This window comes from Rhinolophus sinicus, chromosome 13 (assembly GCF_057876585.1).
Source record: "Rhinolophus sinicus isolate RSI-liver-muscle chromosome 13, RSI-T2T, whole genome shotgun sequence".
NCBI lineage: Eukaryota > Metazoa > Chordata > Mammalia > Chiroptera > Rhinolophidae > Rhinolophus > Rhinolophus sinicus.
Genome location: NC_142513.1, coordinates 45386749 through 45530927, shown reverse-complemented (window position 1 = coordinate 45530927; position 144179 = coordinate 45386749). Strand labels below are relative to the sequence as shown.

The window sequence follows — 144179 nt, the reverse complement described above, 5'->3', positions numbered from 1 at the left end:
TACTGAAGAACAGCAAAGTCAGAGGAATGTCACTACTTGACATCAAGACTTACTATAAAGCCACAGTAATCAAAACAATGTGGTAACGGCAAAAGAATACACAAATAGATCAGTGGAACAGAATAGAGTCCAAAAACAGACCCACATAAATGTAGTCAACTGATCTTTGACAAAGGAGCAAAAGCAATACAGTGGAGCAAAAAGTCTTTTTCGCAAATGGTGCTGGAAAAATTGGACACCCACATGCAAAACAAAATGAATCTAAACACAGACCTTCCATCCTTCACAAAAATTAGCTCAAAATGAATCACAAACTTAAATGTAAAATGCAAAACTATAGAATTCCTAGAAAATAACATAGGAGATAACTAGCTGACCTTAGGTGTAGTGATGATATTTTAGATACAATCATAAAGGCACAATCCATGAAAGAAATAATTGATAAGCTGGACTTCATTAAAATTAAAAACTTCTGCTCTATAAAAACACTGTCAAGAGAATGAGAAGACAAGCCACAGACTGGGAGAAAATATTTGCAGAAAACAAACTAATAAAAGAATGCTATCCATTAATATGCAAAGAACTCTTAAAATTCAACAATAAGGGCAGCCGGATGGCTCAGTTGGTTAGAGCACAAGCTCTTAACAGCAGGGTTGTCTGTTGGATTCCCACATGGGCCAGTGAGCTGCACCCTCAACAACTAGGTTGAAGACAAGGAACTGCTGCTGAGCTGCTGGTGGGAGGCCGGATGGCTCAGTTGGTTAGAACACAGGTTCAATTCCAGCATGGGATGGTGGGCTGCACCCCCAGCAACTAGATTGAAAACAGCGACTGGACTTTGAGCTGAGCTGCGCCCTCCACAACTAGACTGAAGGACTATGACTTGACTTGGAGCTGATGGATCCTGGAAAAAACCACAGTTCCCCAATATTCCCCAATAAAAATAAAAAACAAAAAATTCAACAATAAGAAAATGAACAACCCAATTTTAAAAATCGCCAGAAGACTTAAACAGACACCTCACCAAAAGAAGAAATACAGATGGCAAATAAGCATATGAAAAGATGCTCAATATCATATTTCATAAGGGAAATGCAAATTATTAGGTTGGTGCAAAAATAATTGCGTTTTTTGCAATTTTTAACCTTTTAAACCACGATTACTTTTGCACCAACCAAATAAAACAATGAGATACCACTACACACCTATTAGAATGGCCAAAATGTGGAACACTGACAACACCAAATGCTGGTGAGATTGTAGAGCAACAAGAACTCTCACCCACTGCTGGTGGGAATACAAAATTGTATAGCCATTTTGGAAGAGTTTGCAGGTTTCTTACAAAAGGAAATACACTCCCACCATAAGATCCAGTAGTTGTGCTCCTTGGTATTTACCCAAACGAGTTGAAAACATGCCCATACAAAAATCTACATGTGGATATTATAACAGCTTTATTAATAATTGCCAAAACTTGGAAGCAACCAAGATGTCCTTCAATCGGTGAACAGACAAACTGTAGTATATCTAGACAATGGATTATTCAGGAATAAAAAGGAAAGAGCTATGAAGCCATGAAAAGACATGGAGGAAACTTAAATGCATATTACTAAGTGAAAGAAGCCAATATGAAAAGGCTACATGCTGTATTATTCCAACCATATGAAATTCTGGAAAAGCAGTAAGAAGATCACTGGTTGCCAGGGGTCAAGGAGAGGGAGGGATGAATAGGCAAAGCACAGAGGATTTTTAAGGCAGTGAAACTGCTCTGTATGATACTAAAATAATGGATACATGTCATTACACATTGTCCAAACCCATAGAATGTACACCACCAACAGAGAACCCCAATATAAACTATGGGCTTTAGATGATGATGATGTATCAATTATAACAAATGTACCACCTACTGTGGAATGCTGATAATGGGGAAAACTATGCATGTGGGGTAAGGGGTATACGGGAAATCTCTGTACCTCCCCCTCAATTTTGCTGTGAACCTAAAACTACTCTAAAAGATAAAGTCTATTTTTTAAAAATTAAAGCACGTTAATTGGTGATTACTCCTGGGGCTGGTGCCTCTCTCCACTGTTTGCAACATGCCAGCCATCCCCTAGAACAAATTCCAGATGAAGCAGCACCTGCAGGGAGCTAACGAGGATAGGCCCCCACTGTGCCTAACCAAAAATGTCACCAAGAAGATAACCAGTTCCTTTATCTGGTGCCAGAGTACAATGAGACATTAGCCCAAGTGGAAAGGGAAAAGATAAGAAAAGCATTCTCTTTGAAAATTAAAAAAAAAAAAAAAAAAAAATCTCTTTAATTCCTCAAAGTTCCAGTTTAAAACATCAATATTTGACTTTTCACCAAACACAAAATTTGTAAATTTTATTATTAACAAACGTCATATCTTTTTAGAAGAAACATGGAGTTCTGTCATGAAATACTTATCCTTCTTAAAGCAATGTTGACTTTGCCAGCCAAACAAACGAACAATTGCAGAAATGTCTTTGGGTCCCACATCAAAAAGCAGGGCTGGGAAAGACAAGCTGGTCAATATCACCAGAGGAGCGACCCTAACCTGCCTTCAAAGCAAAACAGAGAAGCACCCCAGATGCAAGTATCCACAACTACTTCACGGAAAACATATTGTACTGTGGAATGAGGAGCAGAGTGCCCAGTTAAGCTGCTCAGAAATACTCACACCATTTTAAGTTCTGCAACCTTTTCATTAACTTTATATTTTGATTCTTAAGCCTAATTCTCATTCTAACAGAAAATGTCCTGTTTCAAGTAGCTAGAGACTCAAGTATTAGGATCAGACCCAATTCTATTTCTTAGGTTTGGGCAAGTCTGACGAAGAAAGCTAACCTTAAATATACCCACCAAAGAGAGCTTTAAAAAAAAAAAAAAGTGGAAATATTGAGAATTGTTCATATTCTTTTCAAAATGACACCTATACAAAGACAAACTGAACTAAGAAACAATGTCCTGTCAAGTAATACCTACCTTTGATAAATGAACTAAACATCATTGTCTGCATTTTTTCTTTTTCCTTTCATTTTAATGGGTCCAACACTTTGAGCAGAATAAAGTACTCTACATACATGAACTCAAAATCACCCAGTACTGAAATGGCCCACAACTTGGAGAGCCAAGATGTTCCTGTTGGATGTCTGCTCAACAAGCACATGTATCCTCAGCTAAGGATGCCGAGGACCCCCACCTAGAAGCAGGGTAACATTGTGGCTGCTACTACAGAATCCCTCCTTCAAGCAACAGACAGCCTCAATGACACCCCCAGTCAGACTCTGCAATTCCAGATTTTACTTACCGCCAATATTTGCTATTGATTCTGGCCCAACAAGTTGATTTTCAAATAGCCTTTCCGCCTTTCGTAACTTTGTATTTGGTTGCAGAACACCAAGCAAGAGAGGGGGTTCTTTGAAGCTGTAAAATAATGCAATTATAGGGATTTATCTATAGAAAATACATTTAAAAATGTTTACTGAGGACCTACAACATGCATAATTCTGTTTGATAAATGGGTTCATCCCAATAATACCTTTATTTGCCAGAAACAAAAAGGTTAAGAAAAAAACTGTCCTGGGATCTCAGAAAAGGTCATAGTACTAAATAAATATGAAAATATAAATACGGCTAATGCAAAAACTTGGGCAATCACCTGCCACCTGAGACTACCCCAGGGTCTCCACCCACCTGAGCTCTTGTCACTTGTCCAATGCCTCACAGCAGGTTAGATCTCCTCACACCCTCTGATTCACACACACTTGCATTTACACTCCCAGTGGTTGCCCTCCCATTAGAGACCAATGGAGATAAAGGGGAGCCGTGGTGACATTTCACAGCCTTACTTCCGGCTTCATGGAGAAGACAGAAAAAAAACAAGTTTCTGGAACTGGCGCCACTGCCCCATGGTACAGCAGTAGCGCACTCTCATGACCCACCTGGCTTCTCTCTGAAGCCAGCCTCCACTGGGCCCTGGATCCCTCCCTTTGCACAGACTGGGTTCCAAGAACTCTTCCCTCTCCTCAAGTCCTCCCCACCCATATGCAAATATGCGGTTCCTCCCCATCCAACAGCAAATAATGCTGATGCCACCTCCAAAAGAAAGACATCATTGACCCTCTTTGTCCCATGTCCTCTGCTACCACCCTGGTCCAAGCCACCATCTTCTCTCCCCTGCTTCCTCCCTTGTCCCTATTCTCAACCCAGCATGCCATGTGAACCCTGTAGTTAGATCACAGCATTTGTCTGCTCAAAGCCCTGTGGTGGCAGGACTTAGGCAGAGCCTAAGTCCTTGCAGTGGCTCTTAGCTCTACACTATCTAGCCTATCACCTCCCTCACCTCCTCTCCCAGTAGTTCACTCTGATCCTCCACACCAGCCCCTCCCTGCTGATTCTTGACTGCACTGGGCATCTCCCATCTTAAGCACTTTGCACTGGCTGTTCCTTCACCCTCACCTTCTCAGTGAGGCCTGCTCTGACCACCCAATTTAATATTCAGTACCTTCCCCCAAAGCCCATCCCCCCCCCATTTGGTTCATAGCCCTTGTCAGCTTCTCACTTCTGTTATGTTTATTGTCTGTCTATCCTTACTAGAGCAGATGAGATCAGTGATTTGCTCTGGGTTTTTTGCTGTTGTATCCCAAGCACCTGGCATACAGGAGGCTCACAATGAACACTGTAGCCTCCCACAGTGAGGGGGATCAGGGAGGGGGATTATCTCCCAATTCCCTTACCATCCTGCCCTCCAGCAATGCAGGTTCCTAGCCACCCCCCCAGAGTGGGAGAACCAAGGGGGAGGGAAAAGTTGAGGATGTGGAATGATGGTAAAGCTCTCTGCCACCACCTGTGTGGGCACCTATGCAGCATAGCTGCCCCTCTTTCATTCTCTGCCCTGCCCCCAAATTATGGCTTTCTACCTGTTTGGAAAAACAAACAAACAAACAAAAAAAAAACACTCTTGGTTTAACTAGGAATTTTATTTCCAAAGGAAAAGCAGGACTGCCACCTGTATGTTTTGGTGAAAAAAGCCTGGGCAATGGAGTTGGACATACCTGGGTTCAAATTCTGACCTTGGTAAGGTCACACCTCCCAACGTACATGTGAAGACTGAACAACAGACAAGCACATAGAGCCCAGGGATAGAGGAGTGTACACTTGACACTCAGCCAGCCCCTCTCACCCGGTCCTTGGACCTTACGTGATTCCCTACACACAGGAAGTCCTCAGGAAATATTTGTAGAATCAAACTAATCAGTATATCGCTCACTGTTCCTGCCCACATGGAGCCTTAGTATTATCTCGATAGGGAGACAAGAAGAAAACTTATCTATGAAAATACAAAGGACAGGCAAGAAAGGGCCCCCACTCCTGCAGCTGGGCAGCAGAAGCACCAAAGAAGAGTTGCCCCAGGAAGTCCAAATCAGCACTCATGGACCAGCCAGGACATGTGGACTCTGGTTAAAGCCAGCGACCTTCTGTTAACTCTTACTAACTCCTGTTAACTCATGTTAATTCCTGCTAAGTCCTGCTAACTCTGTGTGTCAAATGTACCCTGGAAGACACTAGTCAACATCCTCCAGAAATCAGATGTCACATATATTATGTCTATAACAGTTTTCTAATCTTCCAAAAAGGAAAAGAAGGTGGCTTTGCACAGCAGGTTTTTGGCAAAGCACTGAAGCCGTCCAGGTGGTTTTGCTCCCTAGAACTGAAATCAACTGCATAACAATCTGCTCTGGAAGGGTTCCACCCCTCCCGGTCCCTGGTCTGTCTGTTCTATTTCTCAGAGATTTCTAAACGGGGTCATGGAGGTCATTTAGCCCCTGAAGGTAGATTCCCCAAGGCAATGTCATTGCTGACCTCCTGACCTGCCAGTCGGCCTGATCAAATTGATCATGGTGTGCCCCCCTCAGCTGGGAGACGACCAAGACAGAGCAAAAGCTGGTGGCTCTGCTTTCCTGTCTTCATCAAAACTGCATCACTAGCCCCAGACAGTGGGTCTCCCCCTTCCTTGCTGTTTTTGCTCTGAACAGTTTTAAAGAAGCCTTTTTTGCTGTTATCATTAGCATTTTTCCCAAACCTCAGTTTATTTCTATTCTTACATGTTCTGCCAGTCTTCTGCTTTTATTCTGCATTTTGGCGTACATGCTTCCAATTTTTGAGCAAGTCATTCCGTAAATCTGAGCTTGTAGGAGAGATCCTATCAGCATACTTGTTTTACCAGGTTTCTCCTCCCTTCTTTCCTCATCAGGCTCATCTACTCCCCAGGCAGAAACCATCTGCTCCACTTCATATCCTTACTGGGACATGTTTCCTTTCAGTTTCTGGTCACCAGTACATACCCATCTTGCTCTGAATATCTTCAACACTCTTTCCACACATAAATTCACCTTTACTGAGATCAAAGGTCATCAGTCACTTAAGCTCCCACTCCAACTCAGAAACTCCACCTTCACCTGCTCTCTCCAACTTCCTCCTCTTTCCCAAGGCTAGCTCCCCAGCCCAGGCTTTGATCTCCAGCTGTGGACACAGTTCACTCTCTCACCTTGCCAACTTGATAGACAAGCCCACATCAGTTTCTATTTGGGGTGGGCTGAGCCACATCCTTCCACATGTTGAGAGGGGTTAGCAAAAGAGAGGCCCCTTCCCCCAATGAGTCCTAGAACCCCCTTGGAGAGAAAGATACGTGCACAGGTACACTGACACATCAGGAATTACAGAGCAAACATGCTGAGTATGAGTCAAGAGTGCCCAGGATTGCACCCCTTCCCAATCTTATACAAGCTAATCATGTTTAAGCAATACCTTGTATTTTACTAATTCTAAATTCAACAACTAAAAGTTGACTTTTCTATACATATGTCAATCTAAGATCAGAACTGTGTCCTCTGTATCCAACCGGATACCTGCCTCAAGCATACTAGGTGCTGAATACATTTTTAGTGAACTGAATCCAATATAGAATCTTAAGTTTTACTTACAAAACACCAACACATTATATAGTTGTATATGTTATATTCAGTCTATAATGAGATGTGCTTCTTTCTCAAGTTTTTCAGTCTATAATAAGCTGTGGACTTACTCGCTTAATATAAACTTCAGACAGCCCACCCCTCTGGGCAGTTGCAATTTTGCAAGGGAAAACAGGAACTTAGTGAAGCAGACTGCGCAACCCTCTTACACCACCTTGACACGATGTCATAAGTCATAAATACCAACAAGAACCTGGCTCTATGTTACTCTAATTAAAAATGTGAATACATATCATGGGACTCCTTAGGTATATATTATTTTTTCAAGTTATAATGGACTGCATTATTCATAGATCCCCACTGATGAAAGGTAACGTAGGAAAAAGAGAACACTACTTACAAGTTTTTTAAAAAATCAGTTACTTATAAAATCTAGACAAGGTAACTTACACTTTTTTAATTAAATTTACTGGGATGACATTGGTTAGTAAAACTGTATAGGTTTCAAATGAGCATTTCTATAATACATCATTTATGTATTACATTGTGTGTTCACCACCCAGGTCAGTTCTCATCCCATCACCATATATTTAACCTTTGTTTGTATGTGCTTTTGCCACTCCATATGAATTCAGGTTAATTGTGTCTAATATTTAAGCTTCTCTTATTTGGGATTTTTCTTATTTTTGTTTCTGGTTTGCACAGTTTTGTTTTTGAAACAATAACATGAGTACCATGCATATATTCTGTGGAACATCTAATTCAACATAAAACACAGGCACTAAAGAAATTACAAATCTCTATTTCTCACAGTAACTTACCTTTCAGACCAGATTGGTTTAATTACTCTAGAAATCATCCCAGCCTATTATATTTTGCTGAGCTACCCCTCCCAAGAATTGCTGTAGCAGCTCACCTGAGAGGCTGTGGATCTATGGGAGAATCCAGAAGCATGATAGCTCCAAGCAGAGGAACAATGAGGGAGATAGCCAGCATCAAGAAGGTCACTCGGAAAACTCTGCTGCTAAAGGAGCTGCCAGAAATAAAATATACAAAGGCAATCAGTAGAGGCTCAGATGGTGACAAGCTCAGCTGATCTTTAAAGCCCTTTCAGTAGAAGCAGGCCTCTCATCCGGTGTCCCCAGTACAAGGCCACCAACCTCTGTAGCTTGTGATTAACCTTTAGCACTATTTGCTAGAATTGGCAAACACACTTTTGTTCTTTTTCTTTTTTAAATCTTCCAGCTGTGGGACACTGTTATCAGTTATTTTCCAGATAATATGATAGGCTGTATCTTGAATCCTCTAATACAATTTTAAAGAGGGAAAACTCAAAGAACTGATGAACACAAAAAGTAATGGGAATAGAGTTGCAATAAGAGACGGGAGACACTCATCTACAGAGAAGAGAGCTGTTTCCCAAAAGCCAGTTTCCTGGTACATGGATTCAAAGGAGCAACACTCAGTACAGTGTGTCCCTAAGATTCTCAGGGTTTGTGGATAAATGAGACAGAGACAAATTCATGAAGCAGATGGAAGCAGAAAAACTTCCTGAGCATCTGGTTCCCCTGTCATTTGCAGATCACACCTTTAAGAACTCAAACCATAATCCCACCTCTCCACCTGGAAGACTCTCATAGAAGCTGACGGTTATTTATGAAGAATCTTAAAATTACAATTCCAAATCATCATAGCTAAAGCCCTGGTAAGATCTGAAAGCCGCCTTAGTAATCTTGCAATAAGTTTTTGGACAAATGGCCAACAGTGACTAAAATCTCTCTCAAATGATTCTCACATGCATCATTACTCATCTAGTAAACAAGTGAGCACATTTAGCCTCTTGCTACTAAATAAACTTTATAGGATCATTATTTACTTACATAAGTGCATTCAAATTTACTAAACACTTGACATTAAGATTAACTTAAATAAAATCATGAGCTCCTAAGATGGAGAATCTTTTTCTATCAAAAAATAAGGTGAGTTAAAGAAAAAAATCAAGACTCATATTTAACAAAATAAACTTGATTTAAGGACAGTGTTTTGTTTGATTTTTACAGGATAGTATTCTGCTGTGTAAACTTGTTCCAGGTAGAAACGTGGGGGCCTGGATGCCAGTCCTAACTTCCCAACAACCAGCCAAACCACTGCAGGTGTCTCTTTACCCAAAGCCCACCAGTTCTCCTCCATGAAATAGGGTGTGGGGTACGGAACCTCAAAGTCCTACCCAGTTCTAAACATGCATGATTTTATTAAATGAATAAAGCAGAAAATAAATCATTCTGTTTCTATAGGGGTAGGTAGAAATGAAAGGCAAGGGTAAACGAAAGACAAAAGAGGGGAGAGAGAGAGGCTTTCATGGAGTGTCATCCTGTAGACATCTGGGACAGCACAAATAAAGAGTGTTTGAATTCTGCCAACAACCTTGAGTGGGCAGGAAACAGGTTCTCCCCTAGAGCCTCCAAAAAGAAACACACAGCCCTGTGACACCTTGATTTCGACATGGCGACCTGACCAGGACTTGTGAACTCCAAAATAAGATAATCAATTTGTGTTGTTCAAGCCACTAAACGTGTGGTCATTTGTCACAGCAGCCATAGAAAACTAATACATTTTTCGAATTAAAGTAATTTTATTACCTGGAAGTGGGACACTGCCGTAATACCTAAAAATGTGGAAGTAGCCTTGAAATCAGGATGTGGGTAGAGGATAGAAGAATTTTGAGGAGAAGCATAGAAAAAGTCTAAATTTCCTTGAACAGACTGTTAGTAGAAATGTAGATGTTAAAGACTCTGTTAGCAAGGGCTCAGAAGGAAGTGAGGAGCACGGTAGAGAAAACATATATCATCTTAGAGAATACCTAAATCATCAGGAACTGTTACCAGAAATATGGACATAGAAGGCACTGCTGGTGAGCACACACTATAAAAGGCTGAAGAATTTAGAGACCCCCTGGTGCTCCCAAGACTGGCCAGCCCCTGGATCGCCTATACCAGACAACCAGGGCAGCTGTAAACAAGGCCCAGAAATTCAGAATGGGCAGGCCTGACATGGGCCTGGGAAACCTTTTTTTCCCCCATGCTTCCCAGTTCTTCCTGACATACAGCTGGACACCACCACCACCATCTAGCTCCCTCCCTAATGAAAGAAGCCTATCGACACACCCTTGGCGGACCATCAGCGAGCCTCCACTGGGAAGTTCTGTGGGCACATTTTAGAAGCAGCATCTCAAACTCCCTGAGTAGTGCTGTCCAATGGAACTTCCTGCAGTGATAGAAATGTGAGCCATGTGTGGCTACCGAGCACTGGAAATGGGGCTAGCGTGTTATATAACAGGGCCAAAGACCACTTCTGTGTATCAGCCGGTGGGTTATTTCTTCACGCAGGCTATGAGACCCATTAGGTCAAAAGGCCCACCAGTGCAAAACTCCAATTTTTACATATCCAATTATTTTAAAATATAGCCCAAACAAGCAAACGTTTAGTCATTTATAGCCTGCCTACTTTCCATATTCTGTGAAACCTCACCTGACAGCTGTTGTCCAATGATAAGAGAGCCTTGTTCCAGAAACTGCTGCCCCTGAAGCTCTCTGACCCAGAGACTCACCTTGACTAGGGAGCCCTTTCTCTGTTCCTGCCCGCCTCCTCTCAGGAGTGTGGCCCCCCTCCTGCTGTGAGACATTCCCCCCCCACATGCAAACTTGTCAAAGTGTCACCCAATAAAGCTTGTGTGTGCTGCTGCCACCTCGTAGTCATATCTTTTTCCTTGATCAGCCCCCAAATCCCTCCAACTCCCTACATAGCACAAATGAGGAACTAAATTTTTTATTTTAGTTCATTTTAATTAGTTTAATTTAAATAGCTGCATATGGCCAAGTGGCTATGACATCAGACAACAGCCTGATAGAGCATTTAATGTTTCTTCACATGCACGCATTAAATAATTACCTACATTCATAGTATAGCCATAAAGTAAATGAAGTTTCATGCCTTCTGTTTACTCTAATACAAATAAGCAAAAGACAGACAGTGGCAAGTACAATGAAGAACAGTACAGCGGGGGCCGGCCCGGTGGCTCAGGCGGTTAGAGCTCCGTGCTCCTAACTCCAAAGGCTGCCGGTTCAATTCCCACATTGGTCAGTGGGCTCTCAACCACAAGATTGCCGGTTTGACTCCCGAAGGGATGGTGGGCTGTGCCCCCTGCAACTAGAAACAGCAACTGGACCTGGAGCTGAGCTGCACCCTCCACAACTAAGACTGAAAGGACAACAACTTGAAGCTGAACGGCACCCTCTACAACTAAGATTGAAAGGACAACAACTTGACTTGGAAAAAAGGCCTGGAAGTACACACTGTTCCCCAATAAAGTCCTGTTCCCCTTCCCCAGTAGAATCTTAAAAAAAAAAAAAGAACAATTACAGTGGGGTCAGAGTAGAGTGATAGGGAAGGCTGGCCACACACAGGGGTCAAAGCTAATGACCTCTGAACAGAGAAATTCAGTGAAGCTGGGAGAAATCAAATATCTGGGGCAGAGCAATGCAGAGGAAACAGTAGGACTCAACAAACCTTGGAACATGAGTGAACTATACATGTTTTAAGGAGTTAAGTAAAAGTCCCCATTTCCAAACCTTGACCACATTGGCAGAATGACCACAGCAGAGAGCATGAGGCAGAGTGAGTAAAGGGAAGGTGCTAGAACAGGTCAGGATCGCTGCCAGGGGCAGATCCCACAGAACCCTGAAGACTGAGGAAATGCCTGCCAGCGTGCATGGACCATGTCCAAGAAGGCAAGAACACAGAGCATTTCCCTGATCTTTTACTCAGGGACCTTGGCTGCCCAGGTCATCTCATGCAGCATGTTCTGAGGAACACGGTTTCCCTTTGCTCACACTGACTGGGTGCAGTTCTGCCTGTAGGAACAGGAAGCCCTTGCCCTCCCAGACAGCTCTCCCTAGAGCTGATCCCTGAGGTCACACCATCATCACTTCTTTCCTCTCCAGGCAACGTCTCCCCAGTCCTACAGGAGCTCCTCAGATGGCGGGTGTGGGGACAGAGCCCCAGAGAGTAGTTTCCAGGCTCTCGGCCTCACATGAGAAGGTGCTCACTCAGGTAGTAAATGGCTATCAACTGTGATTGGATGGCCATCAGCTGTGGCTAGTTGGCCATCAGCTGTAAGCAGAGAGCCACTGGCCACTAGTATAACTGCCATGGCTACGCTAGCAGCCAATGGGGGCTAGCAAGATGGTGGCTGAGCTAGCAAGAGCGGATTGCAGTTACCACGGGAGATTGCAGCTAGCAAGTGAGGTTGGTTAACAGAGAGAAGTGGACAGGAGGTTGCAGATAGTGTGGCTCCTGTTTCCAGTTTCTCCAACCCGGCCGCCAGCAAATATATAGTGGTATGACTCCCCTATCTATGGCTCCGTGGGTGTTCCTTTTTGGTCTCACCATATCCTGCGTTCTTATGTGGGGAGCGGGACCAGAGACCCCACATGACACCCTGCGTGACAGACTGTCTGGTGCATGCACAGTACCTTGGGATGGGGGTAGGGGGGTGTCTGTACCTACCCACACTTATATTAGCCCACAGTTTACTAACTTTTTGGCAGACCCATATCATTGTTCGTTCCTGCAAACTTACAGTCAACTACAGTTCTGCCTGTCCTCAGTGTGTGCCCCTTGCCTTTGCACACCTGCATTGGTAGCTTAAATAAAGGACACTCCATTTATCCCTATCCATTTTCACTGACAAAGCCTATCATACTCTCCTTCCCAGTCTGTGCTGACACATTCAAGAAATCTGGCAACTTACTTCCCAGGTGCAGTCTGGAAAATCAACTTGTTTGCCCAAATCTCTTGGAAGAGCCACAGGTGATGTTCACTTCCTTGAGGACATCTGCACCCTGAAAGTTCCTACAGTGTCTAAGGACAAGAGAACAATTATTGTGATTCAACAAGATCTAGCAACTACTGTTGGCTCAGCCACGATTTACAAAATCCTGTTCTTTCATCAGCCAAATATGAAGGACATTCTCTAACCCCTTCGGTACACAGGACATCAGAGCCTCAAGTCAGGGACTGAAGTCCTGAGCAACAGACCCTGTGAGATCAAAAACAACCTATGATTTTTATGGAAAATCTATAAGCCCTAAATCCACAGGGACCAGAACCCCAGGTGTCAAGGTAATCCCTAGAAACTGAGAAAATCAAACAGCAACAAAGTCAGTCTAATTTTTAAATGACTGCACCTTGAATTTTTTTCATTTTCCACATTCCTTTATAAACTGGGGCTTCTAGACTGTAGATGTCTTTATTCCAGCATTGAAAATAACTAAGAAGTTAAAAGAGCCACCTGAAAACACACCCAGGATGAAAGGCTAAGAAAACTTCAGATTCCAAACTCCTCACAACTTCATGAATTTATAACAGCCCCATCTGTTTTCCCACCCTGCCTCCCTTACTCCTCAGTCTTAAAAAGGAAAATTGGCCTAGTAGAGATTTTTAATTAGTCTAAAGTCCTTTAGAAAAAGCTACTGAAAAAGCAGCTGTTAAATTTTCAATGTATTCACTCTTTAGCCCTAAACAGTTATTTGTGGACATTAAACAGCTACTCTCTCTTCTCAGACAGAACTATGTTCCAAAAGGAAAGGGATAGTTTCAGTGTTACAATCATTCTGACAATACAGTTTCCAAAGTATTTGGAGAAACTGATGTAAATACCAATTTAAGCTTGCACTGGTGTGTTAAAGTGCTTAGTTCATCTATGTTCCACACTGAATAAAAGGATTTAATGACTGCATTCCTCCTTATAGCTAGTTCAAACACAGAAATTCAAGAGCTTTGGCATAAAACCTATTTCCAAAGCATAATTTTTTTAATGTGCCTCTCAATCGTTGTCCAGTGGCAAATTCTATCCTTCTTTATTCGTTTCATTTCTCTTTTTTGACTCCAATACTCTGGAACTTTATATAAACCACTCCATTCACATAGACCTCAATGGCCACATCAGTGAAACTGAGCTAACACTACCTTTCATGCTGAGTCAGGAGATAGCCAATGTATTGCTAGGTGCCCCTTCCACTAAAATCTATTGTCCTACTTCTGTTAATTGAATAATGTATCTTTCAAGGCTTTCTTTATTCTGTTTAGCATATCTAAAGGTTTTTCTATAGTTGTCACATTTTTACATCCCTCAGATTCCATTATACATTATATACAATGCTTTCCTGTCTTGTGGTGAACCCTCAACTTGTAAGGTAATCAAGAAGACAATTACATGAACTACTAAAAATGACCACAAAAGAAATGAAAAATAGAGGAGAATCACATGAAAAAAATAATTTTAAAAAAAGCAAAAAAACTATAGCTTTATGATAATAAATATAGAAAGGAAGGTAGGTGAAGAGAATTCACTATGAAAGAGACCATTACAGATATATAGAAAAGGGATCAAACAAATAAGAAGAGAAAGACGAAAACAGGAAAAAAAAAAAAAACACAATGTTCACAGATAGGAAAGTCAAGAACATTGTTTTAAGATTTTTATTAAAATATAGCTAATATACAGCATTATATTGGTTTCAACTGTACATCATAATTACTCAAAAGTACCCACCTGGCACTATACATAGTTATTACCATATTATTAATTATATTCCCTATGCATTAATTTACATCCTCATGACTATTTTATGACTACCAATTTGTACTTAATCCCTTCCCGTTTTTCACCCACCCCCAACCACCTTCCATCTGGCAACCATCAAAATATTCCCTATACTTATGAGTTTGTTTTTGTTTTATTTGTTTGTTTGTTTTGTTTTTTAGATTCCACTTATAAATGAAATCATATGACATTTGCCTTTCACTGTCTGACAATACACTTAGCACAACACCCGGTAGGTCCATCCATGTTGTCGCAGATGCCAAGATTTCATTCTTTCTAATAGCTGAGCAACATTCCATTGTATATATGTACCACCTCTTCTTGATCCAGTCTTCTATTCAGGGACACCCAGGTTGCCTTCTTGTCTTGGCTATTTTATATAATACTGCAATGAACACATGGATGAGCACATCCCCTCGAAGTAGCATTTTGGGTTTCTTTGGATAAATACCCAGAAGTAAGATCACTAGGTGCTTCTTTGTCTCTTGTTATAATCTTTGTTTTAAATTCTACTTTGTCTGGTATAAGTATTACTACCCCAGCTCGTTTGTTTCCATTTTCATGAAATATCTTTTTCCATCCTTTTACTTTCAGTCTGTGTGTATCTTTCACTCTAAAGTGAATCTCTTGTAGGCAGCATCAGGAAGGGTCTTGTTTTCCTATCCATTCAGCCCACCTCTCTTTTGCTTGGAGCATTTAATCCATTTATATTGAAAGTAATTGTTGGTAGGTATATAGTTATTGCCATTTTATTATTCATATTTTTTATTTTCATCTTAAAGCAGTCCCTCTACTTAAAAAAATTTGAAGAGGCAATATTTCCTAACTCATTTTATGAGGCCAACATTACTCTGATACTGAAACCTGGTAAAAATAACACATAAAAGAAAACTAGCTACCAATATCTCTGATGACTACAGATGCAAAAATCCTAAACAAAATTCAAGCAAATCAAATACAACAATACATTAAAAAGATTATACATCATGATCAAGTGGGGCTCGCCCCAGGGGTATAAGGATGGTTCAACATATGTAAATTGATCAATGTGATACAGCACACAAACAAAATAAAAGACAAAAATCATGACTATATCAATAGAGGCAGAGAAAGCATTTGATAAGATACAACATCCATTTATGATTAAAACACTAATATAAAAAGGGTGGAAAAGGAAAATACCTTAATATAATAAAGAACATACATGGCAAACCCTCAGCTAATATCATAATAAATGGTGAAAAACTGAATGCTTTTGCTCTACATTCAGAAACAAGACAGGGTTGATCCTTATCACCACTGTTATTCAACATAGTATTGGAAATCCTAGACAGAGCAATCAGGCAAAAGAAAGAAATAAAAGCCATCCAAACTGGGAATGAGGAAGTCAAATTGTCACTTTCAGGAGATGACATGATTCTTTATATAGAAAACCCTAAAAACTCCACCAAAAAGCTATTAGAAATGATAAACGAATACAGTAAAATTACTGGATACAAAATCAAGTAAAGAAAAAAAAGGAAATACATTATATTTTTTGGGTGTGATAACTGTATTGTGGTTATGCTTTTAAAAGATCCTTTATAAGAAATCATACTGAAATATTTATAGATTTCAGATGCCTAATATTTGCTTCAAAATAATACAAGAGGAAGTACGTGGATAGTGATATAAAAGCAACAAGATGAGTCATGAGTTAATAATTGTTGGAGCTGGGCATTGAGTTCATGAGTCTTCATGGGCTTCAATATATACAATTTTTTCATATGTTTGCAATTTTCCTTAATAAATTATTTTAAAGAAGCAAAAAAATAAAAAATCAAGTAAAGAAATCCATCACATTCATGAATACTAACAATGAAATTTCAGAAAAACAAATGAGAAAAAAAAATTCCTGTTGCAATTGCAACAAAAAGAATAAAATACCTAGGAATAAACTTAACCATGGATGTGAAAGACCTATATGCTGAAAACTACAAGACATTTTTTAAAGAAATTGAAGAAGACACAAAGAAATGGAAAGATATTCCACATAAATGAGTTGGAAGAATCAACATAGTTAAAATGGCCATATTACCCAAAGCAATATATAGGTTGCAAGCAATCCCCATCAAAATCCCAAAAGCATTTTCTAAAGAAATAGAACAAAAAATCATCAGATTTGTATGAAACCACAAAAGACCCCAAATAGCCAAAGCAATCCTAAGAAAAAAGAATAAGGCTGGAGGTTTCACATTCCCTGACTTCTGCTTGTACTAGAGTGACAAAAATCAAAACAGCACAGACCAATGGAATAGAATTGAAAACCCAGAAATAAACCCACATATGTGTGGGCAGGTAATTTTCGACAAAGGAGCCAAAAACAAATGATGGAGAAAAGAATGCTTCTTCAATAAGTCATGTGCAAAAGAATGAAACTAGCCTCTATCTGTTTCCATATACCAAAATTAGCTCAAAATGGATCAAAGACCTAAACATAAGACCTGAAACAATAAACTGCATAGAAGAAAACATAGGTACTAAACGTATGGACCTTCGGTTCAAAAAGTATTTTATGAATTTGACCTCAAAGGCAAGGGAAGTAAAAGCTAAAATAAATGAATGGGACTATATCGAACTAAAAAGCTTCTGCACAGCAAAAGAAACGATCAACAAAACAAAAATGCAACCAACTGAATGGAAGATATTTGCAAAAACGCGTCCGATAAGGGGCTGATATCCAAAATATATAACGAACTCGTACAACTTAACAACAAAAAAGCAATCCAATTTAAAAATGGGCAGAGGACCTGAACAGACACTTCTCCCAACAAGACATACAAATGGCCAACAGATATATGAAAAAAATGCTCAACTTCACTAGCTATTAGGGAAAAGCAAATCAAAACCACAGTGAGATTTCACCTCATACCTGTTGAATGGCTATCACAAATAACGGCTATAAACAAATAATAACAAATGTTTGAGAGGCTTTAGAGAAACAAGAACCCTCATACACTGCTGGTGGGTATGTAAATTGGTACAGTATGGAGGTTCCTTGAAAAATTAAGAATAGAATTACAACATGACCAACCAATTTCTATCCTGGGTATCCACCCAAAAAATTTGAAAACATTTACCCATAAAGATATATGTACTCTGATGTTCACTGCAGTATTATTTATGGTGGCGAAAACATGGAAACAACCAAAGTGTCCTTTGATAGATGATTGGATAAAGAAGATGGAATACTGCTCAGCCATAAGAAAAGATGAAATACTGTCATTTGCAACAACATGGATGGATCTTGAGATTATTATGCTAAGCAAAATAAATCAGACTGACAAAGTCAAGAACCATATGACTCCTCTCATATGTGTGATATAAAACTGAAAACAACAAAAGAACAAAACAAACAAACAAAAAACACACAGAAACAGACAACAGCTTACTGGCTACCAGAGGGTAAAGGAGAAGGGGAAGTGGTAGAAGAGGCAAAAGGGGATCAAATACATTGTAATGGAAGGAAAAGTGACCCTGGGTGGTGAACACACAATGTGAAACACAGATGATGTATTACAGAATTGTACTCTTGAAACTTACATAATTTTACTAACCACTGTCACCCCAATAAATTTAATAAATTATAAAAGAGGGGAAAAAAGAAGAAGTCTAAGATTCCTTGTAATACTGGTTGGTGGTGATGAACACCTTTAGATTTTTCTTGTCTGGGAAGCTCTTTATCTGTCCTTCGATTCTAATGATAGCTTTGCTAAGTAGAATAATCTTGATTGTAGATCCTTGCTTTTCATAACTTTGAATACTTCCTGCCAATTCCTTCTGTCATGCAAAGTTTCTGTTGAGAAATCAGCCAACAGTCTGATGGGAGCTCCCTTGTAGGTAACTAACTGTTTTTCTCTGGCTGCTTTTAAGATTCATTCTGTCTTTAACAGTTGGCCTTTTAATTATGATGTGTGTTGGTGTGGGCCTCTTTAGGTTCATCTTGTTTGGGACTCTATGCTTTTTGGGCTTATATAGCTATTTCCTTCACCAGGTTAGGGAAGTTTTCCATCGTTATTTCTTCAAATAGGTTTTCAATTCCTTGCTCTCTCTCTTCTCATTCTTGTACCCCTATAATGCAAATGTTGGTACACTTGATGTCCAGAAGCCCCTTAAACTCTTTTTTTTTTTGGGGGGGGGGGGATTTGTTTTGCTTTTTCCTTTTCTGAATGGGTGTTTTCTGCTACCTTATCTTCTAAATCACTGATTCAATCCTCTGCTTCATCTAATATAGTCTTGATTACTGTTGATTCCCTCTAATAGGTCTTCATTTCAGTTATTGTAATCTTTATCTCTGACAGGTTCCTTTTTATGTTTTCTATCTCCATTTTTATGTTTCCTATCTCTTTATTTAAGTTCTCCCTGAGATCATTGAGAATCCTTATAACCCGTGTTTGGAACTCTGCATCTGGTAGATTGCTTGTCTCCATTTTGTTTAGTTCTTTTTCTGGAGCTTTGTTCTGTTCTTTCTTGGGGGGACATGTTTCTTTGTCTCCACATTTTGGCTGTCTCCCTGTGTTTGTTTCTATGTATTAGGTAGGGCTGCTATGTCCTCCAGTCTTAGTAAAGTGGCCTTACATAGTAGGTGTGCTGTGGGGCTCAGTGGTGCAGACTTCCTGAGCAGTGCACTCCAGATGTCCCTTTTGTGAGTTGTGTGTGCTCTCTTGTAATTGAGCATTGATTGTTGTTTGCGCATCAATAGGAAGGCTTAACCCTCAAGGTCACTGGTTATGAGGACTGGCCATGGCTACAGTGAAGAAGTTTTGGTACAGTGGCTAATCCTACAGAGCAGGATCTGCCTCAGCAGGCCTCTGGTGCCTGCCCAATCTGCCCCTTGGGTATGTCATCCTTGAAGGCAGCTGGGTGATGCTCCAGTTCATTTTGAAGCTGGCCACTGGGCACGCCAGCCCCTGGGCCACCTGGGAGGGGATCCACTGCAGGTTAGGTTCAGCCACAGCCTGTGCACCACCTGAGGCCACCCAGCAGGAGCCACAAAGCAATCTGCAGATGAATGCCATCCACACCATGCTTGGAAGTGCCTTGAGAAACTAAGCCTCAAACCAAGGTGGTCTGCTGCTAGTGCTGGGCTTAGGGCTGCTCAGCCAGAGCTATGGGATATGCTCCACCAGATGCTGCTTGTTTGGGTTCCACGTACCTTTGAGAGACCCTAGGAAAGTCTGCAGCATGAATCAAGGCTGGTTTGTATACAAAAGCCACTGGAAGCAGCTTGGGTGTGCCCAAAAGTTGGGTGGGAAGGGGTCTCAGAATCACCAGGGCAGGGCAAACAAATCGTGTCAGCCAGCTTGATGGAGACTCAGATATGATAGCCACCTGTGTCTGCATGCTGGGAAGAGGGTACTCAACAAAAAAACAATGGCTTCTGCCAGCTCTATCATCCAGGAGAAAGCTTCCCCTCCAGCACTGGTCATACAGCCAGACAACTCAGCCTTCCCCTCCCCCACATCCCAGCTCACGCTTCTGATGCCCCTGTTACCACTCTTGCTGTTGCCCCAGTGCTTGAGCTCAGAGCCAGTGATTCCACTGTTGGTTAAGTCCACGCATGGTCCCTTTAAGAGGAGCACCTGAGACTCCAGCTGACCTCTGTCTCAGCCACAATCTCTGCTGGTTTTCACAACCAGAAATTATGAGGACTTTTCTCCATGGCACTGGAAACCTGGGCTGGGCTGCCCAGTGTGGCACTGGGACCCCTTGTTTCTACAGAAGGGGGCCTCTGCAGCTGAGATATACTTCCCAGTTTTTAATGGTAATATACAAGTGTGGGACCAGTCTGTTCCACGTCTCTGCCCCTCCTACCAGTCCCCAGGTGGTTTCTTCTAAATGTCCTTAGTTGTATGTCTTTGGTTCAGCAAGATTTCAGGTGATTCTCAATGATGGTTGTTTTTTAGTTTAGTTGTAATTTTGATGTGGTCAGGAGAGACGTTAAACACAGCACTTACCTACTCTGCCATCTTGACTGGAACTCAAAGTCAAGAAAATATCTTAAATGAATATAATGTAAAGGGCACACTGGAAAAGATCAGCAGATAATGACTTTGCAACATCCAATTTACCCTTGCCATTAAGTCAGAAATCCCCACAGAGAAACAAAAAGCAACTTAATTAACTCTGCCTCTCTCCTCCAGGGCCAAGTGTCAGAGGAGCCCAGCTGAGAGTTGGATCCATCCAACAAGTGCCCTCGGATGCTATATGCCTTGGTTTTCAACACACTTCACCTCATGGCAAACTCAGGGCCAGGTGAGTTTTCTTTTCTCACGTAAAAGTGTACGTAGCAATGCCTTGTTTTTATGGTTTCTGTAGTAAAGCACTGCCAGTCCTTGCATGTCTCTTCTAAAAGGCTCCTCACTCATCAGTGGAGGATGACTTCACAATATCCACAGTCAGTAGGGTGACCAATTTGTCCCAGTCTTCCAGGGTTAGCACTGAAAGTCCTGCAGCCATGGAAGCATTTGAGTCCAGGGAAAACCAGGATGGTTGGTGTGGGGACAGAGTCCCAGAGAGCAGTTTCCAGGCTCTCGGCCTCGGTGGGGAGGTGCTGGCTCAGGTAGTGAATGACCATTGACTGTGACTGGTTGGCCATGAGTTGTAACCGGTTAGCCAACTGGCTACTAATGTAACTGCGGGGCTGCGTTGATTGGTTGGTTGGTTGGCAGGCAGAGAAGTGAATGGCGGACTGCGGATTGTGTGGCTACTACTGCGTGTGTCTCCACCAGCTGCCAGAGAGAATACAGTGGTATGACTCCCCTATCTATGGCTCCGTGGGTGTTCCCTTTTGGCCTCCCAATGTCCTGCGTTCTTATGTGGGGAGCGGGACCAGAAGCCACGCAGGCCACACCGCACGACAAATGGTGCAGCGAGCAGGGTCTCCCGCATGACAGTTGGTCACCCTACAGTCAAGACTAGATCACATTTTGATCTTTCCTCTGACCCCAGGAGCCAGATATTACCAACAAGTCTTCTCTGCGAATTGCCTTTCTAGAGCCAAAGTGCTCCTCTCTCTGTTAGAGCTCTCCTTCGAAGGTAGTCCTCTTATTATCATCAGTGAATAAATTCAGTACATACCACACCCCTTGGCACACCAATAAATATTTCCAATATGTCTATCAACTTAAAAGTCAACCAGTTCCACAACTTTGAGCTTGGTCTATGTAGGGCCTCTTGGTTCTCTCAAAACATTCAAAGTAAGGAGAATCTGGACACAAAATTAAAAAGAGAAGTTCAAGTATTTTATATTGAAATAGAAATGTTTGAGGACCATGCTTCAGTTTTTAGCTAACAAAACATAGCATACTTAAATTCTAGAAAGTTGGGAAAAGAAGCAAAGACCAAAAATCTGAGATTTCTTTCATTAGGCATCAACAATTAGTTTCCTATGCTTGTCTGTCCCTATCAGGAAAAATCTGCAAGGCTGAATTCTCACGAAAATTGCCTGACAAAGTCCCTTCTGTTCTCTACTCTTTCCAGAAAACCGCGGTAAGGACAGGTCTCACGCAGCAAGAGACGGACAGGTACAGAGGCCAGCTCTTCGCTAGATCACGAGGTACTACCCGAACATTTTTTCAGACGTCCCTTCAGGACAGTGCGTGCGTGGGACCCGGAAGACCTAGGGCCGTGGTTAGGTGGCTTTCCCTGGGGATCAAGTGAGCCAGCAGTAAGGACAGCGCAGAGGGTAAAGGGGACGGAGGGAAAGGCAAGGAAGCCACCGCTCTGGAAGCGGGAGAGGCAGGAGGGACAGGTGCAGCGTGAGACAGTCCCCGGACAAGCAGCCAGGAATTAACGCAGCGATAGGGCGCAGGGTGCGCCCAAAGTGTCCAGTACCTGGCAGTTGCACCCGCTTGGTCGGAGCCTGTTTCCTCCGAGAGAATTAAATGACACGGCCATGCCGCGGGTTGGCACCGCATTTACCCTTCTGAGGTTACTGCCATCATAGAGCTATGGAGTCGGCCCCGCGGCTCGCACACCAGGTCTGGAGGCCCCGCCTACCTCCCGTCCTTGGCCTCCGGGGTCTGGCCATCGTCCGTGACCACCTGGGGCTGCAGACGCCGGCGCTGCCGCAGCCCGTCCGCGTCGCCCATGCTGCGCGCCACCGCGGCCCGCCCAGCCAGCACCCTAACCGAGTAAAGGAGGCTCGAAGGTGGCCTCGCACTGGCCCCACGCCCCGGGTCGCCCTTTTCTCGGCTGCGCGCGAAAGTGACGCGTTTGGACCCGCCTCTTCCGGTCGCTGAGCTGGCTTTCTCCTGGGCTTCACTCGGTGGGACCTGTTTCGGTGGGTCATCACGGCGATTTCGAGCTGGCGGAACCTCGGGTTCTACTCAGGCCGGGCGAGGCTATTTGGAAGCCGGTCTCGAGTGAGCGCCTTGACCCGCCGCGGCGTCCGGACCCCGAAACGTGCGTGGCCCAGCACAGCCCTTGCGCTTCCTGCTTTCATTTCATTTCTGATGGTGAACGCCAGTAGCCGTGCGCATCGGCATTGCTGGTCCCAGGTGTTGGTGTCTGTGGGTGTCTGTGTCGGTAGAGAGGATGGTGCTGCTTAAGTGACAAAAATCCCGGTTCCTACACAGGCAGTGTAAAAAATAATGAGTTCATATTCTTAGAGGAACGAGAGTGCAACAACCCCCACCTGAAAATTATACTTTTTCCAAACCGAGCCAATTAAGAGAAAACTTAGGCCAGAAAATGTCCGTTTTGGTTAAAGCCAGATATGAAGTGTAAGGTCTTTTGGTGATAATTACAACAGACATTTGATAAAGTTTGTAAAATTATTTTAAAATATTGTGAGATGTTCTAATTACAGTGGCCTGGAGAGTGACAGACAGAATTGTTAGTTAATGGATGCTGACCAGCTAACAAAACACTTCTCACGTGTCTGTTTTGCCTGTTGGAATTTTGGATTAATTTTCCGGTGGCTATTTCCACAGATTATTTTAGCCAGACACCATCTAATTCCAGGAGGCCCAGCCCCCACTGGTTTACAGGAGGGCTACTGCTGCCGCCAGCCAATCTACAGGAGCGACATTTCTTTATGAGGACTGCACCTATCCTAGAGCTGACCCCCTTTACCTTCTCCCACCGCTCTGCCTACAGCTTATGTAAATTCTTTTAAACTACCACTGTCTTCTCCCTTCCCCCTACTTGATGTATAAAATGCTTGCAGATCTCTGGGACCGTAGACATGCTGTCTCTTCTACCTAGCCATGCCCCAGTACTTTAGAATTCATGCCCCAAGACCCATATTTTGGCAAGCCTTTTTGACTCAATAAAACCTTACTTAAAATAGAACTTTCAGCGTGGAAGTTAAAAAATTTTAGTCTAACGTATCAAAAGGTTACCCTTAGAAGTAAATGCAGGGTTTAAATAGAAACCATCGTTAATTACAAAATCTAAGAAAGCATGAAGTAATCATCAGTTCGTTCATTAACACTATTTTAGTGAGCCAGGTATATTTTTTGGTGGTAGAAGTTGATGGTGAGCAACTCACAGACAAACGCTCACTTGTAGAAGTGAGAAATGACTTTAATCAGATCATGATAATAAATGTAACATTTTAAATGTGATAATTGTATTAAAGGAGAATAACATGATCTTGTGAGATTGTTTGACAGATGAAGGAGCTGAAAGATAAATAGGATTTAAGGAAGAAACAGGGAGGAGGATTTCCAGGCAGAGGAAACCAAGTCCTGTTATTATATATCATCTCTAGAAAATGCATGCTCGTAATGAAATATTAAGAATTTCTTCACTCAAAAGCTTTCCTAATGGAAACGTGCTCTTGCCTTTCTCAGTGCTACATGGCACTGGAATCACACATGACTGTTCCATAAGAAAAGAAATGAAGAGCCAACAGAGGGAAATGTTCAATAAGTCCAGGTTTTTAGGGATTTCAGGTTATAATTCTGGCATTGGCAATAATTTACTTCATTCCCTGTTGAATATAACCAGTGTAGCTATTACATCAGGGACACTTTTAACAGTATGAGTACTGCATGATCTGGCCCTTCCTGCATGTCTGGATTATTCTTCCTGCCCTGAATCCCATGTTTCAGACACTCAGGAATGCTTATTTCTAATTCTATGCCTTCCTGCCTTTGTCCATATTATTCCTTCTCCTTGTAACAATGCTTTCCTTTACCTCCACCTGGCCAAAAACATTTTTATCATTCAGGAGCTACTTCAAGTATCATTGCTGAAAATTATTCCCCTAATTTCTCAAGCAGAAAATTTCTTTATTTCTAAGGCCCTTGAACGTGCCCTGATTATAGGACTTAGCCCATCGCATTGGAATTATTAATATTTGTATTCCATGCACAATGTTAAAGCCCTCCAACCAAAAATAGCCAGGAATATATCTATAAATATGTAATAATAAATTAGTGTACAGCATAGTGACTGGTTAATAATACTGTATTGCATATTTGAAAGTTGCTAAGAGAACAGATCTTAGTTCTATAGATCTTAGTTCTCATCACAAGAAAAATAACTATGCATGGTAAAGGCTGTTAACTGGATGTGGTGATCATCTCACAATATACACAAATACTGAATCATGTTGTATAACTGAAACTAATATAATGTCAGTTATTCCTCAACAAAATAACAAAAATAACAAATTAGGTTTATTGAACTTGCTGTAGCAAAGGAATGCACCAGAGACCTTGTGAGGCTTCTTAAAGCAGTGGAGTTATGGAAGGGTCCTCTTGGGGTTTGGGGGCTGGAAGTTGTCACAAATAGTGTTAGCAGGAATAGGTCAGAATTTGCAAACTAGGAGAGTCACTGGAAGGCGTCATTGATTTTATCTTGGAGCACATGGTCTGAATGAGTTAAATGAGTTAAATGGTCTGAGATTAGATCATTTATGTTGCACAGCATGGTTTAGTATCATTTTTCTGTTTGTGAGTCATGGTGAGATGCACTTTGTTAGTTATGATTTATTTCAATTGTCAGCCCCCTACCTCACTCTCCAGCCTAACTGCCACCCAGTTATTGGAAGTAGGATAAGAACCCTATGATTGGTTAGACTAGGTTAAACCTCAGGACTACTGACATTTTGGGACAGATAATTTTTTGTTGGTGTTGTAAGTGGTGAGAAGCTGTTCTGTCCATTGTAAGATGTTTATCAGTATCCCTGGCCTCCACCCACTAGATTCCAGTAGCATCCCACCCACCTAGTCATGATAATCAATAATGTGTCTGGACATTGCCAAGTTTCCTCTAGGGGACAAAAGAGCCCCTGGTCAAGAACCACTGGGTTAGACCAACCAGAACCCACCCCCAACCCCCTGCACCCTAAGACTGAGGATGAGTCCCACTTCCATTGAAACATTGGCCCACATAAAGGGCATTTAGCTGAACAAAATCAGGGTTCTGCCAGCATGGAAGCAGTGGTGCTGGGCAGGCAGCCAATAGAGTACCTCACAGCTAAAACTAGAAACACACCCTATTTCCAGTCCAGTGCTTTTTCCTAATCCCATGCTGTTTCTATTTCTTCCACAGATATCTCCTGAAAGCCTTCCAGGTGCTCAGCCAAGTGCTATGACAAAACAAAGGCGAAAGAAGGTGAGTCAGTGTGCAGGAACATTACAGTCTGGGAGGGGATATAAGAAGCATCATTACCAATATAAAACAATGCCACAGAAAAAACACTGAGTGCCTTGCCAGCAGGAAAGAACAAATCCCATAAGGTGAGAATGGCTAGAGAAGGCTTCTTGGAGGAAACCGGGTCTTGGATGAGTAAGATTATAGGCAGGTTGACAGGCTAGGGAAAGACAAAAAAGGGGCTAAGAGGAAAGTGTGGGGGTATGCAAGGATTCGTCAACAGGGGAGTGACAATCAGGGTAGACTTCAAGGTTACAAGTAATCTAGGAATAATTGGGTGAAAGGAGCAATAAAGAGCAGAAATGGGCTGAGCCCTTCCTGTTCTCAGATCCAGGACAGCAGAAGTGGCCTGCTTGGAATAGGGTTTCAGGCTAAGTTATTGTGTTGTGATGGGAAGCTCTGGTTTCAGCTCAGGAGGACCATGTAGAGTATAAAGTTAGAGGATGTAGACTAGCTTGTTCACAGTAGGAAAAGCATCTTAGAGATCAGTCTGATCGTAGAGATCAGAAAGAGACATCCACAAAGCCAGCTGAAGATAAGGGAGGGATCTACGAGTATAGAAGGGATATGGGGATAGCTTATGGACCTTAGCACAGAAAGTACAACCAGACCTCACAGACACTGGAACGAGGACCTGGACAAAAAGGAGTAAAATTCCTCTCCACCTCCTGATGCCTCATGGTATTTTATCTCTGCGTCCCCTCTGTGATTCTGTGCAAGCCCTGTTATTTGGCAGGCCTTCTTCTCTTTTGCCACCTTCCACTCTAGAACTGGAAAAGATACACTGCCACTTTTCTAACTCTTGAAGCGATGGTGGTCGCAGGCAAGGTTTTGGCTTAAGGTAAAAGCAGAAATCTAGGAATTATTTTCACCTCCAGGAAAGTTTTTGCTTTTCTAATAAAAGGGAGAAATGGGATTGGCCCTGCCCTTTCTTCTCCTGAACCCCCGAGTTATACTTAAAATGGCAGCAGTGACTTATGACCATAGGAGACACCTAAGTCTAAAGGACAACACGCTGAGAACAGAAAACCCAAGGTCCTTGGTGAGACCATTGAGCTGCTGATGCACTGCCAACAACCACCTACCCCTGGGCTTCTTGTTACATGAGGAAAACAATCCCATGTGCATCTAGGCGACTGTTTTGCACCTGAACACATTCCATCTCATATGCCAACATTCTCTGCTTGAGCATACCTATGGCATAAAATTGTTGCCTCAAGCCCAACTATCCATGACTTCCACAACAACTAAGAGTCTCTGTCCAAAGTCCAGATTCCTGGACTGAGAATCTGATGTTCCCAACTTCAGTGAGGTGCCCAAGCCTGGATGATTATCTGTGTTAGAGGACAGGATACCATGGCCCACTGACCATTTGATGGGAACCAGGAGAACAGACTAGACAGTGTACGCATGAGCAGAGCAGGACTATTACAAGGAATGATGTAGGCCCCACTAAGAAGCAGACAGGCGTAGAGGTGAGGATTATAAATAGTATAACTGGAGAAAAAGGCCTCAATAGCCTTACTGAGGAGGATACTTAAGGTCAACCCAGACTCAGTGGGAAAAGGTTGTCAGTAGGAAAGACATGCAGCAGTCAACATCTGTCATGGGCTTGATGTTCACGTTTGTTATCTGTTTAAAAGTGAATTTGATACGGGAGAGCTGCCCCCCCCCACTATAGGAATTTTAAGTCTCCTTTTCCCTAGTTTCTTAGCTCCCTAGTTCCTGATCTTAATCAGCTTTTTAATCTTAAATGGAAGATTGTTCCTAGCCTGAATCATAGGAAGTCTCCTCCCCCCTGCTTCAGATAATTACCCCGAAACCTGTGATTTATGCTTTTTGATTGTAATCATTATGGCCCAGCTCCTAGGTTGAACAACGCCACCTGGATGACCGGTTAAACTAGAGGAAAAGGCCACAGGCTCCATGAAGCTAAACAGACTTTCCCTCACATAGCCACCTTGCGTGGATGGCTCTGCGTCCTGCTTCTTGGGCCAACCCTTTTAATTCTGTCTAATGAAAATGTCTCCTTATCTAGGGGCCGATGGGATACAAATGATGCCCAGCAAGACTTCCAGTACATCCTGTCCAAAGAGATCAACACAGTCTTCCAGGCGGATCCCAAGACCCTTTCCCTTCATCTAAGATCAGATAGAGTGAGAGTTCTGTGAATCCCTGATAGGTAGAGACAACAGCCACATTCAGCAGGAAGCAGATACAGAAGAGATCTCCTGTCCCTCAACTTCCCATAGAGATTTATAGGGATCATGTCTCTCAAGGGAGACATGAGGCAGGCAGTTAGAGACAAGAATTGGGTATCCAATATACTCAAACACATCAGGTAACATTCCTGCACATCCAACATGGCCTACGAAGAGCAACCACCCAGAAGACCTCCCGTCTCTGCCCAAATCTTTCTCTTATCCACTATAACCATCAACCACTATGAGGAAGCTAAAGGACACAAAATACCTAACTAGATTAAACAAGTCACTCATACACTACAACCTGCATTTCACCTGGGCCTCATTATACCATCATTATAATATCATACATATTCCCAGAAGTTCATTAATATCATTATAATAGACTGAATTCTGGGAAAGAACATTCACAGTCTTAAAATATAAGGTAATACTCTCCTGTCAATCATAAATGCCAATCAAGAGACCCCACACTCAGAGGGGAGTAGCCCATTCTAGAAGAGAAAGAAAAACACCAGTCAGTGCCTCTTGAGCCTCTTGGTTGCTCAGGCCCACTCCTATCTCTTTGGAGTGTACTTTCACTTTTAATAAGCTGCTCTGTCACCACTGTATTTCTGTCTCATTCAGTTCTTTGCTCGAGATGCCAAGAACCTGGACACCGCGCTGAGACGGGCCTGCTCTCCAGTAACAAACTCACCTGTCCTTTGTTCCCTTGGGGCTCTTGAACGCTGACACTTCATGATTGGCACAGGTCATACACACTAATCGCATGTTTCATTATAGCCAGAAACCATTTGTTGAAAGCAACTAATCATTTCCCTTTGGCTGATTTCTGGTCTCCTTTTTTGAACAAACATATGCATACTTGTAAGCATTAAAGGAATAAAGAGATGTGTGTTGGGCGAGGTGATGTCCTTTAGGAAAGGGATTGGTCCCAGGTGTGTCTATTTATTCAGAAGGCTGCTTAGCAGAAGTTTGGATCTGCAGGAGCAGTGAAACTAAACAACTCAGAGTTATCCAGTTGGTGGCTTTTACCCAGAAAATGTCACCCTTTTGCAAGAGAAGTTTGCAGACCAACTCTTCCAACAGGTTTTCTGAACTCCTTAGTACTTACTGGTTTATTAATACTGTACTAGGACAACTAACATCTGGTTTTTTCCCTTTTCTACTTCTGTATTTATTTAGAGTTGGATTCTTGCCCTCTGGTCTGTCACCCACTTAGAGACAACACCAAGCAGACAAGTACTTCTTTCTGCCCTTCCCACTTCATGGCGCTACTTTTCCAGTTTGCCTCCTCTTAAGTCACCTGTGCCAAGAGGAACACCCCGTGGTTAGGCAGGATAGTGTGTGTGTGTGTGGGGGGGGGGGGGGGGGGTTGTGACCTTCACAGTGGTAGTGACTAGACTCAAAGGCAAAGTGTAATGCGGGGTACCCTGCTCGCTGCGCCATTTGTCGTGCGGGGCGGCCTGCGGGGTCTCTGGTCCCGCTCCCCACATAACGCAGGATATGGTGAGGCCAAAAAGGAACACCCACGGAGCCATAGGTAGGGGAGTCATACCACTACGGTCTCACTGGAGGCTGGGTTCACTGGACGTGCGACCTGCTGTCCGTTTTGTCTGCAACCCACCGACGACTCTCTTTCACTCTCCTCCACTCTCCTCCGTAGCCGCAGCAGTTATATTAGTGGCTAATTGGCTAACTGGCTACAGCTGACGGCCAATCAACCACAGCTGACGGCCATCTACTACCCGAGCCAGCACTCCTCCACGTGAGGCCGAGAGCCTGTAAACTGCTTTCTGGGGCTCTGTCCCCACACTCCACCCCTACAGGGTCTCGCCTCACAATCTACCCGACAAGCGTCTTCCGCGAGGGGCCCTGTGCGAGGAGCCTGGGGGTGAATGCAATATCCTGGACACAGCCAGGCTCTCTGGGCACAGCCAGGGTTTCTCAGGGCACCACCAGTGCTTCTGGGCACGGCCAGACTTCCTGGACTTCTTAGGGTACCACCTGTCTTCCCGGACACAGCCAGGGTTTCTCAGGGCACCACCAGTGCTTCTGGGCACGGCCAGACTTCCTGGACTTCTTAGGGTACCACCTGTCTTCCCGGACACAGCCAGGGTTTCTAAGGGCACCACCAGTACTTCTGGGCACGGCCAGACTTCCTGGACTTCTTAGGGTACCACCTGTCTTCCCGGACACAGCCAGGGTTTCTCAGGGCACCACCAGTGCTTCTGGGCACGGCCAGACTTCCTGGACTTCTTAGGGTACCACTAGTTTCCCCGGGCACAGCTAGGATTTCTCAGGGCACTGCCACTCTCTGTGGGCACAGCCACACTTCCTGGACACAGCCAGGGCTCTCAGGGCACTGCCACTCTCTCTGTGCCTCTCAGGGTACCCTGCTGGAACAACAGCGACTCACAATCAAGGTGCTTACATATTCTCAATGGCGGCCAGTCAAGAGACAAAAGCAAATATCCCCCAGTTCCACTAACAACAGTTCCCAAACAAACAGTCAAGCGGTCCATTAAATTAGGGATGGAAGGCAATTCCCCATAGTCCGTAGTCATTCACCAGGGCTGTCCTGGGGGTGAGGGACAACCTTGACCTCACCCTCATCTTCCATGGAGGACTCAGCAAGCGTTACCTCCTGGGACTACAAGTCCTGCATCCGGGCTGCCTGAGCAGGAACCTCCCGGCCCACAGGGCCGCAACGACCTTTGCTTTCTCCGGCCTGTGCTGGTTGGGGAACCGTCCACATCTTTCCACCTCTCCACGGGGCTCCATCTCTCCAGCAGCTGCATGGCTTTTCCTGTGCTGGTGGGAGAAACGTCCACATCCTCCCACCCCTCCACGGGGGTCCAGCTCTCTGGCAGCTGCTCCTCCTGGTCTTCCTGAGACTGGGTGTTCACACGCACAAACTGCTCCACCGTCCTTCGGAGAGCTTTGGCCGGCACCATACCCTGCTCGCTGCGCCATTTGTCGTGCGGGAGACCCTGCTTGCTGCGCCATTTGTCGTGCGGGGCGGCCTGCGGGGTCTCTGGTCCCGCTCCCCACATAACGCAGGATATGGTGAGGCCAAAAAGGAACACCCACGGAGCCATAGGTAGGGGAGTCATACCACTACGGTCTCACTGGAGGCTGGGTTCACTGGACGTGCGACCTGCTGTCCGTTTTGTCTGCAACCCACCGACGACTCTCTTTCACTCTCCTCCGTAGCCGCAGCAGTTATATTAGCGGCTAATTGGCTAACTGGCTACAGCTGACGGCCAATCAGCCACAGCTGACGGCCATCTACTACCCGAGCCAGCACCCCTCCACGTGAGGCCGAGAGCCTGTAAACTACTTTCTGAGGCTCTGTCCCCACACAAAGTAAAAAATAAACATGTGCTATGAAGCAGTGGCAAATGCTTCAGCTAGTCACCATGAATTGTGTTACCTCAGAGTGCTGAACTTTAATGCAGTGGTTCTCAACTTTAGCTGTACATTAGAATCATCTGGGAAGCTTTAAGCAGCTGATACCTGCGTCCCACCCCAGAAATTCCCATGTAATTGGTCTGGGGTGTGGCTTGGGTATCAGTGGAAGCTTTAAAAGCTCCCAGGTCCTTTTCAACGCCAAAGTTGAACATCACTGCTTAAAGAGGAAATAGGGAAATATATATAGCATTCCAGTTGTGGGAGGGATAGAACTCTTGAGTCCAGTGTCCCTAAGATTGGAGACTAGGAGAATCACCCCACCACCAATCTGAAGGACTGCCTGCCTGCAGAGGCAGCTCTAGGCTGAGAGGGACTGTGGGAACTTAGGCAAGACCCTGATAAATAACCCTTCTCTGCGCTGGGACCCTGAGCAGCTATGACTTGGCGGGGGGAACACAAATTATGATGAGGAATGGGTGGAAGGTGTCTTCTGACATGTTGCCAATGTTTCATGTCATGAGTTTGGTGGGAATTACCTCAATTTTTGTTTTATGTTAATTTGTTAATCTGTACATTTGTGTTTTGTACATATTTGTATTTTATGTAAATATATACCAGTTTGAAAAGTCTATCTAGGTCACTTTCTTATATTGAAATAGAAGAAAACACATTTAGTGTTGGGCTTGATCAGTGATCCCCCAAAAGCTGGTCATCAGGACCTGGCAAACTGTGTATAGACACCTGTGAATTGTTAAAAATCCAGATTCCCGGACCCCAACCTCCTTAGATCCAAGCTCAGCAATTCCAAGATAGAACCCAGGAATCTGTTTTCACTGAGCAGCCAGTGGAGCCTGGTCCTTGGAAGCTTTGCCTAGTGACTACATGTTCCACAGACAGCAGCATGTCATGAGCTCAGGCCCCGACAGAAGATTTGGACTTAGAAAGCCCTCAGGACCCAAAGAAACCATAGCTCTGGGAATAGCAATCAGAATGTAACTGATTAAGAGCCAGTTTTGAGAAAATAGAATTTATTTTTATCAGTCTCTTAATCACTTGAACTCAGGAAAGCAGAAATCTCCATCCAACCCAACAGTTTGGAAATAAAATGTTAGCACAAGAAGTTGTTTCCAAAACATGATTTAATGGGAGGTAATTTTATAAAATGACTCTCCTGTGCTTTGAATATGCAAATTATACAAAATGTCTTCATATGACCAAATGATAAATGTTATTTCTGAACCAAAGTACCGCAAAGGTATAAATTTCAAAGGTTGTAGTAAGTATTAACTGTAACTCTCTAGGGAAAAATTTCCAGAAAAAAGGAATGACTAGAAAAGTAATAGTTTGACAACTATTCTATTACTTTGTATCACTGGCTAATCTCGATCTCTACAGCTAATGACTGATTTATAATACACCCTATTTAGTAATTCCCAGCTCTTTAAGCTTGAGGATCAAGATAATTGTGTACCAGGTTTTATTTATATTATAATGGTCCTTCTACTTGGGCTACATTTCTTATTTATGCTTCATAACATTCTATGTACAGTCTGTATTCTTGGAGCATATCCACAAAAAAAGCCACATTTGTAGATTAGCAGTTATTTCAGTCCATTCAAGCTGCTATAACAAAATACCATGTACTGGGTAGTCTATAAACAACAATTTATTTCTCACAGTTCTGGAGGCTGGGAAGTCCAATATCAAGCCTCCGGCAGATTCAGTGTCTAATGAGAAACAGTTCCTGGTTCATTGCTGGTCATCTTGTTGCTGAGTCATCACATGGTAGGACCAAGGGAGCTCTCTGCGATCTTTTATAAGGGCACTTACCCCATTCATGAAGGGTCCACCCTCATGACCCAATCACCTATCAAAGGTACCACGTCCTGATACTATCATCTTGGGGGGTTAGGATTTCAAATTATGAATTTGGGGGAGCACAACATTCATGCCATTGCAGAGGTCAAGCATACCTTTTGATCCTATGGTGCAAAGATGTGCTTGGATGTCCATTTCAGTCTTGTTTCTGATGTAGCCAAATTGGAATCATGTTAAATGTCCATTAATAATGGCTAAGTATATGCTCAAATTAAAGTCATTACAAAGAATAAGATGGGTCCAGATATACAATTAATAATAAGGAAATATTCACATTATATTGGGAGGGGAAAAACAAGTACAAAGTAATACATACAGGTCCTCGATAACTTATGTAAAATGCTTAGGTGAAATGTATGTTGGAATTCAGAATCTTTTACATTTTGGGAACAATATGCTAGCCATTCTCTTTGTGTGATAGCAGCTTGGATAACTGAGACTCACACTCTCAGTGGGGGCAATGATGAACTTAATATTTAAAACATTTGCCAGAAGACATTGGAGAGCCTGAACATGGTGAGGAATTACTCTGACAGGGAAGGTCAGAGGCCCAGGAACATGAGCCCAGTGGGGAGCCACTTTTTCCCTGAGTCCATTTGCAATTTCCAGAGGAGAAGGTTGAGATGCCAAGCCACATTTCTGACAGCTAGTTCTGAGTCAGATCGTTTGGAGACACATTTGATGTTTCCTTGTGAGTCCTGCAAGACTAAGCAATAATTGCCCACAGTGCTGGCTAACTCAATAATGTGACTGTGTTGGTTTTTCCTCCTTCCCTATTTCACAAACCCCATTGCTAACACTTGTTCCTCGAATCACATTCCTAAGTAAATTACCTGCATACAAACCTTTATCTCAGGCTCTGCTTTCAGGGCAATTGAGTGTCTAATGCACTAACAGATATAGAAAATAGAATGTTAGAAGTCCCAACATATGAGAAGTTTGGGGTCCTCAAAGACAAAGAGAGAACGGGCAAAAACTGTATTTAAAGAGATAGTGATTGTAGTGACATCATAGAAATGGTGGCAGTAGGTGGGCTTCTTGAGTTCTTCCCTAGAAGTTACCACAAATTGAACATCTATAATCATCAAAGGATTCTCTGCTCATCACACAGAATAACTAAGATACTCGCACAAGGATTACCTAAAGGTGGGCAAACTGGGTGAGTAGGGCAAGAGGGAAGAGAGAGGTATGGAGATGCAGCCCACATCCTTGGCTGCGGAGATGCGGGGGGCCCCAGGACACAGACTGGAGATCGCAGTAGCCAGTCTGTGGGCTCTTTCCCTGTGCCCTACAGTCCTGCCAAGAAATCAGCATATAGGACGGTGGTGTCCAGTGTTTGAGGCAGAAACCTCAGCTGAGAGCTGTGGCTGGGCTGTCTCCTTCAGACCGAAGACTGAGAAAACTCCATACCTGGGCCCCTCCTCCAATTCTGCCACAGCAATCCTACCCCCACCCTTTCAGAGTCTTAAACTAGTCCCTGAATGGAAGAGTAGTGTCAGATTTCAGAGGAGCTGTAGCCCTTAAAAACTGGAAAAAGCTGGTTTGCAGCTGGTATTAGGGAAGAAGCTGGATAGCCCCCACCTTTTCTGGGAGGCTCCCAGCAGGGCAATTACAACTGCTGAGACACACCCAGGGGTCAGCAGCCTGCGGTAGCAGAGGCAGCCCTGGGCTTTCAGCAGTTCAGAAATCTCACACCCTCCACACCCCTCTGACCAAACAAGTGCCGTGAGACCCAGGAAACCAGCACACAGGGAAGAAGCCCACCTCCCCATAGCTGGCTGTGGTGCTCTCAGTGCACATTTGTACAGGCAAGAGCAGAAACTGCACTGACTTTGTGAAAACTACCAACCACATTCCATAGCCCCACTTGTCTAGAACTGTATTACCAGGGTCACTCTGGGCACCAGGTGGCTGGCTCTGGGCACCAGGGGAGATCCTTGCAGTAGGAAGTGGGCTAAAGAGGCTTTTGTCTTATGGCGAAACCCCAGGATAACAGTCCCGGCTCATATGGGGATAGCCATGCCTAAGTTTATAGTTTTGTGGTTGGTGTAAATGAGTGTGGCAGGAGTCCTAGTAGATTTGTTGAGCCAATAAATAGAATGAGGGCTATTAGTATTAGAGTTCAGATCTGGCCTTTGGGGTTGTGAATAGCCATTATTTGTTTTGATGTCATGTGGATTAATCATTGTTGGGTGGCAATAAGATGGTTGCTAATTAGTCGGTTTGTTGAGGGAAATAGGATGCTGGGTAATATAACAATTAAGATGACAATGGGGAGGCCCATTATCGTTGGGGTAATGAAAGAGGTGAATAAATTTTCATTCATTTAGTTTCTCAGGGGGTGGTGTGTTTTGATGATTTAACTTCTAGAGACTCTGGGTTGAGTGGAAGGAGTGTTTTGAGACTTTTAACTGTATTACAATAAACAGGGTGAGGATCATGGAGAAGATAGTAATTAGTCATGTTGATGTGTCTGGTTGTGGCATTTCATTAAGGAGGGGTTAGGTCCTCAGTCTTTAACTTAAAAGGTTAACGCTGCTCAGCTTCTTAATGACTTTATGCTATTGATGATGATCATTTTTCAAAGTGTTTGAGTGGAACTAGTTCAAGACAATTGGCGTGAAGCTGTGGTTTGATCCTCAAATTTCAGACCATTGGCCATAGTAGAGGCCAGGTCGAGTAGATAAGAGGGTTGTTTGGTTTAGGCGTCCTGGGATGGCGTCCATTTTTAGGCCTAGGGAAGGTATACCTCATGAGTGTAGGACATCCTTGGATGAGATTAGCATGTGAATAATTATTTCTATGGGTAGTACAACTCAATTGTCTACTTCTAGTAAACGGAGCTCGTCTGGTTTTAAATCGGATGTACGGATTATATATGAGTCGAAGCTTAAGTCTTCGTAGTCCATGTATTCATAGCTTCAGTATCACTGGTGTCCTATGGTTTTAACAGTTAGGGATGGGTTGTTGATTTCATCATCCATTATTATAGAATTCGTAGGGATGGGAGAGCAATTATAATGAGGATAATTGCTGGGAGAATGTTCCAGATGGTCTCTACTTCTTGTGCGTCCATTGTGCTGGTGTGAGTGAGGCTATGTAGTCACACAACAGCCTAGCCAACTGTCCCCCTGTGTCTTTCCTTAAGGAAAGAAGAGTCGGTGAGACTGTGCCTTTCTGGGACTCTGTTCCATCCATGTGTTTACACCTTATGTCTCTCTGTCTGGTCCCCAAAAGATGGTTTGCAGCCAAAGACGGGTAAGATATCTCATGGGAGATACAACCTAAGCCAGGTGGAACCGAGTGGGGACCCCAATGAGCTGCCTTAGAAGAATATAGGAAGGAGCCTTGCCTCTCCTTCCCCTTGCCTGGGAAAAGCCATTGCTGGCTCTGGCTTTTCCCTCTCACCTAATTGGGAGAAAAGTCTTGAGAGTGGTAAGATTAAACTCTCTCTGCTCAGCTCTGTGAAACAATTTCAACATGTGACATATGTCCCTTAAAAGAGTTGCACACCTCACCTCAAGGACTTTCTGCTTCGGCTGTTTGAAGATCAACATAACTGGTTTGGGTTGTTTCTATAACGTGATAAGTGAGTCTCACAGACCGTGCCAAAAACACTGCTACTCCCTTGTATACTTATCAATAAAACCCTCCAGTCGGCTCAAATCTGGGCTCCAGTCCTCTGAGACTGAGAGACCCCTGGCCTTCGGAGAGATTTAACTACATTAAGTCTCTGTTTGTTTCTTTCTTAAAAACTTAACCCAAACCGCCCCTTCTCACACCCTCACTGCCCGTGTTGCGCTGGACGCGACAAGGCTAGTTGTCAGTATGAGTGAGATAATGTATAGCACTAGGGAGCTAATTAGGAAGACAATTATTAGTGTATGATCGTGGAAGTGTAGTAATTCCTCTATGATGGGTGATGTGGCATCTTGAAAGCCTAGTTGAAAGGGGTACGCCATGGAGATATAACGGGTTTTAACCTATAATTTAACTTTGACAAAGTTATGTAAATTTTACTAATATCTCTCTGGTAGAGAAAGACATAATGAATATGATGTTGGCTTGGCTTGAAACCAATATAAGGGGGTTCGATTCCTTCCTTTCTTATTTTGGGTTTATGTAGGTGGGCACTTCGAATGTGTGATAGAGTGGGGGACATCCGTGTATTCACTCGAGGTTAGCTGTTGTTAGTTCAACTGTTGATACTTCTCGCTTTGACGCAAAAGCTTCTCATACCATGAATACCATCAGGATTAACTGCTCTGAGTGAAATAAATGATCCTATGGAGGACACTCGTGTAGGCGTCTGGGTAGTCGGAGTATCGTCGTGGTATTCCAGATAGGCCCAGAAAGTGTTGAGAGAAGGTCATGTTGACTCCTACGAATATAATGAGAAAATGGATTTTTGCTCAAGTTATATCTAATGTGTAGCCCATAAATAGTGGGAATCAGTGAACAAAGCCGCCTATGATAGCGAATACGGCTCCTATAGACAGGACATAGTGGAAATGTGCTACAACATAGTATGTCATGGAATACAATGTTTAGTGACGAGTTAGCTAGGACGATCCCGGTTAGGCCTCCTGCTGTAAACAGGAAGGTGAAGCCAAGTGCTCATAGTATAGCGGGTGATCATTTAATGTTGCCTCCACGCAGGGTTGCTAGTCAGCTAAAGACTTTTACTCCAGTAAGAATGGTGATGATTATAGTAACGGAGGTAAAGTAGGCTCGTGTGTCCACATCCAGGTCTACTGTGAATATGTGGTGGGCTCATACAATAAAGCCCAGGAAGCCGATTGATATTATAGCACAGACCATATCCATGTATCCGAAGGGTTCTTTTTTGCCTGAGTAGTAGGTGACAATGTGGGAGATAATTCCGAATCTGGATAAAATCAGAATATATACTTTGGGGTGGCCAAAGAATCAGAACAGGTGTTGGTACGGGATAGGGTCTCCTCCACCTGCGGGATCAAAGAAGGTGGTATTTAGGTTGCGGTCAGTTAGCAGCATGGTAATTCCGGCGGCCCGGACAGGAAGGAATAGTAGAAGGAGCATGGGCTGTAATTAGGATGGACCACAGGAAGAGTGGTGTCTGGTATTGAGATAGGGCAGGGTGTTTTATGTTAATGATCCTAGTGATAAAGTTGATGGCCTCTAAAATAGAGGATACCCCTGCCAGATGGAGGGAGAAGATGGCTAGATCCACAGAAGCCCCCACATGGGCCAGGTTTCCTGCCAGAGGGGGGTATATGGTTCAGCTGATTCCAGCACCGGCTTCGACCATAGATGAGGCTAGTAGAAGTAAGAAGGAGGGGGGTAGGAGTCAGAAGTTTATGTTTATATGTGGGAAGGCCATGTCCGGTGCGCCGATTATTAGAGGGACCAGTCAGTTGCCAAAGCCTCCGATCATGATTGATTACTATAAAGATTATTACAAATGCATGGGCGGTGACGATTACGTTATAGATCTGGTCATCTCCTAGGAGGGCGCCTGGTTGACCCAATTCAGCTCGAATTAATAGACTTAGGGCGGTGCCTACTATTCCTGCCCAAGCACCAAATAGCAAGTATAAGGTGCCAATATCTTTAAGATTAGTTGAGGAGAGTCAGCGGTTAATGAACATAGGTAAAATGGCCAAGTAGGCATTAGGCTGTAAATCTAAGCACAGGGGTTTAGTCCCCTTTTTACCAGGCCCCATGGTGTATGTGACACATTAAATTGCAAATTCAAGGAAGCAGCTTCAATCCTGCCAGGGCTTCTCCCGCCTTTTTTTTCTACGGGGTGGGAGAAGTAGATTGAAGCCAGTTGATTAGGGTATTTAGCTGTTAACTAAAATTTCATGGGTTATAAACCCATCAGTCTAGAAGGGCTTAACTAATTAAAGTGATTGATTTGCATTCAGTTGATGTAAGATAAAGTCTTGCAGTCCTTATTGACAGGAATTAAATGTACGTTCACTTGCTTAGAGCTTTGAAGGTTCTCGGTCTGTGTTTAACCTAAATTCCTAGTTTAGTGTTGATAGTATTGGTGCTAGGGGGAAGTGTTAGGGTTGATAGAATGATTATTGGAGATAGGTAGGTCTTTCATTTTGTGCTTATGAATGGCCACTTGATTTTTATGTTGTTGGTGGATGGGAATATTGTCAAGGATGTGGTATATATTAGTCATATGTAAAAGTACAGGTTGAGTAAGGTGGTGATGGCTATTAGAGTTGGCAGGATGATGCTGTCATTTTTTGTTAGCTCTTGGATAATTCATTTGGGTAGGAATCCTGCTAGTGGAGGGAGGCCTCCTAGTGATAATATAATTGCTATAATGGATGCTGTTATTATGGGTATTTTGTTTCATAGGTATGAGAGGGAGAGTATAGTGGTTGACGAGTTGGATGTAAATAGTATGAAAGTTGTGGTTGTTATTAGGATATATAGAATTAGGTTGAGTAGTGCTATGGTGGGGTTGTAGACTATGATAGCTGTTATTGAGCCTATATGGGCGATTGAAGAATACACTAGGATTTTTTGTAATTGGGTTTGGTTGACTCCTCCTCAGCCTCCAATTAGAATGGATAGTATAGACATGGTGAGTAGACTGTTTAGGTTGATTGAATGTGAAATTTGTTACAGGACTGACAAGGGGGCTAGTTTTTGTCATGTGAGAAGAATGACGCCTGATGACAGGGGGATGCCTTGTGTTACTTCGGGGACTCAGAAGTGGAATGGTGATAGGCTGAGTTTTATGGTGAGGGCTAGGGTTATGATAGTTGAGGTTGTTGGGCTTAGGATGTTTGTGACAGTTCATTAGCCAGAGTATAGAAGGTTGATAATAATGGCTAGCATGAGTAGCATGGATGCAGTTGCTTGTGTGAGAAAATATTTGGTGGAGGCTTCTGTGGATCAAGGATTAGATCATTTTATCATTATAGGAATAATGGCTAGTATGTTTATTTTGAAGCCGATTCAGACAAGTAGTCAATGTGAGATTGTTATTACAATAAGTGTCCCTAGGATAATGGTAAATGAGATTGTAGTGAAGATAAGTGGGTTTATTAGTACGGGAAGGGTATGAACCAATATTTTCAGGGTATGGGCCCGATAGCTTACTTAGCTGACCTTACTGTAGAATGTGGTGTAATGTGGTAGCACGGAGATTTTTGAAGTCTTTGGAGCAGGTTCAGTTCCTGTAGATCTAGAAATAAGGGGGCTTGAACCCCTGTGGTTTACTCTATCAAAGTAACTGTTTTGTCAGACATATTTCTTATGTTTGTGGAGGAATACCAGATATAATGATGCATATTGCTACGTGTCACATGCACAGGGCTAGGGCTAGGGGTAGGAAGTCTTTTCATAGGAGGTGTATTAGTTGATCGTATCGGAAGTGTGGGTATGATGCTAGGATTCATAGAAAGGAGATAGTGAGGAGTAGAGATTTGAGAACGAAGTTGGTGGTGTATAGTTCTGGTATGAGTGGGTTGTGGAATGCCCCCAGGAAGAGGTTGGTTGTAAAAATGTTTATTATGATAATGTTGGCATATTCTGCTAGGAAGAAGAGGGCGAATGGGCCTCCGGAATATTCTACATTGAATCCGGAAACAAGTTTGGACTCACCTTCTGTTAGGTCAAATGGAGCCCAGTTGGTTTCTGCTAGAGTAGAGATAAATCGTATTATAGCTGGTGGTCATGATGGGAAGATTAGTCATGTGTGTTCTTGTGTGGTGATTAGGGTTGATAGTGAGAAGGATCCACTTAGTAGTAGTATGGAGAGCAGGATGATTGAAAGGGTGACTTCATAGGAGATGGTTTGTGCTACTGCCTGTAGGGCTCTGATTAGCACGTATTTGGAGTTTGAGGCTCAGCCTGATCATAGGATGGAGTATACGGCTAGGCTTGATATAGCCAGTATAAATAGGATGCCTAGGTTTAGGTTGATTAATGGGTGTGGTATGGGTAAGGGGTTCATATTGTTAGGGCTAGGGAGAGGGCTAGGACTGGTGTGATAATGAATATGGAAATTGATGATGTTAAGGGACATAGGGATTCTTTGGTGAACAATTTGATGGCATCAGCGATTGGTTGGAGGAGTCTGTAGGGGCCTACAACATTTGGTCCTTTACGGAATTGCATATAGCCTACTACTTTTCGTCCAATGAGGGTGAGGAATGCTACGGCTAAAAGGATTGGGACAATTACTAGTAGGAGATTAATTATAAACATATTGTTAGAGAGAGGAGTTGAACCTCTGGCTATAAAAGTTTAAGTTTTATGCAATTACCGGGCTCTGCCACTCTAACGGGCCCTGTTTCTTGGGCAGGGTTGTTTGTAGCTACTAGATTAAGATTAAATCATCTATTAACTTGAAGGCACTTTAGTGAAGTGGGCCTTGCTTCTCTTGTCCTTTTGTACTGGGAGGAGCCTAAACAGATAGAAACCGACCTGGATTACTCTGGTTTGAACTCAGATCATGTAGGACTTTAATCGTTGAACACCAAATGGTTAATAGCTGTTGCACCATTGGGATGTCCTGATCCAACATCAAGGTCGTAAACCCTAATTGTCGATATGGACTCTTAAATAGGATTGCGCTGTTATCCCTAGGATAACTTGTTCCGTTGATCAAATTTTGGATCAATAAGTGATGTAGTGTTTTGACTGGTTAGTCTAGATTTTGATCACTCAGAGGTTTTTCTGTGCTCTGACGTCACCCCAACCTAAATTGTTAATCCATATAAAGGGGAGTTGGGTCCCAGGTAGGTAGTGATTTGTCTTTATTGGATTAGTTAATTAAAGCTCCATAGGGTCTTCTCGTCTTGTTAGAGCATTCCTGCCTCTTCACAGGAAGGTCAATTTCACTGATTGGAAAACGCTCGTGTGGCCCTTCATACAAGTCCCTATTTAGGGAACAAGTGATTATGCTACCTTTGCACGGTCAGGATACTGCGGCTGTTGAACAGATGTCACTGGGCAGGCAGTGCCTCTAATACTTAAAATGCTAGAGGTGATGTTTTTGGTAAACAGGTAGCGTTTGTGTTTGCTGAGTTCCTTTTACTTCTTTTAATCTTTCCTTATTGCACTCCTGTGTTGGGCTAATAACTTGTTTCGTGGCTTAGTCTTGGCTTTGGGCTATGCATGGGTTTGTTGTTAACTATCAGAGGGTTATCCGTTCTGATATAGACTTGTGCTGGGAGAAGTAGTTCTTGTTACTCATATTAACAGTGTTGCTTCTATTTGGTAATAGAATAGTCCACTTGTGTACATTAGGAGTTAGTTTGTTATTTTAGGGATTAGGTTGTGGGTTTGTTGAGCTTTAACGCTTTCTTAATTGGTGGCTGCTTTTAGGCCAACTATGGTATTGGTTATGACTTACTCTCTAATAAAGGTTGTATCCTGTGTCTAGAAGGCTGTACCCCTTTAGAGTAGTATCTAAACTTACATTGGAATTGTTGGTTTTTCAGGTAAGGTTTAAATTTGAACTAATATTCTGTTCTGGACAACCAGCTATCACCAGGCTCAGTAGGCTTTTCACCTCTAACAAATTTTCCCACTATTTTGCCACATAGACGGGTTTGCTCTGTAAAGCTGTTCATAGGTAGCTCGTCTGGTTTCGGGGTGATTAAGTTTTCTTTGCTAATTTGTTCTAGTTAAATCATTATGCAAAAGGTAAAAGGGATATGCTTTGCTGTTTTATACTTTTAGCTTGTCTTTCATCGTTCCCTTACGGTACTGTCTGTATAGCACCGAGAGAGATTTCTATCTCCTATACTTTCATGGGGGTAAATGTTTTGTTTTAGTTGATTGTGTAAGTTGAATTAGGTTGTGACGGGGCTAGTACTTGTTCAAAGTGTTCATTGTGCATGAAGTCTCCTGGGTGTAAGCCAGGTGCTTTGGTTTAAGCTACACTTTGATGTGTCCAAGCACACTTTCCAGTATGCTTACCTTGTTACGACTTATCTTCTCATACTGTGGGTACGTGGGAATAGGGTAGTACCTTCATATACGAGGAGGGTGATGGGCAGTGTTTGCATGCTTCATGGCCTAATTCAACCAAGCTCTCTGTTCTTCGTTTACTACTCAATCCACCTTCTGCTCTTGATTTCGTTGAGAGCTTTCGTATGTGATTCTAAGTGTTCTTTAAGAAGAAAATGTAGCCCATCTCTTCCCAGCTCATAGGCTACACCTTGACCTAACGTTTTTATGTCTTTTGTTTGTGCTTACCGCAGTTCCTTTTTATGGTTTGCTGAGGATGGCGGTATATAAGCTGAATTGGCAAGAGCTAGTGAGGTTTATCAGGGTTTATCGATTATAGGACAGGCTCCTCTACAGAGGTATAAAGCACTGCCAAGTCCTTTGAATTTTAAGCTGTTGCTAGTAGTACTCTGGCGAATAATGTTGTTGTATTGATTGTTTAACTTTAGGGCTAAGCATAGTGGGGTATCTAATCCCAGTTTGGGTCTTAGCTATCATGTGTTCAGAATTTCTAAAGTCACTTTCGTAGTTTTATTTTAGCTATGGATTTTTACAGCTTAGCTAGAATTTAACTTTATTTTTTGTATTCTTAAACAAGCTTTATGCCGTATTTCTGTTGATTTGGGTTAATCGTGTGACCGCGGTGGCTGGCACAAAATTTACCAACCCTGGAGTATAGGTATAACTTAGTCAAACTTTCTTTTCATTCATAGCTTAATTTTTATCACTGCTGTTTCCCGTGGGGGTGTGGTTAAGCAAGGTGTTATGAGCTACTTTGTAGTGTGCTTGATGCCCGCTCCTTTTAATCAGGTGTGATTTAGAGGGCATTCTCACTGGGTGCAGATACTTGCATGTGTAGTTTTACCTAGAACCAACAGAAAGGCCAGGACCAAGCCTATGTGTTTATGGAGTACTAGTACTCATCTAGGCATTTTCAGTGCCTTGCTTTGGTTGGTTAAGCTACATTAACGGGGAGGGTTTGGTTTGAGGTGGACATTAAAATTCACAGTTATATTTGAATCGATGGGGGTGGGTTTCAGATCTAGGGAGATGGATGTCCAAGGAAAGTTGAATCATTAAAGTAGGTTTGTATCAAATGGTGGGTAGAGTTAAGTTAAATCGCTGAGGTTTGTGGATTTATCGGTCTGCCCTGCTATCGATGAAGGTTCGGTCTCACTTGTGTCAGTTGTGCACTTGTTCTTGTTTTGGGGTTTTGGCAAGATGTTGATAGTTGCATGTCATGCTAGGATTTAATGGGGGGGTGAGGGGATTTGGTGAGCCTACTTACCTTGTGGGGGTGGGTATGCTGTATGTTGTTATGTCCTGAAACCATTGATTGAATAACACCCGTCTACGGATTCTCCCGGTAGCCACACCTTAGTTTGCATGTTGAAGGCTGTCTCTCCATGCTCGGCTGACCGTTATGTCCTGTACCATTCACTTTATTTACCCTTTGATTTTGATGCGCATCCAAGCATGGTTCAATATAAGCTCAGCTACAAGTTGCTTGACTGTGTTAAGGCCTCTGACGGCCATAGCTGATTCCAAGCATACCCCCCAAAATTAAAAATACCAAAGGCATGACACCACAGTTATGTGTCGGCATGGGCTGATTAGTCACTAATGCATCGAGATGTCTTATTTAAGAGGAAAGAATAGGCAATTTTAGGTGAGATGGCCCTGAAGAAAGCACCAGATGCCATTTATATCCAAGGTTTACAAACCCCCACGATTTATGGGCCCAGGGCAAGAAGAGGGATACGTCTCGTAAGGGTTGCTGGTTTCACATGAGTTGGTAGTCGAGAAATGACCTAATGGAGGCGATACACATGTTGTCTAGAAATGATTTGACTTAATGGGGTATGTATGACCAGTCATATTATGTACTATGCAATTTCGAGCAGTGACTTTGGTCAGGAATATTCATGTTGGGGACGATTTTATGTACAATTCCATCCAATGTATCATGTAATATCTTAGTTTTATGTACTTGTTTATATGCATGGGGTAAATAACTTGTGTACAATTATACATATCATGTACTATATAATGTATGGTCTAGTTAACATAGTGCACGAATTACATAGAGGTATGTGCTGGTAAATTAATACTGGGGAGTTACATGGGTTGGTCTAACTCCATTCACATATAGGTTCAAGGAATAGTTTAAGTAGAATTTCAGCTCTTTGTGCTGATGGTGGAACATGGAGTTTCTTCCTTCAGTCTGTGGGGGAGTTGTTGTTCCCCTTTTCTGGTTTACAAGACCCGGATAATACGATATACTACAGACACTCTTCATTTTAATAGATGGTTTTCTGTGATGCTTGCGAGTGTTATTAGGACTAGGATAATTAGGAAATATAGGATGGAGGCTACTTGTCCGATGATGATGAATGGGTGATCGACACCCTTCAGACTCTGCCGGCCACCTGGTGCCCATAGTGACCCTGGTAATGCAGAGGAGGTTTTATACAGCAGAGGACAACCTGGAGATAGCTTGGTGGACCTAAGCCAAGACTGGCGCTGTTTTTTTTGTTTTTTTGTTTTTTTATTATCTATCTATCTATCTATCTATCTATCTATCTATCTATCTATCTATATTCCCCTTTCACTCTTCTTTTCTTTCTTCTTTTCCTTGCTCTACTTTTCCTCCTCCTTTCCATTTTTCTTTATTGATTGTTTTTTGCAGAGAGGGGGTGTTGCTATTTTTTGTTTTGTTTCTTTTGTTTTCCTTTTTGTATTTTTGATAGCTTTGTTTGTGTTGAATGATGGATGTTGGTTGTTTTTACATGTGAGTGTATTTGTTGTTTTGTGGTGCTTGTTGATTTGTTTTGTTCTGAAACCACCCTGCACCAGGGCCCGGCCCAAGAGGCACAAGAATCAACACACCCAGAGGCCAACTCCAGTCCAAACCAGAGCATTATGGGGTTTGACCTACAAGTGACACACCCAAAGGGAATTCTCTAAAGGCACAAGAGCCCCTAAGGGCCAAGTGTCATCCAAGGGGTGAACCCTCACACAGCAGCTCATACACTGTGGGCATAGCCAATTCTCACAGCTAGTCAGCCTGGGAGTCAATACCACCCACTGACAAGCCAAAAGCAATTAAAGCTCAACTTCAACAGGAGAATACACACAACACAAGGGACACCTCTGGAACACACCCACAGGAGAATAAGGACACTATGCAATTCAATTATGAAGAACACATAATACATAAGTCCACCCAGCAAAGATTGAGAGAACTAGGGGATCTACCGAATACATAGAAGCAAACACAGAGAGTAAGCCAGAATGAGAAAACAAAGAAACATGTCCCAAATAAAAGAACAAAAGAAACCTCCAGAATTGGAAATAAATGAAACAGAGATAACCAACCTATCAGAGACAAAGTTTAGAACACTGATGATAAGAATATTTAAGGAACTTAGTGAGAACATACAGAAGGATAGAGAAATCATAAAAAACAACCAGTGAGTACCAAAGAATACAATAACTAAAATAAAGAACACACTTGAAGGAATTACCAGTAGCTTAGATGAAGCAGAGGATCAAATCCGTGATTTAGAAGACAAGACGGCAGAGATCACCCAACCAGAACAACAAAAATTAAAAAGAATAAAAAACAATGTAAATAGTATAAGAGACCTGTGGGATAACATCAAGTGCAACAACATGTGCATCATAGGAATACCTGAAAGAGAAGAGAGGAAGCAAGGGATCAAGAACATATTTGAAATAATAATGACCGAAAATTTCCTTAACCTGGTAAAGGAAATCGACATACAAGCCCAGGAAGTGCAGAGAGTTCCAATCAAGATGAACCCAAACAGGCCCACACCAAGACACATCATATTTAAAATGGAAAAGGTTAAAGACAAAGAAAGAATCCTGAAAGCAGCAAGAGACAGACAGCAAGTTACTTACAAGAGTGCTCCCATAAGACTATCAGTTGACTTTACTACAGAAATTTTGCAGACTAGAATGGAGTGGCAGGAGGTATTCAAAGTGAATAAAAACAAATGCCTACAACCTAGATTGCTTTATCCAGCAAGGCTAGCATTTAAAATTGAAGGAGAGATAAAGAGCTTCCCAGAAAAGAATAAGCTAAAGGACTTCAACCACCAAGCCAGCATTGCAAGAAATACTAAAAGGACTTCTGTAAATAAAAGAAAGATGAAAACAATCTAACTACAAATTTAAAAATGGCAATAACTATGTACCTATCAATAATCACTTTAAATGTAAACAGATTAAATGCTCCAATCAAGAGACATGGGGTGGCTGAGTGGATAAGAAAGCAAGACCCTTGTATATGCTGTATACAAGAGACTCACCTCAGATCAAAAGACACACACAGGCTGAAAGTGAAGGGTTGGAGTAAGATATTTCATGCAAATGGAAATGAGAAAAAAGCTAGAGTTGCAATACTTATATCTGACAAAATAGACTTTAAAATGAAGAACATATTAAAAGACAAAGATGGGCACTATATAATAATAAAGGGATCGATCTGACAAGAGGACATAACCCTAGTAAACATCTATGCACCCAACACAGGAGCATCTAAATATATAAAACATATGTAAAAAGGGATCCTACTGAATGGGAAAAGATATTTGCCAATGATATATCTGATAAGGGGTTAATGTCACAAATTTATAAAAAACTCACTCAACTCCAAAAAAACAAACAACCCAATTAAAAAATGGGCAGAGGACATGAAGAGACATTTTTCTAAAAAGGACTTACAGATGGCAAACAGACATATGAAGAAATGCTCAACCTCACTAACCATCAGAGAAATGCAAATAAAAACCACAGTGAGATACCACCTCACCCCAGTCAAAATGGCTATCATCAATAAATCAACAAACAACAAGTGCTGGTGTGGATGTGGAGAAAAGGGAACCCTTGTGCACTGTTGGTGGGATTGCAGATTGGTGCAGCCACTATGGAAAACAGTACGGAGGTGTCTCAAAAATCTGAAAATGGAACTACCTTATGACTCAGAAATTCCACTCCTAGGTATCTATCCGGAGAAATCCAAAACTCCACTTCAAAAATCTTTATGCACTCTCCTATGTTTATTGCAGCACTATACACAATAGCCAAGACATGGAAACAACCGAAATGCCCATCAGTAGATGACTGGATTAAGAAACTGTGGTACATTTATACAATGGAGTATTACACAGCCATAAAGAAGAAAGAAATCTTACCATTTGCAACAACATGGATGGACACAGAGAACATTATGTTAAGTGAAATCTCACCTATATGTGGTATCTAGAGAAAAGAATAAGTGAATGAACTAATCAGAAACAGTTTTGGAGACATAAAGGAAAAACTGAGGGTTGCTAGATGGGTGGGGGGGTGGGGATAAGGGGGAAGGTGAGGGGATTAGAAAACAGTCGGTAACCACAAGATGGCCATGGGGTTTGAAAATTAATTTGGGGAACGTAATCAATAATGTTATAAAGATTTTGTAGGGTATCCGATGGACACGTGTCCCATTTGGGAGACCACCTCAGTGATGATGTAGATGCCTGATCACTGCACTGTACAACTGAAGCTGAACAATAATGTATGCCAACTAAATTTCATATATATATATATATATATATATATATATATATATATATATATATATATATGTATATATGTATGGAGACAGTGGAAATGTAATGGCTCTTTGCGACGTCTGAGGGATAGTGGATGGGGGAGGGGGGTTCACACATTGTGAGGGATATAAATGATAAACGTCTAAGTATTAAAAAAAAAAAAAAATACCTAGGAATAAACTTAACCAAGGGTGTGAAAGACCTATATGCTGAAAACTACAAGACATTTTTAAAAGAAATTGAAGATACAAAGAAATGGAAACATATTCCATTTTCATGGATTGGAAGAATCAACATAGTTAAAATGGCCATATTACCCAAAGCAATATACAGATTCAGTGCAATCCCCATCAAAATCTCAATGGCATTTTTTAAAGAAATAGAACAAAAAATCATCAGATTTGTTTGGAACCACAAAAGACCCCGAATAGCCAAAGCAATCTTAAGAAAAAAGAATAATGCTTGAGGTATCACACTCCCTGACTTTAGCTTGTATTACAGGGCAACAATAATCAAAACAGCATGGTATTGGCAGAAAAACACACATAGACCAATGGACTAGAATTGAGAACTCAGAAATAAAACCACATAAATATGAACAGATAATTTTTGACAAAGAACCAAAAAACATACAATGGAGAAAAGACAGCCTCTACAATAAATGGTGCTGGGAGAATTGGAAAGCCACGTGCAAAAGAATGAAACTGGACTGCTATCTGTCACCATGTACCAAAATTAATTCAAAATGGATCAAAGACTTAAGCATAAGACCTGAAACAATAAATTGCATAGAAGAAAATATAGGTACTAAACTTATGGACCTTGGGTTCAAAGAGTGTTTTATGTATTTGACTCCAAAAGCAAGGGAAGTAAAAGCTGAAATAAATGAATGGGACTATATCAAATTGAAAAGCTTCTGCACAGCAAAAGAAACCATTGACAAAATAAAGAGGCCACCAACTGAACAGGAGAACATTTTTGTAAACAGCACCTCCGATAAGGGACTAATATCCAAAGTATACAAGGAACCCATGCAGCTCAACAACAAAAAAACAAACAAACAAATTGAAAAATGGGCAGACAACCCGAAGAGACATTTCTCCAAAGAGGACATACAAATGGCAAATAGACATATGAAAAAATGCTCAACATCACTAATCATCAGAGAAATGCAAATAAAAACCACAATGAGATATCACCTCACCCTAGTTAGAATGGCTATCATCAACAAGACAATTACAAAAAAAGTAACACGTGTTGGAGAGGCTGTGGAAAAAAAGGAACGCTCATACACTGCTGGTGGGAATGCAGACTGGTGCAGCCGTTATGGAAGGCAGTGTGGAGGTTCCTCAAAAAATTACAAATAGAATTACCATATGATCCAGCAATCCCTCTTCTGGGTATCTACCCAAAAAAATCTGAAAACATTTAGAGATTAAGACACGTGTGCTCCAATGTTCATTGCAGCTTTGTTTACGGTGGCCAAGACATGGAAACAACCAAAATGTCCTTTGATAGACGAATGGATAAAGAAGTTGTGGTATATATACACAATGGAATACTATTCGGCGGTAAGGAAAGATGAAATAGGACCATTTGTGACAACATGGATGGATCTTGAGAATATAATGCTAAGCAAAATAAATCAGACAGAAAAAGTAGACAACCGTATGATTTCACTGATATGTAATGTATAAACCAAAAACAACAAAAGAACAAGACAAGCAATTAAGAAACAAAAACTCATAGCCACGGACAATAGTTTAGTGGTTACCAGAGGGTAAGGAGGGAAGGGGGTAGTAGATGAGGATAAAGGGGAGTAAATATATGGTGATAGAAGGAGAACTGACTCTGGGTGGTGAACACACAATGGGATTTATAGATGATGTAATATAGACTTGTACACCTGAAATCTATGTAATTTTACTAACAATTGTCACCCCAACAATCTTTAATTAGAAAAAAAATGGTAATAGGTATATACCTATCAATAATCACTTTAAAAATAAATGGATTAAATGCTCCAATCAAAAGACATAGGGTGGCTGAGTGATTACGATAATAAGACCCCTGCATATGCTATATACAAGAGACTCACCTCAGATCAAAAGACACACACAGGCTGAAAGTGAAGGGATGGAGTAAGACATTTCACGCAAATGGAAATTAGAAAAAAGCTGGAGTAGCAATCCTTATAGCTGCCAAAGTAGACATTACAATGAACAATATAATAAAAGACAAAGAAGGTCACTACATAATAATAAAAGGATCGATTCAACAAGAGGATATAACCCTAGTAAACATCTCTGCACCCAATATAGGAGCACCTAAATATATAAAACAGATATTGACTGACATAAAGACAGAGATCAACAGTAACACTGTCATAGTAGGGGACTTCAATACACCTCTGACAACAAGGGACAGGTCTTCCAGAAAGAAAATCAATATGGAAACAGCAGCCTTAAATGACACATTAGACCAGTTGGATTCAATTGGCATTTTTAGAGCATTTCACCCCTAAGCTGCAGAATGCACATTCTTCTGGAGCGCACATGGAACATTTTCCAAGATGAACCACTTGTTAGGCAATAAACAAATCTCAATAAATTTAAGAAAATCGAAATTATATCAAGCATCTTCTATGACCATAGTGCTGTGAAGTTAGAAATCAATTAAAAGAAAAAAACTGGAAAACACACAAGTATATGGAGGCTGAATAACATATTACTAAATAATGAATGGGTAAACAATGAGATAAAGGAAGAAATCAAAAGATACCTCGAGACAAATGAAAATGAAAACACAACGACCCAACGACTGCAGTGAAAGCAGTCCTACGAGTGAAATTCATAACAATGCAGGCCTACCTATAGAAACTAGAAAAATCTCATGTCAACAGTTTATCCTTACACCTAAGGAAAATGGAAAAATACAGCAAAATAAGCCCAAAAGGAGTACAAAGAAGGAGATAATAAAGATAAGAGTGGAAATAAATGAAACAGAGATGAAAAAAGCAATACAAAAGAATAATGAAACCAAGAGCTGGTTTTTTGAGAAGATAAACAAAATCACAAAACTTTAGCCACACTCATCACAAACGAGAGAGAGGACCCAAATTAATAAAATCAGAAACGAAAGAGGAGAAGTCACGACAGACACCACAGAAATACAAAAAAATTTAAGGAAATACTATGAGCAGCTATATGCCAACAAATTAGACAATACAGATGAAATGGATAATTTTCTAGAAGCATACAACCTTCTAAGGCTAACTCAAGAAGAAATAGAGGGGGAAAAAAGGGGAAAAAAGAAAACTTCAAAAGAAAGAAGAAACAGAAAATCTGAATAGACTGATTACTACCATAGAAATCGAATCAGCAATCTACAAGTTCCCAATAAACGAACACCCTGGACCAGATGGCTTTACATGTGAATTTTATCAAACATTTAAAAAATAATTATCACCTATTCTCCTCAAACTATTCCAAAAAATCCAGGAGGGAAGGTTCCCAAACTCTTTTTACGAGGCCACTATCACCCTGTTCCAAAAATCAGACAATTACAAAAAAAGAAAACTACAGGCCAATATCCCTAATGAACATAGATGCAAAAATCCTCAACAAAATATTAGCAAACAAAATTCAGCAATACATTAAAAAGATAATACACTAAGATCAAGTGGGATTTATTCCTGGTATGTAAGGTTGGTTCAATATCTGCAAATCAATTAATGTGATATACCCCATTAACAAAACGAAAAATAAAAATTATATGGTCCTATCAATAGATGCAGAAAATGCATTTGACAAAATCCAGTAGACATTTACGATAAAAACTCCTAGTAAAGTGGGAATAGAGGGATCATATCTCAACATACTAAAGGCCATAGATGAGAAACCCACAGCTAACATCATACTCAATGGGGAAAAATTAAAACCATTCCCCTGAAGATCAGGAACAAGACAAGGCTGCCCACTTTCTCCACTTTTATTCAACATAGTTCTGGATGTTCTAGCCACAGCAATCAGACAAGAAAAAGAAATAAAATGCATCCAAATTCAAAAGGAGGAAGTAAAATTGTCATTACATGCAGATGACGTGATATCATATAGAGAGAACCCCAAAGACTCCACCAAAAAACTACTAGAACTGATAAATGGATTTAGTAAAGTAGCAGGATATAAATATTCAGAAATCAGTAGTATTTGTATACACCAATAAAAAACTATCCGAAGGATAAATTAAGAAAACAGTCCCATTTACAATTGCTTCAAAAACTATAAAATACTTACGAATAAATTTAACCAGAGAAGTAAAAGATCAGTACTCATAAAATTATAAGACACTGAAGAGAGAAATTAAAGAAGATACAAATAAATGGAAACACATACCATGCTCATGGATAGGAAGAATCAATATAGTTAACATGTGCATACTGCCTAAGGCAACATAGAGATTCAACTCAATTCCTATCAAACTACTACGGACATTTTTCACAGAAATAGAACATATAATCCTAAAATTTATATGGAACCATAAAAGACCCCGAATAGCCACGGCAATCTTGAGAAATAAGAACAAAGTGGGAGGTATCACAATACCTGACATCAAATCATACTACAAGGCTATAGTAATCAAAACAGCATGGCACTGGCATAAAAACAGATACACAGATCAATGGAACAGAATAGAGAGCCCAGAAATAAATCCATGCCTATATGGCCATTTAATCTATGGTAATAGAAGCAAGAATTTACATTGGGGTAAAGACAGTCTATTCAATTAACGGTGCTGGGAAACCTGGACAGACACAAGCAAAAAAAAATGAAGCTGGACCACCTCCTTACACCATATACAAGAATAAATTCAAAATGGGTTAAAGATGTAAGATCTGAAACCATTAAAACTCCTAGAAGAAAACATAGGAAGTAAATTTGCAGATATTACTCTTAGTAATAGTTTTACTGATATATCCCCTCAGTAAGAGGGAAGTAAGAAAAAAATATATATATATGGGATTACATCAAATTAAAAAGGTTTTTAACAGCAAAGGAAACCATAATAAAAAAAAAATAGGAATCCTACTGAAAGGGAGAAGATATTTGTCAATGATACATCTGATATGGGGTTAATAGCCAAAATTTACAAAAATCTCATTCAACTCAACACCAAAACCACAAACAACTCGATTAAAAAATGAGCCGAGGACATGAAGAGCCATTTTTCTAAAGAGGACATACAGATGGTAAACAGAGATATGAAAAAATGTTCAACCTCACTAATCATTAAAGAAATACAAATAAAACCCACGAGATACCACCTTACTCCAGTCAGAATGGCTATCATCAATAAATCAATAAACAACAAGTACTGGCGTGGATGTGGAGAAAAGGGATCCCTCGTGCACTGCTGGTGAGATTGCAGATTGGTGCAGCCACTATGGAAATCAATATGGAGGTATTTCAAAAAACTGGAAATGGAACTACCTTATGACCCAGCAATTCCATTCTTACGTATCTATCCAGAGAAATCCAAAACATTAATTCAAAAAAATTTATGCACCCCTATGTTTACTGCAGTGCTATTCACAATAGCCAAGACGTGGAAACAACAGAAATGCCCATTGGTAGATGACTGGATTAAGAAACTGTGGTACATTTATACAATGAAGCATTACTTGGCCATAAAGAAGAATGAAATCTCAACCATTTGCAATGATATGGCTGGACCAAGAGAACATTATGCTAAGTGAATAAGTCAGACGGAGAAAGACAAATACCATATGATCGCACTTATATGTGGAATCCAAAGAACAGAATAAATGAACAAACTAATCAGAAACAATCTCAGAGATATAGAGAAAAAACTGAGGGTTGCTAGATGGGAGAGGGGTTGGGAGGTAGAAAAAGATGAGGGGATTAGAAAGCACAATCGGTAACCACAAGATTGCCATGGGGATACGAAAGACAGTTTGGGGAATATAATCAATAATGTTGCAAAGATTTTGTAGGGTATCCAATGGACACTTGTCTTATTAGGGAGACCACTTCATGGACGATGTAGGTGGCTGACCACTGCAGTGTACACCTGAAACTGAAGCTGAATAATAACTAATATCAACTATAATTTAAAATATATATAGTCACAGGATGTAGAGTACAGCATAAGGAATAGAGTCAGTGGAACTGTAACAGCTATATACATGTCCGAGGGGGTAGTAGATTTGGGGAGGGGGACATCACTTTGTAAGGGGTATAAATATCTATTACACTGTTTTGTACACCAGAAACTAATTTTTTAAAAAAGAGATAGTGATTGAAATATTTCCAAAATTGATTAAGACGAACAAGCCACAGATCTAAGAAACCCTATAGGGCCTAAGCAGGACAAATAAAAACAAGGTAACAAAAAATCCTACAGAAACCAAAGACAACTGGTATTCATAGACCCAGAAATTATGCTTAATTGGTTTAGTCCTGTTATGCAGCAAAATTCCCAATGATGAGAGAAAAAGTTAAATGACTCAAATTAGAGGTCACTAAAACTCAAATTGGTATCACCACCCATCCTCCTTATCCCCAAAGTCACTGTCCCCAGGAAGGCTTCTTCTTGGCCTGGATTTAGGCTTTTTCTTTCCTCTATCGAGAATAACAACTCATAGAGCTGCTCCGAGGTCAACAGTCAGGTGTCTTAAAAAACTAAAACAATAAAGTAAGATAAAATGCTGTTGCAATTACTCAAAGCTCTCCCAGGAGGGAGCCACACCTCTGGTTTTAGCATGGGGTTCAAGAGTGGAGTCAGACAAGCTCCATCCAAATCCTAGCTCTGCCTCTTTTCCTACCTCTTCTGGGAAGTGGGGGCAGTATCTGCCTTGGAAAGCAGTATGAGGATGAAATGGGTCATGGAATCAAAACCTATTCAGAGCCTCCTTGCACATGGAACTCATTAATATAAGCATTTCTGTTGTCGTTCCCGATGTTGGGTGTTATGAGAGCAGTGGAAGTCAGCTCTGCAAGGACTAGCACAAGTCATGGTGACTCCACAGCTGAATCTCCACCTCCCAGTCAGGCTGAGGAAAAGGGATGACACTTCACACTCTTCTCTTCATTACAAGCTCAGTTGCTGTGGGTGAACCAGGGACAAGTCTGTGCCTGAATCCCTCATGATTTATGTTAAGATACATGTTGAGCAAATCATGAACATTAGACATGATTTTCTTCCCCATTTTTATGTTTAAAAGGGACATATTTCTCATTGGGTATTAAACATGTTGAAAGCTGCATTTTCCCTTTAAGCATGATAACTTTTGTTTTAGCCACTTTAAATGGGAATTATTCTTAAAAGGCACTGTATACTGCTTTTCGGAATTTAAATTTAATTTGCTTTGGGGACTTATGGTTATTACGAATGTCATATGTCACACTAGACTGAGGTGTATTTAACGTTCATATTAGCTGTCTCTGAATTCGGTCGAATCTGTTGTCCATGTGCTCCCATACTATCACATGTCTCACCTCTGCTTTCACTGCAGCTGCCTGCTCTTCTCTCTACGTCTCAGTGGCACTGACTTTGATCTTCGTCAGGATGTTTCAGTTAAGACAAAAAATTCAAAGCAGGAGGTGAATCACGTCCAGGGGTAGTGTGGGCCTGCTGTAGCTTGGCCAGGCCTCCGTACATGATCCCTGAGCTCCTGGTCTTCTGCACTGCTCCGTTCCCAGGCAGGCCCATGGTGACTAAAAGGCTACTGTAGCTTATCTCTGTGTCCTGTCTTGTCTGGTGAATGCATGGGAAATAGCCTCTTTCCTGACGGCATCTGCATGTCTGCTTCTCAGTGGCCCTAACAGCGTCGAATGGCCAGTCTGGAACCTGTCACTTAGGCCAGGGACCATGATGCTGGGACTGACCATCACAAACTCCCTAGCAGCCAGGGTGGGTCCCTGACAAAGTAGGGGACAGGATAGTCTCTAACATCAATCAGGGTGGATTTACCAGAAGGGCAGTAAGACAACTTGACCTGTTAAAAGTCTATCAATAAGCCTCTCATGATGCCCCACTGGAAAAGGTATGGATACAGACTATTCCGGTAAGAGAGCAGTCCTGCCATGACTTCCCACAGAACCCAGAGGTGCACAAGTGTCTTTTCCAAGTGAGTTGCCTTTCTGTGCATTCAGACTACCTCAGATGGGCACCTGGGAATTCCCTGTACCTCCCTCCCCCCATCCCTGAGGCACAAGAACAAACACCATCCCTGGGAACAGCCATTCCCAGCTCCTGCTTTGTGGGAGCTGACCAGGCCTTTCACATCCCACCTCTCATGGCACCACTTTAATGTGTCTTTCTCCTAAAATCTGTTTCTCTGTCTAGTGAAGAGGACATGGAAAACCTCATCCACCCACATCTAGAGTAGGACAACATGGGCTATGGGATGTCCCACAGGCAAGTCTGTGCTTTTCCTGTATGTAGTCTGTGATGTTGATTCAGCTGCCTAGAGATCTTTTTGCACCCTCATTCTCGCCTATGTTCTGTATTAGCACTTGCCACCAGACCCCGTGTAATGACAGGAATGTTCTCATTCGTGTGTCCAATCTGGTAGCTACTAACCATGTGTGGCTACTGAGCACTTGAACTACGTCTATTGCCACCAGGGAACTGAATGTTCTATTTTATTCTTTTTAAAATTTATATCTAAATAGCCACATGTGACTAGTGTATTAGACGGCACAATAATCTAGAGACAGGTAAATTTACCAAATAACAGTCTAAGATAGGTGACCTCTTATTGTATTTCCTCCCTGTCAGATGATGGATTTTTAAAGTGTTCTCTTTTGGCTGGCTAGGCCCCTTCCAGTTTTGTCCTGAGGATATATTCAGCAACAAAGAACAGCTTTCGATCAAAAACATCACTACAAACAGAAGAGAATGAACAAAATAAAGCTGTATTTGAAGTTGCCCTGCAGATCATTCTGAGTTCCTGGTCTGAGTTTACATCTATGCCGTTTCATAAATAGCACCATAACTACAGTCTGCCAAGTCCAGCATCAATGTGACAGGTCCAGATGCAAGGCTCTTTGTGGCTAAGTGCTGAAACAACAGACCATCACTCAATATATCTGTGTCCTATGGCCACCTCTTTGGGGGTCACAGGCATACTCGCCTAATCACGTGAGAGGCCAGCACAGCTATGGTCTACAATAAGTGTTCAGCACCCCAGATACCCCTTGAACACCTACACAGGTACACGGCACTACAGACTGTGGGGTAAAGACAAGGACCACCTTTCCCTGTCCTCAAGGACCTAGCTCAGCAGGCTATCTTCCCTTGTACTCCGCACCATCGGCCTTGGCATGCTTGGCTAACAAATAAACACTGTGTGACCTGATGATGTACATCAGCTTGCTAACATTCAGAGGACTTAAGTCACATTGAAAGAGAGAGACTTGATTCAGAGCTCCAGCTCCCATCACTGGACCTCAATAGTTCTTATGCCCAACCACAGAATGAAAGACAGGCAGAGTTTGTAAGGACCTAGTTCTAGCCAAATTAGTGCTCTAAGTTACCTGAGTTTTCCTGGCTTCCCTGAACCACCCCACAGATTCAAGCATGTTGACCTCTTACCAAGAGGCATCCAAGGTAGGGAGGGGAGATCTTTCCAGATCACACCTTGGAGAAACAGAACATGTAGCTGGAGTAGCTTTAGAACTATAAGGTGAGCACATTCATGCCATCATTTTAGGAGCTGGGTTTCATTATACACAAACCAAGGGAAGTAGAAATACACACACACACACACACACACACACACACACAAAAGCAGGCTGATGTGTTCTCAAGAGAGCTGTGTTTAGACAGAGGTATAAACATTCCCAATTCAGATTTCCAGATGTGCTAAGCAATAACTAAAAGTGCACCCTCTGATCCTCCCCATATTTCCCCGCAAGTGAAGGCAGAAGACTTTCCTAACTCTAAATGTTACAAAGAGCATGTACAAGCAAATCCATACATTTCACGTGTGTGCTTGCACATTATCCTTCTAAAATATAAAAGTATAAAAATAAAATCTCTGCCTGTTGTATCTAGAAGCATGTGGAAAAAAACAAAAAACATAACTGCTTCTAGCTCTCAGTCATCTGAGCAGGCATATTTTACCAGGTTTTTCACCTTCCTGTGCCGTATGAAGAGGACACAGAAACAGAGACGACAGGGACTTTTCATTCCAAGAAACCAAATGCAGGACAAGTAGAACAAATACTAACCACATCTGACAGTACCCCTGCATGGATTCTTCAATAGAAAGAAGGGAGGGATTTTAGCATGGACTTCACATTAGGGGTGGTGTGGGTTATGCGCTGGGAGGGGACTGCTCTGGGACATCTAGGAATAAGCCATCTGAGAGCTATGTTCTAGAAGGATAAGTTAGGTGCTTGGGCTCAGGGTTTTGGTCAGAGCCATCACTGACCAGCAGCCCTCTTGTCTTTGTGCTTCTGGTAGGCGCTCAGTATTTCTGTGATGATGTTGGGGTCCTCCAGGGTGGTGGTGTCTCCCAGATCTTGAGCTCTGCCTGTGATTATCTTTCTCAGGAGCCTCCGCATGACTTTTCCAGACCGAGTTTTTGGAAGACGTTTCACTATCTGGTAAGGAAGGGGTGCAATATTAGAATCTGGGTTGGTGCCCAGACTCCCAGCCAGCTTCTAACTACGCTGAAATAAGAAGGGCTCGGCCCAGGGTATAGTGGGGCCCCTGATCTCTGGTTTCATCTTCCTACAGTCTGGACCTGAAGCTGTAATCAATCCAAAGTTCAGGATCAACTGTGAGTCATGCTGAAACCTCCACCATGACAGGGTTTACCTGTACCTGGGTTCACCTCACTGCCAACAACTCTGCTTCTCCCATAAGCTACACTAGTAAGGGCCGCCAGGTAGCAACAGAACCAAGTAAGTGCAATAGCACCTTGTCTCCACTCCTTGGCCTGAGCCAGGGTTGGTTTTGTCTTAACATATGAGGTAAGAGCTACTTAAGGGAGAAAAAAACATCGTCTTGCTTAGTATTTGAAAATTTAGCATTTTACATTTTAAACAGTCACAGCCCATTCAGGGTCAATGGCAATACATTAGGAGCTGAGTTTGGGCACTTTAATAGTGACTTGTCTTTTGATATAATTCAGTTCGTCTAAGGCAGGGTGTCCAAACTGCAGCCTGCGGGCCAACTACGGCCCGCAATCCATTGTTAATTGGCCGGCAGCAAATTCCAAAAATATATTTAGTTTACTTAAATAAACCAGGTGAGGCAATACGTACTTCACCTCGAGTGAGTGGCCCAGCCGTTTGTGTATTTTACTGCATATGGCCCTTGGTAAAAAATGTTGAAAAAAGTTTGGACACCCCTGGTCTAAGGAGTATTGAGGACTCCCTGAAACTCTGATCCCCAGGGCAACAGTTTGACCTATGCCACACCAAGTGAGGCCTCATAGGACCATTTCCAGACCAAGTAATGCCATGGGGGAAATGCTAACAAAGAAAGGAGTGAAAAACTAACGGGGCTCAGAGGGTAGCCCAATTTTCCACAGAACTGACTCCAACATAGGCTCCCTCAGATAGGGTCTAGTGATATCTCCCTCACTAATACCGGGAAAAGTGTTCAGAAACCACACAGGAGCTGAAGAATTCTGGTATTTTCCACACGTTTCTCTACTTAAAATCCCTAATTTTCTTCTATTCCTGTAACTAGCCACCATATGCAAAGTTAGAGAGCATATAATCTTGGCCAGCACTACCCCCTGGACAGGCAAGCTGTGCAGATTTCTGATGCTGCATCTCCCTGCACCTCTCCGTCTCCCTCTGACAATGCAGCCATCCACCACCCTCACTCACCACCCAGGAAACCAAACAGTTAGTGTCAGTTTTGCTATGATGTTAGTTGTGGGAAGCAGAGAAGGAGGAGCGAGATGAGAAGTGCAGTTGCACCTGAGATGGAAGTCCACTCACCAGAATCTGATCGGGCACAGCATACTTGGCAATCTTGGTGGCCACTGTGGACCTGAGCTCACTCATCACCATATCCGAGTCACCTGCATCATCTTTCAACACGATAAAGGCAAATGCAGCTGGAAGGGGAGCAAAGTTTTGGGACGTATTAGCCAGAGTTGTATATAAATCACCATAAATCCAAACATATCAAATCATATGTTGGTGACCTTGTAGCAGCTGGTTTCTTTAGTTGCAGCCCTCAAAATGCATTACCATTTTCATTCAAAGTAGAAGCGATGATTCTGTCAGTTCCACTGATCGTCCCAGATGGGTGAGCATCCATGGTTGAGAGCTTCGCACCATGGTTCTGGTGTTGACTAGCTGTGCATGTGACCTTGCACACGGAACTTCACCTCTCTACCTGCCCCTGCACCTGTGAAATAGCCCATAAAATGGGTTTATAGGACATTTACTACCAGCTACCATGAGATTGTGCAAGGGAACATGGCACGTGGCACTAACCTGTGTATGTGTCCAGCACTGTAAGTACGAGCCACAGTGGATATCTAAATTTAAATTAAGTTGAAAATGCAGTTCCTCGGTCACATGAGCTATATATAGCTAGTGGCTACTATACTGACAGCACAAATGAGGGACAGCTCTGTCATGGCAGGAAGTCTGTTGGGTGACACTGGCCAACCCATAATTTAGCACAGACACTACGTTTTGTTTGTCAGTATCCTACCATGTTCCAGAAAAGATTTACAGTGGTTCCCACAGGTCTCTGAATACATTTCTTTTCAATCTACTTGGGATAATCATGTATATGGTATGACACTGGGATCTAATTGTTTTCTCTCCATATGAGTAGTCACTTATCCCAGCACCATCTTGGACAGTCGGTCCTTTCCCCACTGACCTGCAATGTTCCCCTCTCTCATACACGATGTTTCTACATATATGCAGCCCTATTTATTATTCATTTGTCTGTTTATTCCTGTACCAATTCCACCCCATCTAAATGAATTCTCCCTCCAGCACATATCACCTAACATACTACGTAGTTTCCTCATTGATCATGTATACTGTTTTTTGTCTGTCTCTACCCTCTACTCCCTAACCCCTCCAGCATGTCAACTTTGTGGAGCAGAGACTTCATGTCTTTCACTCACTATTGTGTCTCAACTTTTAGAACTGTTCCTGGAACATAGTAGGTCCTCAACAAATTTTTGTTAAATGCATCAATGAATGACTTTCCTGAATAAGTTACTATCTGTAGAAACCTAGAGCCTTTGCCTCCCCACCACCCTGCCTCCATTTCTACCTGGCAAACTCTTATTCACCCCTCAAGACCCAGTTCAGCTACTCTGCACTTTGTAAAGCCTTTCCTGACTCTGTCCATGAATACAGCTGTGGCACTTGCTGTATGTGAACAGTTGTTGGTCCCCACCAATGTCCACCTCATTAAGTTGTGAGATCTTTGAGTGGAAGAGCTGTATTTTTCTCTCATCTTGGTATGTCCAATGCCAGGTAGTTTTGACCCACACCACAGGGGCTCAGAAGAAACAGGCAAAGCCGACACCTTATCTGGCTGGGAAGGCCCACCGAATGAGGTCTGCTGTGGATATAACTATCGTTAATTAAAAATTTAAAACCACTAAAGCAACACACGCTGATTACCAAAATTTAAAACACTACAAAAGTATATAAAATAAAACTGCACCTCTCCTCCCTGCCTCTCTCCCCTCATTCCTCCCCTGAAAACAATGCAGTATGATGGTTAGGAGAGACTGCTCTGGTTCCAAATCCCTTGCTAGCTGTGTGGCCTTGCTATTTATGTGTAAGTCACTTAACCACTCTGTGCCACAGTTTTCTATTTGTAAAATGGGGAGCTAACAGTACTCACCTCACAGCTGTGAGTCAGGATTAAATAGTGACAGCCCCTAAATAGAACCCACAATAGGCAGGTTCTCGGGGGCTGCTGTCTGCTGCCTCCGGACCCAAATTTTAAAGTTAACTTCTAGGTGTGTATACTACCATCTTTTAAACCCTAGTGGGATCACACTGGACATGTTGTCCTGATTGTTTCCCCCTTGTCTCTAATCAGCGCCTTTCCCTGCCAGTCACTCATCTCTCCAATGAGATGATACTGAAATGAGCCTGGATTGTTGAATTCTGAGCAGAGATGTGTCAGGAAAGCCTCAATGTGAGAGGAGGAGCTGGCTAAGAGCCAGGAGGAGGTACGCAAGGCTGAACTTGGGGACTGGTGAGACAGGTCAATAGCAAAAGCACTGCACATTGGTCATATCAAGTGCAGACAGAGGGGGTGGGAACAAATAAATATACAACAGCTTTTGCAGAAGTCTTTAGAGCTTACCAAGAACAATTAATGAGTTATTCATGTATTACAAATGGACAGATGCTCAAATTTGTAAGAAATCAGGAAAACGCATGTCATCATACCCATAACATACAAATTCTCTGCAACCAGCCTGGCAGACATTACAAGGCCTGGCCATACCAGAGTTACTTAGGATACCAGTAAGTAGAGAGCTGCTGATGGGAGTGTGAAGTGGCCCGAGGCCTCTGAGAGTCACACATGAGGACCTGTTCCCATCTCTGCCCACTTCTGATCCCTAACACGTCTCCCTCATATCTCAGTCTCCTGATAACAAAAGGAAAGCAGCCTCATGAGTAAATCCTTCTCATGGCAATTGAACATTTTTTTTTAGAACACTGAAAATAAATGTTATATTTTACAGAGAAAGTGTTGAGTAAGAAAAACAGTAGCACACAAACATGGAAGGGAAGTGTAGGGGACATGTGAGATACAGTCAACACAGGATGTCCCTGATAACAGCAGGAAGAGCACCCAATCCCAGGCTACATGGTGGGACAGTAGAGGTCGGTCTGCCCAGCAGCGCAGCACAGAGTCAGTGAGTGCTCAGGTCACACCAGGCCATGCATTTCAACACTCAGGTGGACTCTGCCCCTTCCTAGACCCACCCTCTTAGAAACTGGCAGACTTTGGAACAAAGTGTGTCCTTGGTAAAGAAGACAACTGATCAGTTGTTCTGTGTTCCTCCACATGTCACTGTGCAATGGAAACCACAGGTCAAATTCCTCCAAAAAGAGTCCCAGAGCGGCAAAAGAGCCTGCTCCAGGGCCTACTTTGATCTGCCAGCCTGGGTGCAGAGCTGGCACTGAATGCTGTGAGCATGGCAGGGCATTTCAACGTAGGCCCTCTCTAATGGGGCCTCCAGAGGCACTGTGGACAGAGGAGCAAACTCCCCAAGCTCACCTGGGACCAAATAGCTCAGGGCTGCTTGTGGATGAGTGCCATTAAAGGACAGTGGAGCTAGGGCATCTCTGAAATCTGACCCTAGTCTCACAGGTATGCTGTTCAGTGTCCTCACCCAAAATCTCCACTTGAAGGAGAAGAAAACCAACAGCTTCACCCATAAACACTCTGCCACCCATTTTCCAGATTCTGTTCTTTCTACAGAGGTGCCATGATGGGCACCAAGGCCAGAGATCAGAGGAGCTCCTTCCATAGTGCTCACCTTCTCCTTTGATGTTGTGCGGGTAGCCAATGACGGCGGTCTCTGGCACTGCGGGGTGACTAGACTGTACCAAACAGAACAGAAAGGTGAGAAGTGGAACACCTGACACAGCAAATTACATACAGCTCCCAATCTGAGGCCAACATGACCTGCACTCACCATCGCATCCTCAATCTCTGCTGTCCCCAGTCGGTGGCCACTGATGTTGATGACATCGTCCATCCGCCCCGTGATCTGGTAATAGCCACCCTCGGTTCGGTGAGCCCCATCTCCAGAGAAGTAGTAGCCTGCACCACAGTGCGGGAATTTAGTGCCAGTACCTCCGAACCAAGACCCAGCAGGGCTTCCATCCTTCCATAAGGGACATAATGGGACCCATGTCCAAACCTCACTCTATAGAAGAAAGCTCTGAACCCTGTACTCTGCTGACTTCCTGCCTGCTGGCCCTCCTTGCAACCCCTCATAGAGACACTCTCTAGATGTGCTATTTGTATGCTAGTGAAAGACAGATGGTTCTGAGACAGCAGAATGCAGTCAAGGTTGCAAATGTCTGGGGAGCAGAAGACATAACAATGAGCACACTCAAACTTCCCCCCAAATTAGTCTCACTTACAAGCTTGAGACTGAATCCCAAAAGGCACACTGTTATATGTAAAACTCCAACACAAGGACACAAAAGCAAACAGGGAAAAATAAAAAAAGTAAAACAGAAGAAAACGTACAGCGATCATGACAGTTTTCCAAGGTGGTTTCTTTACTCTTCTTTCCTAATAGCCTAAGGAGTGTGCACCATGGGCCATGTGCTTAGGGCTCTGCGTGCTCTCCCACTTAACCCCACGATGTCCCTGAGGTAGGTCTTTTCCCATTTTAGACATAAAGTCAGGGAAGTAAAGAGGGAGGGGTCAGGACTCAAACTCATGCCTCAAAATGCCTGTCCTTAACCTGCACTGTGCTCATAGTCACCATTACCTTAGAAAGGCTTTCTGAGAATAAGGTTCCAGCAGTGTGTGTAAAGGCATAACATGACCCACGCTAGCAGTTCACCTGGATAAGCCTTGAAGTAGGCATCCACGAATCTCTGGTGGTCTCCATAGATGGTCCTGGCCATGCCTGGCCAGGCCTGGGAGAGGCACAGAGCTCCAGACACACTGTCGCCCTCCATGACGTTCCCCTGCAGACGCAGAAGGCACAAGTGTGAGAGACCAGGCAGATTCTGGCTGAGAAGTAAAAAACTGACAATCAGCATTATTCTCTTAACTGCTTGGCTAGAGGCAGAAAAATGACAAGTGTGCCCCAAAGGAACTGTCCAGAGTTTTCTCCTCTGCAAGGAACTGGACTCAAGAGAGCTTTTGAGGAGAACCTGGGCTCCCCCCACGTGGTGATTTTATCCACTGTGTGTCTAAGAGAAGACTCCTCTGCAGTGAATGCTGCATGAAGACACAGGACCTTCTGCCACCTACCAGATCCTGGGTATGTGTGACATGGGTGAGTGGGCAGAGGAGGCCAGGAAGGTGGAAAGAAATGCTAAGGAGCTATGTAGGGTGCACAAGGAAGAGGAAGACACCTCTGTGAGGTTCTTACACACCTTCTCGTCCATGAGAGCCGGGACAATGCCAAAGAAGGGCCTCATCGCCATGCCAGGGAGAATTTCTGCCCCTTCTTCTGAGGGCCGTGGTGCAATGCAGATGCCACCTGTTTCTATGGGGAGAATGGGGAAGAAACACCAATGGGCTTAGGGGTTACGTCATCAAGGGTCTGGGACAGCCACACTGACTGGTGCTCTCCCAGAGTGGGAGGTGGGTGGGATTGCCCATTTGAGGCAAGGAAATGGCCCCCAGTGTCACAAGGACTTTTGTCTAAGGCAAAACTAGACTTGGACTCTGTTCTCTTCCACTGTGGAATGGAATGGGGCCCAGGTAGAGGGCTCAGTCCTAGGTGCCATGGCTCCAAGGCACCCGGTGGGTGCTGCCTCTTCTCCTCCAAGGCCCTGTGTGTCCAGCCCTTGCTTTAGCAGGAAAGATGGAGTCCACCTACTTGCACAGGAAGATGGAGGAGAGGAATTGCTTGTGGGCCAGTGCACATTCCACACAGGCCAAACAACGAAAACAGATGCCCACAAACTCTGTTTTCACATTATTTCTCTGGCACTTCCTTCTATCAGCCTGCATGGAAATACCTTATGAGATTCGGTTGCAATCTCAGTCCTATGCCCTGCTGAATGGATCAGAACTGAGCTATTTGGAACATCCCACTTTCTGGCTTCTGGAAAGATGAGACCGCAACCACATCAGTGGCGGTCTCCTGCCCCAAATATCCTATTAAGTCATATAACCAAGAGAAGATGGGGCAAATCTAAACAAAACGCCACTGAAAATTCCTTTTCCCACTAAAACTTAGATTTAGACTCATAGTCCCTTAAACAACAGGGCTCATCGTCATCACAGGTACTTGCATTCAGAAAGTAGACCCTATGAGGAAAGAGAACATTTAACTGAGTACTTACTACATGTCAGGACTTGGGCAACATTCGTTAGTGGTATCAGCTCATTCCATCCTCAGCCGGGGCCTAGAGAGAGTGCCCCCATTTTACAAATGAGGAAACTGAGACTCAGAGAAGTCATTACACGTCCCAAGTCTTATAGCTGCACAACAGCAGCCAGGCTCCATCCCTGAGCTTCCTCGCTCCATACGCTAGGTTTTCGACAACCACATATGATGAGGGCTGAGGCATTAGTGGTGTTGGATTGCATTTGCACAGTCTCACACTTGATCCCCCACATCTGGTGCTTAGCCGTGTGTTCTCGGTGCACTAATGTGAGCACAGTTCCCAAAGTATGCCCTGACCCCTTGTCCTCAGGGATGCTCTCACCGGTCTGCCACCAGGTGTCCACCAGTGTACATCTACTGTCCCCCACCACCTTGTGGAGCCACTCCCAGGCCTCGTGGTTGATTGGTTCTCCCACTGAAACCACACACAAAAGAAAAAAGATATTAATACACTTCAATAAACCTGAAACCAAAATAAATAGATAGTTAAGGGGAAAACAGCTCTATAATTTTCCTAAAGGACATAAAAGGAGGTTTGAAAAAGCAGTGAGATCTGTCATGTTATGGCCATCAAAGAAATACAAATTACAATGAGATATTTTCACCACTGGAGAGTCAAAAATAATAAAAGAAAAAACCTGACAAGAATGTGGGGGAAACAATATCACATGTACCATGTAATTTGGTATGGCAATTTTGGGGAGCAATTTGGGCATTTCTCTTAATATCTAAAAGTTCATACACCCAATATAACTATTTTTTTCTGAGTTTTAAAATGAGTTTATTAAAGAATTATTAGGAAGGCAATGACGCTTGATTGTCATTAAAAAAAGTTCTGTTTCTTCATATTGAATAATAAAGGTAATGTAAGAAGCTACAGAGTTATAAGCTTCTTTCTACTCGATTCTCTGATAGTATAGCACAGTGTAGTCATTTTTGCAGTCCTAGAATAAATAAAGTCTCTTCTATGTTTCTCTTTAAAAAGTGATAAATAATAACAGAAGATGGCATTTAAAAAGGCCACTTTTCTATTCATTCTGTAGTATTGGAGCCAGTATTGTTCCCATCACTGGCTACAATTTTCACTTTATTCACTTTCATAATTCTGTCACCTCTCTGAATTCAATATAATTCTATACAAAAGTCCATACATTATCACAGAATCTATATGTATTTAGAGAGCCCCTGGAACTGACGCTATTCCCGACTCTCTGAGCCAATGTTGAATTTATAAGCCTTATCAAACCATAGTAGAACTTGAAGGGCAAGTTGGGGGGGTGATCTGTTTAGACTGTAAGAGCTCATCAAGGCTTTTCCGAAGACTGTTTTCCACAGTGGTATTTCTACATAACTGATATGCCATGGCTTAGGAGGAAGAAATTGTTTTTCTTATTCAGTTTTGCATTGATCTCCTGTGGAGAAGGCACTTCCTGCTGTGAAGTAGACAGAAGCAGCACAGCCAGGAGCCCAGCAGGAGGTATCTACTTCCCACACCACATCCATGGCCACTGCAGAAAAACCCCAATACAACTACTTTAGACAACTGTTTGGGGCAGATTATACTAAAGCGAAATGTAAGTTTATTCTATTACTCAAAACTGTTACTCCTGACACACACCCCACAGAAACGAGTGCATATCCACTGAAAGTGGACACATAGAAGGATGTTCACAGTGGCCAAAAACTAAACACTATCCATCAAGAGTGGAATGGAGAAAGTGTGCAGTATTCATGCAGTAAAATACCGTACAGCATGAAAATGAGTAAGCATCAGTATGCCCAATAGGAACAAACCTCAGAGTCACGGCCCCGAGCAATTGCAGTAGGCACAAGGGTAACACATGCCATACAAGCTCATGTATATGAAGTTCAAGAACAAGCAAATCAATCCACACTGAGAGTGGCCAAGTAGTGGTCATGGCTGGGGGATCCTGACTGGGATGAGACATAAGGGAACTTTCTGGAGACTGGAAATTTCTATGGCTTGATCCGGGTGTGGTTATCTATCTATATATGTATATATGCAAATAGTTCTCAAGCTGAACACCTGACATTCGTGCATTTCACTGTATTTTATACCTCAGTAGAAAGGGGAAAGGCACTTATGCCATATGACTCCGCTGCTGATTCTCAGTGTCTACCTGTTGTGGTCTGAATGTGCATGTCCCCCAAATTCATGTTGAAATTCTAACTCCCAAAGATGATGGTATTAAGAAGTGGTGCCTTTGGGAGGTACTGAGGTCATGAGGGTGGAGCCCTCAGGAAAGGGATTAGGGTTCTTATAAAAGATGTCCCACAATGCTCCCTCACCCTTCCACCGTGTGAGGACACAGCAAGAACACATTGTCTTCTCAAACGCACAGGAAGAGGGCCCTCACCAGAACTCAACCATGCCCATGCCTTTATTTTAGGCTTCCCAGCCTCCACAACAGTGAGAGTTAAATTCCTGTTGTTTATAAGCCCCCCCAGTCTGTGGTATTTTGTTATAGCAGCCAGAATGTTATAGCAGCCAGAACAGCTAAGACACTACTCTAATGAAACACCCACACCAGACTAGCACTCAGCTAGAACTCACAGGTTTAGACATACTGTTGCTAAATACTGAAATACTCTCATGCTGGTTGCTTCATGCTAAGGACCACCCACGATGCAGCAGCTAACCAACGCCTATTATGGCTGGGGTCTCCCATGTTGGTCACATGGGTGGCTGGGTGTTGTGTGTATTGCCCCTGCACTCACACATGCCCACAAGGAGGCAGGAAGATGCCACTGTGCAGCACTGGTTGACACTGGGAAACTGCCAATAGCCCCAAGAGCCAACCACAGGGACATGACCACAAGGAGCACAGCAATCCCTACGGAGGGTGTGAGGACATTTTCAAACAAGAGGGCAGAACCACATGGAAAACTCCGTCTATTACTGAGTTAAAATAAACTTCACAGATAATAGTGCAGTGTAATCACGTTCATGTTAAAGAAATCATCTCAGAGCCCAGCTGTGTCTTTGCACAGGAATACTCACACAACTTTGAAGAAGGCACCCGAAGGTGCATAAGCAACAGGGTCCCCTGGAGCAGCACTCAGAGAGGACATCAGCTTTCATTGCAAAGTACTGAGTTTTTCTTTTTACAGTAAGAATATATCCATGTGTTGCTTATAAAATTGAAAGTTTAAAAAAAAGTTTAAAGAAATATATATCTTGGGGTAGAAGTCTTGAATGCGCTACATTCTGCTGACTGGTAAGGTTAAGTAAAGTCAACACACCCAAAGCCTGGAGGGCTATGAAGATTAATCAATCCATCTAGAATGGCCCTGAGCTATGGCTACAGCAAGAAGCGAGCAGCAAGCTGGCCCTGGCTAAGCTTGAGGCTTGCTGGTCTCTGATGCTGCCAGTGCCCTGTGCAAGGAGTTACACGGTGCTTACTGCCAGCCTGCTAGCACTGCTTACTGATAACCTGGTCTTGGGGAACCCCCCCCCCCCAGGGCTCTACTATTAGCATTGGTTATGTGGCAGGAATATGCACCCCCCCCACCCCAGACCAGCAAAGTACCCAGAGCCCAGCTAAACCTCATATGGGCTACCTGGTACAGAGACGTCCTTGAATGTGTCAGTGGCGCCTGATCCAAGACACCACAACCTTTACAGAGGGCCAGCACCTGGTGCTGGGGGACCCCTGGCTGAGGCAGCTTTCTATGGAGACCAGCACCCCACTCTAATGCAGGTACTAGAGACCTGAAGTGCTCAGAGCACTTCATTTGGGCCGTTGTCATTTGGGTCGTTGTGAGTTTTCCTCAGCAACTGAATCCCATAAGTGCATCTGGCAAATAACCTCCCTCTAGTCCTGTCTCCACTTAACTCCCTAGGTCCACTCAGGTGGCTTTGCAGATGACACCTGGAGAACCTGAGTTGTTTATGGCACTAGCCACCCCTCCACTTGCTACTGGTCCTCAAATGATGCCTGGCCCAGACTGTAGGGATATGTCACAGGTCCTCTCCATCCACACAGGGTCCCAGTCAGGAGTGTACAGGCCTAACCTCTATAGCACCAACATGCCAAGAGAGGTATCTCAGACACCCCGCCACCTAGAATGGAGCCCAATGTGCTTTCTGCTGCTCCCACCTGGAAAATTCAAACTGCTTGGTCATCCAGACACAAACTGACACTGACCACCAGGAAGGACCCAAGCAGGGAGGAGGAGCTGGGTGCACGAAAACACGTCTTACAGGTAGCGCTGCCTAGTGACTTCTGCTCCAGAGAAGCCAGAGACTCGGGTGGAGCGTTAGGGCAGCATCCGGGCCAGGGCTCAGCTTCATAACAAGCAGTCAGCCCCACCTGACCTGCTGTGTTTCCCTGCATGTGGACACAGCACTGCAGAAGACGCAGATGACTGTGACTTCTGGGATCTCACTGCCTGGTGAGGTGGTCAGCACGAGGACAGATATCCGACTGGAGTCGGCTCGTCTGAGAGCCGGCAGCCCAAGGTCCAGAGAAGCCAAGGAAATCCCCAGGAGAAGCAGCACAGAGAGGGGCCTCGAGGGAGGATCAGGGTCCTGAGAGGTAGGAGAGAGCAGCAGGGCACTGTAGGCAAGAGCGGCAGGGCAAATCAGGGCGGGCCCTAAGTCCTGCACCAGCACTGCCTGCCTTAGTCACAGACAAACAGTGCATGCACACCATCACCAAGCTCCTTTTTCCATGGACACAACTGGCAGCAAGACACATCTCCAAGGATACCTGCCCCACATGTTTCCTCCATGAAAAACCACCAAGCAGATCCGTGTATTCACCAAGTAGCAGGGAGGGCCTCCCGTCTTTCTTTCCCTCCTGACCACACCTGATAACATGTGTAAGGGGGGAAATGAAATGCATCAGGGAAAAGCTAAGAGAACAGAAAGGGCCTCCTAGTACCATCTGAACTAACCCCATGTCACCTTTCCCAAAAGCTTTCATGTGACTTGGCCACATCTATCAAAACTACAAATGGAGATAACCTTTGATCTTGCATCTACCTTCCTGGAAATATTTAAAGTGAGAGCAGCGTACAGCACAGAATGACCTTTATTACAGTGCTTGGGAATAACTGGTGTCCAGCGTCAGGCGAATGCTGAGTGAACTGCAGAACTGCAGTTGATTTTCATGGGGCAATCCCGTGCAGTCACCGAAGAAAGGGGTCAGGCCTTATCTTACCAAGTTGGTGAGGATTCATAACAAGGATGAAGCAAAGAACCGAGGCACAGAAAGTGTCTGAAATGCTATGCCCCAGACTGGCAATGGCTGCGGACTCTGGGGTGGGGCTGACAGGCGGAGACCTCTATTTCCTACTCAGTGTGGCCTGGCATTGTTTGAATTCACCACAGACACGGGCACGTAGCTTTTCATGATTAAAGTCATTAAAAAGCCTGCAGTGGCTTTCACAGACGACACACACATCCTCTCCAGCCACAGAGTAGCACTCACCTGATCCCAGGGTCCGCAGGGAGGAGCGGTCGTACTTCCTCACCCAGGCATCACCATATTTCAGTAACAGCCGGACAGCTGTCGGAGCACCATAGAATTGATTGATCTTTAACCTCTGCACCATCTCCCAATACCGACCTACAAAAAGGCCCCAATTCAGTCAGTCTGAGAGCCCACCAGACATTATCTATTTTAAACTAATTTAGAGATCAGTGAACAGTACTGGTTACTGGGTATGTGTAAATACCTGCATTGTTCACACAAACAGGATTCAACATCTACCACTAGGATGGAAAGGGAGCCCTCTGGGAAAGGGCTTGCTGTGGCAGTCATTCCCCAGCACACCCCCATCTACAGGCTGGTCCATTTGTAAACAGCCTTTGCCTGGCTCTGGACAGCTGCACCCACCCACATGATGTACCCTACATGATATAGTGAGGAATTAGTTAAAAGGATGTTACTGTGAATTGAAAAGTAATCCCTTATAGCATTAACATAGAACTTGTGTTCAGTGGCATTTAAATAGTCTCTAAAGTGGTAACTGGTGCTTCCCCCTAGAAGACTGCGGCCAGGCCACCACTGCATGCACTCCAGGGACCGGGGAAATGGCCCAGCACATGCTCACCTCATTTCCCATAATGTCCCAAAACTCACCACCATCGCTCTACACACAAGAAGCTGAGCTTCAAGTGGCTGAAGGGATGTGCCTGTGATCACACCTAAGACATGGCTCTTAATCCCTAGCTATGCCCTGTACACTTTCTACAGCACATCCAGCCCCACTGGGTGGCTGGATAGGAGGAAGGGGAGATGACAAAGACAGTCTACTCACGTAACTGTCAGCGCTGTGGGATGCTTGGGCAAGAGCATTCTAGCAGGGCTACCACCTTTCAATTACATTAAAACGAATACTTGGGGTCACTGTACTGAATGGGAAGAAGATGCCAAAGTGAGCAAGACATGGCCACCTCCTCCAGGTGAAATCAATTCATGGAGGTGGCTCTAAGTCATGCTTGATGCACTCTGATGCAACAGCCCTGAAAGCACACTTAGCAGGCTGTAGAAAGCCCCCTCTGTCTGGGGGACTTGAGTAGGCTGGCAGTTGGTTTGGGCTTCAAAAAGGGCTGGATCTGGTCAGGTGGCCAGAGATAAGCGATACAGTGATAAGGGGAAGGCCCGAGGCAGGCAGTTTAAGTTAGAGAGTGCTGGAGTTGATGGTTTTGAGACAGCTTCCAGTGCCAAATTCGACCCTCTTCTATTGCTCGTCTGATCTTATTGTGGACAAGGCTCCCAGCCGCGGCCCACCTATCAGGGCTCAAGACTCTGCAGCTATGCCATGGGACCATAAACTACAGCCAGGCCAGAGCGAAGGCCTCCACTCCATCCTCCTGTTAACCTCTCCTCCTTCCTTAAGGTCCCTCTGGGGGACCCTATTTGGGTTCCAAGTCCTCACCAGGATCAGGGTAAACTGGGGTGCTCTCAAAAAGGATGCTGGTTGCTCCATTGCAGAGGGGCCCGTACACCACGTAGCTGTGTCCTGTAATCCAGCCGATGTCGGCCACACAACCGAAGATGTCCCCTGGCCGGTAGTCAAACACAAGCTGCACAAACAGGAGAGGCTGTCAGGAGCCTGTCACCCCATGTTCCCACATGTCACTAAGAGTGTTCTGTAACTGTGAGACACAGCTGCTCCAATGGCTTCCAAGAGCAGAGGAGTAAGTGTACTGTGGTGGTTTCATGCAGTCATAGCCATGAAAAGATGGAGCTACTGGTACATGTAACACATTGATTCTTGCAGAGGACAATGAAAGAAGCTAAACCCCAGAATGTAGCCCCAACTCAACAAAGCTGATCTGTATACTGAAGGCACACTAAAGATGGTCTTGCTGGGGGTCTGCCTGCAAGGGGCATGTAAGGACCTTCCAAGGGCTGAAGACACCCTATGTCCTAATTTGGGTGGTGGCGCCACGTGTGCTCACAGGTAAAACTTCATCTACATAATTGTATGTATAAGGACATCTTTCTGCATTAAGTTATACCACAATTTTTAAAATCCCTTCAAAACTGCAAAAAATGAAAGTCAAAAAGACCAAGAAACACCTCAAGCATCATCAGCTTCTAAAAGCCTGAGAGGTGAGACACAGGTGTTTCTTGCATTCTTGCCAAAGGGTTCAACCTGAGCCTGATCCTATCTCTGGATCCAACTGTCCTTTGCAGGAAACATGGAGGACAGAGGGAAAACAGCCAGGTGCTACAACAGACAAAGTATAAGGAAATGGAAGGGATGGAGGGAAACCTATAGGTTTGAAAAGGCTTAAAAGACATGTTGCAAAAATGTCAATGGCAAGAGTAAGCTGCAGGACCAGTGATGCACATCCAGTTGACAACTAGAAAAAGGAAAATGCAAGGCAGGGATGCTTCAAGGTCAGGATGCGGGGAGTAGGCTGAGGGCAGATGGGTTATGAAGGGGCTTCTGTGAGGCTGGAGATGTTTCATTTCCTGAATGAAGTCGGTTTGCCTTATAATAATTCATTAAGCCACATATTTAACTTGGATGGTTTTCTATATCTGTGTTCTATTTTGAATAAATTTTTTTTTTCATTGGGGGGAGTGGCAAATGGCTCCAGTCTTCTGCTGCCAAAGACAAGCACTGAGATTCTCCAGAAGTTTCCAGACAGCATAGTGGTGGCCTGGACATGGCTAGAGTCCTGTGGAGCAGTGTCTGAGGTGAGGGAGGATTCTTTCAAGGAAGACTGAACTTTCATTGCCCTGGTGAATCAGGATGCCCCCATCCCAAAACCCCACATCATTTGGGAACTGAATGGATTTTTAATACAACTTGGACCCAAATTGTCAAGTCTTTCAAACGGCTGGAGATTTCTCCCCCTGCAGTTCTTGGAGGGAGGGTAGGTAAGTGGGGCCAGCCATTCTCCAAAGGGCCCAGGAGGCAGCCGGTGCCCTGACCCCACTGCACACCTCCAAAATCAGCTCACACTCCTATCATCCCTTCAGTCAACTGTCCTCTTCCCTGAGAGAAACCAATAGACCTAATATCCTCTGCATGTGCATATATGCATGTGTGCAGAGAGACACATACATAGATATATGTGCACACACACAAACACACTTTTTCTACAGAAGGCTGCAAGTTTCTATTCCTAATGCTCCAAAAAAAAAAAAAAAAAACCCAACAACTCAATGTACTGAAAAAGTCAAAAGATGGTCTTCCGTTCCTATATCCCACTTCTTTTGTTCACATGGACAGTATCCTGGTAATACTCTGAAAACACAAAAAAAATAAAGAATCTCTCATATTTATAGCTTCCCTAATGTTAATTTTATTATACATTGATGGGAACAATTTGATTCATTCTGTGACTTTCTTGGTATTTGATCCCAGTGTTTCTATTTTCCAAAGTATTTTTACTTACTTATCAATCTTTGCAACATCCCACCAAGAACTGAGGAAGGGTAAGGTTTTTCAGATCAGAACACTGAGGTCTAAACAGGTTCTATGACATGCTCAAGGTCACCCCGCAGCCAGAACGCACTGTCTTAATATGGATTTGTATTAAGTATAATACACTGTCTGCTCAGCCTGGTTCTGTACTACATGTCTTTCTGCCTCACTTTCAACATCCTTAGTGCTGGGGTGTGAGTGGCCACCAGCAGGACCAGACATCTCCACTGGGAGGCCGTGTGTATGCGCTGCTCAGCACCCACTCCTCATCTATTCTCATCCATGAGGTTCTCCTCCCACGTGACCCAGGGTGGCCAATCAGCATATTCTACCCCCCACCCCCACCTCTGACCATAGTGACTGGGATTGTCAAGGTTCTCTCTGGCCCCTGGAAGAGCCAAATTAAAAAATCAAAACCTATTGAGAACGTGGTAGGCACAGAAGTGGCCTGAGGCAGGGAAGATAGCACTACCCAGGACAATGTCTGAGCCCTGCTTGGATGGGCCTGAGCTTTCCGCTCAACTGGCCAGACAGTTCCCTTTGCTGCTGGCACCTACTGGAGCTTCTTTTTGCATTCTGCAACAGAGAGTATGGTCTACAGATGGTATATTAAAATCTAATCACCCCAATAAATTTAATAAAATAAAATTAAAAAAAAAAAAATCTAATCCCATTTGGAAACTGTCAGCCACTTCCCGAGGCGATCAGAGATGCCACGATAAACTGCAATCTCCCACCCATATTTAAATGAGTACTGATTTCTAAACTCATTTATTGAAACAAGCAAACAAACAAACAAAAAAAGTGTCATATGGCTTGCTTTATAATCCCTTAAGGACACTATAATATAATTTCCATGTACTAAATTTAAATTTCTTTATAAAAGCAAATCTTTTTAACTTTACTTTTAAAATATAGCCCAAGTGAGCAGGGCTTAGAAGCCACAATACTTTTAGGGGCACATGAAAATGTTTTACTTTCTTTTAAAATCAGAAGAAAAAAAATGGTCTCTTAAGTAGAAGAAAATGTTTTAATACATAACAGTGATATATATATATATATATATATATATATATATATATATATATATTCATCCTTATACCAACAGTTGTAAAATAAAATTTTTAATATTTTTTTTATGGAGGAGGGGGCCAGGAAGGCCAAAGTGTCTAGGACCTGAGCATCAGAATGTGGCCCTACCCGTGAATGTGTCAGAGCTGGTGAGGGCCCCATTCCTGCAGGACTTCAAGCCAACAGACAACATAGGGTGCAAAGGACTAAAGGCCAGCAGTAAGACTCAACCTTGGGACCTGGACTCTTCCAGCAAGGACAGGAACACAGCCCCCCCTGTCCACCCATCCTACTGGGCTAGTGTCATGACTCAACAGCAGCCTAGCTCATCAGCACACTGTGGGAAAACATGAGCACCTCTCACCCACGGGTACCACTTTATGGCAGGAGTGCTAGCCCTAAATCCAGCCCCACCAGGCCCCAGGCCCAACCGCACCAGGGAGGTGAGCTTTGTGCACCCTCCAACCCCCACCAAAGCCATACCCTGTGTGTCAGGGCAGCATACAGCAGGTAGCCTGCCTGGGTATGCACGAGGCCCTTGGGCGAACCGGTGCTCCCGGAGGTGTACAGCATGAAGAGCATGTCTTCACTGCCCATGCTCTCTGGGGCACAAACAGGGTCCTCCTTGGCCATTTCCTATAAGGAAGAAAACAAAAACAGCCCCACCCAGGGCAGTTAGCCTCTCCCCTCCATTCAGCTTCCTTGAGAACACCTCTGGCTGCTGTGAGACTCAGCAGACTGGATCAGAGCTCACCGCTGGCCTGTCCTAGTTCAATTCCAGATGCAGAGAGGACACAAAATAAAAAAATGAATCCAATCATTTCTGTTACATTAACTGTTTCACTATGTTTGTGGTATATGAATTCCATTTTCCCAACCAGGATGTAAGCCCATCATATACCACAGGGAAACCTGGACACCTCAGGAAGACCCAGATTCAGAACCACAATCCAACAAGACTCAGTTCCAGTTAACCAAAGAATAACCTCTCCTCCTCAAATGGTGCCAACTGAGGTGAACCCACCTGCTCGAGGGCAACGTCCAGATCCCCCATGTGGACCTTGTTGTCCGTCCTGTGAGCCACCAGGACACGCTGGATGGTTGGGCAGTGTTTCACAGCTTCGTCCACGATCTTCTTCAGTTCCACCACGCGCCCTCCCCTGAGTCCTTGGTTATAGGTGACAACCACCTTGCACTTGGCTAACAGAGACAACAGACATTTCTCGTCAGTTTCCTCCCCACTTTAACCCTCACAGCCCAGACTGGCAGCCAAACATTCCAGGCCCAGGGCGGTGACAGAGAAAATCAATCTTGAGTAATAAAGGCAACAAAAAAAGTGAGGGGTGTCCTGCTTTGCAATCTTCGTGCTGAGTGCAAAATTACCAAATATTTTTCTAGCTCTGAGGAGGAGATAAGTTACTTTGAAGCTGAACTCTTTCAACCTTCTACCATTCCTTCCCACCTGCCCCGGGGGCTTTCCCAGGTAACAGGCCATCACATCACCCCCAGGCACAGCCACCATGAAGCAGAAACCAAGAAAGCTGGGCAGCCAGAGACCAAGCCCCAATGTGTCCAGTGCAACCCCCTCACTATCCAGGGCCAAACTGCCAGAGAACAGAGACCACACCCTGGGTAGATGCCAGGAGCTGCATCTACCGCACACCCTCACTTTCAGAGGAAGGCCCTCTAAGCTCCACACCTGCTCTTTGATGACCCAGCCAGACTCAGCCAGGCCCATGGCAGTGCCAGGCTGATCCGAGCTTCCATAGTTAACCTAGGGGAATGCCAAGAGCAGGGAATCAGATATGGGCACAAACTAGGCCTCAGGACTACAGGCAAAGGAATGACCCTCCACAGTGTGCCCCAACTTGGATGACCCGGCAGGATCCAGGTTACAGTGGGTTTTTATATGGTTGCCTGATAAACACGAACTGGTACTTCAAGGAAACTGATGAGGCTGGGAGGTCTATGGGAGGAGCTGGGTAAAGCTGGGCTCCTTGAACTCTATGATCCTAACTTCCTTTTTATAAAACTCTATGGTTCTAACTTCCTGTCTCACTGCCTTAGGCATCCTCCGTCTCAGGCAGAACGTGCATGTGGCTCGCTGGGTCCACGTTTTGATGCTGCTGCACACCCCACCCCATACACACCGCCCTTTCTTTTTTCTTTTTCCTTTTTCCTTTTCCCAAATAAACCCTTTTGGTGATGGACTATCTAGTCAATGTTACTGTTCAGTCAACAACCATAAGGAAGAGCCTAGAACAAATATCCAGTTTAGTACTGACTGGAGGGGCCCCAGGCACATCACTTTAACCTTTTAATCACTCTGCTCTAAGGGCTTCTTTAGGAGTCAGTCACAGGCAGAAGTGCTGGGGAATTATCCCAACTCCAGCAGCCCTCAACCAATCACTCTCAAAGGCTGCTGTACAAAACACCCCAACTCCTTCACCTCTGGGTCAGGGGTCATCCTGATGCATGTGGTTCCATCATCTCACAGGGTTCCCCGATGGCACTAAGCTGTGGTCACCCACTGTGGAAGCTGTTCTGGTTTCATTCCTCTTCCCAGACTCACTCCCACGGCCCTGCAGCACTTTCCAGGACCACTTCCAAACTGAACTTCACCTCTCATCTCAGGATCTGCTTCTGAGGGAGCCCTAAGGCACCAATCTTCCTCAGCTTTTCAGATGGAAAAGCATATCTAGCAATATACCCACATTCTTTCTTCCTCCCAAGAGACCTAGAGATGACATGGCCTTGAGGGCTCCCTGAGAATTCTCTAGACAGGCCTTTGTAGCTGGATGACTCAGCAGGTCATCCAGGGCTCCGAGAGATACTCTAGACTGCCCGGGGTGCCAAGGGTAGTGACATCTTGCTCTGCATACCAGGGGCCCTTGGTCATACACACTTTTTGCTCCTGAAGCCTTGACAGTCACCCTGGAAAAACAAATTCTGTTGGATAGAGCCTGTCAGAGATTCTCCAGGTATATTCATCCTTATACCAACACAGTTGTAAAAAAGAGCTGGGACTGGTCCAGGTGAGCTGCATAAAGGGAAGGAAGGGAGATGATCCAGCAGGTGCAAAGGGAACCTTCTCAAGGACTACTCAGGAGAAAACATCAGCCTGGCCCATCTAACATGCTGGAATTGCATTTCATAGGTTTTAGCTCCTCCCCAGCCTCCCATGGCACACGCCTCACTCCTTGAGCACATTTGTCCAAAGCCTCCATTCAGGTGGTTCTCAAGGTCAGGAACCTGTGTACACAGGCCTGGTCCCTAGGAGGTACATGGAGAGCACATATCACCCTGTGGTTCTCCATAAATGGGTGACAGGTACAGGATGAGTTCATAGCCTCGGGGCATAGGCAGGATCAACCTGATGCTTTGTGTGGGAGGATTCGATTTATCTCCCTGGTTTTTGAGTAGGATCAGCATTTGTATTCGTTTTCTATGGTTTCCATAGCCAATTACCATAAATTTAGTGACTCAGGACACTCATGTTTTAGCTTACAGTTCTGTAGTCCAGGTGAGCTCAGCAGGGTTCTGTCCTAAGAGTCTCAAGACCAAAATCAAGGTGTCAGGAGGCTGGGCTCTTATCTGGAGGCTCTTGGGGAAAATCTGCTTCCAGACTCTTTCAGGGTATTGGCAAAACTCAGTTCCATGTGACTTTAGGACTGAGGTCCCAGTCCTTGCTGACTGATAGCCAGTGGTCATTCTCAACTTCTAGCGCCACCTACATCCCCTGGCTCATGATCCCTGAGCAAAGGCAGGTCAAGTCCTTCTCACCCTTTGAACCTCTCTGACCTCCCCTTCTGCCATGTTTTCTGCCTCCAGCCAGAGGAAGTTCTGTGTTTTCAAGGGCTTATGTGATTAGATTGGGTCCACCTGGATAATCTCCCCATTTTAAGGTACATCACATCTGCAAAGCCCTTTTGCCATGTTAGGTAACATACTCACAGGTTCTGGGAGATTAGGGAGTGGCAATCTGTGCCAGCCATTACTCTGTCCTCACTGCATCTCTCAGAGCTATCCTCCTGACCTCCACCCTCACCACCACTCCTCCCTCTCTCTCCACTCCTCACATGGCCTAAAGCAAGAGAAAAAAAATAAAGGGAATAGGAGTGGTCAGAACCTGGAGGCCAGGCCAGGAGACTAGAACTCTAGAACAGTACGTACTACCTGTGGTGGCCACCCAGCTCAAGGTGAGACCATGGTGGCCATAATCATACTTCCACCCTCCCAGGGGCATATTAAAGATAGCTGCAAATTCTGTGACCTGGTCTCACACTACTTTACATGGGAAGTGGCATCTAGGTTCCATCCCCTCGAATCTGAAATAGCTGCTGACTGAGTTGACCACTGGAGTATAGCTAAAATGATACTATGTGTATTCTGATCCTGGCCTTCAGGACAACTGGCAATTTCCACTTCCTTCCTCCTGGAGCCATGCACCACCATGTAACAAGTCTGGCTACCTGAGGTTGCGACACTGTGAGGAAGCACAAGTTAATCATTGGAAAGGCCACATGAAGAGAAAGCAATACCTGCAGCCCCCCACCATTCAAACCAACCCAGCTTATATCCCAGCCATCATCAGTGGGAAGACATTCCCACTGTGCCCACCCAGTTCCTGTCCCACAGAATCATGAAATACAACAATAATATTTATTGCCTTAAGCTACTGTTTTAAGCACTAAGTTTTGGAGTAGTTTATTACATACCAATAACTACTCAGTAATAATTATAGAGCAATACAAAGCATTCCCTCACTGACCCAAGAGAACACAGATCGCCTCTCACAACAGAGTTCCCCAGGAAAGGGACATCTGAATAGCTGGACAGAGGCTGAAGGATGTTGGGAAAGAGCCTTTGTATGGCAGAGTTCTAGAGAAAAGTTACAGGAGTATCCATATCGCCTACTGAGGCACTCTGAGCCTCAGCCCCTGCTCTCCCATGGCCTGGTTGTTTAGGTTCTGAGCGCTGCACCAGCATCCAGCTATTAAATCCCAATATGCTAAATCCCCAGAGTCAACTGCTACGGTTTGCTTCCCAGAATCTTAAAAGAAACACTTTTTAACTATGGGCATATCAGCAACAGAGGAAAAGAGGAGCCTAGAGTAATGATAAAAGCATGAGCTCTGGTGGCAGAATGCCTGCATTCAAACCCTGGCTCAGTCACTAACAATGTGACCTTGAGCAAGTTACTTAACCTCTCCATGCCTCATTTTCCTTGTCTTTAAAAATTGAATAGTAACTTTCCAAAAAAGACAATTCCAGGACCAGACAGCATCACTGATTTCTACTAAACATTTAAAGGCAAATTAATATTAATGCTTCTCAAATTTCCAAAATTTGCAGAGGGGGAAACACTTCCTAGCTCATTCTATGTGGGCAGCATTACCCTGATACCAAAGCCAAACAGACACATCACAAGAAAACTACAGATCAATATCCCTATGAACTCTGATGTAAAAATCCTCAACACAAAATGCTAACAAAGTAGGCTTTATTCCCAGAATGCAGGAATGGGTCAGTATATGAAAATCAATCAATGTAATACACCACATTAATAGAAGGACAAAAACTACATCTCAAATGATGCAGAAAGAGCACTTAACAAAATCCGACACCCTTTCATGATAAAAGCACTTAATAAACTAGGAACAGAAGGGAAGTTCCTCGACCTGATAAAGGGCATCTGTGAAAATCAACAGGTAACATCATACTCAACGGTGAAAAACTGAAAGCTTTCCTCCCAAAGATCAAAAACAAAACAAGGACATTCACTTTCACTACTGCCATTCAACACTGTTACAGAAGTTCTAACCAAAGTAATTAGGAAAAAGAAAAAAAGAAAGAAAGAAGCATCCAAATCATAAAGGAAAATGTAAAACATTTTCTGTTCATAGGTGATATGATCTTATATGTAGAAAACCCTAAGGAATCCACAAAAGTTTATTATAAAGCTAATAAATTCTGCAGATTTCCAGAATACAAGATCAATCAGTTATATTTCTATATACTAGCAATGACTAATCCACAAAGGAAACTAATAAAACAATTCCATTTACAAAAGCTTCAAAACAATAAAATACTTAGGAATAAATTTAACCAAGCAGATGTAAGACTTGTACACTGAAACCACAAAACATTGCCGAAAAAAATTAAAGAGGATATAAATAAATGGAAAGGCATCCCATGTTCATGAATTGGAAGATTTAATATTGTCAGCATGGCAATACTCTCTAATCTGTTTTACAGATTTGGTGCAATCCCTGGCAAAATCCCAATAGCCTTTTTTGCAGAAATGGAAAAGCTGATCTTAAAAAGCATATGAAAATGCTAGAAACCCATAACAGCCAAAGCAATCTTTAAAAAGGAAAACAAACTTGGAAGACTCATACTTCCAAATTTCAAAACTTACTACAAAGCTACAGTATCTAGCATAAGGATAAACACATAGGTCAAGAGAATAAAATAGAGCATTCAAAAATAAGTTCTCACAAACATGGTCAAACTACTTTTGACAAGGGTGCCAAGACCATTCAATGGAGGAAAAAATAGTCTGTTCAAATGATGTTGGTGCCACTGGATATCCATAGGCCAAAGATTTGAGTTGGACCATTACTTTATGTTACAAACAAAAAAACCTCAAAAATGGGTCAAAGATCTAAATGTAAAAGCTAAAACTATAAATCTCTTAGAAGAAAACACAGAAGCAAATCTTTATGACACTGAATTTGGCAACGGCTCCTTTAAAAATACACCAAAAGCACAAACACAAGAAAAAATAGATGAACTGAACTTCATCACAATTTAAGACTTTTGTGCATCAAAGGATACTACTGAAAGGGTAAAAGACAACCCATAGAATGGAAAAAAATAATTGCAAATTACATGTGTATGTGTGTGTGTTTGTACACACACACATATATATGGTGCCAGAAAAATGTATACACATTTTAAGAAAGGAAAAACCTGTATTAATTGTAATACTCCGTATATACCAATAACAAAAGATGAATACAAGTCACATTTGACTTCTGCAATTACAAGAGGTGCTCAAGGTGGTTACCATCTGTGTTCAGACACTTCTGATTACCCTGAACATAAGTAACATCTCTTAAAATGTGTAAACATTCTTTTTTTTTGGCACCCCCGGTATGTATATATAGTTTAGTGTGCAGAATATATAGAGAACTCTTACAACAAAAAAACAAACAGCCAATTAAAAAATGGGCAAAGGACTTAAGAAGACATTTCTCCAAAGAAGACATACAAATGGACAACAAGCACATGAAAAGATCCACAATGATATTACTCACAAGGAAAATGAGTAATATCCACTTCAGGATACCACTTCATACCCATTAGAATGGCTATAATTAATTTAAAGGAAAATAACAAGTGTTGATGAGAATTTGGAGAAATTGGAACCCTAATACATTGCTGGTCAGAGTGTATGGAAAACAGTTTTGCATTCCTCAATATGTTAAACGTAGAATTACAATTTAAGCCAGCAATTCCACACCTAGGTATATACACACACCAAAAAAAAATTGAAAGCAAGTGTTCTTGTACACAAATGTTCATAGCAGCTCAACTCACCGCAGCCAAAAAGTAGAAACAACTCACATGTCCACCAATAGATGCACAGATAAACAAAATGTGGTATATCCATACAGTGAAATATTTTTCAGCTATAAAAAATAAAGCACTGATACACACTACAACATGGATGAACCTTGAAAACATTATGCTTAGTGAAAGAAGCCAAACACAAAGGGACAAGTATTGTATGAGTTCATTTAATTAAATATCCAGAACAGGCAAATAATAGAGACAGAAAACAGATTAATGGTTGCCAGAGGCTGGGTGGAGGCAGAAATGGAGAATGCCTGCTTAATGGGTATGAGGAGTCCATCTGGAGTGATGAAAAAGTTCTGGAACAGACAGTGATGATGGCTGGACAACATTGTGAATGTACTTAATACCACGGAATTGCATACTTTAAAATGGTTATAATGGTAATAAAAAAGGGAGAAATAGTAAGAATAGTATTTCAGACAATATTTACAAGGACTTAGTTAAATTAAAGGAGATAACCTTTGCAAAGTGCTTAAAACAGTGCCTCACACATAAGCGCTACAGTTTAGAGAGAGAAAGAGAAAGGGGTGGCAGCACCAGCCCTTGTAAGTGGAGGGAGAAATGGAGAAAAGGAGTAGAAAGGCTTACCAGCCTTTTCTAAAGAGGGTGGTCAGCAGGGGTCTGAGAACTCCAACCTTTAGCTCTGTGCACTACCCGTAGACAAGTCTTCGCTGAGACACAAAGAACTCCTGATGGCCCCCAGAAATTGACACCCTCCTTGGGGCGCCAGCTCAAGGACTCTCTAGAATCTCAATGGAGCCAGGTTCAGACTGAACAGACATGGGGCACCATCCAAACACTGGGCCCTCTGACACTAAAAAAGGGAAGGAGATGATATTGTTCTGCACACTGTCCAGAAAATTCTGACCAACAGAAAACCTTAAAGATAAGTTGCAAGCTCTCACACCTGACTCCAGGTCTCCGGAGATGGTCCCCATCATTCTTCATGATGAAAGGCTTCCAGCTATTGATCTGTGGGACCTTCCCTGTACATCCTCAGCCTCATCTCACCCTATACGTTTCTTCTCTCCCCCTCTGGAGCTATGCCAGTCTCCTCCAGGCCCTCATACATACTGTTCCACCAACTCAGCCAGTACCTGTGCTAGTCCCTCCACCTGGAAGCTTCCTCCCTTCTTCACGTGGGTAAACACACTCGGATCTCAGCTCATAGAACAAATGCTCATTCAGCGATGTGCCTGTCCCTGGTAGTATCTGTCATTTGTCTGTGTGACTTTTATTAATGTCTGTCTCCACTCTAAGTCCCTGATGGCCAAGACCCAAGAAATAAGGACCAGCGGACCCTGGGTTCCTCCCTCTCCCTTGCCCACATGCTCACCATCATTGATCCTCCCAGCTAAGGACTCCGCACTGAAGCCAGCAAAGATAACTGTGTGGACAGCTCCAATCCTGGCACAGGCCAGCATTGCAGCCACAGCCAGTGGGGACACAGGCATATAGATGGCCACACGGTCCCCTCGTCGAACACCATGCCTCTTCAATGTGTTGGCCAGGCGGCATGTGGTCTCCAGCAGTTCTCTGTGGCACAGAGAAGAGAAGGCCATTAGAGATAGAGGAGGCCCAAAACACAGAAAAATCTGGAGTGGAATAATTCCGCAAATTCCATGTACTGTACACCCAGTCAGTGCCTAGAGGACAGCAAACAACCAAATACTTATTGCATGGTAAGTTCTTTTCCAGTAAACAATGTTTTTAACTGGTCTTGATAGTAACAAAGATTCACTGTCATGCTGCTGAGGTAAAATGACTATCCTTGCCTCCATTTAGAGCAGGGCTACTCAAAGACCCCAACCAGCCAAAGTGTAGATTCTCATATCCCTGAAACTCCTAAAAATGTTCACCTCCAAAATAAATATTTCATAAGTAATAGTTAGTGGGGACAAGGCCCCAGTTTGTTTAATCAACACAGGCCAGTGGCACCAAGGCTCTTGCCAGGCAAGGTGCAGGCTCACTTTGGGCTTGGCCAAAGTGAGTCAGCAGGGAAGGTAGGCACAGGACAGTCAACCTCCATGTAGTGCCAAGGCAGGGTTGGGGGTTAATGAGAGCACCCCGTTTTTCTCCATGTTAGGCGCTGAATGGGCACGGTGAGATGAAGATGGGCTGCGCCAGTGGCCCACTGTCCCACACCTCCCCTTGTGCAGTGATCCTGCCCTCCACTCATGGGCTTATCACGAGTCTTGCCCTGCCAATCAGAACCCTGTATCTCCCTGAACAAGCTGATTGGCTTGGGGATTGCCACGTGACCCAAACTGGCCCAAAGTCTAGGCAATCAACTCTGGGAACTGCCCACTTGTCTAGAATGGATCAGGCAGTGGAGAAATGCAGCTGGAAGAGCAGAACTAAGCTGGAGGCTCCTTTCCACCTTGCTCTAACGCCTGGTCTAGCTGAATCTGGACTTTGCAATTAACCATTTTCCATTTTTGCTATACACGGTTTGATTTTAATTTATTATTTAATTAAAAAAAAAAAAAACTAACCCGGAAGAACAGAATAAGGGGAAACCAAGGCCCTCCTCTCTCTGGTTGATGCAGGCCACCAATGGAGCCAAACCCATGCCCTCTGCAGTGTTCCAAGAGGTCCCTAGTGGGGAAGTGGTGGCTGCTGCAGGCCACAGGTGGGCCAGAGGTCAGACCCTCAAGCTCTGCAAGGCCCCCTATAGGTGCGTTTGCATAGCTCCCCTCTGTTCACAGGGTTGTTAAGGAAAGGTCTCTAGAGAAAGGCAGAGCTCAACAAGAGGCTGCTCAGGAAACCGCAGTGGAATGGAAATGAAAGGTCCCCATCTCAGACAGGAGCCTCAAGGGGGCTTAAGTTTCTTCCCAAAGCCATCATGCAAGGAGACCAGATGAGAACCAGATCACAGGCCAAGCCTACACTTCACCCCACTGCTGCCAGCGACTCCGGCCCAGACTAGCTCCAGTGAGCCTCTTCTGCGGGATTTCATCATTTCTCCTTAAAGCTTTCAGGAGGGCAAAGACATCATTCAGTGGCACCCTACCCACCACTTACCTAAGTTTATGATGAAAGAAAGAGCCCCTCCCCAACATCCCCCAAAACTAACTCCGAGATTCTAAGGGCCAGAAACAATCCACTACTCCAGAGGAAGAGGCTGGGATGGCTTATGACAGTGCTGAAGAGGCAGCTATGGTCAATCACACAGAAGAGTAACTCAAGTCCAGTACAGGTGCCATCTTCGTAGCTCTAAGGACTTAAGCCTCCAGGCAGTGCTGGGGGAGATAGAAGCTTGACTGTGTGCCGCACATCAATAGTGATGAAATCCAGTCATTCTGCAGACCAAAGGCAGCAATTTGAAGTCAAGGAACACATGTGAATTGTCCGAACAGAGAGGCCTGCATTAGCTTTCTGTAGCAGTTGCATTAGCATGGGGGCTTACCTTTCTCAGCTACCATACAATCACGTAAGAAACAGCAGGCACCACCACCTTATGTAACTGTCACAAGTATTAATGAGAAGTGTCACCCACCCAGGACCCTGCCAAACATTCAGTAGTTACTATCTTTCCCATCAGACAGCTTTGTTTGAAATCATTTTCTAAAAATGACTAAAATCAGCTAACTCACGTTAGTGAATTCCTAAGATGTCAAACATTCCATTCTATGTACCGTGGGGGTGAGTGGGACATTAGACAAAGGAAATGAGAGGGAATGTTTCTTCCAGAAGCACAGCTCTGACTGGGGAAATGAAGGCACATGCATGAGAGTGTGAAGGGCATTCATTATCTCAGCTTAGTGGGACCCTGTTGAGGGCAGCCGGGAAACTTTTCTGGAAAGTTTCCAGAAACTTGTGTGGAGGAGGAGCAAGGCAACAAAGGGAAAAGGAATGAGTGAATTTTCCCTAGAGGGGCAGAAGTTGCCTGGCAGTTGACCCATAGCCCTGGGGAAGAGTTTAGAGACTACTTGAAGGCAAACCATGTGTTCCCTGGAGGGTCAACGGGTCTCAACATGAGCCCCAGAGCTGGAGCTGGGGGTCCCACACCCCTATGGCTGCATCCAAAGGAGAAATTTCTAATAAAGAATTGGATCTGGTAAATCTCCAAGCACACTCCCCTTTCTATTCAATCTGCCAAGGCCATAAACCTCAAGGTCGAAGGAATCCTTGAAGGACAGAGAGTAGAGCCTGGGGCTCAGAAACCTCGCTGCCACATTCCTGTCCAGAGCAGTCCAGCCTCTGTTTAAACATCACACTGCTGGAAGTCACCACCTCACAGGGCTGCCCCTTTGTATCACTTTAGTAGAGAAACAGTCTTCCTAAAATTGAACCAAGATTTGTAGCTATTCAAATTACACCCCTTGGTCCTAGCACAGTTGTTTAACGCTGCCCTGAAGAAATCTAATGTGTCATTCAATGACAGCCCTTCAAATTCCTGAATACCCTCCACCACCTCATGAAGCCTTTTATCTCCCAGGTTCTCTCTCGTCCAGCTCTCCATGTCCCCACTCACACACTCTAGACACCTCCACATTACCAAATGGACCCCCCATATTCCTATGGTGTCTGCCCAGAGCAGAATATAGGTACCCAGTCCCTTGACTTCAGCTCTATTTAACCATGTAAATTAAGAGTTTTTTTAACACCTGACACAGGTGGTTCAAATTTAACAAGTTCCCACTAACCCACCTCTTATTCCCCAATACATGGAACAGCTCTTTAATCAGTGCTTTCCCACGTTATGATCAGGGAATTATTTTTTAAAAGCAGACTTTCCATTTCCCTATTTAATTCTATCTCAATTTCTACTCATCTTTCCAGCTAATCCATTATTTTTCAAACTTGGATTTTTCATTTAAAATTTTTGCTTTTCATTAGCAATCTCCTCCATTGGAACATATGGTGAGCAAACCATATTTGAGTAGGTCTTCAAATCATTGAAAAATAAATGTTATTCAAATGATCCGGTTATTCCAAGTACTCAGAGATTGTTCAAAACTGCTTCTGGTGATAACGCAGCCACTCAATGACCCGTACTTTGGGCAGTCACTGCAGGAAACATTGGCTTCCTCCTTACCTGTGGGATCTTTCCAAGGGACAGGAACATCCAACTTTCTGAGAAATGATCTCACTAAAATGAATTAGAGTTACATTTTCAAGTGCACAGAGAAATATAACATTTTTTATTCAGGTACTGAGCAAGGTATCTAAGTTTGTCTGCAACGTAGACTCCTCCAGGACAAGCCTTCAATGCTGACATATGCAAACAATGTGGACAAGGCAAATACACAAATGTGGCCTTGTGTACATGGTGCTTAATACTAGTAAAATGCTGACTGGCCTTAGAGGAAGGAAAGAGACCTTCTATAGCCAACTCTTAAGCATCAACTGGGAATAATGTTTATCCAGTGCTAAAGACAAAATTTGACCATAAGTATTTGTAACCAACATGACACCTGCCTAAACTCAGATGGTATAGAAGCACCCCAGGCACAGTTCAGTCCAAAATGGGACACAGCTGGAAATAGAGTTCAGAAGAAAGAGAGGAAGAAATACAGTGGTATTTATTTCTCTATCTTCAAATCAAAGCTGGTTTTTCATGGTTCCAATTTAAAGTATCTTTCCTTCCTAGGTGTTTCCTGATGGCAGCCCAGGGAAGTACGGTAAGCCATGTGTGTGTGCTGTTGTATTTAAGAAATGAACGAATTAGGAATCCATGATTTGCTCATTTCCTACAATTAGTCTGGCTCTTAGTGGTCATTAAATAGACACCAGCTATCAGACTTACCTCCTTTACTGTCAATCTGTACTTGGGCAGAGACGTGGGGGTTAATTGCCTTTTTTCCAGTGTCCAGAACTGAGCCTAGCTCATTAAAGTTGCCATATAAATATTTGTTGAATGAATGGGAACAGCAGGTAAGCCTGAAGCAACAAGAGCCCAGCAGGCCGAGGGCAACTTGACCTCAGGCTCTAACCATGAGCGCATGTCCACTCTGCAGATGCCTCCCACCTTCCTGAACCAAGCCAGGGCGAGGCTGGCCATCACCTCAGTGTCACACTAGCAAGAAAATGTTCTGCCTCTTTGAGAGAGCAAACGGGAAGGACCAACCTCACTGCTAAACCAACTCCCGACTACTTTTCTCTTCATTTTCATCTGCCAGTAAAAGAAGTAAACCCAGGTAATCGTGTTGGTATGTGACTGTAAGACCCATGACAGACACAAGCATTTCACAGAGAGTTACTTCTCTTCTCCAAGGCTGAGTACTGATAGGGAAGAGGTCAACTCCGTGGTCTAGATGCAGAACTTGAAAGAACACTCATCTTTCCTCAGTACGCTTGTCTAGAATTTGCTATTCTCTTCAGCAAGGTATTTTTGGAAGATGAAATTGGTGAGAAATGAAAGAATTGGCTTTGCAAAAGCAGAACATAGCAAGGGGACCTGTCTCACACAGGGAAAGCATAGAAGACGGGGCAGAGCACAGAGACGATTCATGAATCATGTCTCAGAGCCAGGCCTCAGGACAAACTCCTTCCCTCCTGGCAGACTTCTCTGGCCCAGACATTACTGTAGCCACTAAATCTGATTTAATGGTGATGAAACTTGCTCACTCTGCTACTTACTACCACTGAGAGAATAGAAGCTCAGGAACTTCAGCTGAATGGATTCATAAACCAAGTAAACATTCCTAACACATCATTATTTGATTTTGTGACTATGACCTTTAGCAAAGAGAAGCTGCAGTAAAATATAAAGCCGTAACCACACTTAAACATAAAAAACTCCCAAAACTATAATTTTCCAACAAAGGTCCCAGGCATACTTAGGGTTCACAGAACACAGTACAGCTGAACTGCCACTGGTAACGCCAGGTCACCCAGTGAATTTGGGATCACTAAAGCTTCAAGTTTTCTAAATTCCCTACAGAAAATAACTGTATTTTCCTTGAGGCTATACTCTGTAGAAAATACTAGACTCAGAATTTATCTCTCAGGAGAGTGTGTCATTGGAGGCCAAACAACCTCTGATCAGAGATGGGGTTCCCACTCCAGCTCCCCATACACCTGGGTCCGTGGTTGTCTTATTTATAGAATGGCCTAATGATAGGGCCCTCTACCAAGGTGGTTGTGAAGACTGCTATTATCTGAATGGTTGTGTCCCCCCAAATTTACAGGTGGAAATTTTAACTCCCAAAAATGATGGTATTAGGATGTAAGGCTGTTGGAAGGTGATTAGGCAGAAGGGCGGAGCCTTCATGAAAGGGATTAGTGTCCTTATAAAAGACCCCACAGAGCTCCCTTGCCCCTTTCACCACGCGAGGACACAGCAAGAAGGCTATAGGAGGAGGCAACCTCACCAGAATGTCAGCATGCTGGCGCCTTGATCTCAGACTTCCAGACTCCACAACTGTGAGCAATGAGTTTCTGTTGTTTATAAGTTCCCAGTCTGTGGTATTTTGTTAAGACGGAACAGAGTTAAGACAAGGATCAAATATGAAGTCCCAGGCACAATTATTGCAAAAATTGGTAGAAAAAGAAATGTAGTGAAAACTGGTGGTTCCTTAATAGCAAATGGGCACCTCAAGTGTCTGTTCTCAGGAGGGTGAATGAAAATGTCAGTTTGCTTTTGTGTAAGTTGCGGGTATCTGTCATTGGCTCAGGGTGAATGAGCCTCAAAAGTGTATTTGAATGCCATGCATTAACCAGTCACCTCCACAGCCCACCTGCTGTATCCCTATGGCAGGTACTGATGGGAAGTCCTCACTTTGGGGTGGGGAGTGGATCTGAGAAGAGTGTGTCATCCACAGTGAGGGCTGTTGCTGACCTGCAGGCTCCAGACACTCACCCATGACCTGCAGATCCAAGAGGCTGGAGGGAAAGCAGGCCCACCCCACCATGCACTTCGTTCTCTACCCATCTGTCACCTATGTTAGTCTCCACCAGCAACCCCACCTTCTCCAGCCACATATGCCTCCCACTGTGAGCACAAGGAACCTCTTCTCTAGGCCAGCTATGGCCACCTTCAGGCCCACCATCTCCTACCTCCTCAGCATTGAGGAGATGGTGCCTTCCCTAGCCCCCATGTTACTATCCAGAACACTCTCCTCTTGCCTACCTACTCCCCAACCCTTCACATCTCCTTCCCATGGGATGACAATACTAACAGCTATTAAGTGAATGCCTGTGCCCAGGATTGCTCTGAATCCTTTACACACCCATGTAACCCCACAACAGCATTTGGGGTATGAGCTACCATCATACCCCCTCCATTTTCCAGATGAGGAAACTGAGACACACAGCAGTTAAGTGACTTTCTCACAGCTATTCAACTAAAAGGGTTAGGCCTGGCTCCAAAACCCTTGTCTTAACCAGTTCCTCTGTAACCCTCAGTATCAGAACAGTTTGCTTTCTATTGCAAAGGTACCTGGACTTCATGATTTTGCCATCTGCCAACTCTATTACTATTTATGTAACATTTTACAGAGTTGGTTTATTTTTATGTAATTTATTTTAACAATAAACTAAAGGCTCTGAACCTGAGGTTCACCCTACTCAAAAGGGTAATTACGGAAAATAGATGGATTGGCTCCAAGATGGTGGCTTAGGTAAATGCTATACCTGCTGCATCCCAGGTTCACACCAAATTACAAATAAATTATAGTGTAATAAACCTCAAGAATCATCTGAAAAGTAGCTGAACAGAACCCCTATAACTAAGGAGATAAAGAAGAGGCCACACCAAGACTGATACGAGGTGGGGGGACACGAGGCAGGCTAACCCCAGGTCAACGGATGGTGGTTGAATGCCAGGAAGATCACCTCAGCAGCAGAGGTCCCCCCTGAAGAAAGAGGGATCCAAGTTCCATGCCAGACTCCCCAACCGAGAGGTCCTGTACTGCAAAGAGAAGTTCCCACGACATCTGTCAGTAAAGTTCAGCAACAACTCTGTCTGCTCTTACTGATGGGGCGAAGGGCAGCTGGAAACACAGACGCCCTCTTGTAGAGCCTCTTGTAGAGCACACAGACTCGCTCACTTGTGGGTACTTCTCATCTCTGGTGCAGTGGGGCAGCAGCTTGGGAGGCCCAGGGATATGTGGGGAAGGACTAAGTTGTGTGGCTACAGAGCAGGAGCTGAAGAGACAGAAGCCATTGTTGTCCCTGTGTGGAGCCTGACACATGTTAAGCCATCTTTTCAGTGTTAAGTCCTCCCCCAAAGGGCCAAGTCTGGGACCTTGGACCACATTGGTCTGGTAAAATCCACGTGTGTGAACCGCCTTCGTGACACCCTGGGTCCTCACCCTTCTGCACAACTGGTGCTACATCGCCCAGAACATTCTTGACTGCTGGGGTGCTGGCCCCACCCCACAGGCTGCAGAAGCCGTTTTGCTGTGGGCAAACTGCCCGTGGCAGCCCTGGAAATGTCTGCTGGTGGTGGTAAGCTAAGACTTGCACCATAGTGGCTCTTGGGCAATTTTTGGGAACCTGCAGGCCACAGGCCATGGCTGACTGTGGTGTTGTTGGGGCATTTTTGTGGGACAGTTGCAGGCCCACACCAGTAAGGGAGTCAAGACTGCATCGACTTTGTAGAAACCACTGACTACACCCCTCAGCTCCTTGGAACCTAACCTTGACCACCTCCAGCTGCATTGCCAGGGCCACCTGGGCAACTGGGTGGTTGGCCCTGCCCCTCAAGCCACAGAGGACTTTTGCAGCAGTGGAGGGCCCACAATGGCCCGGGGAGATTTTGGTGGTGGAGAGTGACTCAAAACCTGTGCTACAGCAACTCTTAGGCAGCTCTCAGGGATTTGTGAGGGTGAAGCAAGCAGTGGCTGGCTGTAGTGTTCTAAGGGTATTTCGCAAAGTGGTCATGAGCCAGGCACTGCTCCGAGGAAAGTGGTGTCTGACTGCAGTGTTCTCGGGGCACTGTGCAAAGAGGTCACAGATCAGGCACTGGAGTAAGAACTAAATCTGCATTAACTTTGGAAAAACCACCAGCCATACCTCGTGACTCCCTGGGACTCTGCCCCACCCATCTAATGTTGCATCACCAAGGGCACTCTGAACACTGAGTCAACCAGCTGAGCCCACACACCTAAGGAGATTCTTTCAACGGCTGGGCCTTGCGGGCAGCCAGTGGGTGGCAATAGGCGTAGGGCGCACTGGGCCTTTTGCTAAGCTGCCTCAGGCCCACTACTGGTGGTAGCAGGCCTCAGTTCACAGTGAGGCCACCCCCACATACCTCCAGGTCCCACGCAGGCAGCAATCTACCATAAATAGCTTTGCAGCTCCTACCCAGATAGCCATGGGCCTCTAACACGCAAGACTTAAATTACTCTGAACAGGAGCCCCTCCTGAGAGACACCAGAAACAACACACTCAGAGGCCAGCTTCAGACCATACCAGAATACCACCTAGCTAGCCCCATAAGCGGCACACCCAAAGGGGGTTCTCTACAGAAACAAGAGATTGTGGGGGCAAATCCTCCTCTGAGAGGTCACCCCACACACAGCAGCTCATACAGTATGGGTGTAGCCAATCCTCAGTCAGTCAGCCCGGGAGTCAATGCCACCCACTGATGCACACCAAAAGCAATTAGGCACATAACACACTCGAGGGACACTCCAGGAACATATGCACAGGAGGTCAGGGACACTTTGCCATTGGACTACACAGGACAAATATTATAAAAGGCCACCAACAAAAACTGATAGACATAGTTTTTACCTAATACCTAGAAGCAACTGCAGAGAGGCAGCCATAATAAGAAAACAAAAAACCATGTCACAAACAAACAAACAAACAAAAACAGGAGAAACCCCCAGAAATAGAACTAAGTGAAATGGAGGCAACCGACTTACCAAAGACAGAGTTTATAAGAATACTTAAGGAACTTAGTGAGATTTCAACAAAGAGATAGCAAGCATAAACAGGACAGAGAAACCATAAAAAAGAACCAGTCCAAAATAAAGAACACAATAATGGAAATTAAGAAAACACTAGAAGGAATCAACAGCAGACTAGATGAAGCAGAGGATCAAATCAGCGATTTAGAAGACAAGGTAGCAGAAAACACCCAATCAAACAATAAAAAGAATAAAAAAACAATGAAAATAGTTTAATGGACCTGTAGGACAATGAAAATAGTTTAGTGGACCTGTAGGACAACATCAAACACAACATTAGTATCATATGTACCAGAAGGAGAAGAGAGGGATCAAGGGATTGAGAACCTATTTGAAGAAACAATGACTGAAAACTTCCCTAACCTGGTAAAGGAAATAGACATACAAACCCAAGAAGCACAGAGAATCCCAAACAAGATAAACTAAAACAAGCCTACACCAAGATACATCATAGTTAAAATGACAAAGGTTAAAGTCAAAGAGAGAATCCTAAAAGCAGCAAGGGAAAGACAACTAGTTACCTACAAGGGAGCTCCCTTAAGACTATCTGCTAATTTCTCAACAGAAAAATTTGCAGGCCAGAAGGGAGTGGCCAGAAATATTCAAATTGATGAAAATCAAGGGCCTACAACCAAGACTACTCCACTGAGCAAGGTTATCATTGAAAATTGAAAGACAGATAAAGAACTTCCCAGACAAGAAAAAGCTAAAGGAATTCATTACCACCAAGCCAGTATGACAAGAAATGTTAAAAGGACTTCTTTAAGCAGAAGAAAGGAGAAAACAAGCAAACAAAGATCAAAAATATGAATAATAAAATGGCAATAACAATGTACCTATCAGTAATTACTTTAAATGGAAATGAATTAAACGCTCCAATCCTAGGACATAGGGTAGCTGAATGGATAAGAAAACAAGACCCATGCATATGCTGTCTACAAGAGACCTACTTCAGTTTGAGAGACACACACAGACTGAAAGTACAGGGATGGAAAAGATATTTCATGCAAATGGAAATGAGAAGAAAACTGAGGTAGCAATACTTATATTGGACAAAATACACTTCAAAATAAGACTATAAGAGACAAAGAACAACATTATATAATAATAAAGGAATCAATCCAACAAGAGGACATCACCCTAGTAAACATTTATGCAACCAACATAGGAGCACGTAAATATATAAAGCACAAATTGACTGATGTAAACGCAGAGATCAACAGTACCACAATCAGTAGGGGACTTTAACACACCACTGACACCAATGGACAGATATTCTAGACAGAAAGTCAACATGGAAACAGTGGTCTTAAATGACACACTAAATCAAATGGATTTAATTGATATTTTTAGAGCATTTCACCCCAAAGCAGCAGAATATACATTCTTTTCAAGTGTACATGGAACATTTTCCAAGATAGACCACATGTTAAGCCACAAAACAAGTCTCAGTAAATTTAAGAAGACTGAAATCATAACAAGTATCTTCTCTGATAACAATGATATGAAATTAGAAATCAATTACAAGGAAAAAAACCTGAAAAACACAGAAATACATGGAGGCTAACTAACGTGCTACTAAATAATGAATGGTTCAACAATGAGATCAATGAAGAAAGCAAAAGATACCTTGAGACACATGCAAATGAAAACACATGACCCAAAGTGTACAGGACACAATGAAAGCAGTCCCAAGAGAGAAATGCATAGCAGTGCAGGCCTACCTAAAGAAACAAGAAAAATCTCAAATCAATATTGTATCTTTACACTTAAGGGAACTGGAAAAAGAACAGCAAAATAAGCCCAAAGTGAGTACAAGGAAGGAAATAATAAAGATCAGAGCGGGAATAAACAAAATATAGATTAAAAAAATACAAAAGCTCAAACCAACATGAAACCAAGAGCTGTTTTTTTTTTCTGAAAAGATAAACAAAATTGACAAACCTTTAACCAGACACATGAAGAAAAAGAAAGAGAAGACCCAAATGTACAAAATCAGAAATGAAAGAGGAGAAGTAACAACCGACACCACAGAAATACAAAAAAAAAATGTTAAGAAAATACTACAAGCAACTAGGCACCAACAAATTGGACAATCTGGAAGAAATGGATACATTCCTAGAACATACAATCTTCCAAGGCTGAATCTAGGAGAAACAAAAAATCTGAACAGACTGATTACTACCAACAAAATTGAGTTAGTAATCAACAAGCTCCCAACAAGCAAAAGTCCTGTGCCAGATGGCTTCACAGAATTTTACCAAACATTCAAAAAAAGAACTAACACCTATTCTCCTCAAATTATTCCAAAAAATCCAAGACAAGGGAAGGCTCCCAAGCTCATTTTATGAGGCCATCATTACCCTGATTACGAAACCAAACAAAGACATTACAAAAAAAAAAAAACAAAAAAAAAACTATAGGCAGATATCCCTAATGAACACAGATGCAAATATCCTCAACATCTTAACAAACCAAATTCAGCAATACATTAAAAACTTCACACACCATGATCAAATGGGATTCATTCCTGGCATGCAAGTTTGGTTCAATATGTACAAATCAATTAACATGATACACCACACGAACAAAATGAAAAATAAAAATCATATGGTCACATCAATAGATGCAGGAAAAGCATTTGACAAAATCCAGCATCCATTCATGATAAATGCTCTCAGTAAAGTGGGAACAGAGGGAACATATCTCAACATAATAAAGGCCATATATGTCAAACCCACAGCGAATATCATATTCAATGGGGAAAAGCTAAAAGCCTTCCCCTTAAGATCAGGAAAAAGACAACGAAGCCCAATATCACCACTTTTATTCAACACCATACTGCAAGTTCTAGCCAAAGCAATAGGACAAGGAAAAGAAATGAAAGGTAACTAAATTGAAAGAGAGAAGTAAAGTTGTCATTATTTGCCAATGACATGATACTATAAATAGAGAACCCAAAAGATTCCACCAAAAAACTACAACTGATAAATGAATTTAGTAAAGTAACAGGATACAAAATTAATATACAGAAATCAGTTGCATTTTTATACACCAACAACAAACTATCAGAAAGAGAAATTTAGAAAACAATCTCATTTACAATTGCATCAATAAAATACTTAGGAATAATTTAACCAAGGAAGTAAAGACCTGTACTCAGACAATTATAAGACACTAAAGAGAGAAATTAAAGAAGATACAAAAAAATAGAAACATATACCATGCCCATGGGTGGGAAGAATTAATTTAAATAAAATGTCCATACTACCCAAAGCAATCTATAGGTTCAATGCAATTTCTATTAAAATACCAATGGCATTTTTCACAGAACTAGAACAAATAATCCTAAAATTTATATGGAACCATGAAAGACCCCAAATTGCCACAGCAATCCTGAGAAAGAAGAATAAATCTGGAGGTATCATGCTACCTGATATCAAACTATACTTCAAGGCCATAGTAATCAAAACAACATGTCTGGTATTGGCATAAAACAGACAAAGAATAGACAGCCCAGAAATAAATCCATGCCTATGTGGTCATTTAATTTATGACAAAAGAAGCAAGAAATTACACTGGGGTAAAGACAGTCTATTCAATAAATGGTGCTGGGAAAACTGGTTGCAATTTGGTACACCCACTGTGGAAGACAGTATGCAAAAAAATGAAACTGGACCACCTTTTACGACATATACAAGAATAAGCTCAAAATAAATTAACTCAAATGTAAGACCCAAAACTATAAAACTCCTAGAAAAAAATATAGGAAGTAAACTTTCAGATATTACCCTTACTAATATTTTTACTTATATATCTCCTCAGGCAAGGGAAACCAAAGAAAGAATACACAAATGGAACTACATCAAACTAAAAAGTTTTTTCACAGCAAAGGAAACCATAAACAAAACAAAAAGACATCCTACTGAATGAGAAGAGATATTTGCCAATAATACATCTGATAATATCCAAAATTTATAAAAAACTCATACAACTCAATACACACACACACACACACACACACACACACACACACCCCAACCCAACTGAAAAATGGGCAGAGGACCTGAATAGACATTTCTCAAAAGAGGACATCAGATTGCCAGTAGACTATGAAAAGATATTCTATGTTACTAATCATCAGAGAAATGCAAATAAAAACCATAATGAGAGACCATCTCACTCCTGTCAGAATGACTATCATCAATAAATCAACAAACATTAAGCTTTGGTGAGGATGTGGAGAAAAGGGAACTCTTCTGCACTGTTGGTGGGGTTGCAATTTGGTACACCCACTGTGGAAGACAGTATGGAGGCTCCTCAAAAAATTAAAAACAGAACTACCTTATGACCCAGCAATTCCCTTCTGGGTATTTATCCAAAGAAATCCATAACACTAATTTGAAAAAATATATGCATCCCTATGTTTACTGTGGCACTATTCACAATAGCCAAGATATGGAAACAACTAAAATGCCCATCAAGAGATGATTGGATAAAGAAATTGTGGTACATTTCTACAATGGAATATTACACTGCTATAAAAAAAGAATGAAATCTTACCATTTGCGACAACATGGATGGACCTAAAGGACATTATGCTAAGTGAAATAAGTTAGATTGAGAAAGACAAATACCATATTATCTCAGTTATATGTGAAATGTAAAGAACAGATTAAACAAGCAAACAAAACAGAAATAGATTTATAGATACAAAGAACAAATTAATGGTTGCTAGATGGGAAGGGGTGGGGGTTGGGTGAGAAAGGTGAAGGGATTAGGAAGTACAAATTGGTAGTCACAATATAGTCACGGGGGATGTGAAATACAGTATGGGGAATATAATCAATATTGTAAAGACTGTAGGGTGTCAGATGAGTACTGGATTTATCAGGGGGATCACTTCACAGATTATATAAATGCCTAATCACTGCGCTGTACAACTGAAACCAATATAAGATAAAAAAGAAATAAGTCATGGTGATGTAATGTATAGCCAAGGAATAAAGTCAATAATATTGTGATAGCATTGTACAGTGTTAGATGGTTGCTACACTTATGGTGATCACTTCTTTAGGTATATAAATGTTGAATAACAATGGTGTACATCTGAAACTAATATACTATTATATATTAGCTATATTTTAATAAAAATCTTAAAAAAATAAAATGAATAAGAGGGAAATTAGGAAGTGTTAAAAGCCTGCTAACAGTTCTATGGAGCTTTTCTCATAATCAGGATGGAGGTTAACAGGGGAGAGGGTGGGATTGGGGGTAATGGTGGTCTTTTCCTTCATACTCAGTGACCACTTGCCCCTGGGTACATCTCAGTAGGCATACCCAGGTCAAATGCCACAGCCTGAGTCTTTTTCTCCTACTCTGACACAGCCCAGCATACTATTGGCCTCCAGACAAACCGTGTGGAATGGGAATAAGGGTCAGACTTCAGTAAAGCTCTGTCCTATTCCCTAATTAACACGTAATTTCCACCTTGGCCCATTTCCCCTCAGACCTCAGCACTTGGCAGTCAGTCAGAGTCTTGTCTCCTAAAAAGTTATTTCCTTTCCATACCCAAAGCCCGGCTCATATTTCTGAGAGCGCATGCACTAAGAACCCCAGGGGCTCCTGCAGGCTGGAAGCCTGGACAAGGGACACTGACGGACTCCAGTCTGGAACCCAGCCCCGAAAACAGCTGGTGTCCTGGCAGGACATTTACCCACTGGCCAGCAGGCTTGTTTACTTCCCGGGGAAGCCACAGAAGTGATGGCCTGTCCCTGGTGGAATTTTGGAGAAGAAGTCGGTTTTAACTATCTGAAAATATGCACTTTTCCCTGTGGTTAAAGAAAAAAATGCCACAGGATGTTGTTCAGGTCCTGCTCCAGGTTTACATGCCCGTATGAAATCTGGTGGGTCTCTCTACATTGTTCCACACAAGTCCACTGGGCCACAACAGCAACAACAAAACATGGAGCAAGCAAAATCAAAAAGAAAGTTTCAGGCCAGACACAGGTAGGGGTGGCTCTATTTCTCAGGCTTTACAGTGAATCCACAAAGCCTTCCAAGTTAACACCCAGAGGAAAGTAAGCAGAGCCTGTTTGTTCTGGCAAACACAGCCACAACGGTGGGAATCCAGAGGGTGCAAAAACGGTGTGACTGTCTTGGGCCCAGCTTGCTTACCTGGACTCTTGGTTGTGGCTTGGAGAAACATAAAACTGCTAAAAAAAAGAAAAAAAGAAAAAAGAAAAAAAAAGGCTCATGTAACCCACTGTTGTGTTAGCAAATGTTTCACAACCAGTTTTCTCAGGGAAGAAAGCCGTGACTTTTGCAAACATTTGCAAATTATTATAGTGTAAATACTCCCACCACGGTTGATTTCTAGCCACCAACATGATTTACTGAATGACTGAGCCAGGAGTTGGAAGGAGCAGCCCCTGCAACACAAAACCCTACCCAGGCACCTTCAGCACCCCAAAAGCTGCCTGTGACCCTCCCACTGAGACTGTCCTTAAAGGTCATTTCAACTAATTTTTTCCTACATAAAAACAATCATTGTTAATTATTTAATTCATTTTACTCAATAATTATTTAATAATAAATAAATAATTGATAATAAAAGTGAAAGTTGTTCACTTGGAAGGAAGGAGAGGAGCAAAAAGCATGCCTTTTATTCTTCTCCAAATTACTTCCTTTCCTTTTTAATTTACTTTTCAATTACAGCTGAAATACAATATTATATTAGTTTCAGGTATACAATATAGTGATTAGACATTTATATAACAAGTCAACTCCTTCTCCAGGCCACACAGTCCCCCTGACCCTGGGTTTAAGGCATTGAGTTCTACATAAATTCAGAAATTGAGCTTCCACAGGCTCCATTCCTGTGCCCTGGGTCAGAGGCAGAAAGCACTCTCAGATACACTCCATGACAGCCCTGTCACCAGGGCCACTGCAAATGGTTATGCAGCTTGGCTGTGTTCCAAGGCCCTAACCCCAAGACACTAGAGTCCACGCCAGGCCTCACACCTCTTTGGAAAGGGCACCCTTTTGCAGTTCCACCAAAGTGCCCCCATTTGCACCAGCTGTTAACATGCCAAAGACATCCTCATATGAAACATTAGACTGGAAAACTATCCACAATTTACTTGTAAAGTTTAGAAAAAGTAATGGATTTATAATGTAAGGATACAAGACTGTCCTTTTAGAAAGTGGCCAATGAAGCTGCAATGAGTCTACATCATGACGGGCCCATCCTGGTAGAAGCACTACATTACAGGGTAAAGACCAGAGCCTTAGAGCAGAACTTGAACAGCTGTGGTGCACATGGGAGTGACTTAGAGGTTCTGGTCACCAACACTAGAGGCGGGACCACCAGGCCTCACCCAAGCAGCCTAGGATCTGAGCAGATACAGACCTAGTCGCTACTTTGTAACAGCCAACCATCCATGTATCAACCAGAATCAGGTCCACATACTCATCCTAGACTTGTCCTGCCTGCAGTCGCTATGGCATTATCTCACTCAGCATGCAGGCCATCCTCCCCAGGGTGCATCCGCCACCTATAGTTGCCTCACACATGAGCTTCTGCGTGTGACTCAAGTTGCACCAGGTAGCTGCACAAAGGAGCAGTTGCATGTTGGGCTGCTGCCTTGCTGCCACCCAGTACAGTCGGGAGATGCTGGCTTTTTCCTGGAAAGGTTCCACTAGTTTCAAGGGTGCTGGGAGGCAGCTGAACCAGCAATAAACGTGGTTTCCTGACCCATGGACCAAAGCCATAGCAACGTGTTTGGAAGCCAGCACTGTCTGTGGGTCTCCTGAGTCCATTCTGATTGTGCCAGAGGTGAAGGCTGGAGTCCACCCAGAAGCTGCTCTTCCACATCCAGTGGCTTTGTAAGCACCCAGTATAAACTCTCTGTTTAAAAGAGTGACAGTGATTTCCTTTTTCTGCAACTGAATCCTGACAAACCCATTCTCACCATATTACCAGAGATGAATTTTCAATACAGATTCCCAGGCCTCACCAAGAGATCCTGACTGCAGGGCCCAAGGAAGGTCTCAGTGTTGTGTTGTTGGAAACCTCCCCAGGAGACCCAGGCACACCTGGGCTAGAAATCACTGCTTTGGATCCCACCAGAGTGACATATCACTATAGCTCGAGCATGTTCGTAGACCACAGGGAACTTCTGAAGATGTTTGCTTCTGTAAGACCCCACCTAACCTCTTCAAACTCCATGCCCAAATGCATCAACTCAGTCAAAGCTTTTCCTCCAAACCCTCTTCTGAACAGAACCAGCAAGGAGAAAGGGACTATGTCAGCCCAGCGAGCACATGAATCCCTCCTCTCCCATTTGCCAATGGCACAGAAACCTCACTCTAGGCTTCTCAGAGGAAGTTTGACTGTATTAGCTGACAGGAAATTGTCAAACCTCTCACCCACCCCAACCCCTAGCTGTTACCACATTCAGATGAGGTCTAAGACAGCCACAGGGAGAGCCAGGAGAAAAAATGGTAAGGGAATGCCAGGCAGGGTAGCACCTGTCCTGAGAAGCATCCAGCACCCACCTAATATCCCTTCCTCTGGTATCCACAGTGATGCCCCCTTGCTTCCAGGCATCCTAAGGCCTACAGGGCCTCTCGAGCATGTACATTCTTTACTTCTCACTATCCCACAATCGCACCAGGACTCCACAGCCCTTGGTCCGGCATCTTCCTTGAGCTGTGCCTTATCCCTCCTCCAGGCCACCTAGAGCCCCTGGCATTGATGAACCCTTGCCTCCCCAGCTGGTGTGTAGCCAAGGACTTGACATCTGGAACACATCACCCTGGTCAGTGAAAGGGTACACAGCAGAGTTCAGCCTCTGCACACAGGCCTCTGGGCCTGTCATGAAGTTAGTGCTACAGAGCAGCAGAGTCCGAATTCGTGCCTTCACCTCCTCCCTTATATGGGAATGGAAGACTCAGGTTTCTCAGCACAAAGAGCCAAGCAAATCTCAGTTCAAACCCTGTTTCTTGCCTTTCCTGCTGGGTGAGCTTGAGGGTTCCTGAAGCTCTCTGGGTATCAGATCCTGGGCTTTAAAACCAAGGGCCACCATGAATATGAAAGAAGATCATCAGTGTGAACTCCTGCCCAGTCAACCAGGGGCTGCCCCCAGGCCACAGGGTCAACCATGACTTCAGAAAGACAGGCTATTCCTAGCCTGGCTGCAGGATTGTTACCACAACCTTCCTAAGAGTCATTCCTGGTGTCCCTTGTCCCAGATAGGTCCTGATGGGGACCAGACACCAGGCGGGGCAGTGTAGCCCCACAGCATGGCCCACTGCAAATCTATGAGTCAGGTTTACCCCACTGTCTTGAGCTTCCAGAAGCAGAAGGGGAAACACAAACAAGACCAACAAAGCTGTCTTAGAAGACTCAGTTCTAAGCACCACTGGCAGCGGAGCCTGTGCTCTTCCTCCCATCCACCCCAGAGCCCACACAATCCCACCCCCACCCCATAAGCAGTTGTCAGCACCCACCTGCACCCCTGGAGCCTATATCCTCTACTCACCAGGATGTGCCCCTTCACCTCCCACAATACAACCAGCCCCCCAACACCTCCTGATGGCAAAAGGGGGTTCACAAAAGCAGGATACAACTCCAACGGAGGTGCTTATATATGCTCCCCCAAGTAAGCCTCTGCGACTGCTCAGAGAGTCCCCATCAAGAAGGTTTGCCTGGACATACAAATAGACTCGCTCAGTGTGGGACATTCCTGCTGCAGTCCCAAGATGTGGCCATTCTAAAACGTGAAATTCTAGGAGTTTTAGCTTAACCAAAAGAAGGACAAAGAAAAATAAATGGTCATGTAAAGAAAGGCTTGAAAACACTTCCCAGTTTCAACATCAGGATCCAAAGTCTTAAGGAAAATCTTTAAAACCAGTATGATCCAAGGTTTCTATGGGATTCTGGGAGTCAGCATGCAGATTGCTCCTAGGCAGAAAGCCAGGACAGGACACAGAAGCCCAGGAGTCACTGGCCTCACCATGGCCCTGCCCCCCAGGGAGCCCATTGAACAAACAACTTTGCCATGCATGACAGGTGGCCAATCACCCCATCCATCAACCTCATTATGCCAGTTAATGATCCTTCCCCTCAATTGCCCCAATACCTTAATGAAGGAGCCGCTCACTAAAATAATTACTTTGGAGGTAAGGAAAAGAGCAAGGTGCAAAGGTGCATAAGAAGAGGGAGGAGCTGCATGTCAGCTGACAAGAGATTGTTCTCTGGAGGTAAAGTCCACACCCTAAAAATGGTACCCCATCCTCCCAGCCCCAGCAACCACAGGACCACCCTGTCCCCTACTCCTTGTCAAACCTGATATCCTCTGCTGACCTCCATACAGCTAATCCTCACCTACAGCTAAAATGGACCCTCATCCTCCCAGACACTTCTGGGCTTTCATGCCCCATGTCCTGCTTACACTCAGCAACCTAGTGGAGACATGTATTTCCATTTTGCAGAGGGGAAAACTGAGGGTTGGAAAGGTGAGGTGAGATATGAAAAGATGAGAAGATCCAAAATGGCGATTAGGAGGGACGTCATCAAAACGGCAGTGTGAGTGAGCCTCTGGAACTCTCCCCTGGAATTTACAAGAAACTGAAAAACAATAACTCCACAAAGGGCTCCCTGCACAGCAGACAGGCAAGACGAAGAGTCTCACTATGGAATTCACCTAAAGGTGGGAAAATTGCGCGATCAGGGGAGGAGAGAAGGGAGAAGTGCGGAGACAGGGCCGCTCGGGCGCAGGACACAAACCTAGCTCAGTGCTCGGAGCTCGCTGCTTCCCGGAAAAACCGCAGTTGCAAGAGAGGGAAGAACTCAGACTGCTACGGCTCCATTTATGGCCCACAGGGCTGAGGGGACAGCATACAACACGGCTGAAAAAAACGCTCACAGCAGAGACCTCGGAGCAAGGACTGAAGGAGGAGGGCTGAAAACAGTGGTTTAAGGCCTCACTGCCAAGCAGAGAACCTAAGTCTTAGGCACTGAGACTAGCCGCCCCTTCCTTACCCTCCGAGAGCGCACCCCACCCCAACATGCCTAGTGCTAGAAGCTGAACAGTAGCAGTGTCAGATCAAAAGCACAGAACATTTGCAGTTCTGAGAACTATGGTCTGCAGACACAGATTCACAGCCCAAATAGTTCCGGAAAAGGGGAAGAAGCGGTGGAACCAGGACTGGCAGTGGTGGTGGTCCACGCCATTGCTCTGGGCCACCTCTCACAACTTACCCCGCTCCTTTCTCCACCTATCTGGGCGGATCCCTGCAGGAGTAAACAGAATGCTGAAACGCACGGGCTCTGAATCAGGTGCAGGAAGAGCTTTGGAACTTCAAAAGCTCTCGGCATCCCCAAGGGACGTGATGCCCTATAACACAGGTAAACTGTTAACAGAGGAGAAGTCCACCTTTCAGGGAATCCCCACATTGTGTGAGAAGCTGGATAGTACAAAGAAAACATGACACTACAGTGTGAGAGAGAAAAAAGGGCTGCAGTCAGAGAGAAAATAAAACATTCTACCAACACGTACTGGAAAAAAAAGAAAGACCTCTTCCTATCAACCTGTTGCAGAACCGACTCCTGTATATGTCTAGGAAGAAAAATAATAAATCATTAATTACCATGAATAACCAAGGCAACAAGACAGTTCAAAAAGAAAATGAAAGTCTCCAAAAAATGAACTTAAAAATATGGAAATATGTGACTTAAATGACAGAGAATTCAAGATTGCAGTTCTGAAAAAACTCAACGAGATGCAAGAAAACACAGAAAGGCAGTTTAATGAACTCAGAAACACAATCAAAGAACAACATAAACATTTTACCAAAGAGATTGACATTTTAAAAAAGAACCAAATCAAATTTCTGGAGATTAAGAACTCAACAGAAGAATTTAAGAATGAAATAGCCAGTTTAGGTAGTAGAGTTGACCGGATGGAGGAAAGAATCAGTGACATCGAAGATAGAAACCTGGAAATGACACAGATGTTAGAAGAAAGAGACTTGAGACTTAAAAGAAATGAAAGAACTCTACAAGAACTTTCAGACTCCATCAGAAGGAGCAATATAAGAATAATGGTCATACCAGAAGGAGAAGAAAGAGAGAAGGGAACAGAGAGTATATTCAAACAAACAGTAGATGAGAACCTCCCAAACTTGTGGAAAGAACTGTATCCTCGGATCCAAGAAGCAAATAGAACACCTAATTACCTCAACCCTAACAGCCTTCTACAAGGCACATTGTATTGAAGCAATATAAAATCAACGACAAAGAAAGAATCCTCAAGGCAGCCAGGGAAAAGAAGACGGTAACCTACAAAAGAAAGCCCATTAGATTATCATCCGATTTCTCAGCACAAACTCTACAAGCAAGGAGGGAGTAGAACCAAATATTCAAACTATTGAAAGAGAGAACTCATGAGCCAAGAATAATATATCCAGCAAAGATATCCTTTAGATATGAAGGAGGAATAAACACCTTTCCAAACATACAGAAGCTGAGGGAATTTTCTAATACACGACCTGCACTACAAGAAATACTAAAGAGGCTATTCGACCACCATCAAGAGGGACAATTTGTGGCAACCAAAACATGAACAGGAGGAGAGTAAGGGCCTGAACTGTAATATGGAAATGGAGAAAGTAGGCATGCTGAAGAAAATGGAATACTCCAAATATCAAACTTTCTTTTACATAAACTTAAGGGTAACCACTCATAAAAAACCCAGAACTGAAACATATACTGTAATAAAAGAAGAAACAGATGGAAACATCACAGAGTACCATCACACAGAAATAACAGACAACAAAAAAAGTCAAAGAAACCATGGAGACACAATCTTACCAGAAAATTAAAGATAGAATGATAGGAAATCCTCACATATCAATAATCACACAAAATGTAAATGGACTGAATTCACCAATAGAAAGGCACAGAGTAGCAGATTGGATCAAAAAACTAAGCCCAACCATATGCTGTCTCCAAGAGACACATCTCAGCTACAAGGACAAGCATAGACTCAAAGTGAAAGGGTGGAAATTGACACTCCAAGCAAATGGTACCCAGAGAAAATCAGGTATAGCCATACTGATATCAGACGAAACAGACTTCAGGGTGAAAAAGGTAACAAGAGACAAAGATGGACATTTCATAATGGTACAGGGGACTATACAACAAGAAGACATAACAGTCATCAATATTTATGCCCCCAATCAGGGAGCACCGAAATATACCAAGCAACTACTAACAGAACTTAAAAGAGAAATTGACCAAAACACAATTATACTAGGGGACCTAAATACATCCTTGACAGATATGGATAGATCATCCAAACAGAAAATAAACAATGAAACATCAGCCCTAAATGACACATTAGACGAAATGGACATAATTGACAGTTATAGAGCACTTCATCCTAAAACATTAGACTATACATTTTTTTCTAGTGTACATGGAACATTCTCAAGGATAGACCATATATTGGGACATAAAACTAACCTCAGCAAATTTAAGAAGACTGAAATCATACCAAGCATATTCTCTGATAACAAGGCTTTGAAATTGGATGTCGATTGCAAAAAGAAAGCAGGAAATACAACAAATACATTGAGATTAAACAAGACACTTTCAAAGAACGACCAGGTCAAAAAAAAAATAAGAGGAGAGATCAAAAGATACATAGAAACAAATGAGAATGAAAATACATCCTACCAAAATGTTTGGGATGCAGCGAAAGCAGTTTTAAGAGGGAAATTTATAACATTACAGGCCTATCGCAAGAAACAAGAAAAATCCCAAATAAATATCCTCACATTCCACCTTAAAGAACTAGAAAAACAAGAACAAATGAAACCCAATGTCCGCAAAAGAAAGGAAACAATAAAAATCAGAGCAGAACTAAATGAAATAGAGAGCAAAAATACAATCGAAAAAATTAATCTGACAAACAGCTAGTTCTTTGTAAAGATTAACAAAATTGACAAACCCTTGGCTAGGCTCACTAAGATAAAGAGAGAGAAGACACTAATAAACCAAAGCAGAAATGAAAAAGGGGAAGTTAGCATGGATGCCACAGAACTATAAAGGATCATCCAAGAATACTATGAAGGACTATATGCCACCAAATTCAATAACCTAGAAGAAATGGACAAGTTCTTAGAAACATATAGTCTTCCTAGGCTGAACCATGAAGAACTGGAAAATCTAAACAGACTGATCACCAGTAACGAAATTGAATAGTCATCCAAAACCTTCCAAAAAGCAAAAGTCCGGGACCAGATGGCTTCACTAGTGAATTCTACCAAACCTTCAACGAGATCTAATACCAATCCTGCTCTAACTCTTCCAAAAAATTGAAGAAGAGACAGTACTCCCTAACTCATTTTATGAGGACGACGTTACCCTGATACCAAAACCTGGTAAGGAGAACCCAAAAAAAGAGAACTACAGACCAATGTCTCTGATGAATATAGATGCAAAAATCCTAAACAAATTTCTAGCAAATTGAATGCAACAATGCATTAAAAACATTATTCATCACGACCAAGTGGGGTTCATCCCAGGGGCACAAAGATCGTTCAACATACGCAAATCCATCAATGTGATACATCACATAAACAAAATAAAGGAGAAAAATCATATGATTATATCAATTGATGCAGAAAAACATGCGACAAGATACAACATCCATTTATGATTAAAACACTTAATAAAACAGGTATAGAAGGAAAATACCTTAACATAATAAAGGCTATATATGACAAACCCTCAGCTAATCTCATAATTAATGGTGAATAACTGAAGCCCTTTGCTCTACGTTCAGGAACACGACAGGACTCTCGGCCATCACCTCTCCTTTTCAACATAGTGTTGGAGGTACTCGCCAAAGCAATCAGGCAAGAGAAAGAAATAAAAGGCATCCAAATTGGGAATGAAGAAGTTAAATTGTCACCCTTTGCAGATGACATGATGCTATAAATAGAAAACCCTAAAGACTCCACCAAAAAGCTATTAGAAATAATCAACAAATACAATAAAGTTGCCGGCTACAAAATCAACTTTAAAAAGTCCATTGCGGGGCCGGCCCGGTGGCTCAGGCGGTTAGAGCTCCATGCTCCTAACTCTGAAGGCTGCCGGTTCGATTCCCACATGGGCCAGTGGGCTCTCAACCACCAGGTTGCCAGTTCAATTCCTCCAGTCCCACAAGGGATGATGGGCTCCATCCTCTGCAACTAAGATTGAACACGGCACCTTGAGCTGAGCTGCCGCTGAGCTCCCAGATGGCTCAGTTGGTTGGAATGCGTCCTCTCAACCACAAGGTTGCCGGTTCAACTCCCGCAAGGGATGGTGGGCTGTGCCCCCTGCAACTAGAAAATGGCAACTGGACCTGGAGCTAAGCTGCGTCCTCCACAACTAAGACTGAAAGGAAAACAACTTGAAACTGAATGGCACCCTCCACAACTAAGATTGAAAGGACAACAACTTGACTTGGAAAAAAAAAAAAAGTCCTGGAAGCACATACTGTTCCCTAATAAAGTCCTGTTCCCCTTCCTCAATACAAAATCTTTAAAAAAAAAAAAAAAAGTCCATTGCATTGCGATATACTAACAATGAAATCTCAGAAAGAGAAATAAAAAAATAAAAACAATTCCTTTTGCAATTTCAGCAAAAAGAATAAAATACCTAGGAATAAACTTAACCAATGTGCTGAAAACTATAAGACATTTTTAAAAGAAATTGAAGAAGAAACAAAGAAATGGAAAGACATTCCGTGCTCATGGATTGGACGAATCCACATAGTTAAAATGGCCATATTACCCAAAGCAATATAGAGATTTTTCTTTAATGCAATTCTCATCAAAATCCCAATGGCATTTTTAAAAGAAATAGAACAAAAAATCATCAGATTTGTCTGGAACCACAAAAGACCCCGAATAGCCAAAGCAATCTTAAGAAAAAAGAACAATGCTTGAGGTATCACACTCCCTGACTTTAGCCTGTACTATAGGGCAACAATAATCAAAACAGCATGGTATTGGCAGAAAAACAGACACACAGACCAATGGAATAGAACTGAAAACTCAGAAATAAAACCACTTAAATATGGACAGATATTTTTTGACAAAGAAGCAAAAAACATTACAATGGAGAAAAGGCAGCCTCTTCAATAAATGGTGCTGGGAGAATAGGAAAGCCATGTGCAAAAGACTGACTGGACTGCTATCTGTCACTATGTACCAAAATTAATTCAAAATGGATCAAAGACTTAAACATAAGACCTGAAACAATAAACTGCATAGAAAAAGATATAGGTACTAAACTTATGGACCTTGGGTTCAAAGAGCATTTTATTAATTTGACTCCAAAGGCAAGGGAAGTAAAAGCTAAAATAAACGAATGGGACTATATGAAACTTAAAAGCTTCTGCACAGCAAAAGAAACCGTCGACAAAATAAAGAGGCAACCAACTGCATGGGAGAAGAGTTTTGCAAACAGCGCCTCCAATAAGGGGCTAATATCCAAAATATACCAGGAACTCATACAACTCAACAACAAAAAAACAAACAACCCAATTGAAAAATGGGCAGACGACCTGAAGAAACATTTCTCCAAAGAGGACATACAAATGGCAAATAGACATATGAAAAAATGCTCAACATCACTAATCATCAGAGAAATGCAAATAATAACCACAATGAGATATCACCTCACCCCATTTAGAATGGCTATCATCAACAGGACAAATAGTAACAAGTGTTGGAGAGGCTGTGTGGAAAAAGCAGCTGTTGGTGGGAATACACTGTTGGTGGGAATGCAACTGTTGGTGGGAGTGCAGCCGCTATGGAAGGCAGTGTGGAGGTTTCTCAAAAAATTACGAACAGAATTACCGTATGACCCAGTAATCCCTTTCCTGGGTATCTACCCAAAACATCTGAAAACATTTATCCATAAAGACACGTGTGTTCCAATGTTCATTGCAGCTTTATTTACGGTGGCCAAGACATGGAAACAACCAAAATGTCCTTCGATAGATGAATGGATAAAGAAGTTGTGATATATATACACAATGGAATACTATTCGGCGGTAAGAAAAGATGAAATAGGATCATTTGTGACAACATGGATGGATCTTGAGATTATAATGCTAAGCGAAATAAGTCAGACAGAAAAAGCAGAGAACCATATGATTTCACTGATATGTGGTATATAAACCAGAAACAACAAAAGAAGAAGAAGACAAACAAATGAGAAACAAAAACTCAAAGACACAGACAATAGTTTAGTGGTTACCAGAGGGTAAGATGGGTGGGGGGTGGGAGATGAGGGTAAGGGGATCAAATATATCGTGATGGAAAGAGAACTGACTCTGGGTGGTGAACACACAATGGGATTTATAGATGATGTAATACAGAATTGTACACCTGAAATCTATGTAATTTTACTAACAGTTGTCACCCCAATAAATTAAAAAAAAAAAAAGAAATAGATAAATTCCTAAAAGAATACAATCTTCCAAGGCAGTATGAAAAAGAAACAGAAAATCTGTGCAGACCAATTACAACTAACAAAATCAAGTCAGTTGTCAACAAGTTCCCAACAAACAATAGTCCTGAACCAGATGGCTTCACAGGTAAATTTTATCAAACATTCAAATAAGAATCAACATGTATTCTCCTCAAACTCTTCCAAGAAATCCAGGAGGAGGGAAGGCTCCCAAGCTCATTTTACAAGGCCTCAATTACCCTAATTCCAAATCCAGACAAAGATATTACAAAAAACAAAAAACAAAACTATAGGCCAATATATCCCTGATGAACATAGAGGCAAATATCCTGAACAAAATCTTAGCAAACCAAATTCAGCAATACGTTAAAATGACCATACACCATCATCAAGTGGGATTCATTCCTGGTATGCAAGGTAGGTTCAATATCCACATATCAATTAACTTGATACACCACATTAACAAATTGAAAAATAAAAATCATAGGGTCATATCAGTAGATGCAGAAATAGCATTTGACAAAATCCAGCATCCATTTATGATAAATACTCTCTGCAAAGTGGGAATAGAGGGAAAATACCTCAATAAAAAAGGTCCCACATGACAAACCCACAGCTAATATCATATTCAATGAGGAAAAGCTAAAAGCATTCTCCTTAAGATCAGAAACAAGACAAGGATGCCCAATTTCACCACTTTTATTCAACACAATACTTGAAGTCCTATCCACAATAATCAGACAAGAAAAAAAAATCATCCAAATGGAAAGAAGTAAAACTGCTGTTATCTGCAGATGACATGATAACTACATATAGAGAACCAAAAAGATTCCACCAAAAAAGTATTAGAACTGATAAATGATTTAGTAAAGTAGCAGGATACAAAATTAATATTCAGAAATTGGTGCATTTTTGCATACTAATAACAGACTATCAGAAAGAGATTTTAAGAGAACAATCCCATTTACAATTACATAAAATAAAATGAAATGCTTAGGAATAAATTTAACCAAGGAACTAAAAGACCTGTACTCAGAAAATTATAAGACACTGAAGAGAGAAATTAAAGATACAAATAAATGGAAACATATACCATGCTCATGGATAGGAAGAACAGTTAAAATGTCCATATTAACCAAAGCAATCTGTAGATTCAATGCAATTTCTATCAAACTACCAATGGCATTTTTCACAGAACTAGAACAAGTAACCCCAAAATTTATATGAAACCATAAAAGACCTTGAATAGCCATGACAATCCTGAGAATGAGGAACAAAGCTGGAGGTATTATGCTATGTGCTATCAAACTACACTTCAAAGTCATAGTAATCAAACCAGCATGGTATTGGCATAAAAACAGACACATAGATCAACAGTAAAGAATAGAGAGCCCAGAAATAAATCCATGCCTATGTGGTCATTTAATCTCTGACAAAGGTAGCAAAAATTTACATGGGGGTAAAGACAGTCTATTCAATAAATGGTGCTGGGAAAACTGGACAGACATGCAAAAAAAAAAAAAAAAAAAAAAGAAATTGAACCACCTTATTGCACCATATACAAGAATAAACTGAAAATGGATTAAAGACTTAAATATAAGACCCAAAACCACAAAACTCCCAGGAGAAAATATAGGAAATAAACTGTCAGACATTACCCTTAGTAATATTTTTACTTATGTATCTCCTCTGGCAAGGGAAACAAAAGAAAGAATAAACAAACAGGACTACATCAAACTAAAAAGTTTTTTCACAGCAAAGGAAACTGTCAACAAAACAAAAGGACATCCTACTGAATAGGAGAAGATATTTGCCAATAATACATCTGATAGGGGGTTAATATCCAAAATTTATTAAAAACTCATACAATGCAACACACACACACACACACAATCCAATTAAAACATGGGCAGAGGACATTTCTCCAAAACATGAACACACATTTCTCCAAAGAGGACATATAAATGGCCAATAGACATGAACAGATGCTCAATGTCATTAATCATCAGAGAATGTAAATAAAAACCACAGTGAAAAAACACCTCACTCCTGTCAGAATGGCTATCATCAAAAAAAATCAATAAATCAACAAACAACAAGAAAAAGGAAACCTTGTGCACTAGGGGTGGGACTACATATTGGTACAGCCACTGTGGAAGACAGTATGGAGGTTCCTCAAAAAATTAAAAATAGAATTACCTTATGACACAGCAATTCTACTCCTGAGTATTTATCCAAAGAAATCCAAAACACTAATTTGAAAAAATATACGCACCCTTATGTTTACTGAGGCACTGTTCACAATAGCCAAGATATGGAAACAACTGAAATGCTCATCAAGAGATGATTGGAGACAGCCAGATGGCTCAGTTGGTTAGAGCGCGAGCTCTTAACAACAGACAACAGGGTTGCCAGTTCTATTCCCACATGGGCCAGTGAGCTGCGCCCTCCACAACTAGATTGAAGACAACGAGCTGCCACTGAGCTGCCAGTGGGGCAGCCGGATGGCTCAGTTGGTTAGAATGAGAGCTCTTAACAACAAGGTTGCTGATTCAATTCCCACATGGGATGTTGGGCTGGAACCCCCTCCCGCCTCCCCGCCCTCCTAACTAGATTGAAGGACAACTTGATTTGGAGCTGATGGGTCCTGGAAAGAAGCACACTGTTCCCCAATACTCCTCCATAAAAATTTTAAAAAGAGAGACAGACAGATGATTGGATAAAGAAATTGTGCCACAAAAAAAGACTGAAATCTTACCATTTGCAACAAAATGGATGAACCTAGAAGACATAATGTCAAGTGAAATAAGTCAGACTGAGAAAGACAAATACCATATGATCTCACTTATACGTGGAATCTAAAGAACAGTGTGCTCACCTGCCATTGCCCTCTCTGCCTCCATTATCATGCCATCCCCTCCTCTGCCTCTCAAAACCCAACCCTCTGCAGGACTTCCCCAGAGCCTTCTCAACCAGGTGTCCATGGTAAGACTTCCTGCTTCCTACAGCTGGCATCCACAAGGACCTGCCACTTCTGTGACTTTAATAAACGGTCGGGTTTGAAGGCACCTAGGGTCAAGGACACAAACAAGCGTTTGGGGGAGTTGCTTCTAGGTTGCAGGCCCGCCTGGCTCCCTCTGCCCATGTATGCTGGTCTAGCTGCCCCAGACAGAGGGGCACTCCAAAAGGCTAGGCCCTATCTTATATTCCTGGTGGGCCCTCCACATTAGGCACTAGGCTGCATCAAGTCTCAGTGACACCCAATGCTGGTCTAGCACACCCAGGTAGAAAGCCATCCCCTTGGTGCCTACCTGAACTCTGAGGCAGGCAGGGTGGAGGGGTGCCTGATGTCCCTCCTGTTCCTCTGGACAGGGACTCCTCACTGTGCACACGCCCCCATAAGAAAGTCCAGATGAAACCACCACAGAAATCTCCCCTCCAGGGGCTCAACCCAAAGTGAAAACTACACTCAGCTCACAAGGGGCATACACAATACAACCTCTGCCCTTCCTAGTGCGGCACTGATGACCAGCTCTGCTGCTCTGCATTTCTAATGCTGGGAGTGACACAATGCACTGCCCCATGCCCACTAGTGTTGGAACAGCGCTGGTCTCTACTAATCCCTAGTGACTGATGAGGATGCTGAGGTCCATAATGCTGGCCAGGGTTAAAGCATGTTACAGCTTAATTAAATTACTCTGGGAGAGGTGCCTCCAGGCTGCAGGCTCAACCGGCTCCCACATCTGGACTCAGGTTGAAGTTCAAACCTCTCTTCAAAGAACTTCAGGCAAAAGATAAGCTGGTTAAAAGCCGTAGTAAATACCCTCAGCATGGCACCCATAGCCTGCTCTCTCCTCTGTTTCTGGGTACCCACGCATACCTCATGGGATGAAGGCCCTATGTGCAGGGATAGCCATGACCAACCACAGGGCCTGTCCGCTGTACTCCATGCCTCGTGTCCATCCCCAGCTTGGACATTCCTGGCCTGCACCATGGGCTGTAGGCAGGCAGTGGTCTTGACCTCATGAATCTACTAGTGAGACCCCACTACCACCTTCCTGAAGGAAAGAGATGTGTTTCTCCACATCCCATCCCCAAGGGTCTCTGGAATCTGCCAATTTGAACTACATGTGAAGGACAATCTTGTAAAACAGGCACCATGCTGGAGGAGCTCAAGTGGACAATTGGAAAGAGTAACACTTCAGGGTGCTATCTGGCCACAAAGCTTTCAGGAGCCATCCAGGTTATCAGGCATCAGGCCCACAGGTCCAGCCTCAGGTGCAAGAACGGCCCAGCGTTTGTAGTCCTGCTGGTTCACTAAGAGAGAGCAGCTTCCTCAGGCCATCCCTGAACACACCTCTGAAATCGGGCTGGGGACGCCCTTGGGCCCTGGCTCCTGTCATAGGTCACAGGCTGCCCTGTTCCCATGGGGATATGTGCAAACAATCCCAGGCTGATCCCTGCCAAGCAAAGTGCTCCTGCCCCTTTGCTTCCCATCGGGAAGTGAGCACTACAGTTCTGAAGGAGGAAGCTCAAAAAACCACAGCCCATGAGGTTCTCCTCCCAGGCCTACCCGCATTGCTGAGGAACCCCCCCTCCTGGCAGCCTCAGCCCATCTGGCAGGGTGCGCCTCAAAACTGGTGCCAGCTGGTGTCACAGAGAGAAGGACCTGATGGGGCAAGAAGGGTGGGGACAGGATGAGGACTTGGAGGCCTCCCGGAGGTTCCCAAATCCAACCCTCCAGGCCTCCCCCACCCGAGGGAGGTAAGGTTACAAACACACATCAGTATTCAGAATAGCAGACACTTAAAGGCAACATGAGAGTGTAGCCACAGGCAAGAGCTAAGTAATCATAGGCAAAACTAACAGAGCAAGAAGCAGGGCGATGCCTGCTACCTGGAGAATGTTTCCAGGACAGATCCTTGAACACTAAGAGCAGGTTGTGGAAACATACCTTGGAGAATGAGCATGTTTAAAATGTACGTGTGGGCCGGCCCGGTGGCTCAGGCGGTTAGAGCTCCATGCTCCTAACTCCGAAGGAAGGCTGCCAGTTCAATTCCCACATGGGCCAGTGGGCTCTCAACCACAAGGTTGCCAGTTCCATTCCTCGACTCCCACAAGGGATAGTGGGCAGCGCCCCCTGCAACTAAGATTGAACACGGCACCTTGAGCTGAGCTGCCGCTGAGCTCCCAGATGGCTCAGTTGGTTGGAGCGCATTCTCTCAACCACAAGGTTGCCGGTTCGACTCCCGCAAGGGATGGTGGGCTGTGCCCCCTGCAACTAGCAACGAGCTGAGCTGTGCCCTCCACAACTAAGACTGAAAGAACAACAACTTGAAGCTGAACAGCACCCTCCACAACTGAGATTGAAAAGATAACAACTTGACTTGGAAAAAAGGCCTGGAAGTACACAGTTCCCCAATAAAGTCCTGTAAAAAAAAAAAAAAAAGTATGTGTGCAGGTACACATGGTGTATACACACACATATATATTGAGGGTGCCAAACAAATGTATATATATGACTTGTATTCATCTTTTGTTACCTGTATATATTGAGTATTATGATTTTAATATATACTCATATATTAAATAGTATAATATAGTTTTTTTTCCTTTCTCAAAATGTGTATATATTTTTTGGCACCCTCTGTGTGTGTATGTATATATATATGCACCCCCATGGGCATGTACATGAATGTCTGCCTAGACATGGCAAACAGTGGCGATTCTTGCAAGTAGGATGGAGGTTTTACTAACAGTTGTTGGGGCAGGAATTGTTGGTTCATTGTCCTGCGGGGCGGCCTGCGGGGTCTCAGCTCCCGCTCCCCACATAAGAACGCAGGATGTGGCTAGGCCAAAAAGGAACACCCACAGAACCACAGATAGGGCAGTCATACCACTATAGTCTCACTGGAGGCTGGATTCACACGACGTGCGACCTGCTGTCCACTTTTCTGCCTGCCAACCGACCGACTCCACTCTCCAGCACAGCCACGGCAGTTATATCAGTGGCCAATTGGCTAACCGGCCATAGGTGATGGTCAACCAGCCACAGCCAACGGCCATCTACTACCCGAGCCAGCACCCCTCCACGTGAGGCCAAGAGCCTAGAAACTGCTCTCTGGGGCTCTGTCCCCACATTCATGCTACAAACTCTATAATGATTCTTCAGAAATGTGCCAAGTCAAAAAAATTGATCGGACCCAGGAATGAGAGGCTATAGCCACCTGAGGAATGAGATAGGTTGCCCCAAACATCAGACAGACAAGGAGGGTATGGTCCCCAGGAAAATGCACTGCCACCAGCACTTCAGCCTCTGAGAAGCACAGCCCCACGGGGTTTCTGTAAAGGTCTCAAGCTGTAAGTCTGGAACTTGGTCTTTGGGATTGTGACTGCCCTGGGCCAACTTGGGTGTCACCTCATGAGACACTGGGCAGGAAATCCCTTTATTTTAGTGGCAGTTTATATGCTAGCAGGACAGCCAGCACCAGTGTCTAGGTGGCTTTCCTCTGAGATGAGATGAAGAAAATTTCATGTCAAAAACCTAAAAAGACCAGGAATATAATTAAGTAGCAGTAATTATAGACAACCTGTACACACACTTTTCTTTTTACTCAAACAGTAAATAGTAATAGTCACCTGGTGCTAAGACTGGCTAAAGTCTGTAAAACCATTCTGGGCTAAGTCTGCGTATTTTTGGAGAGAGAATAATGTAAGGGTGAAATTCAGGGAATCAATAATGTAGTTAGACTTAGCCAATCTGCAGTTTGACTCACTGCATAGCTCGTTATCTAACCACCTATAATTAGACTCATTTTTCAGTTTGATCCATCTGATATTCATCTGTTTCCTCTTTGTTTCTCCCCTCACTGATTTACTGAAGAACTCTGTTCCCTTTCTTGAGGCTACTCATACCTCATTAAGTAACAACATCCTAACCTGAAAAGAGCAATGTCTTAATCCTCAGGTGCTGTAACACCGGACACCAGAATCCAATTGATGACTTCTTGCAGTATTTATTGATAATGCATTCAAGTCCCAGGCCATAATGGCCTAGCCTGAGTCTGGAATCTGGATGTCATGCAGGGTCTCTGGTCTCGCTCCCCACATAACACAGAGTATGGTGAGGCCAAAAAGGAACACCCACGGAGCCATAGTTAGGGGAGACATACCACTACATTCTCGCTAGCGGCTGGGTTGGAGATACAAAAGCAAACATCCACCAGTACCCCAACAAGGGGTCTTTCTGCACCCCAGTCTCGCTGGCAGCCAGGCGAGACACAGGAAGCAGGATCCACACGATCCGCAATCTGCCATCCGTGTTTCTGCCTGCCAACCAACCAACGCAGCCATGGCAGTTATATCACTGGCTAATTGGCTAACTGGTTACAGCTGATGGCCATCTACTACCCGATCTAGCACCTTTCCACGTGAGGCTGAGAGCCTAGAAACTGCTCTCTGGGGCTCTGTACCCACACCGGAGATAACATCATCTTCAAATAGACCAGACCCCAGGAAGGGATGTCAGTCACCAGACCTGCTTGACCGACTCCCCCTTTCCTATATGAGAAAGCTAACCTGAAGTTAGTGCAGCTGTCCACTCTCAGATGCTGGATTCTGCCCTGGCGACTCCCGACTCCCACCCCCTGCCGGTGTTTCTCTCCTTGCTACCTGTGGCAGCTGTATTCTTTAAACACTGCCATGGGCATTCTCTCTGCCTTAATTTTAATAAAACCTTTTCTCACTCTCCCACTTTGTAGAGTCTGTGAAAGCTTTCACTTTCTGTGAACGACCAGGGGTTAATTCTATGCCACAAATAATAAATACTTTGCCTGTACTCATAAGTTTGTCCCTTCCCTGGGGCTACTCTAGTGCAATGGAACTTGTCATGCGGGGTCTCAGCTCCCGCTCCCCACATAAGAACACAGGATGTGGCTAGGTCAAAAACGAACACCCATGGAGCCATAGATAAGGGAGTCAAACCACTACATTCTCTCTGGTGGCCAGGCGGGACACACGCAGTAGTAGCCATACGATCCGCAGTCCGCCATTCACTTCTCTGCCTGCCAACCAACCAACCAATCAACGCAGCCCCGCGGTTACATCAGTAGCCAATTGGCTAACTGGTTACAGCTGATGGCCAACCAATCACAGTCGATGGTCATTCACTACCCGAGCCAGCACCTCCCCACGCGAGGCCGAGAGCCTGGAAACTGCTCTCTGGGACTCTGTCTCCACAAACTAAGTTGTTTTCAGCTTTAACACACTGGCTGCAGTCCTGAAAACTCCCCCATGGTTTACAATTAGCCACACATCTCAATAGGCCTGACTGAGCCCAGCTCAGACTGAACACTAATGAGCTCTCACTCAGCATGTGCATGGGAGATGCCCAGTCAAGGGAATGTCACCCATCACTCACCTGCCCACCCACCCAACCCAAGGGACTGGGCACATCTGAGGCAGTGATGGAAGGAAATCAGTCCATGGCTGGACCCACTTTATCTCCAGCATTCAGTTGGTTAGTCCCTCCACCCCCACCCACAGAGTCTTAATCTTTTACTAAAGAATTACACATACATCAGGTTGGGTCAATGATAATAAAGAACAGTGGAGACTGTTTGTATATTAGAACAGCGCTCCCCAGGGCACAGGGGTCCTGGAGATCTGCCTCAGTCATCTGGGTGGAGCCCAAGGTTTAAAAGTACGGGCCCTGAGCTCGGCCAGCAGGAGACAGGTCGATACAGTGGCTGGGACGACTGTGACGGACTGTGATGGCTGAGGGTGTTGGTGGTGGAAAGAGGGGAGGACAAGTAGGGTGGTGCCCACTAGAAGCCGCAGCATATTAACGAACATCACTTTGCTGTACCCAAAAATCAACCTGAGCAGTTTTACCATCTTTGGTGAATTTGGTCTGTGATAAAACCCAATTTTGAGAAATAACCAGAAACTAGGGGAGCCCAGTGCCCCGCTCCCCAACCAGTCACCTGAGTGACAGGGAAGGAACTGCTATTCTTAGGACCCCAGGTCTGGACCTGCTTCTGTGAACATTCCTCTTACCACATCCCCTCATTCTCACTGCCCCAGCCACGTGCCTCTTTCCTCTGTTCCTGGGTTACCTACCCTTACTCCCCCTAAGGGTCCTGGATGGGCCTGGGAAGCTCTTCCTCCATTCTTCTCATAGCTGCTTCTTTTTATCAATAAAACCTTAGCTTAAATGTCACCTCCTCAGAGAGGCCTTCTATGACTATTACAATCTAATGTGACCACCCAGCTACATTCTGTCATGCATTGGGGGATTGTTACTGCAACATACCCAGCCTGTCCTGATACAGTGGCACACAATGAAACTTGTTGAATGATCAGAAAAGAAAAGCTATAAGCCACCCACTGGGAGAATAACTGCGCTCATAACTCCTTGATGGGGAGCGGAGGTGGTAATAAAGGATACACCACATAGGTTCATAGTGGGTCTGAGATAGTGCTGTAAATGACACTCGAGGCTTTAAAAAAGGGAGTTTTACCCCAAGGGAAGGGAGACCCAATGTTCTACAGTGACCAGCCACAGAGACCGCAAGCAGGGCAGTCCCCACAGGAGGCAGCATTTTCCAAGAAGCCAGTTAGTTCCTGGATGATGGGTTCATTCAAACCCCCAACACATACACAAAATCCAAAAGGGTCCAGAGGGGTGCATAGCACACAGAATATGTGAAGAATTTGTTTAAGGGATCAAAGAATACGAATGTCAGGTGTACCCCCTCTTTAAAAGACTTGGTTTTATTTTTTTGTCCAATTCTCATAAGCGCACTAAGAGTAAGAGGCTGAGTGGGCTGATTTTAATTATGCCAGCGTGTATTAATGTTTTATTCAGCTTGCATTCATGTTTACTTTTCCTGGGGTGAGAGACCATTCTCAAAGCTGAAACATGTTCCCTGATACTCATGTTCCCTGATACTCGGGCGACCCCTGCCGAGGACCAGACACATGCTGTGCCAACAGCCTCCCCTATGTCTTGAACATTCACCATAGTTGTTCCCAAAGACCCAATTCTTTCTATGGGAATCTGAATACACCGAGTATTGCCAAGTGAACAAGAAAGCCAGACCTCCTCCAAGCTGGACAATTCTGCTCCTGGGAACAGCCCAGCGGAGGTGTCTGGTACCAGCATCTACTGCAAAGAGATGTGGAGGCCCAGGAGACACTGTGGGATGCTGAAATGCCTGCTATCAGGGGGCACACGGTACCTGTAGGTGATCCTCACTTCTGTTCCAGGCTCATCTCGCTCCCAGATCAAAGCGACACTCTCCGGGGACTTCCGAACATGCTGATCCAAGCAGTTGACTGCACAAAAACAGGTTTATTGACATTACACTTGCTTTTAGAGTCAGAATCAGGGGAGAGTCTGGTTTGCTGTGGCTTGCACTACTCTCTGCTAAGGTGGACCCTTCCCTCACCAAACGTGGAGTTTCTAGTTCCTTGCAAAAAGAAGGGTGATTGTCAGAGCCTGTGAAAACATGATGATCACTGCACAAATATGATCTCACGGGTGCAGGTTGATCCCCTGTGAATAGTCTGAAGCAGGCACTTCTTGCCAGTAGTCCCAATCCCAGCCACATATTGGTGTCATCTAGGCCACCCGCGGCAACCCTGACCGAATTGGCCTGGTGGTTTTCAAGGCTCCCTGCGTGGTACTAATGTGCAGCTGGGTCTAGACACTGCAGCCTGAGCTGTTGGAAATCATACTTAATGCAAAAAGGACACCCTGACTCAACACACAGTTCATGCAAGAGACTGTCATGTGTGGTAAAGATGCAGTCCAAGTCAAGGAGCCACATCTCTTCTCAGGCAACACCCTACAAGCCAGCCTCTGGTCCAAGGAGTGATGCAATGACAGGGAAATGCCATGCTGATTTTCCAACAGGCTCCGATCCCCTCCTGCTGCATTATCCAACCTCAGGACACACGACTGCCTACAAAAACAGTTCAGTTTTGCTGGTTTACTGTAAACCTGAAGATTAGTAGGACCATGCTCATTTGCTGACATCCTGTGTTCACTACTCTTTTGATTTCAAGGTAACCTTAGCTCTGGTTGGTTAATGCCAGAGCCCCTCACAACCAGCCCTCAAAGCCTGGCTTTCATCGCTCACTTTTCCATCAGGGTGGGGAGTAAACACCACAAATAGCTATTGGGTCTTCAGGCCACCCCAATGTCCACGTATATAAATTTTTCTTTTCAGGACAGTTACTTATCTTCTCCAAATCAATCTCCTCTTATATAAATGGGCACTGCATTATCTATCATGTCTAACTCACAGGACTATGACCAGAAACAAATGAAAGATTGAATGTTAAAGTGCTATTATATGAACACAAGGTACTATTACCAACTGATAAATACCATGCTATGAGTTGCAGAGACTTTTAAATGGGATAACCATTCTGACAAAAGTTATGGGAGACACCAAAACATCATGTGATTCTCATAATTCTTGAGAGGGCGAACTAACATAAAAATATTTACATACTTTAGCGTGTGTGTGTGTGTGTGTGTGTGTCAATCTGGTCCGAAGTTGAGAAATCAAGTTTTCAAAATAAAACCCGGTATTTCTGACTTCTCTTGAACAATCAGCAGATGAGGCCACACTCCCCTTGGGAGCTGAGGTGGTGGTGGCTACCCCTTAGCAGGGCCCTGACTGGTTCTGGAGGACCTCGTCAATGGAATTGAAAGCAGTGACCCTGGGACGTTCACAGCAAGCCTTGCAGTGCCCAGATCCTTGAAGCTAAGGGCAGATACTGCAGAAAGGGTTGGAGGAGAAACAGAGTGGGTTACAGCTATGCACTGAGCAGGGGTCCAGTGGGAGGGCATTGCACATGAGTGTTCATTGGCCCCTGGCTGCTCCAGGCACTGGGGCACAGATGCAAGCCCTTGGCCCCACCCCAGGCCTGCTCTGAGAAGACCCTAGGTGACAGGTGCACACGCTCTTATCAGAGAAGCCTGCTCCAACACACCTTCTCCCATCCTGAGTTGGACCTTCTGAGTCACTCTAGAAAGTGGCCAGCTTAGGTATAGTAGCTTAGAAAACAATTTCCAGGTGGTCCAGTGACCTGCCCAAGGCCCTAACACCTGTCCTGGGGCTCATCTGTCCACACCACTTGCTCCCACGGCAGCCACGGCTCCCATGCCAGAACATGCTTCTCACCATGAGAATGACTGCCTGACTTCAAGCCTAGACCCTCAGTGCCTCGGTGCCTAGCAGGGCATCTTGTTCCTCGTTTATGCCAGGAGGGCAGACGTGCAGAAGGTGGAGGGGAAAGATCTGCCAAGTGATGAACAGCAGCCAGGGTGTGGCTGGGTGGCCAGCAAGACCAGCTCTATGTCCATCTTTTCCTGGAGCTGATGAATGGCAGTAATTCAGGCAGTTCAGCACTGAGCCCCAGATGCAGTGTCCCCTAGGTGCTTTCCTTGCATATGGGAAGTGCAGAACATGTGGACACCAAGGCCCCATGTGATCTACCTCTCCCCACTGGCAGTGCCAAGTCCAGAGAGCCCCTTCCTGCCCCGAGACCTTTGCATGGTTTCTCCCTGCCTGGGGCACACTATCCCATTCTCCCCACTGCTGTCCTTACCTGGTGCCCACCTTCCTGCAGGTCCTAGCCTACACATTCTCACTCTCTCAGTGAGCACTTCACATCCCTTGAACCTCGTGCCCCCTTCTAACTCGCCTGAGATGTTTGCACTTGCTGTCCCTCCATGGGGGGACAGATGTACTGTCCAGATGTTTGTACACATGCAGCCTAACCCAGAGCACAGAACAGAGAAGCACCACAGCTCTAGATGGCAAATAGACCATTCAAGTCCTCAAGCTGGAGGGCAACAATGGATTCTAAATGGCACCAGGTTGGCACCACGCCCAGGGGAAAAAAACAGACCTCTTCCTGTCTTCATGGCTTTGTTTCTCAAAATCACCTCTGTTGGCCTAAATTCACCAGAACCCCCAGAGGGCTTTTTAGCACACAGATATGAGCTCCCAGTCCCCTCCTCAACACACACACACACACACACACACACACACACACACGTAACTCTAATAGAGCAGGTCTGGGTGGGCCTGAGCATTTCACCTCTAACATATCCTGGTGATGCTGTTGCTGCTGGTCCAGGACCACGCTCCCATAGACAGAAGTGCATGCATAATGTACACGCATTCTACTTAACATGTATATTCCAGACTCCAGGGGGCCTTCCTTTCCCTATGGGGACAGGAATGATCAAAGACACTTGCCAGCTTTGTAAGACATCTAGCCAAGCCCTCGCTAGATGGCAGCCTGGAGTCACAGGTCAAACCCACCCTCCAGAGTCCTGCCCTTGTCTAGCCACTCACTAACAGAGAGACCCACTTGTTATTTAATCTAAATCTCACTTTCCTAACCCACAGTGGGGGTAATGGTTCCTGACCCTGGGAGTGACAGTAGGAATTCAATGCCACTGGAGAGATTCCCGTCACAGGGTCAGATGGTGTGGCAGTGTTCCCAAGGGAGGAATACAGTTCATAGCTGTTGTGGTTGACACTCAGATGACAGGCACCTAGAGAAAGCACAGTGCAAGGTCTGGGTGACAGTGGCCCTAAAATGCCATATATATATATATATATATATATATATATATATATATATATATATATGTTGGCTTTTAACACATATGTATGGGTCCTGCTATTAGCTCAATTTCAGGGAGAAAAAGAAAGAAGGGGAGGATAAAACCAAGGAATTCAAACAATTTCCACCCAAAGAATTGGGCAGTGGGACAAGAAAATTCCATTTACAAGCATTTCCAAGAAGAGTTGGGCAAGGCCCCTGTGTAATTTAAGACAGCTCAAACCCTACCTCCTAATTCAAGCCTTTTCCAAATTTTCCAGCACACAATGATCTCTCCCTCTCCATCATTCAGTGACTCACCCATTTAACAGCTTATTCTGCCCAGTGGTCCATTCTGGGACACAATGTTGGCTCTGCTAAACCCTCCCCCATTTGAGTCACAAGGTCCATGAGTTACAAGGACAGGGACCATGTCCCAAAGATTCACTTATCATGGCAGTGGGATGGGTAGGTGACATCATAATTCTCCTCTTAGCAACTGTAAAAGCCTTGAGCATGTTACCCCAGTGTGAATTTGCTCATTTACTGATTTGCAGTTCATCTCCTTATTAGAATGCAGGCTCTGTGGCATTGAGGCATTTTCTGCACTGTTCATCACTGTCCATGAGTTAGAGCCTTTATTTCCACATCTATACAATGGGACTACCAACTGAAACAGGGCCTGGTTGGGACCCCCACAAAAGAGGCCTTGCCTCTCCCTGGCCTAGAGCTTAACAATTGATCAACCCCCTCCCTGTGCTTTGAGTTTGGAATATCCCCTGTCCCAGTTCCCTACTTTAGATAATTATCCTGAAACTCATGCTTGCTTACTAGTCACAATGCCCCCCATGCTTGCCAATTACAATCTTTATGGCCTAGCATTCTTTCCAGGTTACTGTCATCACTGTTCCTGGGTTGGTGATCACATTGGAGAGCCACATTGCCAGAGAGAAGGCTCCATGCAGACCCCTGAAACCATTACTAGCCTCTGGAGGAATGCCCAGATTTTCCCTTAAGTATCCCAGGCTAGTCTGGGAATGTTAAGGCAGTTTCTGGAGGTGTTAACCTGCTGCCTTCTCAGGCCACCGATGCTCTGACAATAAACACTTATTCTAGAACCCAACTCCTGTGTCGGTCTATTGGCTGAGCGGCACAGGTAGCACAAGCCCCAGACTTGTTTGGCCTCTAGTTTCACAACCACTTCCCATTGGTGTCACAATGATAAGATATCCATCATTTCACCTTAGTGCAGGTATAACACGGAGCCTAACACAACTCTGCATATAGTTAAGCAAATGTCTGCTGGTGGTTCATGGGTTCAGGGTTTTGTATTTAAAAAAATAAAAAGAAAAAAGAAAAGACTGCAAGAGGGTTATCATTTCCACTATAAAGATGGCACACACTTACATAGGAATTTTCAAGAACTCCTGTCAGTTGTTCAAATACATCCCTCTCCTTCCCCTATTTTAAGAAAACCCACATAGAGAAATTCAATTTTAATCAAAAGAAACAAGGGAGTTAATATTCACAAAATGATTCACAATGGGTTTTCTTTAAATAGAAAATCTCCCTGGCACATTTTAAGAAATCACATCAGTCACAAAAGTTGTACTTGCCAACTTTCCAGAAGCATCTGCTCTTTAAAGTAAGTCATGCCTCTGACAACTGGGGAGAATTCAGTCTCTTTTGGAGGACCTTTATCCTAAGACCTGGGGTTACATTTCCATTTTGAGTTCCTTGGAAGACCTTAAACAAGTTACTTCAATCACTGAGAGATAAGTGAAGCACAAGAGTTTAGCATCTTGCCATTGTCAGGGTGTCTGCCTTCTAAATTATTTGAGGCATGTCATAAAGAGGAAAAAGGTCCAGCCAAATGGTTCCCATTGTTGCAAGTAATATTCCAAAAAGCATCCAGAAATCTCTGTGTTCAATGATTGGTTAAAAACAGTTTCTCTACATCCTAGCTTCAAAGTAAGAATACACACACTTTTTTGAAAATCAGACCGAGAATGTGGTGTTTAGAAAATAGAGTTTAGTTGTGGTTTTGAAAGCAACACATGTCGTTACCCTCTGGTTCTGCATTTGCAACTTCCTGAGTTTATATGCTACACAGAAAAACATCTGTTGAGCCCTACCAAGGACACAACAAAATTTCAAAGACTGGAAAGAATTTCAGATCTTGTTTTTCAAAAAAACCTTTTGCAAAGCAGTTTATGTAAAAGTAATACCATGTTTCCCAAAAAATAAAACCTAGCCAGACCATCAGCTCTAATGCATCTTTCAGAGCAAAAATTAATATAAGACTGGGTCTTATAATATAATAAATATAATATAATATAAAATATATGAGGTCTTATTAATTTTTGCTCCAAAAGACCTATTAGAGCTGGTTGTCCGGCTAGGTCTTATTTTCGGGGAAACACGGTAGTAGTAAGTGACTGAAGGGGTTGTGAGTCGTCCATGCCCAGGGGGTCCTCTGACACCATGACCCACCTGGCTACCTGGCTACTATCCCAGAGCTCCAGGACAGGCTTTGACAGCCATGTTGGCCACCTGTATGCCCTCCTGACCTGTTTCCCACTTATACCAGATGCAAACCCCTGTGGTTCTGTTCAGAGGCAACACAGGACTCCCAGCAGCACTGCTGGAGGCCAGGTTTAAGGTCACCAACCCCTACCCCTTCCAACCTCCCACCCCCAAAGGATTCAATAATAAATAAAGTGATTAGAGTGATTAGGTAAGAGTAACATGCTAAACACTGTGTAGTTTTTCTCATTTAATGCTAACAACAGCCCTAATGTCCCCAGGCCATCCACTGCTGGTCAGAAGAAGCCTAGCAGCTTCTGCCATGGTGCCTGTGACCTCTGGTCACTGATACTCTTTCGGTCCAGTCACCAAGTTTTGAGAAGCCCTGTGTAGGTGCTTTGGGCCACAGTTCCAGCTGAGCCCAACCTGAGTCATCCCAGTCCAGGTCCCAGACTTGGGATGAGAAGCAAGTAGATGACAACAGTCCCAGACATAGGTCAATGGGGAGCAGAAGCAAGCCATCTCGGTGAGGCCCTGTCCAAAGTCCTGACCCACAGAACTGTGAGAGTAATACAACGGTTGGGGCCAGTTTGATATGTAACAATAGTAACTAGAACACTGTCTTTATTGTACAGACAAGGAAACCCATGCAAAGAACAGTAAGAAGCAAGGATTCAGACCCAGGTGAGTTTCTCAAGACACATCAAGCAGCACTAAGCTGTATTACACCTCTTATCTACCATTTCTGTTTCTTTACTAGAATCATCTCCACTAATCCCAATTCTGCCCATTTAGAAGTAGCTTCATCTGCCCTAGTTTGGGGCATGTAGGTCAGTGGTTCTCAACTTTGTGTGTACTTGAGGAACATCTAGATCTTGTAAACACAGATGGCAGAGCCCCACCTTCAGGGTTTCTGATTCCAGGGGTCTACGAGTAGGATAGGGCATTTCTAAAATGTTCCCAGGTGATGCTGATGCTGCTGGTCCAAAGACCACACTTTGAGAACTGCTGGTACAGTACTTCCTGAAGAGGTAATGGGAGTTTCAAAAGAGACGCTCCTTTGGAACAAGCCATAATCACACTGACTATCAGACAGACAGAACAGGCCAAAACACCCCCACCATTCTACAGCTTTCTAGGAGGCTCCCAGGGCACCTATGGCCTGGCCCGGTAGTCTGCAGACACTGGCAAAGGACAGAGATATTCCTGACAAATGAGAGGATGGACATACACATGTAAGGTGAGAAACTGCCTTTTTCCACAAGGCAGTTTCTGAAGCTCAATTTCTGGCAAAATAAGTGAAGGAAAAAGAGGCACTTCCGCTAGCTGATCACACTCTGACCCTGACCAAGGGAGGCGAAAGAGGCTCTTGCTGTCTGCCGGGTGAAGTCTATTCCCCATAACTTATCTAAGAGTGAGAGGCTGTAAGTGTGCATGAGCCAACCCTGACCATTCATGCCAGCCTCAGGCTTCCCAAGTCCCGATCAGCTTCCCCAGGAGCTGCACATTTTCTGCCCTTTCCTGTGAGCTGCTCTCCTCCCACCAAGGAAACATGCCATCAACACTAAGAGTTTGGTTCCCCCCCCCCCCACTAATTCAAGGACACTTGTTGCTGACTCAGTTATAGCAAAAAACACTTATCTAGTAAGTGACTCATTTTGATTAATCAGCAAAGTAGTATACTATATGAAAAAAAAATCTGGTCCAAAGTTCCCTTAAAGTTTTTTTGTTTCAAAAATAACTGCAAGACACTACCTATAATTGTTTCTAAATATAATAAATTAAAATCACTATACTACTTATAAGTGCTAGGTCTGTTCTACACCTCTGGCACTCTGTCCTTACAATCAGCCTAACAGGTGGGTTTACTGCTCCCAGTTTTCAAATGAGACTTCGGCTCAGAGGAGTAGAGTTGCTGGACCAGTAAATGGTAGAGTTGTGTGAAACACCAAATCCTACCTCAAAGTTCAGGTCTTGGCCAGGGTCCTGACCCTGTCATGAAGATCTGCAGGTCCTTCCCTGAAACACCCCCTAGACCCCACCCAACAGGGTACCCCATCCTCCCTGACAGCACAGCCCCCCTGAGCACCCCACCTGACTGCAAGTCCGGTCCTCTCCAGGTTGCCCACACCCAGGCCTACCCTGCCTGGCTGGCCACTGTCTCCTGTTTCTCCACCTTCTCTCCTTGCTGCCTGAGGGCACCACCACCCCAATCCCAAATCTTAACAAAACTGCAGAAAATTCAATCTCAGCAGATACCAGAGAAATGACTGGCTAGTGGAGCTGGTTTCTGGGATCTCAATCAGAACCCGGTCTAAAGCAGGCTCTGGGACTTCGGGGGTTGACACCGGCACAGCTGAAAGAGCTGGGAGGCCCCACCATTCCTTTCCTTTCTGTCCTGGGAGCAAGGAGATAAGTGATTCCAGTTGCTGGCCGGGGGGTGTTCTCTCGTTCCCCGACTACCACAGCTCGGTTTGTTTACATGGGCAGAGAGGCAGGTAGCTGGTGTTGACATAGCCAAATACTTTTCAGTTTTGCCTCTGGTCCGCGGGACAGGAGCAGGTAAGTCCCAACTAATGGGCGCCCCGCACCCTCCACCCTGGCCCAGGTGTCGCCCGGGGCTCTCCGGGGCGGTGGAATGCCGTGTTTAAATGTGAGAGCCTGCCACTGGAGGAGCCAGCTGGGCCAAGGCCAGCAGCTAGGCGACTCGAGCTGACGCTGGGCTGGGTCTCCGGGAAAGATGGGGTCGAGGCGGGGGTTGCAGCTGGCGTGGCGGTTGTTGCCTCTGGAGCCCAGGAGGACGTGGGCGGGGGTGCCGTGGCCCTCGGGTCTGCGATCCGCCCCAGACCTCCGAGCCGGCCAGGTGCTGAGTCCCCTGTGGACGCGTGAGTTAGAGGCGCCCTGGGTCCCTGCAGCCCACTCACCAGACACGTTTAGCTGGCCTCCCAAGAACCAGCCGATCTTTCCGCTGCTGAAGTCGCAGTCCCAAACGGTGTGGAATGGGGTGTCCCACACCAACGTGTCCCGCGCCAGCGGCCCCCAGAAGGCGGCGGGCTGCCGGGCCGCCTGCACTCTTAGTGTGGGGTAAGAGGCTGGCTGCACAGCGGCCGAGGCGCTGCCCGGGGGTCCGGAGGCCACCTTGCGCAGTGCGCTAACCCCAAGAGGCCACCCCCGCGCTCCTGCGCGCCCAGGCAGGCTGCCCAGAAGCCGCCCGATGCCACAGCCCAGGCTGCGCGCCGCCATCTCTCCGATGCCCCAAGGTCTCTGTACCCCCAGCCGGGAGGCAAACCGAAAGCCCCTTCGCTCTCCACGGGCTCCGCCCCGTCTCCGCCCTCCCGCCACCACCCACTCCTCAGGCCCCTTCCCGGCCTGAAGCTGCCTTCCGGAGTCCGCCTGGTCCACACCCACTCTCCGCGAAGGAGGAGGGGAAACAGCCTGGGAGGGGCGCCGGGGAGCGGGGCGGAGCGCTGTTCCAGTCCTGGCGGGGCTGCGAGGCGCGCCCCTCGTTTGTGCTCGCGCACTGACCCGGACGTCCAGCCGGTTTGGTTTCAGTTTGTGCGTCAAGTTCCGACAGCTGCGCAGCGCAGCTAACAGCAGAGACACGTGCGTGGGAAACGCAGGCTGGGCCAGGCGCCTGGAGCAGTCTCGATGGAGGAAAGGAACCCACTCCGAACAGAAGCGACTGATGCAGCGAAGCACACAGGTGGGTTCTAAGACCAAAGTTCGGTCGGTTCAGCGTGTCAGGCTGAAATCAAAGTATTAATCCAGTTATGTGCCCTCACCCGCCAGGCGGACCTGTACATCCTCACACACATACACAAGTAGCCCCAGTGGGCTAAATGGGCTAATCAGAGGCCCACGGGCCAGGGAGTTGTGGAGCCCTGGGCCCGTGGTCTTATCACCCAGCTGCCTCCTCCTCCTGGGTAGGGGGGTGTGAGGTGGGGGAGGAAAGTGTTAAGCAAACGCTCCGCTAACCATGACTGGTTTGGAACTGTGGAACCATGGGAGTTTTCTCCAGTTGCTCCAACCACCGTGGCCTGTGTTCACACTCTGGCTTTTCTAGCTCTGTGACCTTGGGCAAGTTCCTAAACCTCTCTGTGCCTCGTTTTCCTTTTCTAGTGAAAAGGAGTAATATCTCCCTCCCCTGAAGCAGTAAAGAATAAATGAGATCATGTCCGAAGCGTCTGGGAGTTCAATAGTGGAGGCAGTGTTCTTGTTGTCAAGAAAAGATAGAAGGGAACTCAGAAACTAGACCTAACCAGACTCTTAAGTATTTCAACATCCAAGAAGTAAACACATTATAAGAATGTAAACATGGGGGGGAAGGGGATTTTTGAAAACTGAATGGTTCAGTTCTTTGAGCTTGGGAAAGAGTCTATCTTCTTAGCTGTGAGATAGGCAGAGGGAAAGTCCCTGCCATTCCAAGGAGCTTCTGTTGTCAGTCAGCCCCAGGCCATGTTGAACATCTGCTTCCTGCCAGAGAAGAGAGGAATTTAAGGCTGGAGAACCAGTGATCATAGGAGAGCTAGCATTAGACAAGCGCTTGACCTGCAGTTTTTACTTAATCTAAAAATTATCTAGCGCTATCAACTCCGGCCCGTTATCAACCCCTGCTGGAATAAATGAGACCAAACTACTAATCAATAGACTTACTAAATACAACATGGGCTGATGGAACAGCACCAGCACACACACACACACACACACACACACACACACACACACTCCCCCTATTCGATATCGACTCACCACTTGGCCTGAATCCCCATTTTTATTAGAATATACAAAATGCAAAGAGAGAAAGGCCATAACTGTGGCAGGGGGTTCCAAAGATGGCCACCAACACTGCATCCACTTGTGTGTGTGAGAGGTGCACTCCATCAAGAGGAAGAGCCTGTCCCCTCCCCCCTTGAACCTAGCTGTAATGTGGGGTCTCAGCTCCTGCTCCCACACAAAATATGGTGAGGCCAAAGAAGAACAACAACGGAGCCACAAATAGGGAAGTCATACCACTATATTCTTGATGGTGGCCGGTCGAGACACAGGAAGCAAACATCCACCTGCACCCCAACAAGGGATCTTCCTTCACCTCGGTCTCACTGCCTGTTGAGCGAGACACAGGAAACAAACATCTTCCAGTTCCACTACGTGGTGGTACGTGCCCAAGCAAACAGTCAAGTGGTCCATCAAATCAGGGATGGAAGGCAATTCCCCATAGTCCACAGTCATTTGCCAGGGCTCTGTGTTGGCCTCACAATGTGTGCCCTCTCCACAGGGCGAGGGCTCCAAGTTGTGGGGACAGAGTCCCAGGGAACAGTTTCCAGTCTTGACCTCACATGGAAAGGTGCTGGCTCAGTTATCAGATGGCCAGCCATTGTGGCTAGTTGGCCATCAGTTGTTACCAGTTAGCCATTAGCCACTAATATAACTGCCGTGGTTGTGCTGGCAAGGGGGTTGGTTGGCAGAAAAGCAGACAGCAGATTGCAGATCGTGTGGCTCCTGCTTCCTGTATCTCCAACCCAGCCACTAGTGAGAATATAGTGGTATGAGCCCCCTATCCATGGCTCCGTTGGTGTTCGTTTTGGGCCTTACCAGATCCTGCGTACAAGTCCCACATCTGGGCTGCCTCAGCAAGCACTTCCCAGCCCACATGGCCGCAACAACCTTCACTTTCTCTGGCCTGTGCTGGTTGGAGAACTGTCCATGTCTTCCCACCCCTCCACGGGGATCCAGCTCATGTGGGGGCCACATGTCCTCCTGGCCAGGAGCAGATGACTCCGTTACCTGACCAGGAGAACCCTGCTCGCTATGCCATGTGTAATGCAGGGTCTCTGGTCCTGTTCCCCGCACAAGAACACAGGATATGATGAGGCCAAAAAAGAACAACAAAGCCATAGATCAGGGAGTCATACCACTATATTCTCGATGGCGGCTGGTTGAGACACAAACGTAAACATCTGCAGTACCCCAACGAGGGGTCTTCCTACACCCCAGTCTCGCTGGCGGCCAGGCGAGACACAGGAAGTAGGATCAACATGATCTGCAATCCACTGCCTAACCGCACTTGCTAGCTGCAATCTGCCATCCGCTTCTCTGCTAGCCAACCAACAACCCCACTTGCTAGCCGCAATCCACGCTTGCTAACATAGCCACGGCAGTTATATTAGTGGCTAATGGCTAACCTAACTGGTAACAGCTGATGGCCAACTAGCCACAGTGGATGGCCATTCAACCACAGCTGATTGCCATCCAACAACCGAGCCAGCACCCCTCAATGTGAGGCTGAGAGCCTGGAAACTGCTCTCTGGGACTCTGTCCCCATACTAGCCCACTGGATTTTTCTAACAGAATGAGGTGGGCGTGCTGCTCTGCCAGCCCCAGGTTTGGTTCCTGTGAGACCACAACTACAGCCCCTGCTATCTTGCAACCCTGCTGCAATGCTGTAGGGAATGGGTCTAGCCTTCTGGAGGACGAGACCCCACAAAGAGAACGATGAAAAACGTACATAGAATTGACTCTAAAATAAAGAAGTACATGGTTCCTTTGTGTGTGTTTTTTTTCTGGTTAGATAAAGAGAAGTGATGGTGTGTACATAAAATATTTCAGAATCCACCAGCTGGTACAAAATTGTACTTCCTGCAGTCCAGCTTACCAGATCTTCCTCCTAAGTGTCACAGCCTCTGAGGCCAAGGTCATCCCTGCTGTGTCCTGGAAGCATAGCTCCCTGAACTAGAACAAGATGGAGCCACACCTCACCCCACGGCTGTGTCCTGTGGGGCCTGGGTGGTTCTGAAAGAGCAGCAGGTTATCCAGGCTGTGCTGGTCACATTTTCTCCCAAAGAAGCCCCTGGTTACAACTGATGGCCATCCAGTCACAGTTGATGGCCATTTACTACCTGAGTGAGCACCTTTCCATGTGAGGGTGAGAGCCTGGAAACTGCACTCCTGGCTCTGTCCCCACACTCCGCCCCTACAGGCTCTTGCCTCACAATCTACGTGACAAGCATCTTCCGCGAGGGACCCTGTGTGAGGAGCCTGGAGGTGAATGCAATATCCTGGACACAGCCAGGGTTTCTCAGGGCACCACCAGTCCTTCTGGGCACAGCCAGACTTCCTGGCCTTCTTGGGGTACCACCAGTCTCCCGGGACACAGCCAGGGTTTCTCAGGGCACCACCAGTACTTCTGGGCACAGCCAGACGTACTGGGCTTCTTAGGGTACCACCAGTTTCCCCAGGCAAAGCCAGGGCCTCTGTCGTGCGGGAGACCCTGCTCGCTGCACCATTTCTTGTGCAGAACGGCCTGCAGGGTATCTGCTCCCACTCCCCAAACAAGAACGCAGGATATGGTGAGGCCAAAAAGGAACACCCACGGAGCCATAGGTAGGGGAGTCATACCACTACAGTCTCACTGGAGGCTGGGTTCACTGGACGTGCGACCTGCTGTCCGTTTTTCTGCCAACCGACCGACGACTCTCCTCCACTCTCCTCGACTCTGCTCCTCTACTCTCTTCCGCTCTCCTCGGCTCTCCTCCGTAGCCACAGCAGTTATATTAGCGGCCAATTGGCTAACTGGCCACAGCCGACGGCCAACCAGCCCCAGCCGACGGCCATCCACCACCTGAGCCAGCACCCCTCCACGTGAGGCTGAGAGCCTGTAAACTACTTTCTGGGGCTCTGTCCCCATACTCCACCCCTACAGGGTCTCGCCTCACAATCTACGCGACAAGCGTTTTCCACGAGGGTTCCTGTGCCATATTAGCCTACTGACACCTACGGACGAAAAGAAATGGTAGTCTTAGGAACCAACAATGGCAAATCCCTTCCATCTGGCAGGATACATGCTAGCTCTTTGTCCTGGGAAAGGAGGGTCGCTGCCACTGGCACCTTTCCCGGTTTGTGGTACCAGACCTTTATGGCAGTGCTTGGGGTCTCTTGCATAGTTTCAACATGTAACAGAACAGGGGACCCCATAATAGGCCATAGTGAGAGCACATAGTTTCCTCGCAAATTCATCCCGGTATCGGGACCTCTGTATACTACAGTCACTTGCGGTGGCCACTCAGCTACCACCCCTGGCGTCACTTGCAAATCATGAGTCAAACCGGCCCCCCATAGGGCTATCAGGCCCAACCATCGACAGTGGGGGCTTTTGACCTGCCAGGGCCAAGTCCATTGCTGCCGTTCCCCTGCTTTCAAGCATGTGGGTGCTGGCAGCAAAATGTTCCCATTTCTGCCGTAGCCTGGCTTTAACAGAGTCTCACTGGTGGTAACTTGTAATTGAATGTGCGCGGCCGTTCGATGTAGCAGAGCTTCTACTGGTGCGGGCCCTCCCTTCCGTGGTCTCTCATTCAGGACTCTCAGGACGTCCCATAGACGTGAGGCCCAGTCACGCATCATGGGAGGGTGTTTTGACACCCGGAGACCTTGCTTCAAAAGGCCATTATAGCGTTCAATCATGCCAGCTGCTTGTGGGTTATACGGGGTATGAAACAACCATTGTACGTCCATCCTGGCAGCCCAGAGCTGCACTTCTTGCCCCGTAAAATGGGTACCCCTGTCACTTTCAATGACTTGGGGGGCACCCATAAAGAGTGCACAGCCGTGTAAGGGCGACCACTGTATGCTGCTGATCTGCAGCCAGACAGGGCCAAGCAAACATCAACCCCGTAGCAGTGTCCACTGCTGTAAATGCGTATATCACATTGCGGGCCTTAGGCAGGGGTCCACTGTAATCCACTTGCCAACGAGTGAGGGGCACCCTCCCTCGCATAATCTGCTGTGTCTCCCAGAGGAGCCTCCGCCTTTGGGGGCTGTCCTGGGCACAGACGGCACAGTCATGGCAGGCATCTGCTATCTCCTGCCATTTCAAAGGCAGGCCCCAGTGTCTCCTCACCTGCCACATGGTTCAGCTTCCAGCGTGCTGCAATTTCCTGTGCAGCCAGTGGGCCACATCAGTGGCAGGAGCCCCCTCTAACCATCGTACCCGTGCTAGGGTGTCTGCTTCATCATTACCTGGGGACACTAAGGGGGAGTGACCTGTGACATGCATTAAGGTCACCTCCTTTCTCTGCCCTAGGTCCCAGAGGTCCTGCCACATGGCTTGACCCCACAGTGGACGGTGTCCCACCAACCAGTTTTGGTGTTTCCATGTAGGGAGCCACAACGTTAGGCCCTGGAACACCGCCCAGCTGTCAGTGCAAATAACTAGGGGCCCGGGCTCGTGGCTGATTACCATCCACACAGCCCGTAATTCAGCCCATTGGCTACTCTGGCCCGTCCCAGTATAAAACCAAATGGTGTCTGTTTTGGGCTGCACACCAATAGCCGTCCAATCAGCTGCAGCCCCTCGGCTAGAACCATTGGTAAACCAGACATCCTCAGGTACTGGGGACTGTCCTTCTTTGTAGGGCGAGGGCTCCAAGTCCTTCCCTCTAGGCAGAGCACTTGGCTCAGCCTGGGCTACAAGCTCCACAGGCCCCAGGACCTGTTGTAGCTCTGTGCTCAAAGGGCTTGAACTAAGGTTGCTCCAAGTAGGCACCCCACTTGGTGAGGGTGGTGGTCTGTGCCACCCCCGTTTTGGGTCCCTGGGTCCATGTACGGACCCACCCCTGGACAGGATAGGTTGTTCGAACCAACACGCGTGCCGTTCCTGTGATGGTTTCTGTGGCCACTAGGACTGCATACACAGCAGCCAGCTGTTTCTCTATTAGAGAGTAGCGGACCTCCGCTCCTTTCCATAATTGGGACCAAAATCCCACTGGCAACCGGAGACGCTCCTGCCGTTGCCAGAGGCGCCATCCGTACCCCTCTTGGGTTACGTGAACATCAAGTTCAAATGGGCGGACGGGGTCCACTACTTGCAGAGCCTGTGCCTGCTGCACTGCCTGTTTCGTGGCAACGAAGGCTTGCTCTATAGCCTCAGTCCAATCCCATGAGGCCCCCTTTTTATCATGTTATACAAGGGCCTTGTCATTTGTGCTAAATGGGGTACAAACACCCGCCAATATCCTAGCAGACTCAAATACGTCTGCAGTTGAGAGACCTTGGTCGGCTGGGGAAAGGCTTGTATCTTATCAATGATTGCCTCAGGTATAACCTTTGTCTTACCCGACCACACAACACCCAAAAACTTGACGGATAAGCCAGGGCCTTGGACCTTTTCCTCATTCACCGCCCAGCCGTGTGACTTCAGGTGGTGGAGAAGAGAGGGAGCTGCTTCAAGAGAAAGACAGAGGGTTACATACAAGGGAACTCCCATAAGACTATCAAATGACTTTTCTGCAGAAACATTGAAGGCCAGGAGGGAGTGGCAGGAGATACTCAAAGTGATGGAAAACAAAGGCCTACAACCTAGGTTGCTTTATCCAGCAAGGCTGTCATTTAAAATTGATGGAGAGATAAAGAGCTTCCCAGAAAAGAATAAGCTAAAGGAATTCATTACCACCAGGCCAGCATTGCAAGAAATACTAAAAGGACTTCTGTAAATAGAAGAACGATGAAAACAATCTAACCACAAATTTAAAAATGGCAATAACTATGTACTTATCAATAATCACTTTAAATGTAAATGGCTTAAATGCTCCAATCAAGAGACATAGGGTGGCTGAGTGGATAAGAAAGCTAGACCCTTGTATATGCTGTATACAAGAGACTCACCTCAGATCAAAAGAGACACACAGGCTGAAAGTGAAGGGTTGGAGTAAGATATTCCATGCAAATGGCAATGAGAAAAAAGCTGGAGTTGCAATACTTATCTCTGACAAAATACACTTTAAAATGAAGAAAATATTTAAAGACAAACATGGGCACTATATAATAATAAAGGGATCAATTTGACAAGAGGACATAACCCTAGTAAACATCTATACACCCAACATAGGAGCACCTAAATATATAAAATAGATATTGACTGACATAAAGACAGAGATCAACAGTAACACTATCATAGTAGGGGACTTCAACACACCTCTGACTACAAGGGACACGTCTTCCAGACAGAAAATTAATACGGAAACAACAGCCTTAAATGACACATTGGACCACTTGGATTTAATCGATATTTTCAGAGCATTCCACCCCAATGCTGCAGAATACACGTTCTTCTCAAGCGCACATGGAACATTCTCCAAGATAGATCATATGTTAGGCCACAAAGCAAGTCTGGATAAATTTAAGAAAATTGAAATCATACCAATTGTCTTCTCTGACCACAGTGCTATGAAATTAGAAATGAACTACAGGAAAATAACTGGAAGACACACAAATTCATGGAGGCTGAATAATATGTTACTAAATAATGAATGGGTCAAGCAGGAGATCAAGGAAGAAATCAAAAGATATCTCGAGACAAACGAAAATGAAAATACAACGACCCAAAATCTATGGGATGCCGCGAAAGCAGTCCTAAGAGGGAAGTTCATAGCACTGCAGGCCTACCTAAAGAAACAAGAAACATCACTAATCAACAGTTTATCTTCACACTTAAGGGATCTGGAAAAAGAACAACAAAATAAGCCCAAAGGGAGTACAAGGAAGGAGATAATAAAGATCAGAGCGGAAATAAATGAAATAGAAACCAGAAAAACAATACAAAAGATCAATGAATCCAAGAGTTGGTTCTTAGAGAAGATAAACAAAATTGACAAACCTTTATCCAGACTCATTAAAAAAAAGAGAGAGAGGACCCAAATTAATAAAATCAGTAATGAAAGAGAAGTGACAACAGACACTGCAGAGATACAAAAAATTTTAAGAAATTACTATGAGCAACTGTATGCCAACAAATTTGACAACCTGGAAGAAATGGACAATTTCCTAGATGCATACAACCTTCCAAGGCTAACTCAAGAAGAGACAGAAAACCTGAATAGACTGATTACCACCAAGGAAATTGAATCAGTAATCAACAATCTCCCAACAAACAAAAGCCCTGGACCAGATGGCTTTACAGGTGAATTTTACAGAACGTTCAAAAAAGAATTGTCACCTATTCTCCTCAAACTCTTCCAAAAAATCCAGAGGGAGGGAAGACTCCCAAACACTTTTTACGAAGCCACTATCACCCTGATCCCAAAATCAGACAAAGACACCACAAAAAAAGAAAACTATAGGCCGATATCGCTAATGAACATAGATGCAAAAATCCTCAACAAAATACTAGCGAACAGAATTCAGCAATACATTAAAAAGATCATACACCATGATCAAGTGGGATTCATCCCTGGTATGCAAGGGTGGTTCAACATCTGCAAATCAATTAATGTGATCCACCACATTAACAAAATGAAAAATAAAAATCATATGATCATATCAATTGATGCAGAAAAAGCATTTGATAAAATTCAGCAGCCATTCATGATAAAAACCCTTAAGAAAGTGGGAATAGAGGGATCATATCTCAACATAATAAAGGCCATATATGATAGACCCACAGCTAACATCATACTCAATGGGGAAAAGCTAAAACCATTCCCTTAAAATCAGGAACAAGGCAAGGTTGCCCACTTTCTCCACTTCTATTCAACATAGTGCTGGAAGTTCTAGCCACAGCAATCAGACAAGAAAAAGAAATAAAAGGCATCCAGATCGGTAAGGAGGAAGTAAAACTGTCATTATATGCAGATGATATGATACTATATTTAGAGAACCCTAAAGACTCCACCAAGAAACTATTAGAGCTGATAGATGAATTTAGTAAACTAGCAGGATACAAAATTAACATTCAGAAATCAGTTGCATTTGTATATACCAATAATAAAACATCAGAAGGAGAAATTAAAAAAGCAATTCCATTTGCAATTGCTCCAAAGACTATAAAATACCTGGGAATAAATTTAACCAAAGAAGTAAAAGATCTGTACTCAGAAAATTATAAGACACTGAAGAAAGAAATGAAAGAAGATACAAATAGAAGGAAACACATACCATGTTCATGGATAGGAAGAATTAATATAGTTAAAATGTCCATACTGCCTAAGGCAATATACATATTCAACGCTATTCCTATCAAACTACCAATGACATTTTTCACAGAAATAGAACATATAATCCTAAAATTTATATGGGATAACAAAAGACCCCGGATATCCTCAACAATCTTGAGAAATAAGAACAAAGTGGGAGGTATAACAATACCTGACTTCAAATTATACTACAAGGCTACAGTAATCAAAACAGCATGGTACTGGCATAAAAACAGACCCATAGATCAATGGAACAGAATAGAGAGTCCGGAAATAAATCCATGCCTATATGGCCATTTAATCTATGACAATGGAAGCAAGAATGTACGGTGGGGTAAAGACAGTCTATTCAATAAATGGTGCTGGGAAACTTGGACAGACACATGCAAAAAGACGAAGCTGGATCACCTCCTTACACCACATACAAAAATAAATTCAAATTGGCTTAAAGATTTAAATGTAAGATCTGAAACCATAAAATTCCTAGAAGAAAATATAGGAAGAAACTTCACAGACATTACCCAGAGTAAGATTTTTACTGATATATCCCCTCGCGCGAGGGAAGTAAGAGAAAAAATAAACATGTGGGATTACATCAAACTAAAAAGCTTTTTCACAGCAAAGGAAACCATCAATAAAACAAAAAGGGATCCTACTGAATGGGAAAAGATATTTGCCAATGATATATCTGATAAGGGGTTAATATCACAAATTTATAAAAAACTCACTCAACTCAACTCCAAAAAAACAACCCAATTAAAAAATGGGCAGAGGACATGAAGAGACATTTTTCTAAAAAGGACATACAGACGGCAAACAGACATATGAAGAAATGTTCAACCTCACTAACCATCAGAGAAATGCAAATAAAAACCACAATGAGATACCACCTCACCCCAGTCAAGATGGCTATCATCAATAAATCAACAAACAACAAGTTTTGACGCGGATGTGGAGAAAAGGGAACGCTTGTGCACTATTGGTGGGATTGCAGATTGGTGCAGCCACTATGGAAAACAGTTTGGAGGTATCTCAAAAATCTGAAAATGGAACTACCTTATGATCCAGCAATCCCACTCCTAGGTATCTATCTGGAGAAATCCAAAACTCCAGTTCAAAAATCTTTATGCACTCCTATGTTTATTGCAGCACTATACACAATAGCCAAGACCTGGAAACAACCGAAATGCCCATCAGTAGATGACTGGATTAAGAAACTGTGGTACATTTATACAATGGAGTATTACGCAGCCATAAAGAAGAAAGAAATCTTACCATTTGCAACAACATGGATGGACCTAGAGAACATTACGTTAAGTGAAATAAGTCAGAAAGAGAAAGACAAATACCATATGATCTCACTTATATGCGGAATCTAAAGAAAAGAATCAGTGACTGAACTAATCAGAAACAGTTTTGGAAACATGGAGGAAAAACAGAGGGTTGCTAGAGGGGCGGGGGGGTGGGGATAAGGGGAAGGTGAGAGGTTTTGGGAACGTACAGAGGGATAGTGGATGGGGGGAGGGGGGTTCACACAGTGTGAGGGATATAA

General features: G+C 44.0%; 2 protein-coding genes, 1 long non-coding RNA gene and 1 pseudogene across 6 annotated transcripts in view; 1 reads left to right on the top strand and 3 right to left on the bottom strand.

Moving 5' to 3' along the window:
- APMAP (adipocyte plasma membrane associated protein) overlaps window positions 1–22912 on the bottom strand; it is a 39513-nt gene extending 16601 nt beyond the window's left edge. The window contains exons 1-4 of one of the 4 annotated variants that reach the window (XM_019716784.2): window positions 22705–22876; window positions 12811–12920; window positions 7918–8034; window positions 3335–3450 (exon numbers count right to left, since the gene is read on the bottom strand). In XM_019716784.2, coding sequence (XP_019572343.1) covers window positions 3335–3450; window positions 7918–7997 — 196 coding nt within the window. In that variant the 5' untranslated portion in view covers window positions 7998–8034; window positions 12811–12920; window positions 22705–22876. Of the gene's footprint in view, window positions 1–3334; window positions 3451–7917; window positions 8035–12810; window positions 12921–22539 lie in introns of all 4 variants that reach the window. The other 3 variants (XM_074318358.1, XM_019716782.3, XM_019716783.2) reach the window with 3 other exon arrangements.
- A 28-nt stretch (window positions 22913–22940) lies between these two features.
- On the top strand, window positions 22941–29408 carry LOC109437498 (uncharacterized). Its single transcript, XR_002136260.3, has 3 exons — window positions 22941–23109; window positions 26212–26274; window positions 28352–29408. It is a non-coding gene; the product is annotated as an uncharacterized LOC109437498 (long non-coding RNA).
- A 28911-nt stretch (window positions 29409–58319) lies between these two features.
- On the bottom strand, window positions 58320–133169 carry ACSS1 (acyl-CoA synthetase short chain family member 1). Its single transcript, XM_019716781.3, has 14 exons — window positions 132590–133169; window positions 123749–123845; window positions 86443–86642; window positions 78487–78662; window positions 77946–78098; window positions 74385–74532; window positions 72932–73069; window positions 67798–67890; window positions 66514–66626; window positions 65973–66099; window positions 65088–65215; window positions 64929–64992; window positions 61384–61502; window positions 58320–60030 (listed from the first exon to the last, which is right to left on the bottom strand). Exons 1-14 carry the CDS (start codon window positions 132906–132908, stop codon window positions 59851–59853), a joined length of 2055 nt encoding a protein of 684 aa, XP_019572340.2. The 5' UTR covers window positions 132909–133169; the 3' UTR covers window positions 58320–59850.
- On the bottom strand, window positions 67901–70927 carry LOC148756058 (transcription initiation factor IIA subunit 2 pseudogene; annotated as a pseudogene).
- Window positions 133170–144179: the final 11010 nt, after the last annotated feature.

Coding starts and splice junctions, on each gene's coding strand:
- ACSS1 (XM_019716781.3), bottom strand. CDS start 132,908: ATGGCGGCGCGCAGCCTGGGCTGTGGCATCGGGCGGCTTCTGGGCAGC. Junction 123,846..132,589: donor AGGCCAGCTAAACGTGTCTG/GTGAGTGGGCTG, acceptor GTTTTTGTGCAG/TCAACTGCTTGGATCAGCAT. Junction 78,099..78,486: donor TGGACGTTGCCCTCGAGCAG/GTGGGTTCACCT, acceptor TCTTCCTTATAG/GAAATGGCCAAGGAGGACCC.